At 42.4% G+C, this 144,179-nt stretch overlaps 3 protein-coding genes, 1 non-coding gene and 1 pseudogene across 4 annotated transcripts; 2 read left to right on the top strand and 3 right to left on the bottom strand.

Moving 5' to 3' along the window:
* The first annotated feature begins 23,186 nt into the window (after window positions 1-23,186).
* Window positions 23,187-28,062, top strand: LOC106578312 (homeobox protein Dlx4b). The gene is made up of 3 exons (XM_014156996.3): window positions 23,187-23,632; window positions 24,735-24,928; window positions 27,078-28,062. Exons 1-3 carry the CDS (start codon window positions 23,320-23,322, stop codon window positions 27,324-27,326), a joined length of 756 nt encoding a protein of 251 aa, XP_014012471.1. The 5' UTR covers window positions 23,187-23,319; the 3' UTR covers window positions 27,327-28,062.
* A 2,108-nt stretch (window positions 28,063-30,170) lies between these two features.
* Window positions 30,171-30,242, bottom strand: trnah-gug (transfer RNA histidin (anticodon GUG)). Its single transcript has one exon. It is a non-coding gene; the product is annotated as a tRNA-His (tRNA).
* A 30,434-nt stretch (window positions 30,243-60,676) lies between these two features.
* Window positions 60,677-63,540, bottom strand: LOC106578313 (homeobox protein Dlx3b). Its single transcript, XM_014156998.2, has 3 exons — window positions 63,004-63,540; window positions 62,066-62,250; window positions 60,677-61,628 (listed from the first exon to the last, which is right to left on the bottom strand). The coding sequence occupies exons 1-3, from the start codon at window positions 63,344-63,346 to the stop codon at window positions 61,314-61,316; spliced, it is 843 nt and encodes a 280-aa protein (XP_014012473.1). The 5' UTR covers window positions 63,347-63,540; the 3' UTR covers window positions 60,677-61,313.
* Window positions 63,541-81,509: 17,969 nt separating this feature from the next.
* Window positions 81,510-95,468, top strand: LOC106578321 (integrin alpha-3-like; annotated as a pseudogene).
* Window positions 95,469-95,669: 201 nt separating this feature from the next.
* On the bottom strand, window positions 95,670-123,951 carry LOC106578314 (angiotensin-converting enzyme). Its single transcript, XM_014156999.3, has 25 exons — window positions 123,504-123,951; window positions 119,036-119,203; window positions 118,718-118,805; window positions 117,751-117,894; window positions 117,388-117,579; window positions 116,934-117,031; window positions 116,508-116,677; window positions 116,168-116,391; window positions 115,713-115,857; window positions 115,471-115,569; window positions 114,752-114,874; window positions 114,291-114,502; window positions 113,211-113,347; window positions 112,781-112,939; window positions 112,490-112,577; window positions 111,886-112,029; window positions 111,493-111,684; window positions 111,110-111,207; window positions 110,828-111,000; window positions 110,337-110,560; window positions 105,876-106,020; window positions 105,676-105,774; window positions 105,290-105,412; window positions 104,890-105,074; window positions 95,670-96,238 (listed from the first exon to the last, which is right to left on the bottom strand). The coding sequence occupies exons 1-25, from the start codon at window positions 123,738-123,740 to the stop codon at window positions 96,030-96,032; spliced, it is 3,876 nt and encodes a 1,291-aa protein (XP_014012474.2). The 5' UTR covers window positions 123,741-123,951; the 3' UTR covers window positions 95,670-96,029.
* Between the last annotated feature and the right edge of the window lie 20,228 nt (window positions 123,952-144,179).

Raw genomic sequence — 144,179 nt, 5'->3', positions numbered from 1 at the left:
GAGCCTGCAAAGCCCCGATTCAGTATTTTGCCGCCTTCTGAGAGCCTATGGCAGCCGTAGGAAGTGTCACGGGACAGCTAAGATCCTCACTCTTCAATAAACACTCTTCAATCTTCTCAGGTTTTTGCCTGCCATATGAGTTCTGTTATACTCACAGACACCATTCAAACAGTTTTAGAAACTTTAGGGTGTTATCTATCCAAAGCCAATAATTATATGCATATTATAGTTACTGGGCAGGAGTAGTAACCAGATTAAATCGGGTACGTTTTTTATCCAGCCGTGAAAATACTGCCCCCTAGGCATAACAGGTTAAACTCAGTTTCACAATTCCTGACATTTAATCCTAGTAAAAATTCCCTGTTTTAGGTCAGTTAGGATCACCACTTTATTTTAAGAATGGGAAATGTCAGAATAATAGTAGAGAGAATAATTTATTTCAGCTTTTATTTATTTCATCACATTCCCAGTGGGTCAGAAGTTTACATACACTCAATTAGTATTTGGTAGCATTGCCTTTAAATTGTTTAACTTGGGTCAAACATTTCAGGTAGCCATCCACAAGCTTCCCACAATAAGTTGGATGAATTTTGGCCCATTCCTCCTGACACAGCTGGTGTAACTGACTCGGGTTTGTAGGTCTCCTTGCTCGCACACGCTTTTTAAGTTCTACCCACAAATTGTCTATAGGACTGAGGTCAGAGCATTGTGGTGGCCACTCCAATACGTTGACTTTGTTGTCCTTAAGCCATGGAAGACCGATTTGCGACCAAGCTTTAACTTCCTGACTGATGTCTTGAGATGTTGCTTCAATATATACACATCATTTTCCTCCCTCATGATGTCATCTATTTTGTGAAGTGCACCAGTCCCTCCTGCAACAAAGCACCCCAACAACATGATGCTGCCACCCCGTGCTTCACGGTTGGGATGGTGTTCTTCGACATGCAAACCTCCCCCTTTTCCTCCAAACATAACAATGGTCATTATGGCCAAACAGTTCTATTTTTGTTTCATTCAGACCAGAGGACATTTCTCCAAAAAGTACGATCTTTGTCCACATGTGCAGTTATAAACCGTAGTCTGGCTTTTTTATGGTGGTTTTGGAGCAGTGGCTTCTTCCTTGCTGAGCGGCTTTTCAGGTTATGTCAATATAGGACTCGTTTTACTGTGGATATACATTATTTTCTACCTGTTTCCTCCAGCATCTTCACGAGGTCCTTTGCTGTTGTTCTGGGATTGATTTGCACTTTTCACACCTATGTACGTTCATCTCTAGGAGACAGAACGGGTCTCCTTCCTGAGCGGTATGACGGTTGCGTGGTCACATACTGTTTATACTTGCCTACTATTGTTTGTACAGATGAACGTGGTACCTTCAGCCATTTGGAAATTGCTCCCAAGGATGAACCAGACTTGTGGAGGTCTATAATTGTTTTCTGAGGTCTTGGCTGATTTCTTTTTATTTTCCCGTGATGTCAAGCAAAGAGGCACTGAGTTTGGAGGTATGCCTTGAAATACATCCACAGGTACACCTCCAATTGACTCAAATTATGTCAATTAGCCTATCAGAAGCTTCTAAAGCCATGACATAATTTTCTGGAATTTTCCAAGCTGTTTAAAGGCACAGTCAACTTAATGTATGTAAACTTCTGACTCGCTGGAATTGTGATACAGGGAATTATAAGTGAAATAATGTCTGTAAACAATTGTTGGAAAAATGACTTGTGTCATGCACAAAGTAGATGTCCTAACCGACTTGCCGAAACTATAGTTTGTTAACAGGACATTTGTGGAGTGGTTGAAAAAATGAGTTATAATGATTCCAACCTAAGTGGATGTAAACTTCCGACTTCAACTGTATGTACATATTCTTCTTCATTCCTTTACACGTGTGTATAAGGTAGTTGTTGTGAAATTGTTAGATTACTTGTTAGATATTACTGCACGGTCGGAACTAGAAGCACAAGCATTTTGCTACACTTGCATTAACTTCTATGGGCTAGGTGGGACGGTAGCGTCCCACCTGCGGGACACAGCCAGTGGAATATCAGGGCGGCAAATTGAAAAACAACAAAATGTCATAATTCAACTTTCTCAAACATACGACTATTTTACACCATTTTAAAGATACACGTCTCCTTGATGTAACCACATTGTCCGATTTCAAAAAGGCTTTACAGCGAAAGCAAAACATTAGATTATGTTAGGAGAGTACATAGACAAAAATAATCACACAGCCTTTTTCCAAGCAAGGACATGTGTCAATAAAACCCAAAACACAGCGAAATGAAGCACTAACCTTTGACGATCTTCATCAGATGACACTCCTAGGACATTATGTTACACAATACATGTATGTTTTGTTCGATAAAGTTCATATTTATATCCAAAAACAGCATTTTACATTGGCGCGTGATGTTCAGAAAATATTTTGCCTCCAATACTGCCAGTGAATCAGCACAACAATTTACAAAAATACTCATCATAAACGTTGATAAAATATTAAACTGTTATTCAAAGATTTATAGATGAACATCTCTTTTATGCAATCGCTGTGATAGATTTCAAAAAAACTTCACGGGGAAAGCACACTTTGCAATAATCTGAGTACTGCGCTCAGAAAAATACACCAGGCATTACAGATACCCGCCATTTTGGAGTCATCTAAAATCATAAATAGCATTAGAAATATTCACTTACCTTTGATGATCTTCATCAGAAGGCACTTCCAGGAATCCCAGGTCCACAATAAATGTTGTTTTGTTCGATAAAGTCCATCATTTATGTCCAAATAACTCCTTGTTGTTTCCGCGTTCAGTAAGCTACTCGAAATGTAGGAAGCGCGCCGAAAATCTCACGGCAAAAAGTTATATTTACGTTCGTTGAAACATGTCAAACCTTGTAAAACATCAATCTTTAGGGCCTTTTTAACGTAAAACTTCAGTAATATTCCAACCGGACGATTCCAATGTCTTGAAAAACATTATGGAACACAGCTACCTCCTCACGTGAATGCGCGTAATTGTGGCCTGTCATTCTCTCGGTCATCAGACTCCGGGAGGTCTTGTTCGCTCTCTGTTGACTGCAAAAGTCTGAAACATGTTCTAAAGACTGTTGACATCTAGTGGAAGCCTTGGGAAGTGCAAATTGAAGCCAAAGTCACTGTATACTGAATAGTCCCAGTCTTGAAAAACTATAATCCACTTCCTGGTTGGATTTTTTCTCAGGTTTTTGCCTGCCATATGAGTTCTGTTATCCTCACAGACACCATTCAAACAGTTTTAGAAACTTCAGAGTGTTTTCTATCCAAATCTACTAATAATATTAATATTCTCGTTTCTGAGCCAGAGTAGTAACCTGTTTTAAATTGGGTACGTTTTTCATCCGGCCGTGAAAATACTGCCCCCTAGCCCAGACAGGTTAACATCTGCTAACCATGTGTATGTGACCAATAATATTAGATTTGATTTGAACAGCAATCTAACATAGGTGTTTCTTTTGTCTGGGTGGGAAAGGGCAGTGTGGAGTGCGATTGAGATTGCGTCATCTGTGGATCTGTTGAGGCGGTATGCGAATTGGAGTGGGTCTAGCGTTTCTGGCATGATGGTGTTGATGTGAGCCATGACCAGCCTTTCAAAGCATTTCATGGCTACCGACGTGAGTGCTACAGGGCGGTAATCATTTAGGCAGGTTACCTTCGCTTTCTTGGGCACAGGGACTATGGTGGTCTGTTTGGAACATATAGGTATTACAGACTCAGCAAGGGAGAGGTTGAAAATATCAGTGAAGTGTCAGTTTCTGTAGTGTATTTCTGGTGTCCGTTTCTGTAGTGTTTCTGGTTGTGCAAGACAGCAGATATCATTCCACCTGTTATAATTTTATTCCACATCATTATATAACACTGATTGTATCATGGTTTCTTTTTAAGGTTGACCAAAGTGACATTTGGTTCATGAGTTCACAGTAACTTACCTTCATGTTGCTTATCACGCCTAACATATGTGACAATGACATGACTACCATGCAGAAACCCTTTTGACATCAGTTTGACATGTTTCCTTGTCTCATTGCCGAGCAACACTGTGTGTTATTCATTGGGCAGTAGGGACAGGCCAAGTGCTGTGGGGACCATTGTGTGTCATTGTAGGTCACAATGGAACTTAACACTTGACAGAGCTGGGGTTTCTTGTCAGCAGCTAAACTTGATCCTATTGTTTTGTTCCTGGTGAAGAGCTATAAAGAGAGGGATTTGACCCTGTGGCAGTTAGTCTTCATGTCACATTGACTCTAAACACAGTAATACTGCATATACAGTAAGAAAGATGATCACATGTAGGAGATCTAAAGAGTTGTCTTGCTAGACAACTGCATACATTAGTACTAAACACAGGAAGTGGGGATTTCCAAAGTAACTTATCTAAACATAATTTCACATACTATAGTGTTGGATAGCTTTATAGAACGTAATATATTTAGAGGAACATATTATCTATTTTCTGGTGCTGTCATCTATCCCCATAGCCAGCAGCCCTTGAGGTGAGACAGGTTGACCTGTCCTGTCATTTTCATCCAGACAGATGTCTTCCTCCATCCTGCAAGGCCCCATCACGCTAGACGTTTACATCAACGCTTATGGAACCCCTACAGTTCCCTGTGGACCACAAAGGGGGTGGTCACATTACCAGAGGTGTAGCTACGTAGGTAACTTCAGAAGGATAATCCGTGGACCTGGTAAACCGGTCTTTACAGAGCCTACTGTCTTTACAAGGCAACACCTAGCAACCTCAAACCGTGCAGTATTGTCTGTTGATTGGGTCTGCATGTGTTCCCTTAGTTCAAGTCCCCTCAGTCAGTCATTGTTCTCTTGCTGGAGTATTTCATCTCTGTCTGTTGTCTCAACTGCTCTGTAACGAGGACACAAACAAGGAAGAGGAGAATGAGAAATGGGGAAAGTTATGAAATACTGAGTGTGTAACTGTGCTACTGTACAGTATACTCTGATAGTGCTAGCCAACACCTGTAGCATATTAAATAATTATATGAACTGGTATACTGATATAAGGATTTGTTAAAAACGCTCTGTTATTCTCTTTGGTTGCCTTCTCATTGTCCTGGAGGTATCAAATTATTCAGATGTATTTCAGCTCCGTAGATGCCTCCTCAATGTCTATAAACAAACATTTAACAGTCATGCCGCCCTTCCTGCTGGCGTGAACTTAGCTGAACTGCGCTGCCATCTCAGAGCCACAGAGATGAGTTGGGTGGATTCTCAGTTTCTCAGACATGTCTCGAAGAACATTCCAGGCCACTGCCACACTCTGATGACCTGCTGATTCAAGCTAGAGACCCAGACCACCACCCCTCCCCTTTATATTCACATATACCAGCCGCCATTGGCATGGGGCTGGATTTAAGATTTACAGTGGAAAAAGCATATACATTTCTCCACCATGTTGAGCTGGTGTGTCTGGAATGTTTGTTGGGACTGGAGTTTTGCGAGGGCTGTGAGAAAACAACATAGTGTTGTAAACACTGAGGGTAGCCCCAGCCCCAATCTCTGTTCCAGATGTAATGCAGGCGTGGAGACTGGAGAGAGAGAAGGCTGCTGTAACCTAATCCAGAGCTACTGGTGTCACACTGGCAGTCCATCACCTCTCTCTCTCTTCTCTTGCTCTCTTTCTGTCTCTCCCTCCTCCTCTCTGTTTGGATTTATGGAGACAGACGTCCAACATTCTGATTTATTGCTTCTGATTAATACTTTCTTGTCTTGACTTTACATTTATTTTGTATTGTGGAGATTCTAAAGGCCCTATGATAACAGGAAACAAATGACAAACACATGGTATGATGTGTCCAACAATGTTAATTAATTTGCAATATACTAATCTTGCCCTGTTTTAAGGTCATGTTGTGTAATATCTCTTCTAAAAACAGGTATATTATCTATCGTGTGGGTATTCTATAGCCTATTGAAATTAGTTATTTCCATGCGCCTATTCCAATAGATTATAAATACGTTAGTTTATGTGCATGCATTTGTATTTGTACAAACGAGCTCTGACTGGGAAAAAATATTTTGAATGGTCATCCAGCTCGGAATTCCAAGTCGGAAACTCGGACATCTTTCTAGAGCTCCGACCGTCCGACGTCAAGACCCCTGACTTACTTCGTTTTTTCCTAGTTCCCATTTGTCTTAAAAGCACAATAAGATACGGTCCTTTACACAGCCAATCAATTACAAATGTAAGTCTATCAGTGGCGAGGTGGAGGTGCGTTGCAGAAGCGCTCTCCTCACTCTGCTTTCTGGCAACAATTACTCCTACGATGAATTTAAAGCTTTGGCCCAAAACCAGACGTACTCTGGTATTTCCCAGGTATAGTGGTATTCCGGGAACTCGTCAGTCATTTAGGTTTGGAGGCTAGCTATAGTAGGTACATTTCACCCTCTTCCTCTCGATGCAGGTGTTGGTCGTTGGTCCGGCTGTTGGTAAGCGAGCTCTGAATCCGTCATATTGATGTGCGTAAAATGATGGTTTGGTCCAGGCAGCAGGAGTCAGTCGTTCATGAATATTCGAAGGTTGATTTCAACAAGTTGCATTATCCCTTTTGGTCATACATCGAAATATTGACAGATTTTAATTATCTGCAAATAATCAATTTAATATAGCCTACCAGGCAAATAAAACATTTCTCAAAGCTGAAATGTGCGTTTATGCATTTGTTTCAGTCTGGCAAATTCTGATTCTGTTTCTTTTTGTGCTTTACAAATTGCGTAATATTAGTTTATTTTCTGCTTGTTTGTTTAAGAATTGCAATTGTATTTCTTGATGTATAAATGTAGAGTTGTTGGCCTATATTATGCCTACAAAATAATAAAGTATCAAATTGAGGGGGAAGCATTGCATTACTGGAACTATACAATGAATCCTGACAATATAAGTGTACATGTCTTTTCAGTTGCACAGCCATTTTACCATAATTTTGTATGCACATAAACTAGGAATATGTGCCTGCATTCATAATACCCAAGTTCTGCTGGTCATTACACAAGACAGGGGAGTAACTTTCACTGGGGACGGGGGACATGACCCCCTCCCTCATTCGGAAATTGCATTTTTGCCCCACCCCCCCAGTTTTATCATTGTGCTGTGATACACAATGCAGGAACGGTGTGCTTTAGGACCATCCGGATTCGTCAGAGCAGTTCCTCAGAGCAGACTGTTTTCCGGTTTCAGCTGGCTGGATTTAGGACTACACTGACACCACAGAGTGTGCAAACAGGCTGTGTGAAAGCAAAGCTTCTGAAAGGCTGGCATACAGGACCAGCATAGAAGAGGCAGCTTCTGTCTGTGTGTTGCGCTTTTTCTCTGACTTGTAAAAGCAAGCAGAGCAGAAACTGGCTCCTCTTTAGTTGACTGATCTGCTGCAATGTAACTGCTGTTTGACAGAAAACATTGTTATTATTCCAAGTGCTTAGCTAGTAGCGTAACTGACATGTTACTAGGCTAATGTTCATCCCCTCTCGACTGAAGTGAATAAACTACTGGAAGCTAGCTAGTAGCTACCACAGCCAGTTCAGTACTAGCTAGCCTCTAGCTAGCTATCAAAAAAACATCTAATCAAATTTTATTGTGCCATATACAACAGCTGTAGACCTTGCAGTGAAATGCTTACTTACAAGCCCTTAACCAACAATGCAGTTTTAACAAAATCTCAAAAAAGTAAGAGATAAGAATAACAAATAATTAAAGAGCAGCAGTAAATAACAATAGCGGGGTTATATACAGGGGGTACCGGTACAGAGTCAATGTGTCAATGTGCGGGTGGCACTGGTGTCGAGGTAATTGAGGTAATTATGTACATGTAGGTAGAGTTATTAAAGTGACTATGCATAGATAATAAAAGAGTAGCAGCAGCATGGGGGGGGGGGCAATGCAAATAGTCTGGGTAGCCATTTGATTAGCTGTTCAGGAGTCTTATGGCTTGGGGGTAGAAGTTGTTTTAGAAGCCTCTTGGACCTAGACTTGGCGCTCCGGTACTGGGCCGTACGCATTACCCTCTGTAGAGCCTTGCAGTCGGAGGCCGAGCAGTTGCCATACCAGGCAGTGATGCAAACCATCAGGATGCTCTCGATGGTGCAGCTGTAAAACCTTTTGAGGATCTGAGGACCCATGCCAAATCTTATCAGTCTCCTGAGGGGGAATAGGTTTTGTCGTGCCCTCTTCACGACTGTCTTGGTGTGCTTGGACCATGTTAGTTTGTTGGTGATGTGGACACCAAGGAACTTGTAGTCCACAAGCATCTCCTTTGTCTTGATCACATTGTGGTAGAGTTTGTTGTCCTTGCACCACACGGTCAGGTCTCTGACCTCCTTCCTATAGGCTGTCTCATCAAAACCATTGTTTTGTCATCAGCAAACTTAATGATGGTATTGGAGTCGTGCCTGGTCATGCAGTCATGAGTGAACAGGGAGTAGAGGAGGGGACTGAACACGCACCCCTGATGGGCACCCGTGTTGAGGAACAGCATGGCGGGTGTGTTGTTACCTAAAGCATTTCATGGCTACAGACGTGAGTGCTACGGGTTGGTAGTCATTTAGGCAGGTTACCTTAGTGTTCTTGGGCACAGGGACTATGGTGGTCTGCTTGAAACATGTTGGTATTACAGACTCAGAAAGGGACAGGTTGAAAATGTCAGTGAAGACACTTGCCAGTTAGTCAGCACAGGCTCGGAGTACACGTCCTGGTAATCCGTCTGGCCCAGCGGCCTTGTGAATGTTGACCTGTTTAAAGGTCTTACTCACATCAGCTGTGGAGAGCGTGATCACACATTCGTCCGGAACATCTGATGCTTTCATGCATGCTTCAGTGTTACTTGCCTCGAAGCGAGCATAGAAGTTATTTAGCTCATCTGGTAGGCTCGTGTCACTGGGCAGCTCTCGGCTGTGCTTCCCTTTGTAGTCTGTAATAGTTTGCGAGCCCTGCCACATCTGACATGCGTCGGAACCGGTGTAGTACAATTCGATCTTAGTCTTGTATTGACGCTTTGCCTGTTTGATGGTTCGTTTGAGGGCATAGCGGGATTTCTTATAAGCTTCCGGGTTAGAGTCCCGCTCCTTGAAAGCGGCAGCTCTACCATTTTAGCTCAGTGCGGATGTTTCCTGTAATCCATGGCTTCTGGTTGGGGTATGTACATACAGTCACGGTGGTGACAACGTTCTCGATGCACTTATTGATAAAGCCAGTAATTGATGTGGTCTACTTCTCAATGCCATCGGAAGAATCCCGGAACATATTCTGTTTTGTTAGCAAAACAGTCCTGTAGTTTAGCATCTGCTTCATCTGACCACTTTTTTATTGATCTAGTCACTGGTGCTTCCTGCTTTAATTTTTGCTGGTAAGCAGGAATCAGGAGGATAGAGTTATGGTTAGGTTTTCCAAATGGAGGGCGAGGGAGAGCTTTGTACGCGTCTCTGTGTGTGGAGTAAAGGTGGTCTAGAATATTTTTCCCTCTGGTTGCACATTAACCTCTATGGGCTCCTCAACAGCAAGTGTAATCCCGTGGCGCGATATTCAAATACCTCAAAAATGCAAAAACTTCAATTTTTCAAACATATGACTATTTTACACCATTTTAAAGACAAGACTCTCGTTAATCTAACCACACTGTCCGATTTCAAAAAGGCTTTACAACGAAAGCAAAACATTAGATTATGTCAGCAGAGTACCCAGCCAGAAATAATCAGACACCCATTTTTCAAGCTAGCATATAATGTCACATAAACCCAAACCACAGCTAAATGCAGCACTACCCTTTGATGATCTTCATCAGATGACAACCCTAGGACATTATGTTATACAATACATGCATGTTTTGTTCAATCAAGTTCATATTTATATCAAAAACCAGCTTTTTACATTAGCATGTGACTAGCATTCCGACCGAACACTGCCGGTGAATTTACTAAATTACTCACGATAAACGTTCACAAAAAGCATAACAATTATTTTAAGAATTATAGATACAGAACTCCTCTATGCACTCGATATGTCCGATTTTAAAATAGCTTTTCGGTGAAAGCACATTTTGCAATATTCTAAGTAGATAGCCAGACACCCAGCAAGTTTAGCACTCACCAAAGTCAGATTTACTATAATAAAAATGTTATTACCTTTGCTGTTCTTCGTCAGAATGCACTCCCAGGACTTCTACTTCAATAACAAATGTTGGTTTGGTCCCAAATAATCCATTGTTATATCCAAATAGCGGCGTTTTGTTCAAGACACTATCCGAAAGGGTAAAGAAGGGTTACGTGCACGGCGCATTTCGTGACAAAAGAATTCTAAATATTCCATTACCGTACTTCGAAGCATGTCAACCGCTGTTTAAAATCAATTTTTATGCAATTTTTCTCGGAAAAAAGCGATAATATTCCGACCGGGAAATCGTGTTTTATTACAAAGAGAGTGAAAGTAAAAGCATGCTATCCCCTCATGCACGAGCCTCAGTCTAATGGCCCTCTGATAGAGCACTTGCCAAACACGTTAATGTGTTTCAGCCTGGGGATGGAATTACATCGTTCAGCTTTTTCCCGCCTTCTGAGAGCCCATGGGAGCCGTAGGAAGTGTCACGTCATGCCAGAGATCCGCTGTATTTGTTAGAGATGATCAAGGAGGGCAAGAAATTGTCAGACAGGCCTGATTCCTGTAAGGAATCTTCTCAGGTTTAGGCCTGCCAAATGAGTTCTGTTATACTCACAGACACCATTCAAACAGTTTTAGAAACTTTAGGGTGTTTTCTATCCAAAGCCAATAATTATATGCATATTCTAGTTACTGGGCAGGAGTAGTAACCAGATTAAATCGGGTACGTTTTTTATCCGGCCGTGCAAATACTGCCCCCTAGCCCCAACAGGTTAAACATGCTGATAGAAATTAGGCAAGACTGATTTAAGTTTCCCTGCATTAAAGTCCCCGGCCACTAGGAGTGCCGCCTCTGGATGAACGTTTTCCTGTTTGCTCATGGCGGAATACAGCTCACTGAGTGCGGTTTTAGTGCCAGCTTCTGTCTGTGGTGGTATGTAGACAGCTACGAAAAATACAGATGAAAACTCTCTAGGTAGATAGTGTAGTCTACAGCTAATCATGAGATACTCTACCTCAGGCGAGCAAAACCCTGAGACTTCCTTAGATATTGTGCACCAGCTATTGTTTACAAATATGCATAGGCTCCCGCCCCATGTCTTACCACAGGCTGCTGTTCTGTCCTGCCGATGGAGTGTATAACCCGCCAGCTGTATGTTCTTAATGTCATTGTTCAGCCACGACTCGATGAAACATAAGATATTACAGTTTTTAATGTTACGTTGGTAGAATATACGTGCTGTCAGTTCGTCCCATTTATTTTCCAGCAATTGAACGTTAGCTAGCAGGACGGAATGCAACGGCAGATTAGACACTCGTTGACTGATCCTCACAAGGCATCTTGATCTCTTTCCACGACACCTACGTTTCCTTTTTCCAGCGAATCACGGGGATCTGGGCCTGGTCGGGTGTCCGTAGTATATCCCTCACGTCCGACTCATTGAAGAAGAACTCCTCGTCCAATTTGAGGTGAGTAATCCCAGTTCTGATGTCCAGAAGCTCTTTTTGGTCATAAGAGACGGTAGCAGCAACATTATGTACAAAACAAGAAACGAACATTGTGAAAAAACAAACAAAATAGCATGGTTGGTTAAGAGCCGATAAGACATAGGTATCTGTCAGGTAGCAGTATATAATAGCTGTTGTGTGTATGAAAATGTTTTGTAGCCTTTGTTTTTTCCCGTTTCAACAGAAGTAAATTTGATGATGTACAATTAGCTAGAGCTAGCCAAAAGTTGGCTAACGTTAAATAACTTTGGCTATTATTTTTGTCTCAATCACAGTAGACCTGAATCAGATGATGAAACCAGTGGCCATACGATTGGAGACCGATATTCTGATGTTTTTTCGGGAAAATGTGAGTTTTTAATAGTCAGTATAGCAATGTACCATTATTGATCTGTCAGCCTCCCTAGCTAATTCCCTACTTTTCTCACTGGCATGGTTATAAACAGCTCTACAGGCTTCCCTGTCATGGTGCACAGTCAGTACACAACATAATGCTCATCATGTCTTAGCAGGATGAGATGGTGACAGGTGTCCCTGCAGTGTCAAACAGCCAGGGAAGACCAGCCTATGGAGGTCATTAGAATTTTTGCAGTACATTATTGTCACGTCCTGACCAGCAGAGGGAGTAGTTGTGTAGTATTTTGGTCAGGACATGGCAGAAGAAGTCTGTATGTGTTTTCTAGTATGTCTGTTTCTGTGTTAGTCTTGTGACTCCTGATCAGGAACAGCTGGGTATCGTTGTTCCTGATTGGGAGTCATATATTAGGAGTGTGTTTTTCACCTGGGGTTTGTGGGTTGTTGTTTTAGCACTGCTTTATGTTAGCCTGCTAACTGTTCCTGTCGGTATATTGTTTCTTGTTTTTTGGTGTTCATTTTATTCTAATTAAATAGAAAGATGAGCATTCACATCCCGTCTGCATTTTGGTCATCCATTCCTGACGACAACCATTACAGAACAACCCACCTAAACAAGACCAAGCAGCGGAAAAAGGAGAGGAACGTTGAGTACATGGACTATGGTGAGAAATAGACCTGGGAGGAGATCTTGGAGGGAAAAGGCTCCTACACTTGGGAGGAGATCCAGGCTGGAAAGGATCGCCTTCCATGGGGACAGGTGGAAAGAGAGAGGGAGGAACGGCGAAAGGCTGGTGAGGACCGGGAACGCTACCGGGGTACACGACTGGCGAGGAAGCCGGAGAGGCACCCCCAATAAAAAAAATTGGGGGGGGGGCTCACGGGTAGTTTGGTTAGGCCAAGGAAGAGCCATAAGCCAGCTACCCGTGATTTATATGGAGGAGCGTATGAGGTGGAGGGCGCCATGTTTCGCTGAGGTGCGCACTATCTCGCCCATACGCACGCACAGTCCGGTGCGCGCCATTCCAGCCCCTCGCAGATGCCGTGCTGGAGTGGGCATCCAGCCTGGTAGGAGTATGCCTGCGCAGCTCATCTGGTCGCCGGTACGCCTCCTAGGACCAGGCTACCCTACTCCCGCTCTACGCACGGCAACCATCAGGCCCCTGCACAGCCCAGTTCGCCCTGTACCAGCACCCCGCTCGTACAGGGCTGTTAGTTCCATCCAGCCAGGACGGGTTGTGCAGGCGGTGCGGTCACGGCCACATGTGCGCCTCCATGGCCCAGTCTTTCCGGTTCCCACCTCGCGTGCTATCCCGGAAGTGAGTTCCTCCAGTCTGGCACGACCAGTACCAGCAAACAAGACCAAGCTTCCCATGAGTCGGCCTAGTCCTATTCAGCCTGTTCCCGCTCCTCGCACTAGCCCTAGGGTGCGTGTCTTCAGCCTGGTACCACCTCTACCAGCCCCACGCGCCAGGCTTCCAGTGCGTCGGCCCAGCCTCAAGAGCCCGGCACCAGTGTGCAGTCCAGAGTATCCGGCACCAGTGTGCAGTCCAGAGTATCCGGCACCAGTGTGCAGTCCAGAGTATCCGGCACCAGTGTGCAGTCCAGAGTATCCGGCAGCAGTGTGCAGTCCGGAACCGAGGGAGACTGCCTGCGACCCGGAACCGAGGGAGTCTGCCTGCGACCCGGAACCGAGGGAGTCTGCCTGCGACCCGGAAACGAGGGAGTCTGCCTGCGACCCGGAACCGAAGGAGTCTGCCTGCGACCCGGAACCGAAGGGGTCTGCCTGCGACCCGGAACCGAAGGGGTCTGCCTGCGACCCGGAACCGAAGGGGTCTGCCTATGACCTGGAACCGGGTGAGTCTGTCTGCGACCCGGAACCGAAGGAGTCTACCTACGACTCAGAACTGAATGTGACTAACTGTGTTTTGAATGAGTCTGCCTATTGCGTGGAAATGAGGGAACCTGCCCACGATCCACAACAAATTGAGTCTGTCTACAACCCGGACCCCAATGAGTCTGCCTACAACCTGGAGGGCAGGAGGCCGGAACCAGAGCCACCTCCAGGATAGGTGGGTTGGGGAGGGAGGGTGTAGCACAGTGCCGTCATTGACGGCAGCCACCCTCCCTTCCCTCCCTTTTTTGTTTAGGGGGTATTCTTTTTTGTTGTGGTATTGGGGATTTTTGTGTTTTCTTTTAAGGTGCGTTCCGGGGTCTGCACCTTTAAGGGGGGGGGGGGGTACTGTCACGTCCTGACCAGCAGAGGGAGTAGTTGTGTAGTATTTTGGTCAGGACGTGGCAGAAGAAGTCTGTATGTGTTTTCTAGTATGTCTGTTTCTGTGTTAGTCTTGTGACTCCTGATCAGGAACAGCTGGGTATCGTTGTTCCTGATTGGGAGTCATATATTAGAAGTGTGATACTGGAGATATGTTATCAGAAGAAACTGTGTAACCCAGCATTTATAGCAGCAAAGAAATTAATTGCCCTTCTTTGGAAGGTTAGTTATCCTCCCACAATGGATGGCAGAAATGTCAAGTTATGTATCACTAGATTTGATTTATTACCAGATTAAGGGTATACTGTGCAACTTTCATAAGGTCTGGATGCCTTATATGGAATACTGTACGACAAAATGAGTCTGTATTGAAAACATGCCCACATCAAAGGAGATGCCTATTAAGGCAGTCCCTGGGGGTCTGCCGCATTGTTGGTTGTCGCTCTGGCCTTGGCCTAACACACCTGAAATCAATAATGAATGTTTCACTATGATCCTAAAGCTTAGTGGGTGTGTTGGGTTGGGGTGCTGCAGGGTAGGACGGGATAATCCAGCTACAGTGGGGGGGGAAAAGTATTTGATCCCCTGCTGATTTTGTACATTTGCCCACTTACAAAGAAATGATCAGTCTATAATTTTAATGGTAGGTTTATTTGAACAGTGAGAGACAGAATAACAACAAAAAAATCCAGAAAACGCATGTCAAAAATGTTATAAAATGATTTGCATTTTAATGAGGGAAATAAGTATTTGACCCCATCTCAATCAGAAAGATTTCTGGCTCCCAGGTGTCCTTTATACAGGTAACGAGCTGAGATTAGGAGCAAAATTATGCATAAAGAAAATATTGTTTCCCATCAGCTTGGACCACATTTTATTAGCCAAATAATAGTCATTTCAATGAATGTATCCAATTATCAATAGTGTAGATTTTTGTAACATCATATGAGTATGTTGTGTTTCTTATAAATGGCTTAGGACTTTGAGTAGCTAGTAGAGAAATAAACATGCACACCAGATCTATTTATTGTTCACAGAATAGCCCCAGTCCTCAAACATCCTCAGAGGAAGGTCCCATCAGAAACATCATGGCTGCACTGTCTGAAAGCAATGGGCTAAGCAGGCAGACATGAGTGTTATGCTCAGTCAAATGGTGCCTGAAGGAAAGATTAAGAGTTCATCCTCTGTGGCATAAACTCTTGTTCTGTTTTGTTTTCACTCCTAGGGCGAGAACATGAATGGAAAACAGCAAATCTGGTTGAGTGGTATGTGCACTGTACAGTATATGTAAAATAGTCCAGTTTCGTAATAGAAGTTCTGATATCCCTGCCTCAAGTAAAACTACAAAAACACAATATTAACTGTTAAAATGAAGTGGATATGTACCATAGATGATCTACAATTGTAAATGTATTTTGGGTGTCATTTAACAATTGGAAGGTTGAGAATAGCCTACAAAAACTCAAAAGCTTTAATTTATGACAATTAGCATTTCAACTTCATGTTGAAAACTGATACACATGATGTGCACAATCTGCATAATTTTCTATGTTGTCGTTGTGATCTGATCCAAATGCATTCATGATGTTCTCTCAGGGGCAGTGGAGTGACATTCAGTCTAACACCAGGCCTCACTATTCTAACAGAGCACTGCTTGTAAAACATGACGTGCCAAGGGGGAAGATCACAGCCACAGCAGTTACATGAGAATGTGCATTTGATTTGTACATAGGGAATGTTGTCATTCTGTATCAGTGCAGCGTGATGGACAAAACAGACTGACAGACACACACACATAAACACATGCCCATGCACACCTTGTGGACAAGGGAGACGCCAGTGAGTCTGGGCCTTGCTCAGGAGTATTGTTATTAACATTTTCCCTTGCGTGTATTAAGGCAGCCACAGCGAGGACTCATCCCAGTGCTATGACTCCAGGGCTCGCCTTTGTTCTTCTCCTGTAATGCAGACATAATTACAAGCCTTAAAGAGCATCTACCTTTCCTTTTCACTCACTCACACGTCTGCCTCACACCCTGGCCCTCACCCTGTACGGTTATGACAGACATTCAGAGCTCAGCCCTATGGATTGAGCAACTAAGTGCCTTGTAAGCAGCGAGGTACATGCCCATAGGCTTCAGTCCCAAAGCCTTTATTTTCTGTTTCTGTTCATTTGACCTATTGATCCATTCGTGCGTCAAGCTGTCAGTTCCACGTGTAGGATTTCCATAATGGTTGTTTTGCTGTGATGAATTAAGAGTCTAGGAGTATCACATGCTAATCTGTCCAATGTGTACTGATCCCATGGTCTACCATAGTCAAGGTTCTTTTTTATGACTAGCTATTGTTTTCGGCACAACAAAAATTGTGCACTATTTTCCGTAACAGGTTGAACAGATACCGCAGGTAACAGTATAGCAGTTTGCCATACTATTGCTCCATTTTACATCATGCTACAACAAGCTTCCCAATTCGAAAGCCTATGCAGCTGAGGCATTGTATGGAGCTATAGCAGTGCTCGATTACAAAGCCTGCATGCATTTCAGCTTGGAGGTCATTTTTCGGACTAATTTCTCTGACAATAATTTGTGGCTTTGTTCAGGCTGGTTGGCTGTGTCGGGGAGTACAGGGAGGGACACAGTTGTTCCAGCCCTAACCCAGTGGTTGAGTACTCTCAGTATGCATATACACTAAAAAAACTGCTAGGTTAAAAGCAACCCAATTTGGGTTATTTGCTAACCCGGGGCGAATAGGCCTGGCTCGCAGTTGCCGTTCCAATTCATCCCAAAGGTGTTCGATGGAGTTGAGGTCAGGGCTCTGTACAGACCAGTCAAGTTTTCCACACCGATCTCAACAAACCATTTCTGTATGGACTTCGCTTTGTGCATGGGGGCATTGTCATACTGAAACAGGAAAGGGCCTTCCCCAAACTGTTGTCACAAAGTTGGAAGCAGAGTATCATCTAGAATGTCATTGTATACTGTAGCGTTAAGATTTCCCTTCACTAGAACTAAGGGACCAACAGTAGCCCGAACCTTGAACAACAGCCCAGACCATTATTCCTCCTCCACCAAACTTTAGTTGGCACTATGCATTCTCCTGGCATTCGCCAAAGCCAGATTCGTCCGTCGGACTGCCAGATGGTGAAGCGTGATTCATCACTCCAGAGAACGCGCTTCCATTGCTCCAAAGTCCAGTGGTGGTGAGCATTACACCACTCCAGCCGACGCTTGGCATTGCACATGATGATCTTAGGCTGCCTGGCCATGAAGCTCCCGACGAACAGTTATTGTGCTGATGTTGCTTCCAGAGGCAGTTTGAAACTCAGTAGTGAGTGTTGCAACGGAGGACAGGCAATTTTTACGCATTGCCCCCTTCAGCACTCACTGGTTCTGTTCTGTAAGCTTGTGTGGCCTACCACTTCGCGGCTAGTCATTGTTCCTCCTAGACATTTCCACTTCACAATAACAGCACTTAAAATTGACCAGGGAAGCTCTAGCAGGGCATAAATGTGACGAACTGACTTGTTGGAAAGGTGGCATCTTATGACGGTACCACGTTGAAAGTCACTGAGCTCTGCAGGGAGGCAAATTTTACTCCCAATGCTTGTCTACGGAGAATGTATGGCTGTGTGCTTGAATTTTATACACCTGTCAGCAATGGGTGTTGCTGAACTAGCCGAAGCCACTTATTTTAAGAGGTGTCCACATAAGTCTTTACACTACCAGTCAAAAGTTTGGACACACCTACTCATTCCAGGGTTTTTCTTTCATTTTGCACGCTCTTGGCATTCTCTCAATGCAATGCTGCTGGAGGAATGCTTTTCCAACAGTCTTGAAGGAGTTACCACATGCTGAGCACTTGTTGGCTGCTTTTCCTTCACTCTGTGGACCAACTCATCCCAAACGATCTCAATTGGGTTGAGGTCGGGTGATTTGTGGAGGCTATGTCATCTGATGCAGCACTCAATCCCTCTCCTTCTTGGTAAAATAGCCCTTACACAGCCTGTTTTGGGTCATTGTCATGTTGAAAAGCAAATAATAGTCCCACGAAGTGCAAACCAGATGGGATGGCGTATCGCTGCAGAATGCTGTAGAAGCCATGATGGTTAAGTGTGTCTTGAATTCTAAATAAATCACGGACATTGTCAACAGCAAAGCACCTTCACTCCTCCTCCTCCATGCTTCACGGTGGGAACCACACATGCTGAGATCATCCGTTCACCTACTTTGCGTCTCACAGACACCGCGGTAGGAACCGAAAATCTCAAATTTGGACTGATCAGACCAAAGGACAAATTTCCACTGGTCTAAAGTTCATTGCTCCTTTTTCTTGGCCTAAGCAAGTCTTCTTATTGGTGTCCTTTTGTAGTGGTTTCTTTGCAGCAATTCGACCATGAAGGCCTGATTCACGCAGTCTCCTCTAAACAGTTGATGTTGAGATGTGTCTGTCACTACTCTGGACGGTTCTCACCTAGAACATGTGGACAATTACAAATACCTAGGCGTCTGGTTAGACTGTAAACTCTCCTTCCAGACTCACATTAAGCATCTCCAATCCAAAATTAAATCTAGAATCAGCCTCCTATTTCGCAACAAAGCCTCCTTCACTCATGCTGCCAAACATACCCTCGTAAAACTGACTATCCTACTGATCCTTGACTTCGGCAATGTCATTTACAAATAGCCCCCAAAACTCTACTCAGCAAATTGAATGTAGTCTATCACAGTGCCATCCGTTTTGTCACCAAAGCCACATATACTACCCACCACTGTGACCTGTATGCTCTCGTTGGCTGGCCCTCACTACATATCCGTCGCCAAACCCAGTGGCTCCAGGTCATCTATAAGTCTTTGCTAGGTAAAGCCCCGCCTTATCTCAGTTCACTGGTCACCATAGCAACACCCACCTGTAGCACGCGCTCCAGCAGGTATATTGCAATGGTCATCCCCAAAGCCAACTCCTCCTTCGGCCGCCTTTCCTTCCAGTTCTCTGCTGCTAATGACTGGAACGAATTGCAAAAATCTCTGAAGCTGGAGTCTTATATCTCCCTCACTAACTTTAAGCATCAGCTATCAGAGCAGCTTACCGATCACTGTACCTGTACACAGCCAATCTGTAAGTAGCACACCCAACTACCTCATCCCCATATTATTACTTACCCTCTTGCTCTTTTGCACCCCAGAATCTCTACTTGCACATCATCATCTGCACATCTATCACTCCAGTATTAATGCTAAATTGTAACTATTTTGCCTCTATGGCCTATTTATTGCCTTTCTCCCTACACTTCTACATTTGCACACACTGTACATAGATTTTTCGATTTTAGTTTTCTATTGTGTTATTGACTATACGTTTGTTTATGTGTAACTCCGTGTTGTTGTTTTTGTCGCACTGCTTTGCTTTATCTTGGTCGCAGTTATAAATGAGAACTTGTTCTCAACAGGCCTACCTGGTTAAATAAAGGTGAAAAATAAAAAAAAATTGTACTCTGTGAAGCATTTATTTGGGCTGCAATCTGAAGTGCTGTTAACTCTAATGCACTTATCCTCTGCAGCAGAGGTAACTCTGGATCTTCTTTCCCCGTGGAGATCCTCATGAGAACCAGTTTCCTCATAGTGCTTGATGGTTTTTGTGACTGCACTTGAAGAAACTTTCAAAGTTCTTGTCTTAATTTAATGATTGACTGTCGTTTCTCTTTGCTTATCTGAGCTGTTTTTGCCATAATATGGACTTGGTGTTTTACCAAATAGAGCTATCTTCTGTATATGACCCTTACCTTGTCACAACACAACTGATTTGCTCAAACGCATTAGGAAGGAAAGAAATTCCACAAATTAACTTTAACAAGGCACACCTGTTAATTGAATTGCATTCCAGGTTACTACCTCATGAAGCTGGTTGAGAGAATGCCAAGAGTGTGCAAAGCTGTCAAGGCAAAGGGTGACTACTTTGAAGAATCTCAAATATAAAATATATTTTGATATGTTTAACACTTTTTTTGTTACTACATGATTTCATGTGTTATTTCATAGTTTTGATGTCTTCATTATTATTCTACAATGTAGAAATAGTTAAAGAAAAAGCCTTGAATGAGTAGGTGTGTCCAACCTTTGGACTGGTACTGTATGTGAATTTGCTCAGTGTTTGAGTTCAGAGTGTCAGAGGCTGAGATGTCGAGACAAGTTTGCTCTGAGCCTGTGGTCAGGAATTGTATACTTTCTTGAACGTGCCCCATCAAATGTGTTTTGCTGACTGTGCACTGATTAGGCCTATGCAACAAGCCATTAGTCGCTGTCATGTTTTAGATAATATGAGTGTGTTTGAATGTTTTTGTTTTTGTTATAGTTTAACGATCTAAGAATAAAATATATATATATATTCAGACACAATTATTTTATTCCCTATTTTATGAAAATTATCCCATTGCATTTTTTACATTGTGAAAATAACCAAAAAGCACATCTCCGACAATGGATTAAAGTTTAGGCTCAATAAAGGTTGGCTGAATCTTGGCACTTGATAAAAGGGCAAAACGTATCCTTGACACGTTGCCCCTTATTAAAGCAGGCTCTGCAGCAGTTACCGGTTAGCAACGAGTGAACCTTTACCTTTACCTTGTAGAGTGAACCTTTACCTTGTAGTCTGTATAGGTCTACTGACTCAAACTATTATATGTAGGTCAATATTTGTTGGCTGGGCTCCCTGCCCGTGCCATTAAACCCCTACAACTCATCCAGAACGCCGCAGCCCGTCTGGTGTTCAACCTTCCCAAGTTCTCTCACGTCACCCCGCTCCTCCGCTCTCTCCACTGGCTTCCAGTTGAAGCTCGCATCCGCTACAAGACCATGGTGATTGCCTACGGAGCTGTGAGGGGAACGGCACCTCCATACCTTCAGGCTCTGATCAGGCCCTATACCCAAACAAGGGCACTGCGTTCATCCACCTCTGGCCTGCTCGCCTCCCTACCTCTGAGGAAGCACAGTTCCCGCTCAGCCCAGTCAAAACTGTTCGCTGCTCTGGCACCCCAATGGTGGAACAAGCTCCCTCACGACGCCAGGACAGCGGAGTCAATCACCACCTTCCGTAGACACCTGAAACCCCACCTCTTTAAGGAATACCTAGGATAGGATAAAGTAATCCTTCTAAATGCCCCCCCCCCCCCCCCCCTTAAAAGATTTAGATGCACTATTGTAAAGTGGTTGTTCCACTGGATATCATAAGGTGAATGCACCAATTTGTAAGTCGCTCTGGATAAGAGCGTCTGCTAAATGACTTAAATGTAATGTAATGTAAATGTAAATATGTAATGATAGAATTGGTACACGCATGTAAACATCATTGTCACGTTGCGCTCCTTTAGTTCCTTTTTTTCTTCACACTTGCTGCGAGAGATGACAGAGGGATGTTCTGGGCTATTTTATTGTTCCTGATACCATCATGTGGACCCCATAACTAATAGAATGACAAAAATATAAGTAAATCTATAGAAAATAGTGGTTGTGCGCCATTCAAAAACTAGGCCTTACATATGCGATTAAGTGTCACGGTGATGTGAAAGAAAGGCTTTGCTAGTACTTAAATTGCTTTCACTTTAACTGGCGCCACGGTGAGAATTACAGACACTGACATTAAAATAGCTGTCAAACTGCTGAGATTAAGAAACTGCTTTGCCTAGGGGGCAGTTAATTCACCAGGATCAGATATTTATCTTGTTCATTCGATTGAGTTAGAATTGGCTGTTCTGATGGGAATTTGATCCTTTATAATAAACCAAGTAGGCCCATAGGGTAGACCTATCTGGATAAGATTTCCATTAGTGAATATTAGTTATAACGTTTATTATTGAGGGTTAATTATGACCTAGTATTGATTTATAATAGTGTAAAATACTGGATGGTTGAAAACGCATGTGCCTATCTAGATTATTGTGTTAGTTAAATTAAGATCAATAATGCACCTGCCATGTTTTTCATGTCTATATGCTTTTTAAATAGCCCATGGCTGAGGTTTATCATTTGACCGTCAAAGTGTTTCATTCAATGAAGTCTATACATTGAATATGCCAATATTTGGTCAATTTCCATTTTAGGTATGTGTTGTCAACATAACAAACACATAGCTTATCTATCTGCATCTACTCAAATGAGAGTGAAATAGAAATAGCCTTAGGCCTAATACTACTCGTGTTTGGTATCTGATCCTTTGGAGTTAGCGGGGCTGGAAGCCTATTGGCACCAAGTGACCGCTCAAACCCCAAATCACTGCTTGTCTATTATGAATGCTTCTAAAATGTTGTGCTGTTTTGGTAACAATCTAAATCAATCATACAAAGGATGGCCGATTTCGCTAACCTTTAGACCACCTAATTGATTTGCTTAGATTTTTATTTCAAACGTTTTAATAAAAATATGCGATTAATCAATGTTATTTCCATTTTGAGTTAATGGAACGAAACTTTTACTGTAATTTTTTTTTTTTTATAAATAACATGAGGCTGTATTTAAATTATTCAGTCATGTCATTCTGGACTTTCTGTTTCAAAATAAGTTATTTATTTATTATGTTAGGTAAATCGAGCAGCGCACTGTGCGCAAATGATTGTTTATCAAATCGTTTGAGTGACATTACATTAGTGGCTGAAGGAGTGCATTCACGAAACATATGTTAATGAACTTAATGAGTCTGTCCTGCAGGCTCGAGTGACATCGTAGGTATTCGAGACCAATCAGAGCGCACGCTGATGGAAGGCAGTGGGGTTTGAGGCACACCGAGTCTACATGAGTGTCTGGAGGATATTGTGAGGTTTACGAATGATGTAAAGAAGGATTGACTTTTATGTAGTTCTTTTTTTTTTTCGTTTCACAGATCCCTGGATGTACATTTTCTTCCTTTCTTCGTTTGGAATACCTTTTTTATACAGGAAATGTTATTGACTTGATGGTGGATCCAGTTCAACTTTTCCTCACTCACCGACATTGCTCAATGCATCCCTTTTTAGACCGACGGTTTTATGGACTTCTGTATTAGCTAATGATGTCTATGGGTTTCATGGCTGATAGTTTGAATTCTTCAGACCCCTCCAAATCGACCTTTTTCGAGTTTGGGCACGGGCACCCTGAGCACCAGCAGCATTCCCAAGGACACTCTCACATCTACCCCGTTAATGGCTTACAATCTGCCGGACACTCTCAACACGGTAGTCCCTTCTCCCCCAGCGCGTCCTCCTATGGCCGCTCCCTGGGCTACGCCTACCCCAGAGCGGTGAACACTCATTACCCGAGTGCCTACATGCCCTACCAGCACAACAATCACAGTTTGGCGCACTCCAGATTAGATGAGACGGGTACGTGTAATATCAATATCTGTTTGTTCCTCACAGCTCTTGGTCTATCATACCACCATACCAATTTTTAAATCAATCAAATGCGTCGTCTACAATGAAAGTGTGCAATGTGCAAATTGAGCGGTAAAAGGAGTGTGGATTGTATGGAACTGCGCTTTAAAATGTAGGCCTATTACAATTGTAGTCTACATATTATCAGATGTAGGCTAAATTATCAGACAGTTCTTTGTAGGCTATGGTAGGCCTATACCTCAGATGTACATGCATTATAGCTGTCAGTCTGTACATATTTATTGTTGACAAAAATGACAAAATTGTCCTAATCAAATTTGGGTTTAAAGGCAATACATTCAAAAGCAATTTACAGTCAGTGCTACGGTAATCAAAATGTTTTCCTACTTTAAATGCAGGAATTTTGGGATTATCTTTACTACTCATGTTCCGTAATGAACACAGATGGTGCCATTCATTTTATTAACCATAATTTTCTGCGGGTTAGCCCGATTATGCATGAGTACCTCAAGCAGTCGTTTACTCCCATTATTAGTCAAGATTAACAAAGCAATTCCAGAAAATAAGAACCATTTCATCCATGCACAGCACTATAGTTGTGTCTATTTACTGTGGCATTTTCATAGGAGATAACCTGACATTTGGGCATGCAGCCTGAGTTCCAGGCCGTGAATTTCAAGTAGCCTAGGCATAGGCCTATGTTGATACGAACTCTTACATAGATACTAGGCCTTCTCGTGAATTTGTTTGGTAGGCTATAGGCAACGGGTTTTGCTTACATTTGAAATGGACTATATCAGACTATACTATATAAACAACACATTTAAGAGTCCCTGGGATATAAATATCTGTCTTCCTCACTTGAGTCCTCATTATATGTTTGAAATAGCCTAGGATCTAATGTTATGATAATACGAGTTGCCTATCCAAGTTAAAGCATACGATAACAACTCTCATGTAGGCCTAAATCGTATATTATCTTCTGCCCTGATGTAAAAGTGGAAAGTTGTAAATCAAAGTGAATGTAGGCTACACCAGATTAGGCTACTGTTCAGCGCAGTTTGACTGGAATTCTCTCTTCTATCCACAGACCATGAGAAGTCTACAGTGATTGAGAACGGGGAAATTCGTTTGAATGGTAAAGGAAAGAAAATACGCAAACCACGGACCATCTACTCCAGTCTTCAGCTCCAGGCGCTCCAACATAGGTTTCAGCAGACCCAGTACCTGGCTTTACCCGAGCGCGCCGATTTGGCGGCTAAATTAGGGCTGACCCAAACACAGGTGGGCTAAATTCAGCTTGACATAATAGCCATCAATAGTAGGAAATGTGATTTTAAAACGATCTTATATCAGTAGACTAATTACCAAATTATAATAAATTATTTGTGCAGTGTTGTATTTCTAGGTCATCCTTATGTTCAGGCCTAAGAAACCAAATAGTTTATAACAATTAAAGTGGAGTGCAGACAAGTTAGATAGGTACAAAACACCTCATTAAACGTTTTAAATACACATTGTATTTATTTCATTTTTTTTCCCTATTAATTTCAATCTTGGAATATCAAATTAGGTCAAATTTGCTTCAAATAAAATTAAAGATCCAAATGCCTCACATACCTTAATTCTACTGCAAGACTGGACTATTTGAATTTGTGCACAGATCAAATTACTAGCCTTCTTGATAGAAGTGACAGATAATTAAATATTATGCAATGCTGTCTACTAGCATTATGACACATTTTGTCAAAAATGTTGACATGAAACCCTTGAATCTGTCTCACACAGGTTAACATTTGAAAATGTAACACCAATACTGCCACAAGTTCATGTTTGTGTTTGATTGAAGAAAAACACAAAACAACCTTCCCCTTTAGTTGTATCGAGAGGGTTTACATAGATCACAGATCTGTGGGTATTATTGTGGCTTTCTGCACTGCTCAAGACCAAATGAAAAGGCTAATTGAGAGCTTTGTTAAGTCAATTTCTTAATGCAGCTTTATTCTTAGTCTTAAATTACCATTGCGGCTAAAACCTTCTCACAGAGAGCTCTCTGTGATTTAAAGCAAACATAGCTCAATTGCAATATTGCAAGTACAAATAGGCTTAACAGAGTAACAGAAAGACAGAAATACATGCTGCCACTCTAAACTATAGGCCTATGTATTGTCTTTAAAAAACATCAGTGTCTAATTACCAACAATCTTTTGGTCGAAGTCATGTTAAAGCACACTTATACATTACCGCAGAAATGGGCATAGAGCAGTACAATGAAGGCTGTGGGCACACACACACACACACACACACACAGTTTACAGATTGTAACTGAAATAGGACAAGTAGGCTGTCATGCAGATGATCTACTTTCAAAGTCATTGTTGGCATTATTCATTTATGTCAGGTAAAATTCTGAAATCTAAGGGTGAAATAGAGATTATGGCAACCATTTCCCTTGGACCTGTAAACATAATGAAAGGTAAATAGGTGGTGAGCATAATGTTTGGGTCTAACATCTCACCATGCACATCTGTCTTTTATGGGATACATTTTCAAGTCTTTAAACATTGTTTTGCTCAATATATTTTTGTTATATTGTATAGGCAACACTTCTATTCAATATCTAAACTCAATAACATTAATATGTTTTTAAATGATAGGCAATCCTAGGTTGATTGAGTTAAATTGTCATTCAAAACACTCCCTGGCAAAATCTCTGAACCACACCATCCTGTCTGGGTCTGATTTGGCTTTGTGTCTTGTTGCTATATATGAGAATGGTTTGACTTTGTCCACCTCGGGCTCTGTGGCTTTTATTGAATATTTTATACCGTCGTAAAATTGATCAGAATAGCATCTTGTTCTGACTAAGTAGAATACGTCATACATAGAAATGCATCTGACCTCCCTCCTTGTTTCCAGTGTTATATTCAAGCTAGCTGGGGCTATTTTATTTTACTATATTTTTAGCATGGGATTGTTGTCAGACTCATGCATCATTGGCTTCATAAAATGTTGAACAATAGGGGAGCTAGCATTTAATGAACTAGTGAAGTGTCGCTCATCCATTTTGCTGAATTGCAATAGGCCTAAGGGTTCTGGATCCATGCACTGACTGGCAAAGTTGAAGAAATGTGTTAAAATTACAAGAAGTTTAAGAACGAATGCCATTTTCTGGGCTATTTTCCTTTTAAACTTATAAAATTGTTCCAATTTTCAATGTAATTTCGAAATTATAAAATGTGAATATGACAAGCCATTACGAGTTTGCAAGCCATGACGAATGTAAATCATTTCTATTGTGTGGAAGATAATTGTTGAATGATTGTTGTGGTGGTGGTGGTGGTGGTGGAGAGAGGGATGCCATAGCATACGCTGTAATGTGTGGCTTTTCCCTCATATTTTCACTTTCTAAACATCTATTTTATCTTTTTAGATTAAAATATGGTTTCAAAACAAGCGCTCGAAATATAAGAAGATAATGAAGCATGGCAGCGGGCCAGAGGGGGAACATCTCCACAGTACGTCATCTATTTCTCCGTGTTCACCCGGGATTCCTCAACTTTGGGAGGTGTCAATGGCAAACAAAGGGACCCCTATGCACCCCAACAATTACATGAACAATTTTGGTCACTGGTACCCAAACCATCTCCAGAATCCTATGCCCAGACCTCAAATGATGTGAGCAGACCATCTCAACACACTGCACGGTGCTGTAAAACTCACCTGGCCATTTCTAACTTTTCAAGTGCCTTAAGGCTATATCTGCCTACCCCACACCCGAACACGTCTCATCTAGCCTATCAAGTTTGATTTATGTGTTAAATGTCAATTGTCTTTTTTGTTGTTGTCTTTCAATGCAATGTAGCCTATGTTTTTTGATGACAATTTCTATGTATGGTTAGCCTATTTCTTGTGTCCACTTTACGCACTGTTCTTAATTTTTGGAACGTCTTTGGTGAGAATTGTGCTGTCAGGTGGCAACATGCTTATGGTTTGATTCCAGCAAGGTACATGCACCTGAATATGTGTGTCAATTGGTTATGACCGTATTATTAATGTGATTAACAGTAGTGTCCCAGGCAGTCCACGTTTGGAAAGCCTCGTCACAGCAAATATGAATTTATTGTGCAAATACATGTCAGAATTGTTTGATATACACTGATGGATCTCGGCGTCTATTATTGTGAAGGTGTCATTAGTTATTGATCATTTTAAAGTGCTTTGTTTGATATACCATGCCTTCAGAAAGTATTCACATCCCTTTACTTTTTCAATATTTTGTTGTGTTACAGCCTGAATTTACAATGGATTAAATTGGGATTGTGTGTCACTGGCCTACACGCAATATCTCATAGTGTCAAAGTGGAATTTTGTTTGTAGAAAAATGTTGAAGGTGAATTAAACATTTAAAGCTGAAATGTCTTGAGTCAATAAGTATTCAACTCATTTGTTATGGCAAGCCTAAATAAGTCCAGGAGTAAAATATGCTTAACAAATTGCATAGTAAGTTGCAGGGACTCATTCCGTGTTCAATAATAGGGGTTAACATGATTTTTGAAAAACTACCCCATCTCTGTACAACACACATACAAATATCTGTAAGGTCCCTTTAATCGAGTAGTGAATTTCAAGCACAGATTCAACAACAAAGACCAGGGAGGTTATTCAATGCCTCGCAAAGATTGAATAACTTTGCCTATTGGTAGATGGGTAAAAAAAATAAAAAAAGCAGACGCTAAATATCCCATTGAGCATGTTGACGTTATTCATTAGACTTTGGATGGTGTATCAATACACCCAGTCACTACAAAGATACAGGCGTCCTTCCTAACTCAGTTGCCGGAGAGGAAAGAAACCGCTCAGGGATTTCACCATGAGGCCAATGGTGACTTTAAAACCTCTTAAGGATCCAACCCTTTTTTTCAACTTTCACCTAAAATGACATCCAAATCTAACTGCCTGTAGCTCAGGACCTGAAGCAAGGATTTGCATATTTGAAGTTTGTGGAAATGTGAAATTAATGTAGGAGAATATAACACAGATCTGGTAAACGATAATACAAAGAAAAAAACATGCATTTTGTGCCATAATGTATTATTCCCGCCCAGGTGCAATTTAGACTTTGGCCACTAGACAGCAGAAGTGTATGTTCAAAGTTTTAGATTGATCCAATGAACCATGCATATCTATTTAAAATGTCGTATCAAGACTGCCCAAATGTGCCTAATTGGTTTATTCATACATTTTCCAGTTCATAGTTGTGCACTCTCCTCAAGCAATAGCATGGTATTCTTTCACTGTAATAGCCACTGTAAATTGGACAGTGCCGTTAGATTAACAAGAATTTAAGCTTTCTGCCCATATCAGATATGTCTATGTCCTGGGAATTGTTTTTGTTTCTTACAACCTCATGCTAATCACATTAGCCTACATTAGCTCAACCTTCCCGCGGGGGGACACCGATCCTGTAGAGGTTTAAATCAGTTACAAAGTTTAATGGCTGTGATAGGAGAAAACTGAAGATGGATCAATAACATTGTAGTTTCTCCACAATACTAACCTAAATGACTCAGTGAAAAGAAGGACGCTTGTACAGAATGAAAATGTTCCAAAACACGCATCCTGTTTGCAATGAGGCAATAAAGTAAAACTGCAACAAAGAAATGTGGCAAAGAAATTAACTTTATGTCCTGAGTACCTCTCTTCATATTTTCAAGCATGGTGGTGGTTGCATCATGTTATGGGTATGCTTGTCATCAGCAAGGACTAGGATGTTGTTTTTTTTTATAAAATGAAATGGAATAGAGCTAAGCACAGGCACACTGGGAGACAAATTGACCTTTCAGAGGGTCAATAACTTAAAACAAGGCCAAATATACACTGGAGTTGCTTATCAAAACAACATTGAATGTTCCTGAGTGGCTTAGTTACGGTTTTGACTTAAATCATTTTGAAAATCTATGGAAAGACTTGAAAATGGCTGTCTAGCAATGATCAACAATCAACTTGATAGCGCTTGAAGAATTTCAAAAAGAATAATGTGAAAATATTGTGCAGGTGTGCAAAGCTCCTAGAGACTTACTCAGAAAGACTCTCAGCTTTAATTGCTGCCAAACGTGATTCTAACTTGTATTGACTCAGGGGTGTGAATACTTAGGCCTATGTGAATTAGATATTTCTGTGTTTAATTTTAAATACACATTTCTAAAAACCTGTTTTCACTTTGTCATTACGGGATATTGTGTGTAGATGGGTGGGAATGTTTTATTTGATCCATTTTGAATTCTGGCTGTAACAGAGCAAAATGTGGAATAAGTTAAGGGGTATGTATACTTTCTGCATGGTGAAAATATGATAATTACAAACCTGTATGAAAATGTAATTTAATCAAATGCATGAGTAGACCTATAATCACTTATTGCAATTAAAGTAAATCAACTGCAAGCCAATGTGGGGTAATACTGTACTAAATATTTAATCCTAATATTTTCAAAACATCCCTTTTGCCGTGACATTGTATTTGCAATGCCGTGACCCGGATTCGAACCGGGGTTGCTGCGGCCACAACGCAGAGTACTAACCACTATACGATCACGGCGAGCTACCAGGGCTACGGGGATATTGCGGGGGATACTGGGCAATTAACTGGAGCCTGCAGTGACGTTTATAGGCATGCAAATATCTTCAGCTGTTCGAGTCCAATTTTGAAATGATTCTATCTTGATATTCTATTGTCTTCATAGTAGCATATCTATCTTAACACTATAGTAGGCCTATATGCTATACAGTCTACCATCCTATATGCTATATATAGGCCTACCATTGAAGCATTCTTCTAGAGCGATTGAAATGTATTTTAAAGAACTTTGACAGTGAGTGATAGTTAGATTTCCAAACAATTCATATTCAGGTGAGGTCTATGAATACGCGCGTGGGTAGACCTATGATAGGTCTGAGCTTCTTCCAGAATAGTAAAGCCTACAATATTGGAACCCATCATTGTTCAGAACATTGCATTTTGTTAGATATTTATTTTATTGACATTATGAATAAGATCCGTGCTATTGGTATTAAATCTGACTTGCAAAAAAACTTATATCAACAGTTCGAATCTACACTCTGAAAAAAAGAATTTAAAAGGGTTCTATTGCTTGCTTCATATATTATGACACCCCTAAAGGTTCTATATAGAACCCTTTGTAGGGTTATTTGATCAGAACCCCCAGGAGTTCTTCTTCACTGAACCAAAATTGGTTCTATATAGAACCCTTGAGATCCATATAGGGTTCTATATGGAACCAATTGAGGTCATGTATAGAACCTTAAGGGGTGCCATGAATGAAGCAAGCATATAACCTTTTTGATTCTATCCATAACCTTTTTTTCTAAGGGTGTATATGAAAAACAATCAAAGATCATGGTGGAAAAAGTCCTCAATTGTCATACTCGAGTAAAAGTAAAGATACCTTGACATAAAATGACTCAAGTAAAAGTGAAAGTCACCCAGTAAAATACTACTTGAGTAAAAGTAAACAAGTATTTGGTTTTAAATATACTTAAGTATCAAAAGTAAATGAAATTGCTAAAAAAATACTTAAGTATCAAGTAAAAGTATAAGTCATTTAATGTCCTAATGTCCTTAAGCAAACCAGACGGCACAATTTTATTTTTTTATTTTTATTGACGGATAGCCAGGGGCACACTCCAACACAGACATAATTTACAAACGAAGCATTTGTGTTTAGTGAGTCCGCCAGATCAGAGGCAGTAGGGATGACCAGGGATCTTCTCTTGATTAGAGGGTGAATTGGACCATTTTCCTGTCAAAATGTAAAGAGTATACTTTTGGGTGTCAGGGAAAATGTATGGAGTAAAATGTACATAATTTTCTTTAGGAATGTAGTAAAGTAAAAGTAAAAGTTGTGTAAAATATAAATTGTAAAGTACAGATACCCCCAAAAACTACGTAAGTTGTACTTTAAAGTATTTTTACTTAAGTACATTACACCACTGTCAAATATTCGTTTTGAAACATCATACATTCGTATTTGTGTTGCTTATTGGTGTACAGAGTATGCTTGTTTTGCTTGCACGGAATTTGAAATGTGAGCTATCCCCTCTCGATAGGCCTACAACTAAGGAGGTCAAAGCCTTAGCTAGGCCTACTCTCAGAACATCTGGACGAGTGAGAAATCCTCGGTGCTTCGTTGAATGGGCCCACCTATTAAGGTAATTTCGACAGTGTTTGTTGAATAAAGCTTGTATTCGCGCGGGATAAACCTAGTCAAAGTCTACAAAATATCACTCCTCATTAAGTGGTAGAAAGAACGAATGTCCATGAGAAGATAAATAGTTATACTGGGGGGACATGGAACATTTGCCGCCATTTGCAGGAGACAGGTGTTCGACTATACCAGCAGGGCAGTGCTAACATATCACATTATATGTTTATTTTAATCGATTATGAATAGCCATTACATAGTTACCGATAAATAAAGCTTTTCCAATAAGGAGTGGACATTTTCGTGTAGCAGCCTTTGAGAAAACAGACAATTAAAGCATGCTCATTTAATTGCGGTGGACGAGGAATCTTTTACTGCATATTTTTGTTTTCAACGTGGAATTATAAGAGCACACTTTCTGTTTTGTATGTTGCAAGGGACGTATAAGGAAGTAGGTTTTCCTTCATCTTTCCCACACTTTTTTTGCGTTGTTTTCCTTTTTCATGACATGAGTAGAAGGGAGCGAGCGGGCATTGCCAAAATTCTCTCTGTATTTCCCCCCCTCCCTCTCTTTAAGTAAATCCAGGAATAAAACTGCCTGTTGTCATAATAAAATGATAAATGGGTGCATTATTCGATCACGAAGCAGTTTCTGATTAATAGTACTTCCAACTGATTTGAACATTCTTGCGTTTAAACTGTTTAAACATCCTGAAAAAGCGATTTATATTACTTTAGACAGTATCCATTGGAGCGAGCTGATGTTAATTCAGTATGGTGCAAGTTGCGTTATAGTGAGCTTGCTTAATGACATCGAATGCATGCGTTTTAGAAGAAAAAAACAAGTATTTTTTTATTTTTCACACAGCCTCTTGCTTTCAGTGTCTTGGCAAAAAAGTATCAGTTATGTAAAATCCATTATGGACATATGCATTTTCGCCATATGGAAATCGTTTTGGACTTTACTTGTACCCTAAATATCATATAAATATAATTTTACTTGAATTAACAATTACATTCAGAGTTGTTTTTGTTATCAATCATTTTAAGAATATCATATGCTGGTTGTATTTCAGCGTTTTTGTTTTCTCTGCACAACATTTAGAAGTTGTTCCTTTTCAGGTTTAAAAATGCTAACTCCCGTTCGTATAAGCTAGTAGCATAGCTAGCATACAGAAATCGGTGGTAGTAGCCAAAGTCGTTTTTAACTGCAATGCAGTTGATTATTAATGGCGATGACATGAACGTATAGGCTTTTGGGTTTGACATCCATACAAATATTAGGCTCATTTTGCTGGGCGGCAATGAAGAGATTTGGGATCATTCCCGGATGGCATCTTACCCCCACGCGTTTCCATGGCATTTCCATCGTTTGGGTCGAGTTCCATTGACCTCTTTACCACATCTATGGTAACATAAATATATTAAAACATTACACAAATCTCTCTCTGCCTTGCTGTTGATCCCCCATAAACCCATACCACCACTGCCTCAGCGATTGTCATAGACATACTGTGCAGACTTACCTTTAACAGGGGTCTCCCGAGGCCATAAACTAGAAAGAGGGGAAAAACCAAAGAGCCTTATATTCCCCCACCTGCAGCAAGATAAATATTGTTTTTAATATTTACATGTCCTCACCCGTGCTTTATTTCTTTATACACTGAACAAACATATAAACTGTAAAGTGTTGGTCCCATTTTTCATAAACTGAAATATAAAATCCCATACATTTTCCATGCACACTTAGAGCTTATTTCTCTCAAATTTTGTGCACAAATTTGTTTACATCCCTGTTAGTGAGCATTTCTCCTTTGCCAAGATAATTAATCCACCTAACAGGTGTGACATATCAAGAAACTGATTAAACAGCAGGATCATTACACAGGTTCACCTTGTGCTGGGACAATAAAAGGCCACTTTAAAATGAGCAGTTTTGTCACACAACACAATGCCACAGATGTCTCAAGTTTTGAGGGTGTGTGCAATTGGCATGCTGACTGCAGGAATGTCCACCAGAGCTGTTGCCAGCGAATTGAATGCTAATTTGTCTACCATGAGCTGCCTCAAATGTCATTTTAGAGAATTTGGCAGTACGTCCAACCGGCCTCACAACCACAGATCACGCGAAACCACACCAACCCAGGACCTCCACACCACCTGCGTGATCGTCTGATGGGGGTGGGGAGGGGGTGATGCTGAATAGTATTTCTGTCTGTAATAAAGCCCTCTTGTGGGGAAAGACTTATTCTGATTGGCTGGGCCTGGCTCCCCAGTGGGTGGACCTGGCTGCCAAGTAGGTTGGCATATGCCCTCCAAGGCCCACCCATGGCTGCACTGCTGCCCAGTCATGTGAAATCCATAGATTAGGATCTAATGAATTTATTTAAATTGACTGATTTCCTTATATGAACTGTAACTCAGTAAAATCTTAGAAATTGTTGCATGTTACGTTTATACACTGCTCAAAAAAATAAAGGGAAATCTTAAACAACACAATATAACTCCAAGTCAATCACACTTCTGTGAAATCAAACTGTCCACTTAGGAAGCAACACTGATTGACAATACATTTCACATGCTGTTGTGCAAATGGAATAGACAACAGGTGGAAATTATAGGCAATTAGCAAGACACCCCCAATAAAGGAGTGGTTCTGCAGGTGGGGACCACAGACCACTTCTCAGTTCCTATGCTTCCTGGCTGATGTTTTGGTCACTTTTGAATGCTGGCGGTGCTTTCACTCTAGTGGTAGCATGAGACGGAGTCTATAACCCATACAAGTGGCTCAGGTAGTGCAGCTCATCCAGGATGGCACATCAATGCGAGCTGTGGCAAGAAGGTTTGCTGTGTCTGTCAGCGTAGTGTCCAGAGCATGGAGGCGCTACCAGGAGACAGGCCAGTACATCAGGAGACGTGGAGGAGGCCGTAGGAGGGCAACAACCCAGCAGCAGGACCGCTACCTCCGCCTTTGTGCAAGGAGGAGCAGGAGGAGCACTGCCAGAGCCCTGCAAAATGACCTCCAGCAGGCCACAAATGTGCATGTGTCTGCTCAAACGGTCAGAAACAGACTCCATGAGGGTGGTATGAGGGCCCGACGTCCACAGGTGGGGGTTGTGCTTACAGCCCAACACCGTGCAGGACGTTTGGCATTTGCCAGAGAACACCAAGATTGGCAAATTCGCCACTGGCGCCCTGTGCTCCTCACAGATTAAAGCAGGTTCACACTGAGCACGTGACAGACGTGACAGAGTCTGGAGACGCCGTGGAGAATGTTCTGCTGCCTGCAACATCCTCCAGCATCACCGGTTTGGCGGTGGGTCAGGCATGGTGTGGGGTGGCATTTCTTTGGGGGGCCGCACAGCCCTCCATGTGCTCGCCAGAGGTAGCCTGACTGCCATTAGGTACCGAGATGAGATCCTCAGACCCCTTGTGAGACCATATGCTGGTGCGGTTGGCCCTGGGTTCCTCCTAATGCAAGACAATGCTAGACCTCATGTGGCTGGAGTGTGTCAGCAGTTCCTGCAAGAGGAAGGCATTGATGCTATGGACTGGCCCGCCCGTTCCCCAGACCTGAATCCAATTGAGCACATCTGGGACATCATGTCTCGCTCCATCCACCAACGCCACGTTGCACCACAGACTGTCCAGGAGTTGGCGGATGCTTTAGTCCAGGTCTGGGAGGAGATCCCTCAGGAGACCATCCGCCACCTCATCAGGAGCATGCCCAGGCATTGTAGGGAGGTCATACAGGCACGTGGAGGCCACACACACTACTGAGCCTCATTTTGACTTGTTTTAAGGACATTACATCAAAGTTGGATCAGCCTGTAGTGTGGTATTCCATTTGAATTTTGAGTGTGACTCCAAATCCAGACCTCCATGGGTTGATAAATTGGATTTCCATTGATTATTTTTGTGTGATTTTGTTGTCAACACATTCAACTATGTAAAGAAAAAAGTATTTAATAAGATTATTTCATTCATTCAGATCTAGGATGTGTTATTTTAGTGTTCCCTTTATTTTTTTGAGCAGTATATTTCATTCATTGTACAGTACATTCGAAAAGTATTCAGACCCCTTGACTTTTTCCACATTTTGTTACATTACAGCCTTATTCTAAAATTGATAACATTTTTCCCCCCTCATCAATCTACACACAATACCCCATAATGACAAAGCAAAAACAGGTTATACATTTTTTCAAATGTATTAAACATTTAAAAAACCAAAATATTACATTACATAAGTGTTCAGCCCCTTTGCTATGACACTCGAAATTGAGCTCAGGTGCATCCTGTTTCCATTGATCATCCTTGAGATGTTTGTAAACCTTGATTGGAGTCCACCTGTGGTAAATTCAATTGATTGGACATGATTTGGAAAGGCACACAGTTGACAGTGCATGTCAGAGCAAAAACCAAGCTATGAGGTCGAAGGAATTGTCCGTAGAGCTCCGAGACAGGATTGTGTCATGGCACAGATCTGGGGAAGGGTACCAAAGCATTTCTGCAGCATTGAAGGTCCCCAAGAACACTAGAGCTGGCCACCCGGCCAAACTGAGCAATCGGTGGAGAAAGGCCTTGGTCAGGGAGGTTACCAAGAACCCGATGGTCACTCTGACAGAGCTCCAGAGTTCCTCTGTGGAGATAGGAGAACCTTCCAGAAGGACAACCATCTCTGCAGCACTCCACCAATCAGGCCTTTATGGTAGAGTGGCCAGACGGAAGCCACTCCTCAGTAAAAGGCACATGACAGCCCACTTGGAGTTAGCCAAAAGACGCCTTAATGACTCTCAGACTATGAGAAACAAGATTCTCTGGTCTGATGAAACTAAGACTAACTCTTTTCCCTGAATGCCAAGCATCACGTCTGGAGGAAACCTGGCACCATCCCTACGGTGAAGCATAGTGGTGGCAGCATCATGCTGTGGGGATGTTGTTCAGCGGCAGGGACTGGGAGACTAGTAAGGATCGAGGGAAAGATGAACGGAGCAAAGTACAGAGATCCTTGATGAAAACCTGTTTCAGTGCGCTCAGGACTTCAGACTGGGGTGAAGGTTCACCTTTCAACATGACAACAACCCTAAGCACATAGCCAAGACAATGCAGGCGTGGCTTCGGGACAAGTCTCTGAATGTCCTTGACTGACCCAGCCAGAGCCCAGACTTGAGCCTGATCGAACATCTCTGGAGAGACCTGAAAATAGCTGTTTAGCAACGCTCCCCATCCAAACTGACAGAGCTTGAGAGGATCTGCAGAGAAGAATGGGAGAAACTCCCCAAATACAGGTGTGCCAAGCTTGTAACATCATACCAAGAAGACTTGAGGCTGTAATCACTGCCAAATGTGCTTTAACAAAGTACTGAGTAAAGGGTCCGAATAGTTATGTAAATCTGATATTTCCGGCTTAAAAAAAAAAAAAAAGTAAAAAAATGTAAAAAAACAAACAGTTTTTGCTTTGTCATTATGGGGTATTGTGTGTAGATTGATGAGGGGGAAAAAAAACGTTCATCCATTTTAGAATAAGGCTGTAACGTAACAAAATATGGAAAAAGTCAAGGGGTCTGAATACTTTCCGAATGCACTATAGTTGCTGAATGAAGTGACAAGGCATCTTATATGCAATTTCACATCTCAAGATTAGAATAATGGGTAATCAAGTTAGACAGACAGAGTATGGCCTTTTAAACAGGGCAATCAGGAAGATTCAAGGGAAACTCAAAAGACCGTTCCTGTGAGAGACAGAGTAGGCTGCAGAAGGGGAAGGGAGAGTGCAAGATGGGTTATGATACAGATACAATAAATTCCAATGGATCAATGCTATGGAGGCTTGCTTGGTTTATGAGCATCAGAGGTGTCTGATGGATTTTAATCGCAGGATAGCAATGAGAGGGAAATGGGGATGTTATTGCAGTAAATCCCAGTTCCTTCGGTGGTGGGCGAATAGCAAAGCTGCTCTATCGTGATTATTGTTATTAACTTGCGCTCAGTTGGTAGAGCATGGTGTTTGCAACGCCAAGGTTGTGGGTTTGATTCCCACGGGGGACCAGTACGGAGAATTTTTTTTTATGAAATGTATGCATTCACTACTGTAAATCGCTCTGGATAAGAGCGCCTACTAAATGACTAAAATGTAAAAAAAATCTGACATCTAGTGTAATTGTGAGCAACTTCCTGTTTGGATAGAATTCCCCAGTTTCATTTGAGGGAATGATTGACTCCTAGGCACAATGCTAGGGATTAGAACTATAACACACACACTGAGATAGAGAGAGAAACAGAGGCAGACTTCAACTGGCTTTGCACACAGCAAAAGTAAAAAATATGATGACACTCCCATCAATGTGTATGCTGGCAGCCTACCAAGTAAAATTCCACGATCACACATTATTAAATCCACCAGCAGTCAGGATCCGACTGGCTTGGGTACCACCAACCACCATATCCCTGAGGTCAACTGGGGTTCACGAGTCCACAGCTGTCAAGAATGCCTTTCTCATTTAATTTAATTTACATTTGTAGCAAAATGGCTCTGGTGAGTGATTCCAATGCAAGGGGGAGGCATGAGGCTTTGAATACGTGTGGGACAGCTGCAAACAGTCTTTCCATGGCTACATTTGCCATCCTGATTACATGTCAACCCCCAGTTCAACCCATACCCCACAACCCCAGAGACCTCTGTGACACCATGCTGTTGACTGTTACTGTGCTAGGGAAGGAGAAGAGTGCAGGATCCTTGGCACAATCTCTATTTAGGGCTGTTCGGATGTGTTGCCATGCCGTATCACATTCAAGTTCAACAGTTCATGACCAGCCAGGGCACTTACACTTGCTAAAGTTTGGAGATTATAAAGAGACCTTTGTAACCTCTACAGCCCACACACACCAGCCCAGAGCCCTATAGCCACCAGGTGCATTTGTCTTCAGCAGAAATAGATCCCCTGGTGACATATAAGCAGCTAGCCAGGACCATGGGCCACACACGGTGAGGGAGGCACAGAGGGAAGGTCATATGTGTATATCTGAGCTGTCAAAGATAGCAGAGATATGTCATGTCATTTTGGATAATGAGACTTACAGTAAAAACCCAAAGTAAATTCATGTTACTGTAATTACAAGCAAATATAGACAGTGATGCTATAGGCCTTTAATGGATGGTAGCCTATATCAATATGACTGAAGTGCTGTATGTGGCATAACTGGTTTTGAAAGTGAACAGTCTTAAAAGGTCAAGTGTATGTTGCATGGTGAACACAGTTGACTTTCTTTGAATAGTAATCTGTTGTGGGGGTTTAATTCCAAAATGCAATCGTTAAATACATATATTTTATTTATACTAAGCTTACAGAATTGTCACATCTTTCCCAAATAAATTTACTTTGTCTGAGAATGTAATATCATATACAAATTCAGTATGTTAATATTCAATGAACATAAAAATGTCCTTATCATTCAAGACGTCTTAGGTTACATAAAATACATCGGAATAGTCAATATTATATTATGCCCTTCGGATTCCAAAGGGTGAGTTTGATCTATGCGTATATTACATCTGTGTTCAATGGAGCCCATGCATTGCAGTAGCGGATCATTGGTGGTCCATGGTTACAGTGGGGGAAAAAAGTATTTGATCCCCTGCTGATTTTGTACGTTTGCCCACTGATAAAGAAAGGATCAGTCTATAATTTTAATGGTAGGTTTATTTGAACAGTGAGAGACAGAATAACAACAAAAATATCCAGAAAAACGCATGTGAAAAATGTTATAAATTGATTTGCATTTTAATGAGGGAAATAAGTATTTGACCCCCTCTCAATCAGAAAGATTTCTGGCTCCCAGGTGCCTTTTATACAGGTAACGAGCTGAGAATAGGAGCACACTCTTAAAGGGAGTGCTCCTAACCGCAGCTTGTTACCTGTAAAAAAGACACCTGTCCACAGAAGCAATCAATCAATCAGATTCCAAACTCTCCACCATGGCCAAGACCAAAGAGCTCTCCAAGGATGTCAGGGACAAGATTGTAGACCTACACAAGGCTGGAATGGGCTACAAGACCATCGCCAAGCAGCTTGGTGAGAAGGTGACAACATTTGGTAAAATTATTTGCAAATGGAAGAAACACAAAATAACTGTTAATCTCCCTCGGCCTGGGGCTCCATGCAAGATCTCACCTCGTGGGGTTGCAATGATCATGAGAACGGTGAGGAATCAGCCCAGAACTACACGGGAGGATCTTGTCAATGATCTCAAGGCAGCTGGGACCATAGTCACCAAGAAAACAATTGGTAACACACTACGCCGTGAAGGACTGAAATCCTGCAGCGCCCGCAAGGTCCCCCTGCTCAAGAAAGCACATATACATGCCCGTCTGAAGTTTGCCAATGAACATCTGAATGATTCAGAGGACAACTGGGTAAAAATGTTGTGGTCAGATGAGACCAAAAATGGAGCTCTTTGGCATCAACTCAACTCGCCGTGTTTGGAGGAGGAGGAATGCTGCCCATGACCCCAAGAACACCATCTCCACCGTCAAAGATGGAGGTGGAATCATTATGCTTTGGGGGTGTTTTTCTGCTAAGGGGACAGGACAACTTCACCCCATCAAAGGGACGATGGACGGGGCCATGTAACGTCAAATCTTGGGTGAGAACATCCTTCCCTCAGCCAGGGCATTGAAAATTGGTCGTGGATGGGTATTCCAGCATGACAATGACCCAAAACACACGGCCAAGGCAACAAAGGAGTGGCTCAAGAAGAAGCACATTAAGGTCCTGGAGTGGCCTAGCCAGTCTCCAGACCTTAATCCCATAGAAAATCTGTGGAGGGAGCTGAAGGTTCGAGTTGCCAAATGTCAACCTTGAAACCTTAATGACTTGGAGAAGATCTGCAAAGAGAAGTGGGACAAAATCCCCCCTGAGATGTGTGCAAACCTGGTGGCCAACTACAAGAAATGTCTGACCTCTGTGATTGCCAACAAGGGTTTTGCCACCAAGTACTAAGTAATTTTTTGCAGAGGGGTCAAATACTTATTTCCCTCATTAAAATGCAAATAATTTTATAACATTTTTGACATGCGTTTTTCTGGATTTTTTTTTATGTTATTCTGTCTCTCACTGTTCAAATAAACCTACCATTAAAATTATAGACTGATCATTTCTTTGTTAGTGGGCAAACGTACAAAATCAGCAGGGGATCAAATACTTTTTCCCCCCACTGTATATGAACCTCAGCATTAGCGGTTTGTATGTATATTGTATGATTTTAGCAAGATACTTCATAATCTTGGGGTTATGTGGCCAGTGTTAACGGTATGCAGGTTGTGTCCAATTAAAATTTTGAGAAAAATAGACACGAAAAAGTAAAAACAGGAACACTAAAAAATAGCCTAGAGAAGGAGAAAGGTTGGCCTAAATCGACTGGGAGTAACATATATGCACCAATGATTGTTGTTTACGATATGAAGTCAAATTCTTATTATGGAAAATACTTACTCTTTTCAGCTCACCCAATGCATAAAAGTTCTTAGGAAATGCCACTGACATCTCTTCAATATATTACATTGGTGAAAGTTTTAAAATGTGGTGATTGATGTTGAATTTTGCTTATATATTATCATCACTGTAAACTATTTAAAGTACTCTTAACTTTATTATTCAAATAAACATTTTACAATTCAAGATGCAATTGGTTGATTAGCCTTTAGGTCTGTGTTGATGCACTGATTCAATGCAAATACACACGTATTTTCATGTTATTCAGAGCATTGATGACTGTAACTGTGCTGCTGGCAACAATTTAATTACGCTTTTTTGCTGATGTTTACTGACACAGGCCATATTCAACGAGTGTTGAGCACTTGTAAATTCATTATTCTGCGCTCTGGTCAGACAAGAGTGCTCTGGAATCGGAGTAGATAGCCAGAGCGAATTTACAAAGCACCCGAATGTCCATTGAGAATGCACAATGACTATATAATTTAGCTAAGCTAAGAATGACGGGAATAATCAAGTCAATATACGTTGGGTAGTTAGTTAGCCTATAGTTAATACACTGGCAAGTTTGATGTAATAAGTAGCCAACTAACGTTAGGTAGCTAGCTAACATAGCGGCACATACTGCTGTAATGATATGTTATGTGGTTCGTTAGGACAGCATAGCTAACGCAGGGGGCCTAGTGGTTAGAGCGTTGGGCCAGTAACTGGAAGGTTGCTGGATCAAATCACTGAGCTGACAAGGTAAAAATATGTCATTCCACATTTACATTTTACATTTACATTACATTACATTACATTACATTCCACCCCTGAGCAAGGCAGTTAACCGACTGAGCTGTGGCTGTTGATTAAGGCAGATCCCTGCACCTCTCTGATTCAGAGGGGTTTGATTAAATGTGGAAGATACAGTTCAGTTGAATACTTTCATTGGACAACTGACTAGGTATCCCCCTTTCTGAAACAAAATGTGTGAGGTAACTTATTTGAAAAGTCATGACTTTAGTACATTGCTAAACATTTGTCATAATTAGTTAAAACAATGAATTTGTATCTGCTCTGGTTGTACTTCGGCTGCATATTTTCCTCCATTTTCTTCAAATCTGAAAACGATGTGAAGCCAAGCCCATTTCCTGAAGAATTGCATAATGTGCCCTAAAATACGGAAATAGTGTCCTCTGCATGTATACTTCGTAGTTTGGCGAATTTAGTACAACACCCGGGAACTTTTGGCATACTAACTATATCTATACTATGACCAATAAGCATACCATATACTCAATTCACGTAACAAACAGTATGGTTAGTGCGGTTAGTATTAGTATTCGAACACAGCTTATGTCTAATAAATCACTGTGCGTGTTTATTTAATTCCCTGAGGCAACAGTCTTATTTCCGTACTACTCCCCAGTGGTGTGCTCCAGTCAAATGACTTGGACTTGAGTCTGACTTAAGTCACAAATTTGATGACTTGAGACTTGACTTGATAGAAAATAAAATATCTTGAGACTTGACTTGTACTTGGAGCCTCAAGACTCAGGTCTATCTGGACAGGTTTTGTAACATTTTGTCACTCATTTTGTGGCACAGTCCCGCAGCCAGAGACAGTGGCTGCGTTTCAAACTCATAAAAGACACATCCTCATCCACTTACACATCCTCACCTTATGCCCTTGGGGGAATCCCCGTGGCCACATTTTTCGGCGGTCCAAATGATTAGCCAAGCAAGTGAAGTTTGCAATGTAAGCCCCTCAGCCCTTGTTTTTAATGGAGTTTGTGAGCGTACACTACGGGGCCTGAAACACCCCATAATTATACTTGCGAGGATTGTACATCCGCTAAGAAAAGTCCACCAAAACTTAAAACCTCGTCAAAATGGAGAAGTCAACATACAAGTGTAAGTATAAACAAATGTAAATAAGTTAGAAATTGTGCTACTAATGCACAAACACGTCTCGATAAAGTAATGATGCTTTTGGAAATTGTATAAATAAAACAGAAGTTCAGAAGTTCCAGCTAGGCAGGCTAATTTTAGATAGCTAATGAATTTGCTAGCTATCATACAGTAGGCATATATTAATAATTATATAGTTAATATAAGAAGACATGCAATCATAATTGACTGTAGTGCATATAAAGCACCCACAAGTTACCGTTGGCTGAAAACACAATCATCGCTGGACGAACAAGTGACGAATTTCCAGGCAAGGGCGGTCCATTCAAAAATCATTCCTTACTCCCTTGTCAGATGTCATGAAACGTCATCAGAAGTGTCCACTTAATTTGAGGGCTGAGGGGAGACGGTGTGTCTGTTAAGTGTTTGGAATGCAGCCAGTATCGCATTTGCAACAAAAAATTTATTGGCTAGTGAAACTCACACTCGGCCCAGTAAACCAGTAAACTGTCAATTAAGTTGGATGAGCTAGAGCAGGTATTCCCAAACTGTGGTACACGCGCAATGCCATCAAGGGTACGCCAAATAAAAATGTGATTCATATTTAAAAAAAAAATATATATATATATGTATGTATGTGTTATTTAAAAAATATATATTCACATTTTCAAACAGTCCATTTATATTTTCCAACGGGGCTATACATTTGGGTGAGGTTTTTTTCTCGCCTGAGTAGCCTTGTTTCACTGCCAAAAATAAAATGAAACCATCTGGTGTTTAGCGAAATAACAACACAATGTCAAATACAGGTAGCCTAGTCAAATAATTAACATCCAATTACATTAACCATTACTCCGTCGCAGGAATTCCACTAACGGTCCATATGTAGCCAAACGTAGCTGCTGCTCATTCCGTTTACTCGAAAATTGATAAATGGTTAAATAAAGTAACGGCCGCGTCCATAGAGACACATACCAGCTCTACTGGTAGTACTGCTACTACCAGCAGTACTACACCTGCACCTGTCGATGACACAAGTTGTTCAGCTTCCACGAGCACATCCAATGCTAGCATCAGTATTTCTACATTTGTTGTTAGCCCAGCTAGCATGGACATTGACAGTTGTGAATCTGATGCAGCCGAAGAGCTACTGCCCCCTTACCCGGGAAAGCACCGAACAACACACAGGGACGTTGGACCATCGAAGAGGCGCAAATATGATAAGAACTACATTGATTTGTGGTTCACTTATATTGGGAGTAGTGCCTTTCCTCAGCCACAGTGTGTTTGTTGTATGTGCAAAAGTACTATCTCACAACTCAATGAAACCTTTAGGAACAAACACGCCAATTTGGAAAATAAGCCACAGGAGTTTTTTTGCGAGAATTAAGACGACTTTCGAGTAGTAAGACCTGTATGAAAGCAACACATAACATAAATAAGAAGGGGCTAGAAGCGTCTAATATGGTGAGCTACCTAGTGGCTAGGACAGGCACGCCCCATACTATTGTGGAGGACTTAATTCTTCCTGCTGCCGCAGATATGGCTGGGACAATTCTGGGGGAAAGGCCAAAAAAACTATACAGACAATGACTTCATCAAACAACACTGTTTCACGATGCATCAGTGACATGGCAGGAGATGTTATACAGGACAGAAGAAAAAGGATATCAAAGTGAAACAGTTCTCTAAAGACACAAGAGACAATCATACAAGAAACAACACTTCTGTAGCTTGTCAACTATGTGTCTGTCTATCCCTGTTCTCTCCCCTCTGCACAGGCCATACAAACGCTTCACACCGCGTGGCCGCTGCCACTCTAACCTGGTGGTCCCAGCGCGCACGACCCACGTGGAGTTCCAGGTCTCCGGCAGCCTCTGGAACTGCCGGTCTGCAGCCAACAAGGCTGAGTTCATCTCAGCCTATGCTACCCTCCAGTCCCTAGACTTCCTGGCGCTGACGGAAACATGGATTACCACAGATAACACTGCTACTCCTACTGCTCTCTCTTCGTCTGCCCACGTGTTCTCGCATACCCCTAGAGCATCGAGCCAGCGGGTTGGTGGCACTGGAATCCTCATCTCTCCCAAGTGGACATTCTCTCTTTCTCCCCTGACCCATCTGTCTATCTCCTCATTTGAATTCCATGCTGTCACAGTTACCAGCCATTTCAAGCTTAACATCCTTATCATTTATCGCCCTCCAGGTTCCCTTGGAGAGTTCATCAATGAGCTTGACGCCTTGATAAGTTCCTTTCCTGAGGATGGCTCACCTCTCACAGTTCTGGGTGACTTTAACCTCCCCACGTCTACCTTTGACTCATTCCTCTCTGCCTCCTTCTTTCCACTCCTCTCCTCTTTTGACCTCACCCTCTCACCTTCCCCCCCTACTCACAAGGCAGGCAATACGCTTGACCTCATCTTTACTAGATGCTGTTCTTCCACTAATCTCATTGCAACTCCCCTCCAAATCTCCGACCACTACCTTGTATCCTTTTCCCTCTTGCTCTCATCCAACACTTCTCACTCTGCCCCTATTCGGATGGTATTGCGCCGTCCCAACCTTTGCTCTCTCTCTCCCGCTACTCTCTCCTCTTCCATCCTATCATCTCTTCCCTCTGCTCAAACCTTCTCCAACCTATCTCCTGATTCTGCCTCCTCAACCCTCCTCTCCTCCCTTTCTGCATCCTTTGATTTTCTCTGTCCCCTATCCTCCAGGCCGGCTCGGTCCTCCCCTCCTGCTCCGTGGCTCGACGACTCACTACGAGCTCACAGAACAGGGCTCCGGGCAGCCGAGCGGAAATGGAGGAAAACTCGCCTCCCTGCGGACCTGGCATCCTTTCACTCCCTCCTCTCTACATTCTCCTCTTCTGTCTCTGCTGCTAAAGCCACTTTCTACCACTCTAAATTCCAAGCATCTGCCTCTAACCCTAGGAAGCTCTTTGCTACCTTCTCCTCCCTCCTGAATCCTCCTCCCCCTCCCCCCCCCCCTCCTCCCTCTCTGCGGATGACTTCGTCAACCATTTTGAAAAGAAGGTTGACGATATCCGATCCTCGTTTGCTAAGTCAAACGACACCGCTGGTCCTGCTCACACTGCCCTACCCTGTGCTTTGACCTCTTTCTCCCCTCTCTCTCCAGATGAAATCTCGCATCTTGTGACGGCCGGCCGCCCAACAACCTGCCCACTTGACCCTATCCCCTCCTCTCTTCTCCAGACCATTTCCGGAGACCTTCTCCCCTACCTCACCTCGCTCATCAACTCATCCTTGACCGCTGGCTACGTCCCTTCCGTCTTCAAGAGAGCGAGAGTTGCACCCCTTCTGAAAAAACCTACACTCGATCCCTCCGATGTCAACAACTACAGACCAGTATCCCTTCTTTCTTTTCTCTCCAAAACTCTTGAACGTGCCGTCCTTGGCCAGCTCTCCTGCTATCTCTCTCAGAATGACCTTCTTGATCCTAATCAGTCAGGTTTCAAGACTGGGCATTCAACTGAGACTGCTCTTCTCTGTGTCACGGAGGCTCTCCGCACTGCTAAAGCTAACTCTCTCTCCTCTGCTCTCATCCTTCTAGACCTATCTGCTGCCTTTGATACTGTGAACCATCAGATCCTCCTCTCCACCCTCTCCGAGTTGGGCATCTCCGGCGCGGCCCACGCTTGGATTGCATCCTACCTGACAGGTCGCTTCTACCAGGTGGCGTGGCGAGAATCTGTCTCCGCACCATGCGCTCTCACCACTGGTGTCCCCCAGGGCTCTGTTCTAGGCCCTCTCCTATTCTCGCTATACACCAAGTCACTTGGCTCTGTCATATCCTCACATGGTCTCTCCTATCATTGCTATGCAGACGACACACAATTAATCTTCTCCTTTCCCCCTTCTGATAACCAGGCGGCGAATCGCATCTCTGCATGTCTGTCAGACATATCAGTGTGGATGACGGATCACCACCTCAAGCTGAACCTCGGCAAGACGGAGCTGCTCTTCCTCCCGGGGAAGGACTGCCCGTTCCATGATCTCGCCATCACGGTTGACAACTCCCTTGTGTCCTCCTCCCAGAGTGCTAAGAACCTTGGTGTGATCCTGGACAACACCCTGTCGTTCTCCACTAACATCAAGGCGGTGACCCGATCCTGTAGGTTCATGCTCTACAACATTCGCAGAGTACGACCCTGCCTCACACAGGAAGCGGCACAGGTCCTAATCCAGGCACTTGTCATCTCCCGTCTGGATTACTGCAACTCGCTGTTGGCTGGGCTCCCTGCCTGTGCCATTAAACCCCTACAACTCATCCAGAACGCCGCAGCCCGTCTGGTGTTCAACCTTCCCAAGTTCTCTCACGTCACCCCGCTCCTCCGCTCTCTCCACTGGCTTCCAGTTGAAGCTCGCATCCGCTACAAGACCATGGTGATTGTCTACGGAGCTGTGAAGGGAACGGCACCTCCATACCTTCAGGCTCTGATCAGGCCCTACACCCAAACAAGGGCACTGCATTCATCCACCTCTGGCCTGCTGGCCCCCCTACCTCTGAGGAAGCACAGTTCCCGCTCAGCCCAGTCAAAACTGTTCGCTGCTCTGACACACCAATGGTGGAACAAGCTCCCTCACGACGCCAGGACAGCGGAGTCAATCACCACCTTCCGGAGACACCTGAAACCCCACCTCTTTAAGGAATACCTAGGATAGGATAAAGTAATCCTTCTAACCTCCCCCCCCCTTAAAAGATTTAGATGCACTATTGTAAAGTGGTTGTTCCACTGGATATCATAAGGTGAATGCACCAATTTGTAAGTCGCTCTGGATAAGAGCGTCTGCTAAATGACTTAAATGTAAAATGTAAATGTATATGTAATGTTTTGAAACACTTACTGCTTCGCATGCAGGCCAGTGAATTCTATGCATTACAGCTGGATGAGTCAACAGACGTGGCGGGCCTGGCACAGTTCCTGGTATATATCCGTTATGTTTATGGGGGTCAATTAAGGAAGACATCCTCTTCTGCAAACCACTGGAAACCAGGACAACAGGAGAGGAATTTTTTTAAATACTGGACAGCTTTGTAACATCAAATGGACTTTGGTGGTCAAGATGTGTTGGTATCTGTACTGATGGCGCAAAAGCCATGACAGGGAGACATTGTGGAGTGGTAACACGTGCAAGGAGTTGCTCCCGACGCCACTTGGGTACACTGAAGCATCCACCGAGAGGCTCTTGCTGCCAAGGGAATGCCTGACAGCTTGAAAGACATTTTGGACACTACAGTGAAAATGGTTACCTTTATTAAAGCAAGGCCCCTGAACTCTCATCTATTTTCTGGACTATGCAATGATATGGGCAGCGACCATGTAACGCTTTTACAACATACAGAAGTGCGCTGGTTATCAATGGGCAAAGTATTGACAAGTTTTTTTTAAATTGAGAGACAAGCTTAAAGTTTTCTTTACTGACCATAATTTTCACTTGTCTGACAGCTTGCATGATGACGAGTTTCTCACACAGCCTATCTGGGTGCTGCTTTTTCTCACCTGAATGATCTGAATCTAGGATCACAGGGACTCTCCGCAATTACATTCAATGTGCTGGACGAAATTGAAGCTCTTCTCGGTCTGCATTAACAAGCACAACACACAGGTCTTTCCATCATTGTATGATTTTTTGTGTGTGCAAATGAACTCAAGCTTACAGACAATGTCAAATGTTACTAAGCCACAGTCTTCCCTGTGGCTCAGTTGGTAAAGCATGGTGTGTGCAACGCCAGGGTTGTGCGTTCAATTCCCACGGGGGGCCAGTAATTTTTTTTTTTTTAAATGCATGAAATGTACGCATTCACTACTGTAAGTCGCTCTGGATAAGAGCGTCTGCTAAATGACTAAAACGTAATGTAAATGTTATATAGCTAGTGAATCACCTGAGTGTGTTGGGTGTGCAAATACGCAGGTACTTTCCCAAAATGGATGACACAAACAGCTGGATTTGTTATCCCTTTCATGCCCTGCCTCCAGTCCACTTACCGATATCTGAACAAGAAAGCTTCATTGAAAGTGCAACAAGCAGTTCTGTGAATATTGATTTTAATAAATCTTCTTTGGGATAGAGTCCTTTTTTCTAATTTTCCGCCTGACTGACGTGGCCAAAGTAAACTGCCTGTAGCTCAGGCCCTGAAGCCAGGATATGCATATAATTGGTATCATTGGAAAGAAAACAGTTTGTAGTTTGTAGAAATGTTAAAATAATGTCGGACACTATAACACAATAGATATGTTAGGAGAAAATTCAAAGAAAAACCAACCAGATTTTTTTGTTTTTTTTTAGAGCCCATGCTGTTGCAATGGAAAGTATAGGGGCATTCTGAAATATAGCTCTCAGGGTGCAGTCCTATGGCTTCCACTGGGTGTCAGCGCTCTATGTTCAGGGTTTCAGGCTTGTTTCTTCCAAAACGAATAAGAATAATGAGTTTCAGTACTGGGGCACACTCTTGGAAATTTGTGTATGCGCGCGCGATGAAGACAAGACGCACCTGCAAATATCGGTTTCCGATTGAACATACTTCTTTCCGAATTAAATATTATAGTTTGATTACATTTTAGAGTATCTGAGGAGTCAATAGAAACACATTTTGACTTGTTTTAACAAAGTTTAGCGGTAGATTTATGGATTCGTTTAGCGGTAGATTTATGGATTCGTTTCTCTGCATGTTGAACGAGTGGATTACTGAAATCGATGGCGCCAACTAAACTGACTTTTTGGGACATAAAGAAGGATTTTATCTAACAAAACAACACTACATGTTATAGCTGGGACCCTTTGGATGACAAATCAGAGGAAGATTTTCAAAAAGTAAGTGAATATTCAATTGCTATTTGTGAATTTTTGAAACCTGTGCCGGTGGAAAAATATTTTGATGTGGGGCGCCGTCCTCAAACAATTGCATGGCATGCTTTCGCTGTAATAGCTACTGTAAATCAGACAGTGCAGTTAGATTAACAAGAGTTTAAGCTTTCAACCGATATAAGACACTTGTATGTACCTAAATGTTTAATATTCATAATTTTTATGATTATTTATTTCAATTGCGCGCTCTTCAGTTTCACCGGAAGTTGTCCCGCTAGCAGGACGCCTAGCCTTAAGAAGTTTCATAAACCACTGCCAGATTTCTGGATTGGGCTGCGCTCAAAGTATCCTGCCTTGGAAAATCGTGCTGTTAAGACACTGATGCCCTTTGCAACCACGTACCTATGTGAGAATGGATTCTCGGCCCTCACTAGAATGAAAACTAAATACAGGCACAGACTGTGTGGGGGAAAGGATTTAAGTCTGAGATTCTCTCCAATAAAACCCAACATTGCAGAGTTATGTGCATCCTTTCAAGCATACCAATCTCATTAACCTGTGGTGAGTTATTCACAATTTTCGATGAACAAATAAGGTTTTATATGTAAGATGGTTATATAAAGAGCAAAATTATTGATTATTATTATTTGTGCCCAGGTCCTATAAGAGCTCTTTGTCACTTCCCAAGAGCCGGATTGTGACAAAAACTCACAATCATTCTTATGTTTAATAAATTGTAAGCCTGCCACAGTGCATGTGTGGCTGATGGCAAAAAACAACATTTGAGAGTGCGCTGACCCTGGTGCTAGAGGGGGTACACAACTGGAGGTTGAATGTTTGAAGGGTTACAGGACTATAAAAAGTTTGGGAACCACTGAGCCAGAGCATTGAGAAGGTTTGAAGGGGTTGATAGTGGGAAACTGAATGGGAAAACAAACAAAACACATTTTATAGGCTACATATACCATTTGTATTTTATATTTATATCTTTGAGTGTTCGATCTGGTCAATAACATACATTTACTGCATTGGACCAAATTCTCCTTTCAAAAACATCTCATCTCTGCTTCAGAACCCAAAAATTGCGTGTCTTGACTGTTGACCAATGACCAGTCATCAGCATTGGCGCGCAAAGGCGGGCGCACATCACCAGATTAGTGACCAGAAAGACCTTGTTTAATTTTCTCGGGTTTTGACTGGAAAAACAGAGTAGCCTACGTATGTTAATATTATCCATATAAAGTAGACTAACCATTTGGCAATCTGCTACAGATACATCTTTGCCACAGCAATAGCCGGGTCCTAATTTATATCCGCTGCATAAATTTAACACTAAATATCTGCGTGCGCAGAGTTTTCTCAATTTGGCGCAAAACGTACAAACGCATGTTTCCCGTTATAAATCAGACCTGTCCTCTTAACTGTGCACGTGTGAACGAGCATTATAAGTCCTCCTGAAAAACACCCATACTTGTACCTTTTATGGTGACAATAACACCCTTATTTGCTCATGTATAGTTTGGAAGTATTGGAATTAGGCCAAAACAGTAGGCTATCTAAAGGAAATAGCAATGTCGAATTTGATGAAATGTCTTTGGAGGTGTTGGCAGAGTGTTTTCTTTTGCAGTGACATTTGCGGTATCTGACCGTTTCTGAAAGACTAAAACAATTGCAAATTGTTGTGGACCTGTAAACAGATCGTTTGAATGCAATAATGTGTTGTGTTCACTTTCCCCCGAATTTAAATACACTGCACTGCCCACTAATTCTGTTTTTTTTATTTTTTATCTACACTCTTCAACGCAAAATATGTTTAAAAAAAACGCGCACCCTATCGGATGCATAGAGCAAAAACTTGAAATTATAATACCCTAACTAATAGTCCCAGTTAAATGAGAGATGCGCATGGTAATTTGGTGTATGGCTACTATGGGAATATTAACTCATGGCCAGAAAAGGAGAGGAATTGATTCCGCAATGGTTATGATACAATACCGTTCAAAGGTTTGGGCTCACTTTATAAATGTCCTTGTTTTTCGTGAAAACATGCATGAAATTAGTTGCAAAATGATTAGGAAATGTAGTCAAGACGTTGACAATGTTATAAATAGTAATTGTGTCCTTCAAACTTTGCTTTCGTCAAAGAATCCTCCTTTTCAGCAATTACAGCCTTGCAGACCCTTGGCATTCTAGTTGTCAATTTGTTGAGATAATCTGAAGAGATTTCACCCCATGCTTCCTGAAGCACCTCCCACAAATTGGATTGGCTTGATGAGCACTTCTTACGTACCATACGGTCAAGCTGCTCCCACAACAGCTCAATAGGGTTGAGATCCGGTGACTGTGCTGGCCACTCCATTATAGACATAATATTAGCTGACTGCTTCTTTCCTAAATAGTTATTGCACAGTTTGGAGCTGTGCTTTGGGTCATTGTCTTGTTGTAGGAGGAAATTGGCTCCATTTAAGCGCTGTCCACAGGGTATGGCATGGCATTGCAAAATGGAGTGATAGCCTTCCTTCTTCAAGATCCTTTTTACCCTGTACAAATCTCCCACTTTACTACCACCAAAGCACCCCCAGACCATCACATTGCCTCCACCATTCTTGACTGATGGCATCAAGCACTCCACCAGCATCTTTTCATTTTTTCTGCGTCTCCTGAATGTTCTTCGTTGTGATCCAAACACCTCAAACTTAGATTCGTCTGTTCATAACACTTTTTTCCAATCTTCCTCTGTCCAGTGTCTGTGTTCTTTTGCCCATCTTAAATCTTTTCTTTTTATTGGCCAGTCTGAGATATGGCTTTTTCTTTGCAACTCTGCCTAGAAGGCCAGCATCCCGGAGTCGACTCTTCACTGTTGACGTGGAGACTGGTGTTTGCATCTATTATTTAATGAAGCTGCCAGTTGAGGACTTGTCTGTTTCTCAAACTAGACACTAATTTACTTGTCCTCTTGTTCAGTTGTGCACCGGGGCCTCCCACTCTTTGTATTCTTGTTAGAACCAGTTTACGCTGTTCTGTGAAGGAAGTAGTTCGAGATCTTCAGTTTCTTGACAATTTCTCACATGGAATAGCCATCATTTCTCAGAACAAGAATAGACTGACTAGTTTCAGAAGAAAGTTATTTGTTTCTGGACATTTTGAGCCTGTAATCGAACCCACAAATGCTGATGCTCCAGATACTCAACTAGTCTAAAGAAGGCCAGTTTTATTGCTTCTTTAATCAGGAAAACAGTTTTTCAGCTATGCTAACATAATTGCAAAAGGGTTTTCTAATGATCACTTAGCCTTTTTGTAGTAACTTGACAAGGAATGCCCACACGCATTTCGATATTACTTTCCTTTACTTTCAACCCAAACCTAAAAGTGTATTGCCAGGTACAAACGGTACAAATATAGCAGAACTATATAACCCACTCAACTGGTGGTAGAATCACCTTGCACAGAACTCACTCTTAGTGATGACATCATCAAAAGGGAAAGGTCATGGTCAATGCCAATAATAACCATGTCATTATTTATATAGTGTCCACACTATAACACTTCTCCCCCCTCAATTTAAATATCCCCCCTGTAAGGAAAACATAAGGTTAACAAGTAAACCACATCAGTGTTTTCTTTTCTTTACTACACCACACTGTAGAACTTCTGCTGGTGTTACCGTAAATGTAAACAAAACAACAACAACAAAATGACAGTCCTTATTTTTTTTTCAACTAGGTCTGCTGCTCCAAACAAACACTAACACCACGAGTCTCTCAGTCTCAACTACAGAGTTAGTATTTCAGAAGGCTTGTGACTACGCTGTGATCTGCGCAGTACTCCTGGTGTGCTACGAGACACAGGTAAGGCGTGTCCCAGTGGAGCTGGGTCTGAGGGCACAGGAGCGGGTTGGGTGTTTGTGAGAGAATGTCCATCACCCTCTGCTGGAACCACTGAATGCCCTTGTTCCTCAGATGCTGTTTCCTGTGGGATTTCAACTTGTATACTACCACCCACAGCTGTTCCGTCTGAAAACATGGTCTTGTCTTTGCCATAGCGCAGGCGGAGGTGGTCCTGGTGTCTGCGTATGACTCGACCATCAGTCAGTTTGACCACAAAGGAGACGGGACCACTCTGGCTCAGAATGACACCTGGCAACCAGCGTTGGCTGCTTGTGAAGTTGCGGATGTAGACAGTGTCATTGGGTTTTAACTCTCTCTCCCTCGCGTGGTGGTCATGTCTCTCTTTTTGTTTTTCCTGCTTCCGTTCCACTCGTGCTCTGATGTTCGGACGCAGTAGATCCAGGTGAGCTTTTGGCTTTCTGCCCATTAACATCACCGCTGGAGCCTGTCCTGTTGTTGTTTGTGGCGTGATGCGGTACTGGAACAAGAACCGAGAGAGCTTAGTTGTGATGGTTCCCCAGTCATCCTTTTGAGCCCCTCTTTCAGTGTCTGCACAGCCCGCTCCGCTAAGCCATTTGAGGCCGGGTGAAACGCGGCGCTGCGGACATGGCAGATCCCGTTTCTCCGCATGAATTCTTGGAACAAGTCACCGGTAAACGTTGTTGCGTTGTCGGACACCAGAGAGTCCGGCAGACCATGGGTTGAAAACACCTGCCGAAGCTTTTCGATGGTTGTGGTCGCTGTGATGTTGCTCATGATGTGCGCCTCCAGCCACTTGGAGTGTGCGTCCACCATGACAAGGAACATGTGACCCATGAAAGGGCCTGCAAAATCTATATGCAGCCTGGACCATGGGCGGTCAGGCCACTCCCACAGATGTAGTGGCGCGGGCAGGGCCATCTTCTGGTTGATCTGGCACTCAGAACATGATTTAACTTTGTCTTCTACCTACTGATCCATGTTAGGCCACCAGATGTAAGATCTGGCTAAACTTTTCATCCGGGAGGCACCCGGGTTTCCGGTCTGTCCACTGTTTGATCTGTTTGGCATTCACAGGTGAGTTTGGCAATCTCTCCATTAGGAAAATTGTCTCGGGAGGCACCACCGTTGTGGCAGGCATCTCTGGTAGCGGGAGACGGCTGAGCGCATCTGCATTTGCATTGTCCTTCCCCGCTCTATACACTATCGTGTACTGGTAAGCTGACAGTGTCAGGGCCCAGCGCTGTAACCTTGCTGAAGCCATGGGCGGAATGCATCTTGCTTCACTAAAAAGGCTCATCAGTGGTTTGTGGTCAGTGCATATGGTGAAATGACAACCGTAGAGGTACTGATGGAAGCGTTTCACAGCAAAGACTATGGCCAGACCTTCCTTGTCAAAATGTGAATAACCCTTCTCAGCACTCGTCAGCTTACGTGATGCGAATCCAATGGGTCTCTCTGACCCGTCCTCCATCTGATGAGAGAGTACTGCCCCGACGCCATAGGGTGAGGCGTCACATGACAGGATGATCTCTTTGTCTTGGTCAAAATGAACCAGAAGTTGTGCTGATTGTAGTAGTGCTTTAACTTCCTTGAAAGCTTTCTCTTGTGCTGGCCCCCACTTCCATTTACAGTCTTTGTGGAGCCAACACTGTTGACAGCTCCGGGAGGAACTTACCATAGTAGTTCACCATGCCCAGGAACGACCTGAGCTCTGACCCATTCTTGGGGTTTGGAGCATCCTTGATTGCCCTGACGTTGTCCTCCACAGGACACAGACCCTGCGCTGTGATCTTATGACCTAGGTATGTCACACTCTGTGCTTGGAATGTGCACTTGCTACGCTTCAGGCGCAGCCCTGCCTCAGAGAATCTCTTTAACACCTGGTCCAGATGGTGGAGGTGCTCCTCCTCCGTCTCCCCTGTAACCAGGATGTCATCCAGGTACACTGCTACATGAGGGATCCCCTGCAGCAGATTGTCCATTGTCCTCTGGAAAATGGCTGGGCTGGACGCCACTCCGAAAACCAAGCGGTTGTACCTGAACAAGCCTTTGTGCGTGTTCACTGTGACATACTCTTTTGAGTCCTCGTCCAGGAGCAGCTGTTGGTAGGCGTGACTCATGTCAATCTTTGAGAACGTCTTGCCTCCTGCCAGTGTCGTGAACAAGTCCTCCACCCGTGGCAGCGGATAAGCGTCTAGCTTAGAGGCCCTGTTGATGGTGAGTTTGTAGTCCCCACATATACACACCGTGCCGTCACTTTTCAGAACGGGAACAATAGGAGCTGCCCAGCGGGAGAACTGAACGGGAGTAATGACGTTTGCTTCCTGCAGCCGCTCCAACTCATCTTCCACTTTCTTTTTCATGGCGTAAGGCACTGTTCTGGGCTTGAAAAAGCGAGGCTCGGCCTGAGGATCCACAAACAGCTTAACTGCAGTGCCCTGCAGTGTGCCCAGTTCATCTTTGAAAATCTCTGGATACTTTTGAATGACATCCTCAGTCACTCGGGTGTGTTTTATCTCACCCCAGCTCAGTTGTATTTTGTTTAGCCAGTCACGCCCTAGTAAACTGGGCCCATTCCCTTTCACCACCAGGAGCCGTGCTCTCGCTTCCTGGCTGTTGTATGCAATGTCCACCTCTAGAGCCCCCAGCAATGGTATGGTCTCCCCGGTGTACGTACGCAGTCTGATCCCTGCCGGTGTGAGGGCAGAAACCTGTCTTGAGCCCCATTTTTGTTTGTAGGTCTCCTCACTTATGACAGAGGCAGAGGCCCCCGTGTCAACCTCCATCCTCATCTGCTTTCCATCTACCTCCACTGTAGCATAGATAGGCTCTGCGCGTGGCTCCCTCACATTAAACATGTTGTAGGAACAATGCTCTTCCTCCTCCTCTGTGCTCTCTAGGTGGTGCGCTGCTGACTGAGACTTTGGTGCTGTGAACTTGCCCAGCCCAGTCCGCCCACCCTCTGGCTTGCTCCTAGGACCCCTGCATTTTTTTGCTAAATGTCCCTTTTTGTTGCAATTGTGACAGACAGTCTCCATGAACTTACAGTTGTTACCATAATGTGTCCCTCCACATCTGAAACATTCCACTGCTTTTCCCCTTTTTCCTGCCACCTCTTTTGTCACCTGATGCACTGCACAACTTTCACTGTTGGCCTTTTGAATATTTTTCACATTACTAGCGGCCATCTCCATCCCTTGAGATAGTTCCAATGCTCTCTTGAAAGTCAGTGTGGCTTCCCCCAGCAACCTGCGCTGTATGCTGTCCTCATTAATGCCACAGACTAATCTGTCACGGAGCATGTCCTCTAACATAGCCCCAAACTCACAATGTTCAGAGAGTTCACGTAATTCAGCAACAAAGTTAGCAACAGACTGACCTGTTTTCCGAAAATGGCAGTTAAACTTGAACCTCTGGACAATCACTGACGGCTTTGGATTGTGGTGAGTCTGAACGAGAGCAACTAGATCCCCAAAAGGAATTTCTCCCGGTCTCCGTGGTGTAGCCAAATTCCTCATTAGCTTGTAGGTTTTAGCCCCACACACACTCAAGAGAATAGAGCGCTGTTTAGCCTCATCTATGATTCCATTTGCCAAGAAAAAATGTCCTAACCTTTCCACATATTCCGTCCAGTCCTCGTTCTCTTCCACAAACTCAGTGATAGTCCCAAACAATGCCATTATAACGCCAACTTGTCCTTGATCCTCGTTAGCGATTTGCACTTGCTGCTGATTGTCCCCGTCGGCGTTTCCGTCCAGTGGCACCTGCTCTCCGTCGCTCATTAAGCTAGCTAGCTAACTGACTGCCTCCAATGTTCTTAGCTAGCTAGCACCTCGCCCTGTACAAGGTGATAAAGTTTTATCCTCGTCGCCAAAAAGGTGTAGTAACTTGACAAGGAATGCCCACACGCATTTCGATATTACTTTCCTTTACTTTCAACCCAAACCTAAAAGTGTATTGCCACGTACAAACGGTACAAATATAGCAGAACTATATAACCCACTCAACTGGTGGTAGAATCACCTTGCACAGAACTCACTCTTAGTGATGACATCATCAAAAGGGAAAGGTCACGGTCATTATTTATATAGTGTCCACACTATAACACTTTTAAAATGATAAACTTGGATTAGCTAACACAACGTGCCATTGGAACAAAGGAGTGTGTAAGGACCAACGCCGTGGATGAGAAACAGGTACGTGGAGTCAACATTTAATAAGGACATGAAACAAGACAGGCAGGCACAGCGTCAGCACACGGGCAAAACAACGACATACGGCAATCAATGCAGCAGCGGGGAACAGAGATGGGAACTGAAAAATATAGGGGAGGTAATAAACAGGTGATTGAGACCAGGTGAGTCCAATAATACGCTGATACGCAGGTGTGCGTAATGCTGGGGAGCCAGGGAGAGGGAGCGGGAGCAGGCGTGACAGAGTGATGGTTGCTGATAATGGGCCTCTGTACGCCTATGTAGATATTCCATTAAAAATCAGCCGTTTTCAATAGTCATTTACAATATTACCAACATCTACACGGTATTTCTGATCAATTTGATGTTATTTTAATGGACAACAAAATGTGCTTTTCTTTCAAAAACCAGAACATTTCTAAGTGACCCCAAACTTTTTGAACGGTAGTGTATGTATTATGTTCATAAATGAAATATTGCCTACGCTAGAAATCACATTACAGTACTCAGATGTAGCCTACAAACGTCAATGGAAAAGGTGAACCGTCTGTTCCACCGTAGGATCGGAAAAGCAAAATAGACGACTTGAAAGACCTTCTCTATTTACTACTGTGTAGTGGGTCCAATTAAATGAGAGATGGGACGAATGGTAGTCTAACCAAACCTGTTGTAGGCCTATAGGCTATTTTTTGAGTAGCCTATGAAACCATTACAGTCAGAAAAGGTGAGGACTGTATTCTGCAATGATCATGGACATGAAATAAATAAAAGGAAATATATTCCTATTTCAAATTATTTTAGAATTCAAAGAATGTACTAATGGTAAATGATTGCACCTTGTTATTACATTTAGCTAGACCTACCTGTTTATGTGTTGTTGTTATGAATAAGAGTGTTGTCATATATTCCTAATTTGCAAAAGGCTACTAGGACACTTTTTTGGCCTTGCAATGCAAGACTTCAACCACTAGAAACTGAGTACGCATGGTCTAAGCAGTATAAGCACATCCCCACTTCAAGTTCAGTTTTTATAAATGTCAACTTTTGCGTGAAAATTGGTTCACACATGTTTTGGGGCATATTTTGTTAATTTGCAAAGTTTATAAATGAGGACACTGGTGATTTCATTGATAATTGACTTATTTTGTGTGGGTTATACAGGCCTACGTCAGTGGTGGTACTGGCTATATGTCTAAGGATAGCAGAAACATCGCACCACCTTCACTTATGGGATGAAGATGTAACATACTCTGGCGAATTAATTGCGATATTTGTGAGGAAGAAAAAGGCTACAGACAAGGAGCATGCTTTCCATCCGATCCTGCAACCTCCGCTGCATAGGCCCACAGGTAGGCCATATGATCCTGCTTGCTCTGAACTCCAAAGTGACAATGTGACATAATATCCCTAGTTGATATTGACTGCTAACATGAATGACTTTCAGCTCAAAATCCAGTTGTAAAACACCGTTTATTTTTCTGTATCTTGCGTTTTGAAAATGCTTGATCGTTTATTGCTGTCAGGATAGGCTGCATTTGCGCCGCGATTGTGCTCGGGTGTTTCCCCTTGCGCGCGTGCATGTGCGTGCATGGGGGCGCAAGCTTTGAACCACTCCTTTTTGGGGGTTGTGGATCAAAAAGTGTGAAAACCACTGAGCTAGTGAACAATTGCTGATTTGATGTACAGTTATAGGATCTGGTACAGAGCAAACTTCAAATTGTAGGGAGACAGGATTACCATAATAATAATAATTTACTTTGCAAGCTCACCAGCAATGGGGCAAACCCCTAACCCTAACACAGGCCTACCGGTCTTTTGGTATGTTAAAATTGCTTGAAATGAATCATTTAGTTATGAATTTTGAATTTGTTGTTAAAAATGAATTATTACATCATCAAAATGTGTTGTAGACAAAATAATGAAAAAGGCTGTCTGGTAGCCTCAACAAGTAGACAAAGATTTGTATTTGAAGAAGTCATTGCCTGTAGCCTATATATTTGTTTTACTTGACTTGAGACTTGAAAAAACTTGTGACTCGACTTGCTCTTAGAATGCCCGACTTGGACTTGACTCAAGACTAGACCGGTTGTAATTGGACTTGGACCTTGTGACTTGCTCTATTCTTTCTTGTAATCTGGCAATAGAATACTAATAAAATCAAGAGACTCAAGCATGTCTGTTTGCCTTTCGCCTCCTATGGCCTCTTTGCACGCAGCCCTAAAAAACAAACCTGGACCGATTATGACTGTGTCAACCTTCAGGGAGGCAGGCAAGCTGTCACACAGACCGATTTAACCCTTTCCTGGTGTTGGACATTTGGTGCAACACTCAGCATTGAAGAAAACAGTTATTTAATGAAACATTTACGAGATAGTATCAACAAATCTAAAATACACGTATAATTAAGCTGCCACGTTTGTTCCATTATTTCCTGTCGACTGGACAAGCCAAATACAGAGGAAACAATTCATATATGTGATTAATTAAAAGTGAGTAAAAACGTTGTAAAAATGGACAAGTGAAAAACAATATTAAATTGATATCTTTATTTGTTTTGACAGAAAGACAATAAAAACATACTAATTGCAACAGTAATATAAAAAGGTTTGCAGCAGTGCAGTACTTCCGTTCCAAACAAATATGATCTTAGTGGTTCTGCTTTCTACTAACACCTATGTACAGCCTTCGACATTTTGTAGGCTACAAATCGATATAAATTATGACCTGAGTTTCTGACGTGCGCTCTGCAAACCCATAACCGTGATATGGATCAACTGCAGTTTTTTCATGATTGAGTTTTGGATCTTGTTAAAATATGATTTTGCATAGTCATTTACAAAAAGAAAAAAAGAAATACAATGGAAGTGATAAATAATTTAAAACCACGCCAGACTTCCTTTAAATAGGCTACATGTGATTCGACATCTCTTATGTGCTTGTGAATTTGAGACTGAGTTTTGCAACGAATATTCCCATGGTAGGTAGCCTACAGTAAAAATGGTTTACCCAACGTTTCAGGGAAATACCTACTGCGCTCAACATTATCCAAAATAACCAATGTTTCACCTTTGTCAGGTCTACGTCCAAAACCGGCCAGTTTATACTTTTAGAGCTCTATAAAGTTCCGTTGATTTGGAAGGGCCTCGTATTAAAACTCTATAGTCTTTGTTAATAAGCAGCCCCAACGCTTTGCTGTGGTACTACTGGGTGGTGCACTGCGCCCGGGTGCTGTAGATGCGATCCCTGTTGGTACCAGTGGTTGTTATAATCCTCCAGGTAGGGGGGCGACGAGCTGAGGGGTGGCTGCGGGATTTGGGGCCTGCTGGGCGGGGTAGTGAGAGAGTTATTGTCCCAGACCGTCGGGGATGGCGGGGAGTTGCACGCCATGGAGTCGCTGGCGTTTGGGCTGTGGTCAAGGGGAACCTCGCCGTTCTTGTAGAGCTTCTTGAATTTGGACCTCCGGTTTTGGAACCAAATCTTAACCTGTTAGGGAAAAGATTAACGTTGTTAGTCTAAATGTCATGTCAAAAGAGGAAAATATAATTTTCAACAAATCATCTGCATTTTAAATAGTTCATTAATCATGGTGGCTTACATCAGTAGGCCTCGGTCTAAATATAAAGCTAGGCCTATAGGCCTACATTATAAGGACATCTGGCCAAGAACACACATTTTAAATAAATTGTGTGAACAAATGTGGCCAACATTCAAATGCAATATAATAACCAATGCTTTTTGACAATACAAACATTTGTCAATGAAAAATATCCTATAGGCTTCCGATGATTAATATGGCGAGGTACGCCAGATATGAGACATTTCACTATTTGAGGACAACCTACAGAAGTCAAAGCATGAGGTAATTGTTATGAGGTAAGGGTGGCTGCACTTACAATGTGTGTAATCGTGATGATATTTACCTGTGTCTGCGTCAGTCCCATTTGAGCAGCAAGTTCGGCTCTCTCGGGGAGGGCGAGGTACTGCGCTTTCTGAAAACGTCTCTGCAACGCTGCTAGTTGGTAGCTGGAGTAAATTGTTCTCGGCTTGCGGATTTTCTTTGGTTTTCCATTCACCATACGAACTTCAGGCTCGGATTCTTCTTTCACTACAAAGAAAGAAGCAACAATTGTTTCATTAGTTCTCAGTATCAGTTATGAAAAACATTTAAACAATGCCAAAACAACGTAATTATAATAAGTCATCATCATGATTAACTTCATTTTATTATTGTGTTAATTAATATATGTTTACTATAATCTTTATTACATTGTTATAGGCTAGTTGCAGTTGCAATAGCAACGCTCAAATAAATGCAAAAAGTCTTGATCATGCTCACCCTGCAATAATATCCTCAATAATCAGTCAGTGTTTTGTATAATAACCCTAAATATTTGCCCAGTGATTCGCAGACAGTTGCTATCAGTGCAATTACTAACCATAATCGTTTTATGACTACCTGTTAATAGCTGTCTATTCTTCATCAAAAGCCAAAAATTAGCAGCATGGTTCCAACTTCCGTATTGTAGTTTTACTAGTAACTTGTAATAAATCCCACCTTTACAAAATATTAATTTAACACTTTATGAATGTCTGAAACCCAAATATGACTTTTCACCCTTACAATGTTTTTGCTATCTCTGCTATCTCATTATATTTCTTTCAGCTGTAATAGTCAACCAGTATAGATTACACCAATGCAAATGTTTCTAAATTGTGCGGGCCTATTTAACATAAAACTACCCAAGACACTACCCTAATGTTTTTCCAGAGTATGCATGCATTCTTCTCCCTCTCTTTACGCATACAACGAAACAGGCAAAATATAACACAGAAATAATGCTAATACTTAAGTATTTACCTGAGCTTTGAGGTGAAGCCTGCAGATGATCTCTGTTGTAATGTCCATATTGTCTGTAGGAATTTGTGTAAGGGTATTCAGACTTGGTGGGATAAACTCCTGCACCACCCATTCCATTCAGGTTAAATTGGTGATGGTAGGCATTCATTTGTTGCCCGTAGGTTTGACTCTGGTAATATTCGTGATGGCTGTGAGCCGTCTGTCCGCTGTAGTAGCCCATGTCCGTGACTGAGGACTCGGGGAGAGTCGGAGAGTCCTTGGAGCTCGGATGGCAACTCATAGATCCGGGGAGATCGGTCAAAATGCTCGCTACCTTCTTCTCATAAGTCTGTCCGCTCATCATGGGTCGCAGCCCCCCAAAGAAAATAAAGTCCACGTTAATTCGTAAACACAGGACGTTTGTGCAGTAGTGTTCAAAGAAATCGCAGTGAATAGATGTAGTCAGTCGTGCCCTGAACGCAAGTCCTTGGAGAGCAAGTCCTTCTCAAACTCTCCTAGCTGTAGTAACTCGATTGTGGCAGCACTCTACGCCAGTGAAACTGAATTATAGAGTTCTGGGATGGATGCTGCGTTCTCATTGGCTCCAGTCAAACCTTTTTTATCTCTCCCTCTTGCCCTCAAGGCGAAATGGTGGCGCTCAATAAATCCTACCCTTGGACTAAAGTGCCAAAACACACATCTTTTGACGCTTCAGGTTTGTCTTTTCAACCTGGACCCAGGGGTAGACGTAACATAGCAAATGTAAATCTACAACACTCCAATTAGTATGATTTGTTACCTTTCATATGGTATGTATTAATTTGTGGATGTCCATCATCCATTTCGTATGATATAATACGAATTACAAATTGCAAGTATTACAATATGTTATGAATTGCAATTTGTACAATATGTTACGAATTTGCCAAATATATAATATGTTACAAATTCCAATTTGTTGTGGCTAAAGTTAGCTAGGTGGATAACACTAATGTTAGCTATGTGGCTAATGTTAGCTAGGCTAGGGGTTGGGGTTAGGAGTTAGGTTAAGGTTAGTGTTAGGTGAAGGATACTCTAACATGCTAAATAGTTGAAAAGTAGCTAAAAAGTAGTAAGTAGTTGCATACTAAGATACTAATTAGCTAAAATTCAAAAGTTGTCTGTGATGAGATTTGAACACGCAACCTTCTGGATGTTAGATCTTTGAGTAACATGCCCACCCATACTTTTGTTTTTGCCTTAAGTAACCTATTGTCATATGTAACCTTACCAAACGTAACATATCATACACATTTAAATGTCCTGGATTTACGTTTACTATTTTATGTCTAGTCTATGAGACCAGGCTGGTCTTTTAGAGACAATTTAGAGTTATTTAGCTGTTGACAGCATCACTCAAAAGCATATAACTACAAACAAACTTTGCATGGATTCTCCAGTGAGCCTGTGCTTTGTTTGAAATGGAGCACAGAGTACTGACACTCTTATGGCCTACTACTTATCCCACTGTAGCCAGAACGTCTGTCTCATTCCTTGTCCTTATTCTTGAAGAGCTAAGATACAGAGTTAAGGCTACTTATTCAAAGCCGCCAAACTGTGCCCTTAGCCTATTCATTCTAATTCAACATTCAGAAGTGTCCTAGGACAGTGAGCTTGGGGTGAAATAGATCGAAATGATAAGAAAACTATTCCACTGAATGCCTTTGGGGTGAATTATTTTCTTTTGTTGTGTGTGTGTTTCCCAAAATCTATTTAAAACAAACAAACAAAAACTGTTAGGCCTACTGTAATTGTCATGCTTAATGAAAGGAGTGCTCATTGATTCGGTCTCAAAAATGACGTGAAGTAGGTGTATAAAGTACCACTACATCCAGGTTCTGTAGAGTTTATTTTTGGTCATATTGTCATCATCCATGGTCATTATGTGAAGGCTATAGGCTACCCCAATGTGTTAGTAATTTTGAAAACCAATTCTATGCCATTGTTTTTATATAACCCAATTTGTAAGTCGCTCTGGATAAGAGCGTCTGCTAAATGACTTAAATGTAAATGTAAATGTAAATGTAAATGTAAATGTATAACACAAAACACAGCATGATCACTTCTGCTCTTGCAAGTCATATAAGAGTGAAAGGTATAGAAAAAGGTATTTTTGTTGTTGTTAATTATTATACTTTTTTTTTTGTACATAAAGTTACACTGCTCCGTAGTGTTTGGTTTTATGATTGTGGCAAAAGTTGAGGTGCTGACATAAAAACACTTATTTTACCAGACTATAGTGACAGCATTCACCTCTATGCATTCATACTCCTGTCGGTGTTACTCATGTAAGATATATATATTTTTTTACATATGTTACTCAGGCAGTCCAGTCCAAGCCTAACATTTTCCTCGAATGAATTCCTCCAAGTACAGTATTATATTGCATCTTCAGTACAACACATTGAACCACACCAGTTAAAGAATGAGGTTATACTACCCCCTTGTGGTGTATTCATGGAAGGTTCGGCAGTAGATGCAAACTGTAGTAACTGTGGGGGGGGGGAATTCATTCGTTTAGAAAGCCGCTTCTGGGAAACTCGTCACCAGAGAAGATTACATTGTAACTTGACTTTGACTTCGTTAATTCTTGCTCACCATTTACAGAAAAATGTATATAATAAAAATAAAAAAAATCCATAGAAAATAGCATAAAAAAAACTCACTAAAAAAACAATACATGGCATGAATAGAATACAGGACACATATCAGGACATTCTTTTCATGATGGAAAACTGAATTGTTAAAAATGTATTGTTAAAAGAGATCACATTATAAACATTTAAATGCTAGAGTTATTGTACCTTCTGACAGCAGTAGAGTGGCGTTTCTCAGGCGGTTCGTACGGTCAGGATTACACAACAGTTTGCGGCTGTTTCTCAGGAGCCTAGTGGTGCAATCACCTTTTTTGGAGGGAGCAGGTTGTGCAGTGTGTATGTCCTTCACCAGATGCATTGCAGCCTGCTCTCACCTTGACTTTCGGATGTGTGACTGCAATTTTGCAATAGAATGACACCACATACTTTTTTGGGGTGAAAGAAATGAATATATTTGGCCATTATGAGATCGTCCCACAGCTTGTGCCCCATGAGAGACCCATCTCTTCCAGCTCAGCCACCTGTCTGTCGCCATGTTGATTTTGGCCTGCCTTGCTTGCGCTTTCCAATTGGTGTCAATCTGGGCCCAGTTTTTCAAACTTTTCTGATTGGATTTCTGCAATCAGATTGCATTAAGGCCTAGATTCAATCAGTATTGCAGAAGATGAATGCTAGAGCGCGATTTAAATTGAAAGGTTATGTTCCTGCGTTGGCAGAAACTGCATTCACGGTAATTGCTGTACATGTCGGCTCAATCGTAAATTATCTTTACATTCAAATCAAGCAATAAATGTGGATCTTCTGCGATACGGATTGAATCTAGTCCTAAATGTTACAACTGGGTATTTAAAAACTGAAACATTTGATTCTGATCCTCCGGATAGGGATCGGATTTGGTAATCCAATCTGACCTGTACAGTTTTTTTAAATCGCTTTGGCACTTTTTTCACAAGTATAGTGCTGAATTTTCTAAACTCTTCGCACGAAACTCAAAACTGGTAACACAGAGTCTTACATTCAAAACCTTTCATTGTGCATTCATTTTGTTTGCAAACATCTTTCACCACACAACCACTGATCCAAAATCTAAGTTTACTGTGAAATATAGTTAAGTACATTGGTTTAATCGCCAAAACACAATATTTTATCTTCTCAATTTAGTTATTTTAACAAAAAGTTAATCCAATAGCAAAACATGTTTCAAAATTTCCCTTTGACTGTAGTATGTTACAGTATTGTAAATTACACTGTGTTCACATTAGGCAATACATGTGCATAACCCATTAAAGAGCATTGTAGTAGTCTAATCTTGATGTGACAAAAGCATGGATTAGGTTTTTAGCATAATTTTTGGACCAAAAGTTAGATTTTTACAATGTTACGAAGACGGAAAGAAGCTGTTCTTGAAATATTTTTGATATGGAGAGCGAGAGCGAGAGTATTTTCACGGCCGGATGAAAAATGTACCCAAATTAAACAGCCTACTTACTACTCGGGCCAAGGAACTAGAATATGCATATTATTAGTAGATTTGGATAGAAAACACTCTGAAGTTTCTAAAACTGTTTGAATGATGTCTGCGAGTATAACAGAACTCATATGGCAGGCAAAAACCAGAGAAAAATGTAACCAGGAAGTGAGAATTCTGGTGCTTGTAGTCCTTTCAAGTCATTGCCTATCGAACACACAGTGACTAAGGGTTTATTTTGCACTTCCTAAGGCTTCAACAGTCTTTAGAAAGTTGTTTGAGGCGTCTATGATGAACAGAGAGCGAACAGAGAAGTTGGAAGTTGTTGACTCAGGAAGGTACTGGCTTTCATTGGCACGCATTCACGTGAGAGTTAGCTGTGTTCCAAAACGTTTTTCAAGACAATAGAATCGTCCGGTTGGAATATTATTGAAGTTCTAAGTGATAAAGGCCCTAAAGATTGATGCTATACAACGTTTGACATGTTTGAACGAATGTTTGAACGAACGTAAATATAACTTTTTTAAACTTTTCGGCGTGACATTTTCCGCGCGCTTCCTACACTTGGAGTAGCTAACTGAACCCGCAAACAACAAAGAGATATTTGGACATAAATTATGGACTTTATCGAATAAAACAACATTTATTGTGGACCTGGGATTCCTGGAAGCGCCTTCTGATGAAGATCAAAGGTAAGTGAATATTTCTAATGCTATTTATGATTTTAGATGACTCCAAAATGGCGGGTATCTGTATTGCCTAGTGTATTTTTCTGAGCGCAGTACTCAGATTATTGCAAAGTGTGCTTTCCTCGTGAAGCTTTTTTGAAATCTGTCACAGCGTTTGCATAAAGGAGATGTTCATCTATAATTCTTTGAACAACAGTTTAATATTTTACCAACGTTTATGGTGAGTATTTTTGTAAATTGTTGTGCTGATCACCGGCAGTATTGGAGGCAAAATATTTTCAGAACATCACGCGCCAATGTAAAATGGGGTTTATGGATATAAATATGAACTTGATCGAACAGAAAATGCATGTATTGTGTAACATGATGTCCTAGGAGTGTCATCTGATGAAGATCGTCAAAGGATAGTGCATAATTTTAGCTGGTTTTCGTGACGCCTGTCCTTGCTAGGAAAATGGCTGTGTGCTTTTTCTTGTGTTGGAACTGTCCTAACATAACCTAACTTTATGCTTTCGCCATAAAGCCTTTTTGAAATCGGACAATGTGGTTACATTAAGGAGACGTGTACCTTTAAAATGGTGTAAAATAGTCCTTTGTTTGAGAACTTTGAATTATGACATTTTGTGGTTTTGAATGTGGCGCTCTGATTTTTCACTGGCTGTTGAATAGTGTGAACCGTGGGTGGACCTGCCCAAGAGAGGTTAATGGACTTTCTGGATTATTTGCGTATTGGTATTGTATTGATATTATATTTGTGCACTGTAGTAGCAGTAGAACAATGCATTTCACTGCACCTGCTGCAACATCTGCTAGAGTTGTGAAAATGTACCACATGCTTGTGAAAATTGCACCAAAGTGATAAAAAAAACTGCAATCAGGATTAAATGTTGTTTTTCAATATTTCAGAACTCAAAGGAACTGATTACGATAGTTTTGATGCCGCAAATCAGGATAATCTTGATCCCACTGGAAGGGTGGATTCAGGGGGTTATACTGTATCACTAACCTGAGAAATGTCAATGTAACTAAGATGGGGAGGTTTAAAAAACATTGTGTTATATTGACTGCAGTATAGGTATGGGGTCAGTTATTATATTGATAAGTGTCAAATAAAAGCATGTAACAACTTATAAGTGATATTCAGTCGTATTTTTTATCTTAGTTTTAATTCATGTAGTTTACTCATCTTTGTTTATCTCTGACAGTGTAGACGTAGTAACATAACCTGTCCAGTAGATGGCAAGGTGTAGGCCTATTCAAAGCTCTGAAAATCCAGACTGATCTTGATATTGTAATATTTGATCCTTTATCGAAAACCTGTCTCATAATAATCAGAATCTATCGCTCACCCAATCCTAGTCAGAATCTACAGCACACCAAATAAAGTGAAGGTACTGGAGGCAAAATGCAAAACTGGAGAAAGTCTCTGCACGATTCCAGTCACATGCAATGAGATTACAGAACAACACTGTAGTGATATAGACCACCCAACAGGTGGCATACATGTCACATTATTTTGCTTTACACGCACATGCACACACAATGACGTCAAGGACCTCAGCCACCCGAGCCATGGCCTGTTCACCTGCTATCATCTAGAAGGCGGAGACAGTACAGGTGCATCAAATCTGGGACCGAAAGACTGAAAAACAGCTTCTATTTCCAGGCCATCCGACTGTTAAATAGTCATCATTAGCTGGCCTCGCCCAGTACCACTGCCCTGAACTTTAGTCACTGTTACTAGCCAGCTATCACCCGGTACTCTACCCTGCACCTTAGAGACTGTTGCCCTGTGTACATAGTCAATGAACACTGGTCACCATCACTACCGGTGCATCAATCTAATTAACATGATTAAAAAGCTGTCAGTTTAAGCTAGAGATGTTTTTTTTTTGTTGCATAGGCTGCGTCTCAATCCATCTGCACATCAGCCTTCCGCATTGTAAAGTGGCAGAGCTACAGTGCTGTTTTTCAGACTGAGACATCCCGAAAATCGGTATTTTCATGAAAACATCTGTAGCATCTGAATGGTCATAAAATTGTAACTATTATGACTCTCCGGAAATATGGTGTTCTCCATTTTTCTCTATGAAAACAATGGGTTAAATATGTGTCCAAAAAAACAATATTTCCTGAGATTTAGGACAGACACTTCAAAACCTTATGATTTATTTTTTGCTATTTATGAATGTGATATTTAATGTGTTTCTATGGACTATAGCAGTAAAGGCCAAATTCTATTATTTTTATATATATATATATATATATATATATATATATATATATATATATATATATATATATATATATATATATAAAAATAATAGAATGACTTTCAGTGACTTTCAATGTGCTGCTAAGTATTCAAAATGTAACGAGTAGTTTTTGGGGTCAGGGAAAATGTATGGAGCAAAAAGTACATTATTTTCTTTAGGAATGTACTGGAGTAAAAGTACAAGTTGTCAAAAAATATTAATAGTAAAGTACAGATACCCCCCCCAAAAAATACTTAAGTAGTACTTTAAAGTATTTTTACTTAAGTACTTTACACCACTGGTGCATAATTTAGAACAACTCCGAGGTCCAGCACCTGCTCTTCCAAATGTGCATGTTTGACTCTTATGCTGTCTGTAAAACAAGGACAAACTAAGGTAATACATGAATGTGCTCAAAAGACATCATGGGAAACATGGAACACAGGATTGTATACATGCATGTGTAGTAAAATGAATTAGACTGTAACTTGAGCTAACTGTAATGCATCATTTTTAGTCAGTGCAGATTAAGGTTAAATCTTGTACATTCTTCTGTTCATGCATTTGACTTCTGCCTCTTAGACGTGTCATTTTGCAAACAGCACAACAAAAAACGATTAAAATGTGGAGCTCACCACCATGCTAGAAACGAACCAACCTCGACAATAAAAGGATCTTTTATCTTTTGTCAACGTACTGTATACCAATTATACAATTCTAGCAATAGATGGGTGTATTATTCCACACAATAACAGCCATGCCGTTGTTTTCCAACCAGCAATTAAGTTGTGGTATTGCTTCAACAGAAGGTCATACATTAGATGGCGTGTGACGTAAGTAGCCATGTGTGAACCACGTTGCACGAGCCATAATGGCCCGTAAAGCAGGAGCATAGTATTTACCTCAGCATTCACTAACTTTTGTCCTCTTCTCTGATACTGTAGGTCCACACTCTCAATAACCCCAAAGAGTGTTCTGCCATTTTGTCAAGCTGCCCTCAGTTCTGAAACAAAATCATTGGGAAAAGTTATTATCAAAGGGTGTTACAAAAGATTAATATAGTCTAGCAAACATTCATGAACGGAGAACCTCATGTCACACCATAGAAATACAATTAATAGAACGGAATAGAAGTCTCCATTCAAGTCAATGATGGCATAATGGGTGGACTGTACAGTCCATTTGTAACTCCAATCACTACTTGTAGCTGTATAGTCCGTTCGTTGGTGTTGTTGGTCTTGGCTAGCTAAATGTTACGGTTGGTAGCTAGCTAGCACTCACTACCAGCATCATCATGAAAATGGGCATGAGGGAAGCCCTACAATATTATGTTTTTCTAAGTAATGACAATACTAGGGAGCAGGCAATGTTGAAAAGTAATTCTCAGACATGTTGTACTTTTCTTAAATGTAGTTTTGTAATTGACTAAAACAAGCAAACAAGAAAATTGTTTGAAAAAAGGTTACGTTTTTGCTGTGTTAACCTGTGGTTACCCAGGTTGTTTTCCCCACAGGCGGGCAGGGCCGTGTGACGTTATATCCAATACCGACTGGGTCTACTGCAAGTGTACCCATCGGAGCAGAGCAGAAAGTAAAAGCTAGGTAGAAAATATACAGGTTAAGACAACATCGTCACAAATCTGGGACCAGCGCCGTTGCTAACTACCAGCACTGTTGCTAACTAGCATAGCTGGCCCCATTGTTGCAAAGAGTTATGGGATATTAGAATCCCGTTGTCTTAACCTTTGTCATCTTCAACCTAGGGTGCGTTCGTAAATTTACTTTAGCTATCTACTACGATTTCAGAGCACTGTCGTCTGTGTGCCAGAGCGCAGAATAACTGATGAATTTACGAACATGCAACACCCATTGAATATGACCGGTGTCAGTAAATGTTGGCAAATAAAATGTAATATAATTGTTGCCAGCAGCACAGTTACAGTCACCAACACTCTCCATAACATGAAAACAGCCTAACCAGCTCTGTTAGGGCGAGTAAAATGGTCAGAGTGATGTGTTCACTCATTTGTGTCTGGAACGGGGACAGCCGAAGAACCATTTAGAAACTCTTTTCTAAGAGTATATGGTGAAAGACATTGTGTTTGGCAGTTGCAAAGGCTCTAGTTAATGCTTTCTCATTTAAGGTCTCACCAGTCTTAGGTCAGTAGAGTTCATGATGGGAAGACGGGCGGTGATGCTCGGCGGTGTGTGGGTAACAGAAGGCCAACAGACAGCCAGACAGATTCTGCAATGAGGTGCTTGCTTATCTAGAGAGAGGGGGAAAGACAGAGGATAGAATGGAGATATTGACATCTTAATGGATGTAGTCTGAATCAAAGTGTTTCAACTGCGCTATGCATCACAGGCAGCTGCAGATTCATAGCTGTCGAGAAAAATTCATTACAGTTGATAGCTCATGTTTGTGGGATTGTTACTACACATTAATTTATGCGAGGAGGAAACATGGGGACAAGAGTTTTAGGATTAAGAGGTTTCAAATACGTTCTCATACCGGCCCCAATGAAGTCAGTCCATTCCTGAGAGAAAGGTTAAATCAAAGTTAGGCACATTACAACTTACCTTAGATTGTGCACACTTTTGCCTGCAATGAAACTCGCATTCTCAGGCCCACGCACAGACAACAGCTGATGTGCAACTGCTACGTTTCCCACACCGTGGTCTGTTCGTACTCTACAAAAAAAAATTCATGATTATTTGCACCCTGTCCGAACTGTGTTTTCCATTTTAAATTACATTTTGCCTCTGCTTAACGTCCAATTCCGCAATACTAGAGGCTGAACGTTTGACGTCCCTACGGATAATGCATCTGTTGCATGGACTAGACACCACAAATGACATAGCAATGACAAAATAAAGATATGCAAATCGTTTCAATACAGACTGTGTTCTTATCTAAAATATGACCCACCGGATACATTTGTGGTTAGTGTCGATATGTACCAGATATTTGAGGCAGGGTACAGAGCAAGTAAATTCGTCACTTAACTATCACGGTTCGCAGAGAGGTTTCTAGCAATCAATGTCACTAGGTTAAAAACAACTGACTCCACATCCCTTAACTCCTGTTAGAAAGATTTAGCCTTTTAAAGGAAACTAGTCCACCACAAAGACAACGATTCTGTATAGTTAACTTTGGCTACACATGGTCGACGATCCATTTTCTTTAATAGGTAGTTAGCCAACTGGTAACTACTACTCGACCAGTGCTGAAGTGTAGTAGTTGATGAAGCTAACTTACTTTTAACTAGCTTGATCTTTAAACAATAACATTTCTTCAAATACATAATGGCGTAACATACAACACTATCTACATTGAAAGCTGTACTTTCCGGAAGTTGATTTGGTGGAGTAGCCATTCAAACGTTGAATGATATTGCCACAGATAAAACCCTTGTTCTATATGTGATATCGAAGGTTACGTATGTAACTACGGTTATGTGAGCTATTGGATGACTCCAATATGGTATCCTTCCGCTCGGCAGAATACATTATGAGTAAGAATTTCAAATTAGTCCGGTACGGGTAGTGCTGCGGCACCGCAATACTCCCACCTTGTGTCCTTTTTGAGGCGCCGTATATCACTGACAAGAGGATTGGAGAAATACAATATCTCACCTAACCATGGTTGCATATGGAACCTTTGTTATGTAGCACTATATTGGATCACTCCAATATGGTATCACAATACTAGATTAATCATGAACTAGGCAAGGCCAGACGAGCAAAATCCCGCAGGATTGAGCTCTGTGCAGTCATAAGTGTCCCTCCATCCCCCTCCAGGGAAGTGGAGCCAACACCCAACACGGCCGTCCCGACCAACATTGACTCCATAGTACCTAGCAAAAGTGCTAGACAATTCCCAACTGGCCGAGGTGCGAATTTCATCAAGGGGAACTCCTCGGAGCAGGGCCCACGATGTAGCTACTCCTGTAGTAGAATGCAACACCACAGCAGGCGGCCGGCCAGCTGATATGCTGTAGTAATATTGTTCACAATCCAATGTGAGCGTCTCTATTTCGATAGGCTCTTCCCCAGAACTCTCTGACCATAACACACGAACAACTGATCTGACTGTCGTATTGTCTTAGTCTGTGTAATGTAAGTGTTTAGTGCCCTCACCAGGCACAGCACACTTGGGGAAAAATCCAGCCCACTCGCAGCCATGGGAGGTGCATATACGGACAAAGGATAGGGCCAGTTCACATATCTGTCAGACAGGATCTTCAGCAAGAAAGAGGGGTTAGGCTGGAGGATAACACTCCCCTTGTCTGCACCTATTCGGAAACATTCAGCACTCACTGAAAGAGCATGAAGTTCACTAACCCTCTTAGTGGAGGTAATAGCCAACAGGAATGCCACCTTCATGGATAGGTGCTTCAAAGACGCTAGCCCCAGGGGCTCGAAGGGTGGTCTAGCAAGTGCTGATAGCACCACGTTAAGGTCTCAAGCGCTGATAGCACCACGTTAAGGTCTCACATCTAACTCCCTTCATGAACTTGGAGAGCAATGGTTGGCCACCCATGGGTCCCTCGGACCATCATCATGGCATGCCAAAATTGTGGCCAAGTACACTATCAAAGTAGATGCCGTACAGCCCGCAACAAGCAGTGATTGTAAAAAGTGTCAAATTATTTGTACATCTAATGACTCGTGGGCAACATTATGACCCTCACACCAAGTACAGAATATGCCCCACCGCATTTGATATGACACGTTGGTGGAGGAAGCCCTGGCGTTCTGCAACATGTTCACCAAATTGTCCTGAATTCCTAGACTTTCCCATTTACGCCTCTCAGGGGCCAAGCCCAAAGCTGGATGCCACAGCGTCCCCTGAGCCTGAGAGAGCAGGTCGCGTCTCAGCGGCAGCTGCCATGGGGTCCCAAAGAGGAGGGACAACAGGAGGCTGAACCATGGTCGTCTCAGCCAGTATGTCCGTTTTCCGTTTTTCAGGAGCAGCCGGTGGCCCTTCAAACTGACCCTGTCTAGCATAGCTGTAATCAGGGGAAATGGTGGGAATGCGTAAAGTGTTGTTGCCGGCCAATTGTAAGCGAGGGAGTCTAAAGCCAGAGGTCCTGGAGGGTTCGACATTGAGAACCAGCTGGGACAATAAGTGTTCTCCTGAGACGCAAACAGGTCCACCTACACTCTCCCGAACCTTTCCCACAGCTGTAACACCACCTGAGGGTGTATACTCCAGTCTAAAAAGCATGTCCGCTGCCCGGTTCAAGACCCTCTGGGATGTGCGCTGCCCGCAGTGACGCAAAGCGGGTCTGAGCCCACAGCAAGAGCTCCTGAGCCATTCCGTGGAGGTGCCATGATCTCAGTCCCCCCGGTGATTGATATACGCCACTACCATGGTGTTGTCTGATCTGACCAGGACATGCCTTCCCCTCCAAGTAGGGCAGGAACTGTTGGAGTGCCAGGCAAACCGCCCTGAGCTCAAGCACATTTAAAAAAATATATATATTTTTTTAAATTTCACCTTTATTTAGCCAGGTAAGCTAGTTGAGAACAAGTTCTCATTTACAACTGCGACCTGGCCAAGATAAAGCAAAGCAGTGCGACACAAAAAACAACATAGAGTTACACATGGAAAAAAACAAGCGTACAGTCAATTACACAATAGGAAAAAATAAGAAAGTCTATATACAGTGTGTGCAAATGGCGTGAGGAGGTAAGGCAATAAATAGGCCATAGTAGCGAAGTAATTACAATTTAGCAAATTAACACTGGAGTGATAGATGAGCACATGATGATGTGCAAGTAGAAATACTGGTGTGCAAAAGAGCAGAAAAGTAAATAAAAACAATATGGGGATGAGGTAGGTACATTGGGTGGGCTATTTACAGATGGGCTATATACAGCTGCAGCGATCGGTTAGCTGCTCAGATAGCTGATGTTTAAAGTTAGTGAGGGAAATACAAGTCTCCAGCTTCAGCGATTTTTGCAATTCGTTCCAGTCATTGGCAGCAGAGAAGTGGAAGGAAAGGTGACCAAAGAAGGTGTTGGCTTTGGGGATGACCAGTGAGATATACCTGCTGGAGTGCGTGCTAGGGGTGGGTGTTGTTATCGTGACCAGTGAGCTGAGATAAGGCGGAGCTTTACCTAGCATAGACTTATAGATGACCTGGAGCCAGTGGGTCTGGCGAAGAATATGTTGCGAGGGCCAGCCGACTAGAGCATACAGGTCGCAGTGGTGGGTGGTATAAGGGGCTTTGGTGACAAAACGGATGGCACTGTGATAGACTGCATCCAGTTTGCTGAGTAGAGTGTTGGAAGCTATTTTGTAAATTACATTGCCGAAGTCGAGGATCGGTAGGATAGTCAGTTTTACGAGGGTATGTTTGGCAGCGTGAGTGAAGGAGGCTTTGTTGCGAAATAGAAAGCCGAATCTAGTTTTAATTTTGGATTGGAGATGATTAATATGAGTCTGGAAGGAGAGTTTACAGTCTAGCCAGACACCTAGGTAATTGTAGTTGTCCACATATTCTAAGTCAGAACCGTCCAGAGTAGTGATGCTATTCGGGCGGGCGGGTGCGGGCAGCGAACGGTTGAAGAGCATGCATTTGGTTTTACTAGCATTTAAGAGCAGTTGGAGACCACGGAAGGAGTGTTGTATGGCATTGAAGCTCGTTTGGAGGTTAGTTAACACAGTGTCCAAAGAAGGGCCAGATGTATACAGAATGGTGTTGTATACAGAATGGGATGACCGCGGCAGCTTTCCAATCTTTAGGGATCTCGGACAATATGAAAGAGTGTTGAACAGACTGGTAATAGGGGTTGCAACAATGGCGGCGGATAATTTTAGAATGAGCGGGTCGAGATTGTCTAGCCCAGCTGATTAGTACGGGTCCAGGTTTTGCAGCTCTTTCAGAACATCTGCTATCTGGATTTGGCTGAAAGAGAAGCTAGGGAGGCTTGGGCAAGTAGCTGCAGGGGGTGTCGAAGCTGTTGGCCAGGGTTGGGGTAGCTGGGTGACAATGTGCTATCCCATCCATTAGACATTTTGTGTGCGGGAACTCGCTAATCTTTCCCTCGATCCACTCGTCCAAGTGCCGATGCATTTGTGGCATGATGTGAACAGTACGAACTTGTGTCACTACCAAAGTCTAATGGTTTTAAATGGACTGTTTTCTATTGTCTGGAAACTCACTTGTAGAATTCGCTTGAAGTAGGTCTCTTAAAAAAGAGAAGCCGTGCAAGGTTATTAAACAGAGGTGCCTAGTTATTCTTCTTTTGTTGATATCAGGTAACGTGCAACCTAACCCCGGCCCTGATATGCATTGTCTACAAACCCCCTCTGATTTTAAATCTAGTTCTGGTCTTGGTATTTTTCATTTAAATGTACGCAGCCTGTTGTCTAAAATTGATGGGGTTAGGATTTGGGCTAAATCAACTGATGCTGATTTAATTATGTTTTCTGAAACCTGACTCAGCAAGTCTGTTCTTGATAAGGATATTTGTATAAATGGTTACAATGTGTATTGCGCTGATCGAGTTAAGAAAGGTGGGGGTGTGGCTATATATGTAAAGACTCAATTTCTTGTAAGTGTGGCAAATTCTGAAACTGTTTATAAACAGTTGGAATTTCTTGCTTTGAATCTTGAGGTTTCAAAGGGTCTCTCTATAACTGTGATTGGCTGTTATAGACTTCCCTCTGCTCTCTGTGATGCACCTTCTTCTCTGATGCACCTTATGTCTAAACTTCTTTACAGTGAAATGATCTTGATTGGTGATCTCAACTGGTCTTGGGTAAAGCCGGTGTCTGATTTTAAAATGCATTGTAATTCTATGAATCTTACCCAGTTGATTAACTCACCCATCTACCCAAATCTCAAATGTCCAGAGAAATCTACCCTGATTGATTTGATATTGACAAATGTTCCACATAAATATTCTGCAGTTGGTGTTTTCTGTAATGATTTAAGTGACCATTGTGCTGTTGTTGCTGTTAGAAATTCTAAGGTTACCAAGACAAACCCAGACTTTATTCGTAAGAGAACTTTTAAGAGTTTTAATGAGCAGGCTTTCTTTCATGATTTGTTTTATTTTGACTGGAGCAAGATTGAGCTTATTCTTGATGTAGAAACTGCCTGGAAATTATTTCATGATGGTTTTTTTCAAATTGTAAACAAACATGCCCCATTCCGCAGGTTCAGGGTTAAAGGGCGGGATAATTCATGGTTTTCTTCTGAGCTGTCTTGTATTATTCACAACCGTAATCTAGCCTGGGCTAAAGCAAGGAAATCATGTTCTGATGCTGATTGGCTTCTTTTTAGGCAGTTACGAAACAAGTGTACTTCTCTTCTCAAGAAGACCAAGTCAGAATATTTTATGTCTGTTACCACTGATAACATGAATGACCCAAGAAAGTTTTGGAAGGCTATTAAGTCTACAATACTGTTCAAAAGTTTGGGGACACTTAGAAATGTCCTTGTTTTCCATGAAAACATACATGAAATTAGTTGCAAATTAGGAAATATAGTAAAAACGTTGACAAGGTTATAAATAATGATTTTTAATTGAAATAATAATTGTGTCGTTGCTTTCGTCAAAGAATCCTCCTTTTCAGCAATTACAGCCTTGCAGACCCTTGGCATTCTAGTTGTCAATTTGTTGAGATAATCTGATGAGATTTCACCTCATGCTTCCTGAAGCACCTCCCACAAGTTGGATTGGCTTGATGGGCACTTCTTACGTACCATACGGTCAAGCTGCTCCCACAACAGCTCAATATGGTTGAGATCCAATGACTGTGTTGGCCACTCCATTATAGACAGAATACCAGCTGACTGCTTCTTTCCTAAATAGTTATTACATATTTTGGGTCATTGTCCTGTTGCAGGAGGAAATTGGCTCCAATTAAGCGCCGTCCACAGGGTATGGCATGGCATTGCAAAATGGAGTGCTAGCCTTCCTTCTTCAAGATCCCACTTTACCCTGTACAAATCTCCCACTTTACCACCACCAAAGCACCCCCAGACCATCACATTGCCACCACCATGCTTGATAGATGGCGTCAAGCACTCCTCCAGCATCTTTTCATTTTTTCTGCGTCTCGCGAATGTTCTTCTTTGTGATCCGAAGACCTCAAACTTAGATTTGTCTGTCCATAACACTTTTTTCCAGTCTTCGTCTGTCTGTCCAGTGTCTGTGTTATTTGGCCATCTTAATCTTTTGTTTTTATTGAACAGTCTGAGATATGGCTTTTTCTTTGCAACTCTGCTTAGAAGGCCAGCATTCCGGAGTCGCTTCTTCACTGTTGACGTTGAGACTGGTGTTTTGCGGGTACTATTTAATGAAGCTGCCAGTGGAGGACTTGTGAGGCGTCTGTTTCTCGCCTATGTAGATATTCCATAAAAAATCAGCCGTTTCCACATACAATAGTCATTTACAACATTGTAATGTCTACACTGTATTTCTCAATTTTATGTTATTTTAATGGACAAAAAAATTTGCTTTTCTTTCAAAAACAAGGATATTTCTAAGTGACCCAAAACATTTCAACAGTAGTGTATGTCTGGTAACGGTCATGTTAATGAATTACCGTCATGTGTATTGAAGGACTCTGTTGCTGCATATGACAAAACTGAAATGCTAAATTGTTGCAATGAGCACTTTGTAGGCTGTTTGATTCTGTATGATTCAGTGTCCTTCGTCTCTTTAAAACCCTGTGTGGATGAATCTGTGAGAGCTAGTCAAACTTTTAGCTTTTTGCCATTGTCAGTGCAGGTGGGTACATAAAGCCCTGAAATGCTTATATCAGAGAAAGCCTGCAGGTCCTGATCATCTTGATCCCTACTTTTTAAAACTGGCAGCTGATTTCATAGCTGAACTACATACATATCTGTTCAATCGAACCCTGGAATGTAATGAAATCCCAAGGACCTGGAAATCAGCATTTGTCCTACCACTTTTAAAAGGGGGAGATCCAACTCTTTAAAATAATTATAGGCCAATCTCAAAGCTGGCGGAAAATACTTGAAACCCTTGTTAGAGAACAGCTCAAATCATTTGTTATATACTAACTCTATTTTATCACTGTACCAATCGGGTTTCAGGAAGAAGCATAGCACAATTACAGCAGCCATGAAGGTTTTAAATGATATCACTGAAGCCCTTGAAAAAAAAACAGCACTGTGTCTCACTTTTTATTGATCTCTCTAAGGTTTTTCATACAGTTGATCATGCTACACTGAGGCAGAGATTGTCGAGCGTAAGTCTTTCGGCTCATGCAGTTGCATGGTTTGCTAATTATCTGTCTGATAGAACTCAGTGCACTCAATTTGATGGGTTATGTCTGGTAAATTGTCTGTCTGTAATGGTGTGCCCCAGGGCTCTGTACTTGGTCCCATCTCATTCAGTATTTATATAAATCATTTAGACAAAAATATGCAAAATGCGCAACTTCACTTTTATACTGATGATACTGTTATTTATTGTTGTGCCTCGTCTCTCACAAAGCTTTCCAGATTTGCAAACTGCTTTTATACTGTTCAACATACCTTGTGTCAATTAACGCTTATCCTCAATGCTGACAAAACTAAACTAATGGTGTTTTCTAAAGCCAAAAAATAGACCTCTGAACCTTTCACCTATTACTACCTGTCAGGGCAATGAGATTAAGGCTGTAACTTCATATAAATATCTTGGAATTTTAAATGATGACAGCCTCTCTTTTAAATTGCATATTTATTTTATGAATAAGGCCTGTTTTTCTTTTGAAGCCAGAAGGAGGCTTGTAATCAGCTACATTTATGCCTATAGTAGACTACGGTGATATTTTATATATGAACGCTTCCACTACGTAAGTGTTTGAGATCAATTTACCCCCTTTACCATGGGTCATTGAGATGTATTTTAAACTGCAAAACCCTTACGCACCACTGCACTTTATATACCAGGGTTGGCTGGCCTTCTTTAGTCACTCGTAGGCTCAGTCACTGGTATACTTGTATTTACAAAGCCATTTTGGCTTTACTACCATTTTATTTGGGCATTTTTATTCTTCAGAAATGTGGTGGGTACTCTCTTCGTTCGCAGAACTTTGTCCTGCTAACTGTTCCAAATGTCCGAACTGAATTTGGTAAAAGGGCTTTTATGTACTCTGCATCATCGGCTTGGAAGGCCTTACAAAATACTTTTAAACTCGAAGAACTTGTCCTGATTTGGGTTTTTAAATCATTGATGAAGGATTTTGAGGCTGATTTCTTGACCTGTCAATGTTTTTAATTTGCTGTTTAATGACTTCGTTATACTCCTGTGATTTCTACGGTTTTTACTAGATTACTTGTAGTTTTTCACGTTGTCTGTCTGTAATTGTGTAATGACTTCCATGAATTTGAAACGAAAGCTTGACCTGGGCCTGGTGATCAGACTCCAGAGCCCTTTATTTCAGAGATGTGTGAATGAGGTGGTCGGCTTTCAACACTTATCAGTTGGTTTGTGCAGGCTGAAGTATGGTGCTTTCGTATGCTATCAGAAACTTTAACATTTGTAACAAGCATGGCAACATGCATTTGTTGCTACGCCTCTGTAATTACAGACTGCAATTACCACCAGCTACATGTTGTTAGTACAGTGTAACTATGAATTATTACAATTTAATTACGATACTTGTTACAGTGTACTTACATACTGTATGTAATTACATTGAAATAAGGACCCCTTAAAATGAAGCATTGGCATCTCTTCTCTATGTCTTCTACAGTTTGACCGTGACATTGTGTTTCTCCTACACTCTCAGCAATGGAAACAAAGATTTCGAGAAAAACATAAGTGAGTGTCATTCCCTTTCTAATACATCCTCATACAGTATATACACCTGGCCTGTACTTATTCCTGGCTGTACATCTAACTACTTTTGTCTTTCCTCCCTGTGTAGCGGTGAAGTACACAGTGGAAGCTGACATGGATCGCCGGAAGCCTCGAGTTCACTTCCTGGACAATAAGCATGACACCTACACAGGCCTCCTCACAATGACATCTCCCAAGACCGAGTGTCAGGTGCTGGAGCTCAGAGTAGAGGTAAAATACTGTACACACACACACACACACACACACACATATGACTGATCACACAGGACAGGCACACACACACACACACACACACACACACACACACACACACACACACACACACACACACACACACACACACACACACACACACACACACACACACACACACACACACACACACACACACACACATGCACGCATATGACTGATCACACAGGAACACACACTCATCTGTATCATTTTCTCCAGGAATATGTGAGGGACAAACTGGAGCCGGTGGTTTTCTCCCTGAATGTGTCCCTGGATGAACAGAAACCCAAAGTCAGGAAAGCCCTGCAGAACCTGGACTCCTACCCTGTATTGAGCCACAAACAAATTAGTGAGAGGAAAGCGGTATGTTACCTGATTCAAGTGAGTATGTTGTGATGAGTATGTTTTTGAACTCTTTCTTCCCGTTTTTTTTGCAGATCAACTTTCAGAAGGAGTGTGGCTCAGACAACAAGTGCACCAGTAACCTGCAGCTAAGAGCTAAGTTTGCTAACGAGAGACTGAAGCCTTACCCCAGGTATGTGGAAAACACAGAGGAAGATATGTTATACATGTGGTATCGGGCAGATCGTCAGTCTGAATACATTGAAAATCAATGTTACTCTAAGAACTGTATGTTGTAATTCAATCAATCTAAAATTGATCAAGCCTCAACTCTATCAAATCATGTAGGTCCCCACCAAAAATTGGTTTGGACCCCAGTGCTTCAGATTCACACGATTTCCCTCTGGTGCAATATTTTGTCCATGGTCCCTTACATATGAACTGTGATGTTCTGTTTGCATACAGCCAGGGGAACCACCAATTGCTGCAGTACAGCAATAATGTGAAGAAGATGATGCTACTAGTGGAGGTAACTAACCTGCCTGGCCCTGGGAAGGTAGCTGAGGACGCCCACCAAGCCATGCTCAACGTCTCCATCCCCTCCACTCTCAGAAACTCTGGCGTGCGCTCCCAGGTACACCCATCAGAGAGTGACAAAGGGTTGGGTGAAGTCTGACAATTGACAGGTCCATTGACTTTAATTGCTCTGTCAACTATGTTCTGTACATACAGGTAATAGTGTCATAATGCCAACTGATATTTACTCCTGAGGTGTTGAACTGTTGCACCCTCAATAATCACTGTGGTTATTACTAGACCCTGCTGGTCATCTAAGAAAGTTTGAACGTCTTGAAGAACGATCTGGCATAAATGGCCATGTAGTCTTTTAATCTCCAGAAGAGGACTGGCCACCCCTCGGAGCCTGGTTCCTCTCTAGGTTTCTTCCTAGGTACCTGCCTTTCTGGGGAGTTTGTCCTAGCCACTGTGCTTCTGCATCTGCATTGCTTGTCCTTTGGGGTTTTAGGCTGGGTATCAGAATAGCACTCTGTAACAACTGCTGAGTTAAAAAGGGCTTTAGAAAATACATTTGTTTGATTATGTGTATTTATTTGTAGGATCCTGATGTAGAATGTAGTGCTGAGAAGACTGTTATCTGTGAGCTGGGGAATCCACTGAGGAGCAATGAGATGGTAAGGCCATGCTCTTTTAACCCATAGAGATTATACAGTATATCACATCATTGGTTTTACTCTACTGTAATGTTGATTTGTGATAGTTGAAATCTCACGACCCTCCCATGGTTTGCAGGTCTCTCTGCAGCTCATCTTTGAAACATCAGGAATCAACCTGAACACCTGGGAGTCTCAGTTACTGTTGTCTACGTAAGTAACAGGAGATATTTGTCGTCGCTCTACATCCTTATATCATTATCTCATTTACAACAGTCAGTCTTTATGTCCAAGTGGGATATATGAATATAATTGGGTAAATAAACAAACCAAATAAACACTTATCTTGGTGTTGTTTCTCCAGGTTGAGTGAGCAGAATGGCCTGTACACTGTGCATGTGGTCCTGCTGATAGAGAGCTCCATCCAGACTTCCTTTTCCATGTAAGTGGAACTTCAGACACATACACCATGTTGTCCTAATGCAATGCTATGAGCCTGTTTCACAATCTAACTTCCATTGTCATCCCCCTTCTTCTTCTTCCATCCTTTCGTCCTCTCTTCCCACTCTCTAAACAGAGACAAGCCCCTGATCCAGACCTACTTCAGCGGGAAGGTGATGGGGGAGTCAGCTATGAACACCACCAGTTCAAGGTGAGACACCAACACTTAGCTAACGTCAGCTATGTTGTGGGCTAGTGAGTGATATTTCCCTTTAAGTCTGAGCTGTAATTGTAGGCTGAACAGTTTTGTGAAGTAATATGTTCTGGACTGATTTTGTCAGTTGTCTGCAGTCGTGTGGGCGAGCTAGGTGTAGCTAGGTGTTGGCAGAAAAAAATGCTAATGTGCGGTTAAAATTACTATAAACACCACACTGCTTCTTCTTGTGATGTTGGTGGGAAGAGACCCCAAATAAACTGGATCACATTACAGAACATTTAGATATAAATTATTTATGTAGAATAGACATGCTTTGTTGTCACACAGAATGAGGAATCCCGTAAGCTCTGTATACATTGTCATTTTTATATCTATATCTGTTCTGTTGCCATGTGTTTTTCCTGTGGTGGCTGTGATACCACCGTTCTGCCACCAGGTGTCAGTGGAGGGAGAGCCTCTGGGTGCGCTGGGGACCCTGGTCATGGAGTTTGAGTGGCCCCACGAGGTGACCAATGGGAAGTGGCTTCTCTACCTGACTGAGATCGTCACCAAAGGGACAACTGAGACACACTGTGTCCTTCCAGGGGACATCGTCAATCTGCTCAACCTCACGGTGAGTTACCAGAGTCTATAGAGGCCACAGAAACAGGTTTTAAATGCTAATTTCTAGTGACTTTTGAGAAAAGGACACAGACAAATCTTAACATACAAATGGGCAAATGTACAAGGCTAAGGGGGCCTTGCAGAGGGGCACTTACACTGGTACAGTCAAATCAGTCTTAGGGCCATGGCCATTCATACTGTACTGAATACCAGTCTGACTGTTAATGTGGAGATATTCAATTAAACAACCATTTTGTACTCTTTCTCTGCCCCTGCCAGGTTGTTACTAATGCTGCTCTACATAATGTATGATTTGAAACATAATGTCATATTTTCAACTTATAATACAGTTATTATACTGTAATAATAACCAGCAACATGCACAGTTAACTGTTTTAATTAAAAAAAGGTCACTCCACAATTATCAAAAATAAAATATCATCATGGCTGACTCTCTTCTGCACTAAGTTCACACATTCAATACACCCTTGAGACTTAATCTGTTATCACTTAATCAGAGATAATTTATGATCATTCAGTCTATGAACTATGAGCTTGGAGAGGCACTTCTCACTATCTTACCTGTTGGTTTGTAGCCTCTCTCTCTCAAACTGTCTGACCATGGGTATCATCAAGTCTGCCTCTCGCCTCCAGAGAAGCCCCTCGCGCGACACACGGAACGGGTCGGCTGTGGGCGGGATCGCCGAGGCTTTCCAAACAGACAAGCGATGGGCAGAGCGGGGATTATATAGCTCAGTGGGTTTGTGTTGGGCTTGTTGTTGATAGAAATGCCATGAATTGAACTGACATGATTCTTTAGAATCAGAGAGGCATGTTTTTTATACATAATACATTTCTATCTGAATGTTGCCCAATGTTATGTCCGTCCTCCAGCTGAACAGGGCACTAGAACCAAAGAATATGGATAAACTGACTAGCAATTTTTTTTGCAATATTAGCATTGACATGAAATCAGTCAAAACACCTCAAAACAAGACATGGTATCAATAACAAGATGAAATGAGCTGAAACGAGACACTTACGATTCCCCAAATGGCAATTTCTTGTCATTTTTGCAAGCAATTTGGCCATCCAGAATCACAACCACATGCTGACTTCTGCCTCAAGGAAACGCACACGCCATTTTCGTGAGATGCCAGCTAACCTATATATAGAAATGCATTTATTAATGTCTACAGTCATTTTTGACACATTTATTTTATTACAGACACCTTAATGCATACTTTTAGATTATATTATGTGAGCTAAACATAACAATAAAAAGGCTTCAAAGCCTCTCAATGGCCAATAGCATCAGCAATCCAGGGTTCATATACATCATTGTTATAGAACAGCGTGCTGACTTTTTGATTACACTTTCCAAATTGTACAAACATACAGTGCATTTGGAAAGTATTCAGACCCCTTGACTTTTTCCACATTTTTCTACGTTTACAGCCTTATTCTAAATTGGATCAAAATATTTCCCCTCATCAATCTGCACACAATACCCCATAATGACAAAGCGAAAACAGGTTTTAAGACATTTTTGTGTGCTTAGGGTTGCTGTCCTGTTGGAAGGTGAACCCTCACCCCAGTCTGAGGTCCTGAGCGCTCTGGAGCAGGTTTTCATCAAGGATCTCTCTGTACTTTGCTCCATACATCTTTCCCTCGATTCTGACTAGTCTCCCAGTCCCGTCTCCCAATCCCGTCTCCCAGTCTACCATAAAGGCCTGATTGGTGGTGCTGCAGAGATGGTTGTCCTTCTGGAAGGTTATTCCATCTCCACAGAGGAACTTTGGTGCTCTGTCAGAGTGACCATCGGATTCTTGGTCACCTCCCTGACCAAGGCCCTTCTCCCCCGTTTGCTCAGTTTGGCTGGGCGGCCAGGTCTAGGAAGAGTCTTGGTGGTTATAAACTTCTTCCATTTATGAATGATGGAGGCCACTGTGTTCTTGGAGACCTTCAATGCTGCAGACATTTTTTGGTACCCTTCCCCAGATCTGTGCCTCGACACAATCCTGTCTCGGAGCTCTACGGACAATTCCTTCGACCTTATGGCTTTGTTTTTGCGCCAACAAGCACGGTCAACTGTGGGACCTTATGTAGACAGTTATGTACCTTTCCAGATCATGTCTAATCAATTGAATTTACCACAGGTGGTCTCCAATCAAGTTGATGATCAATGAAAACAGGATGCACCTGAACTCAGTTTCAAGTCTCATAGCAAAGGGTCTGAATACTTATGTAAATAAGGTATTTCAATTTTTTATTTGTAATACATTTGCAAAAATGTCTAAACTTGTTTTCGCTTTGTCATTATGAGGTATCGTGTGTTGATTGCGGATTATTGTTTTAATTTATTTAATTCATTTTAGAATAAGGCCGTAATGTAACAAAATGTGGAAAAAAGGAAGGCATCTGAATACTTTCCGAATGCACTGTAGAGTGCAATGACTGTACATTTTGTGGAAAAGACGTGCTGACTGCTCATGTATCATCATGCATGCTACGTTGTGTCAAACGTGGTGGAATGAGAATGTACCTCAACCAATGGAAACAGCCGCCCCCGCCCCATTCTGTGTGCCACGGCAAGGGGTACTTACCTCTTTATGAAGTTAACACATGCAATACCCCTCTAGACTTAAGCTGCTATCATTTCATCAGAGATCATATATGACCATTCAGTTAGATTCACACTATGACAGATCATCAGCCTAGACTTAAGGTGCTATCATTTCATCAGAGATCATATATGATCATTCAGATAGATTCACACTATGACAGATCATCAGCCTAGACTTAAGGTGCTATCATTTCATCATAGATCATATATGATCATTCAGATAGATTCACACTATGACAGATCATCTGCCTATGAACTCTATGGGCTTGGCGAGGCACTTCTCAATCTCTTACCTGTTGATTTGTGTCCTCTCTCTCTGCCTGTCTGACACAGCAAAAATTACTAAACGAACAAATCTACATGTAAAGCTAACTAGCTACTAGCCAGGAGAAAGCTTATAGTTGCTCACGTTCGTTCACATATCAAAGTTAATTCACATTCATAAGCTTTTTACTTAAACATACTTTGTTGTTGCCAACAACAATTACTTTCCCCAGTGCGGTGAGTAATTATGGTGGTGCTACACAGTGCTTTTTTCCCTAACTCACACACTGCCTCACTGCTTGCAACAACCAAGAGTGAGAACAAAGCAGTCAGTGGGGGCGGAGGAAGGGACACATGTTCCAGCAGCGGAGGCCTTTTCAAAATAAAGGTCCCTCAACTAGTCTGGTAACGTGTCTTGCAATGTTTGTATTTTATTTATTGGAGGGGCTTCTAACATAATCTATGTTTACACCCACAGTTAATCACTAATATTTGGAATAAGGAATACTATTTGGAACAAAACACCCAATGAAACCAGACTTGGACCTGACTCACAAGTCTAAAATAGGCTAAATATGAATTATGTCTGCACAAAGATAGACTGAAAAGGTCAATGATATTTTGGGAAGTTATGCAGGAGTTGACTTTATTTCCATACCAGTAATTATGTGATGCAATGTGGTTCTTCCCCCCCCCACACCTCCTCTCCTTTTTGTCTCTTCCTATAATCACTTTTTCTCTCTTATTCCCCCTCTTTCTCTCCTGTCTGTCTCTCTCTCTTCCCAGGCCGAGCAGGAGCGCGTCCCAAACGAGGGGTGGAGGATGAACAACCTCATATCATCGAGCCGCAGGCAGCCATTACTGTGCTGACACGTCGTAAAGAAACCTATCTACTGGTGAGAACAGGAGATTAGAATAATTAACCATTAGTCCATGATCTATTCATTCTGATACTGAATATAACATAATATCTAGACAGATGTATGGTCAATTAGAGGCTATAGACACAACGTTGGTGAGCTTTCACTTCAGTCTGAAAATTATGGAGCGGATAGAGTGCCTGGTCCTAATTCTTAGCTTGTCTGTGTTGTGAAGGAATGTTCAAAGTGGACGGCCCGCTGTGTGACGTTTACCTGTCCCTTGATCAACATGTCTACCTCTGCCAAGATCATTGTGAGGTCACGGGTGTGGAACAACACTATGCTAGAGGTGAGAGGTCAGAGGTTAAAGCAATACTCTTGGACCAAAAGAGTCAAATTGCTAAGTTGTATTGCATCCAGTAGTGTCATGAACATAACTTGTTGTGTGTGTTTGGCAGGACTACAACAACGCTTTGAGGATCAAGGTTAGAGGTCAGGTCACACTGAAACTGGTGACGGACAACCCCACCATCAAGATGGAAAGTGAGACCAGAGAGGTTAGTGCCTTGATGATAATGGTAGCTGATGATGATGATGATGATGATGATGATATGTAGACAAATGGTATGGATTATATGGATATTGATCATGCTATTCTTCTCCTCGCCTCTCTCTCTTTCACTCTCTCCATCCTCTTCCCTTTAATTTCCATCCTTCAGTTCATAGTGGACATTGACCCAGTCCTTGGAGAGGAGACAACTTACGAGGTTCCCTTGTGGATCATCATCATTGCCGCGGTAGCAGGGATCCCATCACTATCATACTATGGAGGGTGAGAACCCTAAGGACTACTTTTTGATCAAGACCTACTGTATAGACTGGTTGGTTGATTAGCAACAAAACCGACGCGTGGCTTCTGTGGGGCAAAACAGACAGGGTTGGCTTAGAATGTGGCTTAGAATGTTGACAACATGTAAATTATATTTTGTCTCCAATGCTTATTGTAAACATAAGTACATTTGCACAATGAGCACTTGTTGCCTCTCAAATATATCGTTACAGTTGTAAGTTACAAAGCTAGCACATCTTTTCCATATTAGCATTGACATGAAAAAGACAAGATGAAGCTAGCCGAAACTAGCCACTTACGATTCCCAACATGGCAGTTACTTGTCACTGTTGCTAGCCATCTGGCCATCCAGAATCACAACAACTCATGGACTTCTGCCCCATAAAGGCGTGCGCATTGTTTTCGTGATGTTGTCAGCCAACCCACCTATACTCATCCTGTATTTGTATTCTTTGGGTTATCATGTTTGAATGTATAACTGTTATGATATGTATCTTGCACATTGCTTGCAAACAGTGAGGGAAAAAGTTTTTGATTCCCTGCTGATTTTGTACGTTTGCCCACTGACAAAGAAATTATCAGTCTATAATTTTAATGGTAAGTTTATTTGAAGAGTGAGAGACAGAATAACAACAACAAAAATCCACAAAAACACATGTCAAAAATCTAAATAAATTGATTTCCATTTTAATGAGGGAAATAAGTATTTGACCCCTCTGCAAAACATGACTTAGTACTTGGTGGCAAAACGCTTGTTGACAATCACAGAGGTCAGACGTTTCTTATAGTTGGCCACCAGGTTTGCACACATCTCAGGAGGGATTTTGTCCCACTCCTCTTTGCAGATCTTCTCCAAATTATTAAGGTTTCGAGGCTGACGTTTGGCAACTCGAACCTTCAGCTCCCTCCACAGATTTTCTATGGGATTAAGGTCTGGAGACTGGCTAAGCCACTCCAGGACCTTAATGTGCTTCTTCTTGAGCCACTCCTTTGTTGCCTTGGCTGTGTGTTTTTGGGTCATTGTCATGCTGGAATACCCATCCACGACCCATTTTCAATGCCCTGGCTTAGGGAAGGAGGTTCTCACCCAAAACTCTCCATGGTGGAGAGTTTGGAATCTGATTGATTGATTGCTTCTGTGGACAGGTGTCTTTTATACAGGTAACAAGCTGAGATTAGGAGCACTCCCTTTAAGAGTGTGCTCCTAATCTCAGCTCGTTACCTGTATAAAAGACACCTGGGAGCCAGAAATCTTTCTGATTGAGAGGGGGTCAAATACTTATTTCCCTCATTAAAATGCAAATCATTTTATAACATTTTTGACATGCGTTTTTCTGGATATTTTTGTTGTTATTCTGTCTCTCACTGTTTAAATAAACCTACCATTTAAATTATAGCCTGATCATTTCTTTGTCAGTGGGCAAACGTACAAAATCAGCAGGGGATCAAATACTTTTTTCCCTCACTGTACAATAGTATCCCGTCTCCCCCAATGTACCAAGGGAAAAAAACATTTATATGTAGCCTACTGTATATGTGTGAGTGCCTTTTTATATTGGCTGTTTTTTAATCAAATATGTTGTTGCACTGTACAGTGATACTCCGTTAAACTCAATTGTGCTATTTGACTAGTTTTAGCATGATACCACTATCAAATAACCTACAGTATGTATAAGTGCTGCCCCTTTACAGACAGTAGCACTAGTTCGCTACCGCTAGCTAGCCATTAGCTTCTCCATTTAGCTCCAGTAAACTGTATCGCATGGTCCCCCAGTGTGGTTTCTTCAGGAGGGCCAGCAGGAGGGAGATGTACGAGGCCAAGGCCCAGAAGGCTGAGATGAAGATCCTGCCCTCAGAGACAGAGAGGCTGACTGAGGACTACTGAGACAGGAGAGGCCCCCACTGAGGGACCATGCGATACTCCTCTAGGGCTCCTGGGTAATGCAGTCCTTTGGCCTCTGCCACTGGCAGCTTCGGGCACACTAGACGTAACGCCTTGTAGATTGTGGGACGATTTCTCCTATACTATTTTTTTCTTCACTGTCAATTCTAATGAGCTTTTATGTCACCCTTCTGTTTTAGTCTGATAGATTGTACTTTGCCTAAATTTCTCCTTGTCTTTTCTACCTCATTTACTAAGTATCTATTCTACTGCATCTCTCACTCTCCTGATGAATGCCTTTACTCTCTCTCCTCTTCAATCTGTTTTTTACTCTATGGGGAAATGTATTTCTTCTACTGACCTACATGGTCTATTTTTGTCTAATTCCTTAGTTTAGCCTCCAGATTTTGTAATTGTTACATAAAAAAATCAACAATTCTAAAATCAACACTATTTTAATATGGCTTTCCCTAATGTGTTGTCTGTCTTTCCCAACAGCTTGGCTTCTTCAAGCGGACCATCTACTACCAGATTATACCAAAGTACTATGGAGTGAAATTCCGTAATGAGGAGTGCTACCAGTTCAACATTGGCTTCCAGACGGAGGATGCAGGCAAAAAGTACTGGATCACCAACTGGACAGAGATGCAACGTTACTACTACTGAAACCCTTACCTTTGACCCTGAACTCTCGACTAGTCTCAGGAGTGTGGTGATGGAAGGACAAAAGGGTTTTTGTGATGTCACACAACTTGGAGGTCACAGCACATGGACTGATTGGTTCTGGAACCTTTCTCCACTGTCTCCATAGATTTCATGAAAATATTTGGGTTATTTCTTGTGCAATGTGCCAAATATGATTCAGAAATCACAATGTTGAAATTATTTTGATGAAAGGAGTGTTGTACATTGCAGGTGGGGTGTGTTCAAAGATCCCAGTTTGGTTGTAAACACAGGCTAATTTGATCTACTGTATATTTGCAGGGTTAAAAGTTGATATTTGAAGTTTAAAGACCCTGTTACTTGCAGTTGATCTTGGTTGGACAGAAAGCACATTACAGGAGTAGAGAAAGAAGTGGTATGAAATGGCAGTGCATAGTTTAGGTGACCCTGCTTGCCCTATCTATCCTCTGTATATCTACTTGTCACTATGACCGCTAAGCACTCCAGAAGGAAGACATAGAATAGCGTTGTAGTTGCTTGTTTTTATGCTCCATCTTTTGAACTAGATAATATTTGGTGGTGGGATGGGATGGTTGGAGTGCACTTGAATTCTGAATGGCTGACAGAAGATGAGCACGTCACTAAATTATCATTTATTTCACTGGACTGTGTGGTTATGACAGTAGAGCTCCGTTGCTGTTGATCTAGTTGTAATCATATAGAGGGAGTCGTAACACTGTACTAAGTGTATACTGCAGGTCTGTAACCTGCAGTATCGGCAGGCTAGAGACAACCTATAGAGCGTGATTGATGGGATTTTAGGTTTTAATTGTCTGGTAGTAAGTAGTAAACCCTACGGCTCTATCCAATCTTTATCGCTGAAGCGCTACACGTTGCGAGATGGTAATGTTCGATTGAACATATGCAGCGTTTACCGTGAATGCAGTCTCGGCTAACGTGGGAACATTGCCTTTAAATTTAAATCACGCTGTAGCGCTGAACTTCCACGATACGGATTGAATAGAGCCCTAGTGTGCAAATGACTGACTGACTGAATGACTGCATTTCTCCTGAATCATTTACGTTGTCACATTTTACTTGTGTGTTTTCTTTCGTCGTTCTTTACTGCACTTCATGTTTGGTAGGCAGCAGAGCAAATCTCATTGTGGTCAACCTGCAGAACTAATGCCCACAGAGCAGTTCTCAGTCAACAGAGAGTAGATATTGTCTGCATCCAAAATGGCACCTTATTCCCTACATACGGTAGTGCACTACTTTTGACCAGGGCCAGGTTTCCCGATAGCGATGGACCTTGGGCTTACAAGTGCTTTAAAATGCATTGTTCCTACAAACAGATGCAGCAAGCGATTCCCAAAACAGCACACAGAAAGAACGTTAGGTAAGTGCGTCGTTGGATCATGTGTCGATACTGACAGGATTGAAAGAAAGGCAGCACTGCTCTCATATCAGCTTTCTCCATTAAAATATTACCTTAACATTCCACAATACTGACGACAGATATTAGAGAGCGATATTATCACATTATGGCTGCAAATATTTAGGTAGCTTACTTTAGGCTAATGCTTACCCTATAATAATGCACTAAATCACATATTTGGCACATCATTGCACACGTTGTCACACATCATGAAATGTTCCAAACTACCTCTGGAAGCAACATCAACGCAAGAACTGCATGTCGGGAGCTTCACGAAATGGGCTTCAATGGCCGAGCAGCTGCACACAAGGCTAAGATCTCCATGTGCAATGCCAAGCGTCGGCTGGAGTGGTGTGGCTTGCCACCATTGGACTCTGGAGCAGTGGAAATCAAGCTTTACCATCTGGCAGTGCGACGGACGATTCTGGGTTTGGCAGATGCCAGGAGAATGCTACCTGACCCAATGCACAGTGCCAACTGTAAAGTTTGGTGGAGTAGGAATAATGGTCTAGGGCTGTTTTTCATGGTTTGGGCTAGGCCCTTTAGTTCCATTGTAGGGAAATCTTAACACTACAGCATACAATGACATTCTAGATGATTCTGTGCTTCCAACTTTGTTGCAACAGTTTGGGGAAGGCCCTTTCCTGTTTCAGCATGACAATTCCCCTGTGCACAAAGCGAGGTCCACACAGAAATGGTTTGTCGAGATCGTTGTGGAAGAACTTAACTGTCCTGCACAGAGCTCAGACCTCAATCCCAACAAACACCTTTGGGATTAATTGGAGCGCCGACTGGGAGCCAGGCCTAATCACACACATCAGTGCCCGACATCAATAATGCTCTTGTGGCTGAATGGAAGCAAGTCCCAGCATCAATGTTTCAACATCTAGTGGAAAACCTTCTCAGAAGAGTGGAGGCTGTTATAGCATCAAAGGAGGGATCAACTCCATATTATTGCCCATGATTTTGGAATGAAATGTTCGACGAGCAGGTTTTGGTAATGTACTGTATATTGAGGCAAAAATTTGACAGTGTAGCCTACAATCAGCAAAATATAACTCAATAGACTGAACATGACATTTATTTAAATGTATAAACCCTGTTTAGCCTATAGGCCTACTGAATGTATCTTTTAATGCAGTCATCTCAGTTCATTTGAAACATGTTTTTATGCTTTGCTCGTTTGTAACAATTGCAAAGACATTGACAATTTTATAATTGTAGTCAGCTTCGTCACAAAGTTATTGGCTGTCACAGCTTGATTCTATGTTTAGCAGAGATCTTCTGTGTATAAAGTGATGGGGAAAGGCAAGAAAAGCTACAAATCTAACGACGCACTTTGAAAGCATATCTGTTTGTTCAGATCTATACAATCAGATCCGCCTAAGCCAACATCTGCATAGCGGTTGTTTTTGTGGTGTTGAGGTGGAACTGTGTTAGAGCTGTCAAATCCACAAGCTGCTCCTGGCATTTTACCTAAAGTGGACATTGTCTAATTAAGACAAATCCCATGCTGCCTCGTTTACCAGTTCGAACACTGGAATATGAGATGTTGTTTCGTGACAATGATCAAGAGCAGCTGCACACTGATTTGAAGGTTCCAAAGCAGTTACACCTCCAAAACATCAGCTATGCGCGTGTAGGCTATCGCCGGTTAACGCTTGATCTGATTGATAACGAGCATTTTCAAGTGCATTTTTACTAAAGATGGAAACAGCTCGGAGATTTATCGATGCACCTACGAAGGTTCTAACGATGAACTTGGCCTTAAAATGCTTTTGGGAAATCGGGCCCAGAACCCTATGAGCCCTGGTCAAAAGTAATGCAATAAATAGGGAATAGGGTGCCATTTGGTATGCATCCAGACAGTTGGGTAACCACTCCAGTAGCCGTGACCTGAGACACCAGAGGTATTCTGCTAAGAGATTCTTTATCCATTCATCTGTGGTCATTGCTACAGAGGTTCAATTGACTCACACAGTGGCTGGGGAGGAAGGGGGATGTATAGTGTACGGTGGTTAATTTATATTGTGCTGTTTCGATGTACTATAATAAAATATTAACAAAAAAATGTTTTATTACTACCCCTTATTTGATTTAATATATTACTCATTGTTACCTGCAATATTGAACACATTAATATGTTATTGATTGTTTTTAATCCATCTTATCTTGCCACACAGAACATCATTGGCCAATGAATACAGAGCAAATTGACATTTCTCTCTCTTTATTCTAGAAAGGCAAAGTATTCACTGATCAAATCAAATATTACAAAAACGATGTATACACAATTAGACTTTACAAACAATTACTTGAAGCATTTGTTCCCCAGGCTCAGCATTTAAAATATTACAAATAAATTACAAAACTGTTAGCTTCTTTGTTTTTTGCATAGTCAAAATAATTTTGACTCCAAATGTACAATAAATGTACAAGACATCAAATTTAGGGGAGAAGCAGAACAAAATAATAAATGAACCAATCAGGATGCACTGTTCAAACAAACACTGATGATGACACTGCTGTTGCCAGGTGAAGGGGATCTTCCAATAAGGTTAGTAAGTGTGGACTCACTTCAGCTCCAGCTCAGATGAGGACAAATTTCTCCGTTTTGATTTCTTGTACTTGTAGCCCAGGAGGATGGTGGCCACTAGAAGCACCAGACCCAGGACCAGTAGGACCCACTGACCTGCTGCAGCTCCTGCACCGTCCAGACTCATCCCAAGGAAGTCCACTTTACCCTCGTCTGGGGCTGGGGGGGGCGTTTCTGACCTGTCACCTGGGAACACACACAGAGGTGAGTGATGCAAATCAGGTTGTGGCATCATACCCCCATCAATAGCCTTCGCTAGAAAAGACTCACTCTTATCCTACATTACTTTTCAAGATTGCTAGTGTCGAAACTCAGAACAACTTATTTAATGCATCTTTAGAAAGGAAAGGGTATCTTTTTCGTATCCTTTCCTCCATTTAAATGTTGTACAGTCAGTGGGTCTGAGAACATAGGTCTCTCGATTTTGTGCTCCCCCTCTTTTCTAACCCCATTCTATTTTCTCCTCTATCATGTTCTCTTCCTCAGTTTTTTCCACATCCCAGTGTATTGCTCTCCATTGTTCTCTCCACCTATTGGATTTCTCTCATTTGAGTCCTGTCTCCCCTCTATCTAATCTCAAACTCCTCCTTTCAGCAGGAACTCATAAGTACATGAAGGATTGGAGGGACTTATTTCATTGCTAGGCGCCTCAAACCACTAAAATCAATGCTTAAGCTCTGACAACAGTTGTTTCTCTGCAAAGGCATTGGTTTCAAGTTTACATTGGAATTTTGGTAGCTCTGATGCATTGGGAAAAAAACATACAGTGCCAGTCAAAAGTTTGGACACCTACGCATTCAAGGGTTTTTCTTTATTTTTAGATGTAGAAAATAGTGAAGACATCAAAGCTATGATATAACACATATGGAATCATGTAGTAACAAAAAAAGTGTTAAACAAATCAAAATATATTTTATATTTGAGATTCTTCAAAGTAGCCACCCTTTGCCTTGATGACAGCTTTGTTCACTCTTGGCATTTTCTCAACCAGCTTCATGAGGTAGTCACCTGGAATGAATTTCAATTAACAGGTGTGCCTTGTTAAAAGTTAATTTGTGGCATTGCTTTCCTTCTTAATGCATTTGAGCCAATCAGTTGTGTTGTGACAAGGTAAGGGTGGCATACAGAAGATAGCCCTATTTGGTAAAAGACCAAGTCCATAATATGGCAAGAACAGCTCAAATAAGCAAAGAGAAATGACAGACCATCATTACATTAAGACATGAAGGTCAGTCAATCAGGAAAATGTCAATAACTTTGAAAGTTTCTTCAAGTGCAGTCACAAAAACCATCAAGTGCTATGATGAAACTAGCTCTCATGAGGACCGCCACAGGAAAGGAAGACCCAGAGTTACCTCTGCTGCAGAGAATAAGTTCATTCGAGTTAACTGCACCTCAAATTGCAGCCCAAATAAATGCTTTACAGAGTTCAAGTAACAGACACATCTCAACATCAACTGTTCAGAGGAGACTACGTGAATCAGGCCTTTATGGTCAAATTGCTTGAAAGAAACCACTACTAAAGGACACCAATAAGAGAAAGAGAATTGCTTGGGCCAAGGAACACAAGCAATGGACATTAGACCGGTGAAAATCTGTCTTTGTGAGATGCGTGGTAGGGGAATGGATGATCTCCGCAGGTGTGGTTCCCACCGTGAAGCATGGAGGAGGTGGTGTGATGGTGTGGGAGTGCTTTGCTGGTGACACTGTCGGTGATTTATTTACACTTAACCAGCATGGCTACCACAGCATTCTGCAGCGATACGCCATCCCATCTGGTTTGTGCTTAGTGGGACTATCATTTGTTTTTCAACAGGACAATGACCCAAAACACCCCTCCAGGCTGTGTAAGGGCTATTTGACCAAGAAGGACAGTGATGGTGCTGCATCAGATGACCTGGCCTCAACAACCACCCGACGTCAACCCAATTGAGATGGTTTGGGATGAGTTGGACCGCAGAGTGAAGGAAAAGCAGCCAACAAGTGCTCAGCATATGTGGGAACTCCTTCAAGACTGTTGGAAAAGCATTCCAGGAGAAGCTGGTTGAGAAAATGCCAAGAGTGTGCAAAGCTGTCATCAAGACAAAGGGTGGCTACTTTGAAGAATCTAAAATATATTTTGATTTGTTGAACACTTTTTTGGTTACTACATGATTCCATACAGTAGGTGTTATTTCATAGTTTTGATGTCTTCAATATTATTCTACAATGTAGAAAATCGTAAAAATAAAGAATAACCCCTGAATGAGTTGGTGTGTCCAAACTGTTGACTGGTACTGTATGTATACATATCTATTCATTATAATTCACATAATAATTCACATTTCCTGTTGCTGCAGGATTATTTTCCTTCTGTAGCAAAAAGGCTCAAATGAAGATCCTACATCTGTAATGTCAATATTGAGCTTTAGGGCTAGATTCTATCAGATCTGCACTAGTCGACACCCGCATAGATGCCATTCCAGACTCCCTCCACCTACCCAAGGATTTAGGAGTACAAAAATCAGTTAACTACCTAACTGATGATCTAAATTGAACTAATACCCTAGATGCAGTCGCACCGCAAAAAAAGCAGTTGTCATAAGAAACTAGCTCCCAGGTATACAGAAAATTCCCTAGCCCTGAAACAAGCTTCCAGAAAATTGGAACGGAAATAGCACTCCACCAAATTGGAAGTCTTATGAATAGCTTGGAAAGACAGTAGCGTGCAATATCATAAAGCCATCACTGCTTCTCGATCAGCCTACACTTCCAACCTGATTAAGGAGAATGAAAACAATCAACATTTATTTTTGATACTGTCGCAAAGCTAACTAAAAAAGCAGCATTCAACAAGTGTAGGATGGCCTTCACTTTAGCAGTGATGAATTCATGAATTTCTTTGATGAAAAGATCATGATCATTAGAAAACAAATTAGTCTCCTCTTTCAATATGCATTTTGCTCCAAACCTCAGTTGTCCTACTGGACCCTATTCGAACTAAACTACAGAAAGAGCTACTTCCTGTGCTTGGCCCTCCTATGTTGAAAATAATAAATGGCTCCCTATCCTCCGGATGTCTATGAAACTCACTAAAAGTGGTAGTAATAAAGCCTCTCCTGAAAAAGTGAAACCTTGACCTGGGTAATGTTAAAAACTATCAGCCTATATCGAATTTCCCATTCCTCTAAAACATTTTTGACAAAGCTGTTGCTCAGCAACTCACTGGCTTCCTCAAGACAAATAATGTATACGATTTCAGACTGCACTCATGAAGGTGGAAAAGGACCTCTTAATGGTGTCAGACCAAGACTCTGAGTCTGTTCTTGTGCTCCTAGGCGTTGGTGCCGCTTTTAACACCATCGATCACCACAATCTTTTTGATTGGAAACCTGGTTTAGATCTTATCTGTCGGAAAGATACACTACATGACCAAAAGTATGTGGACACCTACTCATCAAACATCTCATTCCAAAATCATGGGCATTAATATGGAGTTGGTCCCCTCTTTGCTGCTATAATCGCCTCCACTCGTCTGGGAAGGCTTTCCACTAGACGTTGGAACATTATTGCGTTCTCCTGGCATCCGCCAAACCCAGATTCGTCCATTGGACTGTCAGATGGTGAAGTGTGATTCACCACTTCAGAGAACGCATTTTCACTGCTCCAGAGTCCAATGCGGCGAGCTTTACACCACTCCAGCTGACGCTTGGCACTGCGGTGATCTTAGGTTTGGGTGCGGCTGCTCGGCCTTGGAAACTGATTTCATGAAGCTCCCGACAAACAGTTATTGTGCTGACGTTGATTCCAGAGGCAGTTTGGAACTCGGTATTGAGTGTTGCAACCCGAGGACAGATGAACTGACTTGTTGGTAAGGTGGCATCATATGATGGTGCCACGTTGAAAGTCCCTGAGCTCTTCAGTAAGGCTATTCTACTGCCAATGTTTGTCTATGAAGATTGCATGGCTGTGTGCTTGATTTTATACACCTATCAGCAACGGGTGTGGCTGAAATAGCCAAATCCACAAATTTTAAGGGGTGTCCACATACTTTTGTAGATACAGTTCATTCGGAAAGTATTCAGACCCCTTGACTTTTCAGTCTGCATTCTTGTAATAAAATGTCAGCTTATTTTCCCCCTCAAACTAATACACATGCTTGTGAATATTTCCTGACAAATCTTTCCCAGACTAGCTGTCTTGGTTTTCTGATTACTTGATATTTTTGATATATAAATACAACCACTAAAAGGCAAAACTGAAAAAGTAAACATCTTGTAATTATCAAATAAATAATGCTTAAAAAAACATCTAGTAACAAAATAAATCATTACAGCCTTATTCTAAAATGGATTCAATTGTTTTTTTCCTCATCAATCTACACCCAACACCACATAATGACATTGAATAATATTTCACTTTTTAAACATTTCTAAAAACCTATTTTTGCTGACCCTTTACTCAGTACTTTGTTGAAGCACATTTAGCAGTGTTTACAGCATCGAGTCTTCTTGGGTATGACACTACAAGCTTGGCACACCTGTATTTGGGTAGTTTCTCCCATTATTCTCTGCAGATCCTCTCAAGCTCTGTCAGGTTGGATGGGGAGCATCGCTGCACAGCTATTTTCAGGTCTCTCCAGAGATGTTAGATCGGGTTCAGGTCCGGGCTCTGGCTGGGCCACTCAAGGACATTGAGACTTGTCCCGAAGCCACTCCTGCGTTGCCCACTTGACCCTATCCCCTCCTCTCTTCTCCAGACCATTTCCAGAGACCTTCTCCCCTTCCTCACCTTGCTCATCAACTCATCCTTGACCGCTGGCTACGTCCCTTCCGTCTTCAAGAGAGCGAGAGTTGCACCCCTTCTGAAAAAACCTACACTCGATCCCTCCGATGTCAACAACTACAGACCAGTATCCCTTCTTTCTTTTCTCTCCAAAACTCTTGAACGTGCCGTCCTTGGCCAGCTCTGATCTCGCCATCACGTTTGACAACTCACTTGTGTCTTCCTCCCAGAGTGCTAAGAACCTTGGCGTGATCCTGGACAACACCCTGTCGTTCTCCACTAACATCAAGGCGGTGACCCGATCCTGTAGGTTCATGCTCTACAACATTCGCAGAGTACGACCCTGCCTCACACAGGAAGCGGCGCAGGTCCTAATCCAGGCACTTGTCATCTCCCGTCTGGATTACTGCAACTCGCTGTTGGCTGGGCTCCCTGCCTGTGCCATTAAACCCCTACAACTCATCCAGAACGCCGCAGCCCGTCTGGTGTTCAACCTTCCCAAGTTCTCTCACGTCACCCCGCTCCTCCGCTCTCTCCACTGGCTTCCAGTTGAAGCTCGCATCCGCTACAGGACCATGGTGATTGCCTACGGAGCTGTGAAGGGAACGGCACCTCCATACCTTCAGGCTCTGATCAGGCCCTACACCCAAACAAGGGCACTGCGTTCATCCACCTCTGGCCTGCTGGCCCCCCTATCTCTGAGGAAGCACAGTTCCCGCTCAGCCCAGTCAAAACTGTTCGCTGCTCTGGCACCCCAATGATGGAACAAGCTCCCTCACGACGCCAGGACAGCGGAGTCAATCACCACCTTCCGGAGACACCTGAAACCCCACCTCTTTAAGGAATACCTAGGATAGGATAAAGTAATCCTTCTAACCCCCCCCCCCCCCCTTAAAAGATTTAGATGCACTATTGTAAAATGGTTGTTCCACTGGATATCATAAGGTGAATGCACCAATTTGTAAGTCGCTCTGGATAAGAGCGTCTGCTAAATGACTTAAATGTAAATGTAAATGTCTAAATGACTTAAATGTCTTGGCTGTGTGCGTAGGGTCGTTGTCCTGTTAGAAAGTTAACCTTTGCCCCAGTCTAAGGTCTTGAGCACTCTGGAGCAGGTTTTCATCAAGGATCTCTCTTTACTTTGCACCGTTCATCTTTGCCTCAATCCTGACTAGTCTCCCAGTCCCTGCCACCGAAAAACATCACAACAGCATGATGCTGCTACCACCATACCGTAGGGATGGTTTCCTCCAGACGTGACGCTTGGCATTCAGGCCAAATGGTTCAATCATGGTTTCATAAGACCAAAGAATCTTGTCTCTCATGATCTGAAAGTCTTTACTGTAGGTGCCTTTTGGCAACCTCCAAGTGGGCTGTCATGTGCCTTTTACTGAGGAGTGGCTTCCGTCTGGCCACTCTACCATAAAGGCCTGATTGGTGGAGTGCTGCAGAGGTGGTTGTGCTTCTGGAATGTTCTCCCATCTCCACAGAGGAACTCTGGAGCTCTGTCAGAGTGGACATCGGGTTCTTGGTCACCTCCCTGCTCTGACATGCACTGTCAATTGTGGGACCTTATACGGACAGGTGTGTGCCTTTCCAAATCATGTCCAATCAATTGAATTTACCATAAGTGAACTCCATTCAAGTTGTAGAAACATCTCAAGGATGATCAATGGAAACAGGATGCACCTGAGCTCAATTTTGAGTCTCATAGCAAAGGGTCTGAATACTTATGTAAATAAGGTATCTGTTTTCACTTTTTCATTATGGGGTATTTTCTGTAGATTGCTCAGGATTTGTTGTTATTTAATTAATTTTAGAATAAGGCTGTAACGTAACAAAATGTGGTATAAGTCAAAGGGTCTGAATACTTTCTGAAGGCAATATTTCCATTGATTATCATTGAGATGTTTCTACAACTTGATTGGTGTCCACCTGTATCAGTTTGTCTCTGTGGATGGTTTGTCCTCTGACAAATCAATGGTAAGTTTCGATGTTCCTCAAGGCTCCGTTTTAGGACCACTATTGTTTTCACTATATATGCTACCTCTTGGTGATGTCATTTGGAAACACATTGTCAACTTTCACTGCTATACAGATGACATACATACATACATCGATGAAACATGATGAAGCCCCAAAATGACCTACCCTGGAAGCCTGTGTTTCAGGCATAAGTGTATGGCAGCAATTCTTTTTACGTTTAAACTCGGACAAAACAGAGACAGACCTAGTTCTAGGTCCAAAAAAACAAAGAGACGAACATATCAAAAATATTTCAAGAGCAGCTTTTTTCCATCTTTGTAACATTGCAAAAATCTTTAACTTTTTGTAAAAAAATTATGCAGAAAAGCTAATCCATGCTTTTGTCACTTCAAGATAAGCCTACTGCAATGTTCTATTCTCCGGCTAGAGGGATAAGGCTAAGGCTAAATACATCTGTTAGAATGTTGATTAGAACCCCCAAATTCAATCATATTACTCCAGTGCTAGCCTCTCTACACTGGCTTCCTGTTAAGGCTAGGGCTGATTTCAAGGTTTTACTGCTAACCTACAAACATTACATGGACTTGCTTCTACTTATCTCTCCGATTTGGTCCTGCCGTACATACCTACATGTACGCTACCTACACGTATGTGTAGGTCAAAACACGCAGGTCTCCTTATTGTTCCTAGAATTTCTAAGCTGGAGGCAGGGCTATCTCCTATAGCGCTCACTTTTTATGAAATTGTCTGCCGATCCATGTGGGAGGCGCACACTCAGTCTCAACCTTTAAGTCTTTACTGAAGACTTATCTCTTTAGTAGATCCTATGATTGAGTATAGTCTGGCACAGGTGGTATGGGGGCTGTGTTTTGGCCAATTGTGGGTGGGGTTATATCCTGCCTGATTGGCCATGTCTGGGGGTGTCGTTGGATGGGACCATGATGTCCCTCGACCCCTCCCCTGTATCTATGCTGTAATAGTCTGTGTGCCGGGGGGCTAGGGTCAGTCTGTCCTATCTGGTGTATTTCTCCTATCTTACCTGATGTCCTGTGTGATGTTAAGTATGCTCCCTCTAATTCTCTCATCTCTCTCTCTCCCCTCCCGGAGGACCTGAGCCCTAGGAACATGCCTCAAGACTACCTGGCCTGACGACTCCTGGCTGTTCCTGTCGTGCTGTCCACCTGGTCGTGCTGCTGATACAGTTTCTGCTGTTCTGCCTGCGGCTATGGAATCCTTACCTGTTCCCCGGAGCTCCTACCTTATCCCGGACCTGCTATTACGACCCTCTCTCGCTCTCTACCTCACATGTTGTCTCAACCTCTGAATGCTCAGTTATGAAAAGCCAACTGACATCTACTCCTGAGGTGCTGACCTGTTGAACCCTCTATAACCAATGTAATTATTGTTTGACCCGGCTAGTCATCTATGAACATTTGAACATCTTGAAGAACGATCTAGCCTTAATGGCCATGTACTCTTATAATCGCCATCAGCACAGCCAGAAGAGGACTGGCCACCCCTCAGAGCCTGGTTCCTCTCTAGGTTTCTTCCTGGGTTCCTGCCTTACTAGGGAGTTTTTCTGAGCCACCTTTCTTCTACATCTGCATTGCTTGCTCTTTGGGTTTTAGGCTGGGTTTCTGTATAAGCACTTTGTGACATCTGCTGATGTAAATACATTTGATTGATTGATAGCAGTTGTTTTGTCTTTGTCCAAGGTGAAACTACATTAGAGCTGTCAAATCCACAAGCGCAATCTACACCTCGATTAGGCTGATAGAAATCAAAATTCTTTTGTTAAATGAGTTTCAATTTGAGCGTCATTATTTTTATGTAGACTACACTTTCTCGTTCTGAACTTCTAATGCGAGTGGGACGGGTGTGGCTTTGTGCAAATGATCACAAGAACATCGGCTGACCGATTTGACAGCTCCAACGCAGTTACACTTCAGACATGCCAAAACATCAGTTATGCGGGTGTCTGAATCCTGATCCATAATGTTGTAATTAAGTGCAATTGCCCTCAATGAATGAAGTTGAATAGTTGAATGTAGTTGTAGATAGCGTTTAAAACCAGCTATCAGACTTACTTGGTGGTTTCCAGTCGTATTCAGGCCAGCCTCTGACCTCATCGTTCTTGTTGTTCTCTGCTTCCAGCCAGTCAGTGAGGGGTTTGAAGTACTCTACCAGTGGCTTGGCAGACATGATGGGCTTTCCAGTGATCATGGCCATCGTTTCAGGCCAGGGCTTACTGAAACCCACTTTCATCACGTCACTGCAAAACACAAGGAATGGATAAAACAGATAAAACAAGTCCAAGAGTCTATCAGAAAGGCTGTCTGTTTTACTATCGTCTCACAAATACGTTTCAGACAACAATTCTACATACCTGAACGATAACTTCAAAACAACATCGTTTATCACATTAAAATATTGACAGTGCTGTCACGGTGATAGAATGCTACTTGTATGCGGGTGTACAGTACTGACCCTAGAAGTTTCCCTGCCGCTTTGGAGCGGTAGATATCACATTCGTGGAGAGGGCCTACATGCCCGGCGGCATTACACAGAGCCTGATGGAACTGGAACTGTATGATGAAGCTCACAAAGTACCTGATAGGAAGACACACAGTCACATGACGTTCCCACTGCATCTCACATACAAAACAATCTGTTTTATGAACGAATGTCATTTAATGCAATGTAGGCCTACTTGTGTTTTATGAGCAAGAAAGAGAATTGAGCAAATTGAAGTTAGGTAACTTAACGTTGAACATTTGGCTCACTATTGTTTTCAGCATGTACATTGCACCACTGATTTCATCTCCTTTCATCTCCAGTAATAAATTTGGCAGACACCATGGCAGACACCGTACCTGACATAGGGCACATTAGCAGGGATGTGGAACTTCGCACCTGGGTCAAAGTCGTGCTCAGTGCGGGCCACAGGTGGACACAAGCCCTGGTACTTCATTCTGGAAGGGACAGACAAAGTACAAAGAAACAATTCAGTCTTTCTTTTAGATAGATGAGATATGGAGGATGGAGGTTATTCACTAAAAGTAATAGTCTTTACCTCATATTCCACCATTCCTTGTTGTACTCCTCCTCAGAGATGCGTCCGTCAAACACTTTCCACCTCCACTGGTCCATCAGGTAGCCGAAGGGCAGGAAGGCAATTTTGTCCAGGGCGATGCTCATGAGGTAATTGATTGTACTCTCTATGGAAATGAACAGACACATTCACGTTTAGAGTGGCATAGCACATTCACAGTGCAATCACAGCATATAGCTAGTTAATTTATGTTCGGCACACAGATTGCTTTAAAATATTATATTTTGTTGATGCTCTGTCTGCAGCTATGCTGTCATCACATAACCATTTTTTCCGGTTGGAAGAAGGTCTTAGTAGTGAATTGAAAATGTATCTTGCAAAAATTGCTTCTTTATTTTCCTCATATTTATGACAGGGAAAAAAGCAGGGCAGAGTCAAAACGATTAATACAGTAATGCTGGAGTGAGGAGTCGTGCTGTACTTCGCTCCGCGGGTAATATTACATTTATTACATTTCATTACATTACAACAGAACGATTTGATTAGTGTAATGTTAGCAGGTAATGTTAGCTAGCTACATAGTTGTCTTTGCTGTTTTTGCATCAAGGATAGAGGTGTAGCTTTGAGAAACTAACAAGGTTAGCTAGCCAGCTGTACTCGTTCGCAGCGACGCCGTTTTACAAACAAAGCCAACACCACAGCCACTGCTAGCTAGCCAGCCTTACCAACTAGCAGTACAGTAGAAACTAAATACATTACAACGGAACAATTTGATTAGTGTAATGTTAGCTAGCTACATAGTTGTCTTTGTATCATAGATATAGGTGTCGTACAGAGTAGCTATCGAGGTTAGCTAGCCAGCTACATTTTCAAACAAAGTCAACAACACAGCCACTGCTAGCTAAACAACTCTACCAGCGAGCAGTACTGTATCATTTTAGTCAACAAGATTTTTGCAACGTAAGCTTAACTTTCTGAACATTCGAGATGTGTAGTCCACTTGTGTAGCTAGCAGGACTGACTTTGTGTTAGCTAGCCAACGTTTAATCACTTCTGCATTATGAAAGGTACCAGACACGGACACGAATGATCCATTGGTAGTTTGTTGTAACCAAGTATTGGTGCTAACCGTGTGTTATTGGATGCTAGCATGCTAGTTAGCTACGGCGTCATAGGACACGGTGCACTGGAAGAAGCTGGAAGAATACTGAACCAAGTTATCTAGCTGAATAAACTAAGTTTGAGCCTATTCCTGGTAACATTGAACCACTGTAGTTTACATCAATTATCATTTCTAAAGTGGAAAGTTATATTTGAGTGTCATTGAGTGTCATTGAGTGTTCATTCCAATTTCCTTTGCATTAGCCTCTCCTGTAGCCTGTCAACCATGTGTCTGCCTATCCCTGTTCTCTCCTCTCTGCACAGGCCACACAAACGCTTCACACCTCGTGGCCGCTGCCACTCTAACCTGGTGGTCCCAGCGCGCACAACCCACGTGGAGTTCCAGGTCTCCGGCAGCCTCTGGAACTGCCGGTCTGCGGCCAACAAGGCAGAGTTCATCTCAGCCTATGCTACCCTCCAGTCCCTCGACTTCATGGTGCTGACGGAAACATGGATTACCACAGAAAACACTGCTACTCCTACTGCTCTCTCCTCGTCTGACAACGTGTTCTTGCATACCCCGAGAGCATCTGGTCAGCGGGGTGGTGGCACTGGAATCCTCATCTCTCCCAAGTGGACATTCTCTCTTTCTCCCCTGACCCATCTGTCTATCTCCTCCTTTGAATTCCATGCTGTCACAATCACTAGCCCATTCAAGCTTAACATCCTTACCATTTATCGCCCTCCAGGTTCCCTTGGAGAGTTCATCAATGAGCTTGACGCCTTGATAAGTTCCTTTCCTGAGGATGGCTCACCCCTCACAGTTCTGGGTGACTTTAACCTCCCTACGTCTACCTTTGACTCATTTCTCTCTGCCTCCTTCTTTCCACTCCTCTCCTCTTTTGACCTCACCCTCTCACCGTCCCCCCCTACTCACAAGGCAGGCAATACGCTTGACCTCATCTTTACTAGATGCTGTTCTTCTACTAATCTCACTGCAACTCCCCTCCTAGTCTCCGACCACTACCTTGTATCCTTTTCCCTCTCGCTCTCCTCCAACATTACTCACTCTGCCCCTACTCAGATGGTATTGCGCTGTCGCAACCTTGGCTCTCTCTCTCCTGCTAAGAGATGATAGGATCTTCCATCCTATCATCTCTTCCCTCTGCTCAATCCTTCTCCAACCAATCTCCTGATTCTGCTTCCTCAACCCTCCTCTCCTCCCTTTCTGCATCCTTTGACTCTCTATGTCCCCTATCCTCCCGGCCGGCACGGTCCTCCCCTCCTGCTCCGTGTCTTGTCGACTCATTGCGAGCGGAAATGGAGGAAAACTAGCCTCCCTGCGGACCTAGCATCTTTTCACTCCCTCCTCTCTACATTTTCTTCCTCTGTTTCTGCTGCTAAAACCACTTTCTACCACTCTAAATTCCAAGCATCTGCCTCTAACCCTAGGAAGCTCTTTGCCACCTTCTCCTCCCTCCTGAATCCTCCTCCCCCTCCCCCCCCTCCCTCTCTGCGGATGAGTTCATCAACCATTTTGAAAAGAAGGTTGACGACATTCGATCCTCGTTTGTTAAGTCAAACGACACCGCTGGTCCTGCTCACGTTGCCCTACCCTATGCTTTGACCTCTTTCTCCCCTCTCTCTCCAGATGAAATCTTGCGACTTGTAATGGCCGGCCGCCCAACAACTTGCCCGCTTGACCCTATCCCCTCCTCTCCTCTCTTCTCCAAACCATTTCCGGAGACCTTCTCCCCTACCTCACCTCGCTCATCAACTCATCCTTGACCGCTGGCTACGTCCCTTCCATCTTCAAGAGAGCGAGAGTTGCACCCCTTCTCAAAAAACCTACACTCGATCCCTCCGATGTCAACCACTACAGACCAGTATCCCTTCTTTCTTTTCTCTCCAAAACTCTTGAGCGTGCCGTCCTTGGTCAGCTCTCTTGCTATCTCTCTCAGAATGACCTTCTTGATCCAAATCAGTCAGGTTTCAAGACTGGCCATTCAACTGAGACCGCTCTTCTCTGTGTCACGGAGGCTCTCCGCACTGCTAAAGCTAACTCTCTCTCCTTTGCTCTCATCCTTCTAGACCTATCTGCTGCCTTTGATACTGTGAACCATCAGATCCTCCTTTCCACCCTCTCCGAGTTGTGCATCTCCGGCGCGGCTCACTCTTGGATTGCGTCCTACCTGACAGGTCGCTCCTACCAGGTGGCGTGGTGAGAATCCGTCTCCGCACCACGTGCTCTCACCACTGGTGTCCCCCAGGGCTCAGTTCTAGGCCCTCTCCTATTCTCGCTATACACCAAGTCACTTGGCTCTGTCATATCCTCACATGGTCTCGCCTATCATTGCTACGCAGACGACACACAATTCATCTTCTCCTTTCCCCCTTCTGATAACCAGGTGGCGAATCGCATCTCTGCATGTCTGGCAGACATATCAGTGTGGATGACGGATCACCAACTCAAGCTGAACCTTGGCAAGACGGAGCTGCTCTTCCTCCCGGGGAAGGACTGCCCGTTCCATGATCTCGCCATCACGGTGGACAACTCCATTGTGTCCACCTCCCAGAGTGCTAAGAGCCTTGGCGAGACCCTGGACAACACCCTGTCGTTCTCAGCTAACATCAAGGCGGTGACCCGATCCTGTAGGTTCATGCTCTACAACATTCGCAGAGTACGACCCTGCCTTACACAGGAAGCGGCGCAGGTCCTAATCCAGGCACTTGTCATCTCCCGTCTGGATTATTGCAACTCGCTGCTGGCGGGGCTCCCTGCCTGTGCCATTAAACACTTACAACTCATCCAGAACGCCGCAGCCCGTCTGGTGTTCAACCTTCCCAAGTTCTCTCACGTCACCCTGCTCCTCCGCACACTCCACTGGCTTCCAGTTGAAGTTCGCATCTGCTACAAGACCATGGTGCTTGCCTACGGAGCTGTGAGGGGACGGCACCTCCTTACCTTCAGGCTCTGATCAGTCCCTACACCCAAAGAAGGGCACTGCGTTCATCCACCTCTGGCCTGCTCACCTCCCTACCTCTGCGGAAGCACAATTCCCGCTCAGCCCAGTCAAACTGTTCGCTGCTCTGGCACCCCAATGGTAGAACAAGCTCCCTCACAACGCCAGGACAGCGGAGTCAATCACCACCTTCCGGAGACACATGAAACCCCACCTCTTTAAGGAATACCTGGGATAGGATAAAGTAATCCTTCTACCCCCCCCCCCGCCCCCCCCCCCCAAAAAAAAGATATAGATGTACTATTGTAAAGTGGTTGTTCCACTGGATATCATAAGGTGAATGCACCAATTTGTAAGTCGCTCTGTATAAGAGCGTCTGCTAAATGACGTAAATGTAAATGTAAATGTAAGAGCTCACCTGCGTTGTCCTCCACCACATCCAGTAAACCAATCTCCTTTAGATGCTTGGGAGTCGCGACAGACAGGGCCAACACATCACCGATGGCCTCGTGGAAACCTGGATTGGCGCCTTCACGGAAGGAGATGGGCTGGTCCTTGTACTGCAGGAAGTACTGCACATGACCCATCTCATGGTGAACGGTGATGAGGTCATCCATGGTTATCACGGTGCACTGTTTGATCCTGGAAATTAAGCATATGAACTCATCATTTTAATGGCCGAAAAGTGCAGTCATCTTTGTTTTTCATGGGGAACGCAAACACATCTTGAAAGTTGAATGGGTAAGAATATACCGACAATGAGTGGGGGTACTTCAAGTGAAACTCGAACCTGCAATCCTATGCATGTGAGTCTCAACAGCATACACCAAGTGTTCCAAAGCTCTTTGCAAAGTTTCTGGTGTTTTACTGTACTAAGAAAGCTACAGACTCTACATCCCTCCAAATTACCTGAAGTCTTTGCGGTTGTAGAAGTCCCAGGCGGAGGCATGACACACCACATTGCGTCCATCCTTGGGTTTCTCCAGCATGGACTTGGCCCAGAACTCTGGAGGCATGGGCAGCAGCCCCAGAGAAGTGAAGAAGTTGTCTGACTCTTGGAACATCCTGGTGGCATTCCAGCCCTGTGGGGAAAGTTGGGAAAACCCAATAAGGTTTTCCTGGTCAGGTCACATGGAAACTCAATAATATCCCACCGTTAAACAGAAAACTGGTAGTGGTCAAATTTGTTACCTTGGCTATCATGGCTGGTGTGGCGTCTACTTGTGTGGCATCGGGGTAGGGAATGGCCAAGTCCATGATGCCAGACCAGGTCTGCGCCCACATGTTACCTGATAGGACAAGAGAAACATGGCTATGCTGTTATATCCATAACTAAACAAATGTTAAACGGTATTAGCTATCTTTCAGCCTTGCACCCCTGACAGAGCTAAAAACAGTGGGGTTTAGATTCAGAGCCAGCGCAATCCCTAGCCTGGTGGACCTGTTACAATCAATGTCATGCTCAAGGAACATCCACAAAACAACAGCAGAATATCAATGTGCAATGGTCATGCAGAAAAAAAGTTTTGGCCTTAGTGCTGGAATCCATGCTGGATTCTGACTCTTGGTCTCACCTAGAAGATGGGCAGGGATGGGCCCTCTCACATTGATGTGTTTGCCCCCATACTTTTTGTAGAGAGACCTGCGCACGTAGGCATGCACGTTGAGATAGAGGGGCTCCAGCTCCTTCCACAGATGCTCCAGGTCCTCTTCGAAGGTAGGGGTCTCGTACAGGGAGCGCCAGAATGCCCCGTTATCAGAGTGTCCTATGAACAGACAGCATTAGAGTGAAGGACAATTCAATGCCAGAATAGAACATAAGTAGATTGCGGAGGCCGACAAGGCTGCCCCCCATTGCTTATTTCTTTCATATAAGTACTGGAAACCCTTCCTGAACTAATTAGAAAACCTACCAACTGCCAGCCTCTGTAGAAATGTCTTTGGGTCTGTTATTTTGAAGACCTTACCATTAAGAGTGGCAGCTTTGTTGGCCAGTTGAACATATCTCTTGTAGTCCTGTCGCAGTTCTCTGCCAGAGGCGTTTCTCCAGCCCTGCCAGGCAAATAACAGCTCATTATAGTCTCTGGACTCAGCCATAATCTGCTGGAGGTCTGAAACAAGACACAAACCAGAGAAAGAGTCAAGACCAGAACTCTCGAGACTCAGACCAAGATCAGACCCAACCATTTCAGACCCAGAACAAGTGTATAAAGACCATGATGAGATCAAGACCCAAAAATGTGAAAAAACAAGACCCAGACCAACCATTTAAAAAAGTTTGTGTATCTTGACCACATGACCACAGTTAAAAAAACTGAGACAAACCTCTTTGAAGTTTCATATTTGTCTGGTTTTGCTGAGTTAGTTGCCACCTCTTTTGTCAAATGTTATCTAGATAAGTTGTTATATATATATTTTTATATATATATCTTGGATGTAAAACAAATATCACATGGACTAATAATACAAACCAGTTAGAAAAATTGACAATATATGGACCTTTTAATTAGGTAAGTGTTTTAGTGCCCTGAACCAGGCATAGGATTGAGCAAGTGTATTGTGGGATCTTACCTGGGTCCAGTGGATGGCAAGTCCCATTAGCTCTGCACACCTGAGCCACACTGTACTTGGTTTCCATGTTCGCCAGCAGATTGTTGTACTAATAAAAAACAATCAACAGCATAAGAACTTGCAACTGCCCTAGAAAAAATGTATAGTCCTACGTACCTGTTAAATAGCTGTAGAATAATTTCATTAACGATTGAGGTTAATGTACTGTGTGATTTTGCCCTTGATTTTGTCAGTGGACAGGGGATCATCTTGAAGGTATTGGGTCAATAAAAGCACACAACCCGTTCTTACCTCTTTCAGTTCCTCGTCGGGAAGTCCTGCTCTTTCGATGTCACTGAGTTTCTTCAGGATACGCTTCACAGAACCATCCTGAAAGTCTGTGGTGTCATATTTGCGGGCCTCTTTTCCGTAGGTCAGTGTGTGGATAGACATGTCCAAGTTCTTTTGTAGCTGGAGACAGAATACACTCACTCGTCACAACCGTCCATTGATTTGTCCAAGTGCAAGAAATGGGTCAGAAAAGCTGCAGGATGTGCAGTAGAATCTAGTGTTAATGCTGGGCTGGAACAAAAGCCTGCTCATCCTGTAGCTCCTCCAAACCCTGATTCATGACTACTAAGAGCAGTTTTTGAGCTGTGGGTTAGTTGTGTGAAAGCCAATTGCCAATGTGTACATTATGAGCGAGGGCGATGCTCCATTAAGACACCAGACCAACTCTTACCATGTTCTGCTTGTTCTCCTCATTGATGTCAGTGTTGTAGGCCCACGATGCTTCAGTGTAGGCATTCCAGACCCCCTCCGCAGTGCTGTTGTAATCTTCCAGGAACTTCTTAGCCTGCACCTCATCTGCAATCTTGTCTAGGTAAAGACAAAGGTACAGGTACATTTAAGCTACATGGCTATGTGACTGCGGCCTGTTTCTAACTTAAGATCTGAGGGTATAGCTTGAATTTGTATGCAAGTTCATCTTCCAGTGACATCCATGCATGATTTAAGAGAGAAGTGAATTTGTTTGAAGAATCTTTTTATTGATTTTCAGCATGAGGTTTCAATTTAGTTTGCAACAATGAGAGTTCTAAATGTAATGTCCAAACAATGGAAAAAATACCCACCACCAGTAACAAACATTATTATCGTTATCAAGTTCATTGATAATAACTATTACAACAATCACAATAATAATTGCACTGCCTACAATTTCATCAAAATTTAAGTGGAATCAATCAACGACAAAAATAGATGAATCACCAACAATGAAGTGTTCATATTAGAATTATAGATATATGGTATAGAGTTTGTAACACAGTTCTTAGTCAGAAAATGAAAATGAAATAAAAAAAGAAGAAACAAAATGAATACACAAATAAATAAATTAGAATAAATAGTTAAATAAATAAAAAATCTAACAAAACAAAAGATTATAGATTAACATTTTCCTCAATTTGTCCTACAATCGTATAAACTGAATTTGATATTTTCCTGTTTGAATCTTTGTACTGTGTGTATATATGTTTTTTAATTTTCTGACAAATAAAATGAATGAATCAATCAAGTGGGGAAAAAACGTTGATCCATCTGCCAAAAGTAGGAGGGGCAGACTTCTTCCAATGCAAAGTACCCATGTTGAAAAGCTAATTATAGTGCACTTGTCATCAGTTATATCATCAATAACCATATAAATCACATTGAAAGATGATCATTTTCCTCCACCAAATTTAAAGGTTGACTTTTGGAATTCTCCATGTTTTATTTGATGGAAAAATCCTCCTCCTCCTTCGGTTAAACCTGTTTACTGGCTTACCAATATCCTCGGGGTAGCCCTCTGGTACGGGTGGAACCCAGTTAAAGTCTGGCCAGCCCAGGGTCTCATTCATCGCTGCATTCTGTTCCTCCAGCCATGTGATGATGGGACCAAAGTATTCCATCAGGGCACTGGCATCCATCTTGTTTGTTCCGATGGCTTCCTGGAGCACCTGTGTCCAGGGCTTTGATTCTCCGGATTTAAGGACCGTCCTTTCAAATTCAACAGAGGCCACGTAGGGAAATGTGTTAAGCCTCATTTACTAATGTAGCTTTGTATGGTTTAGCTTTAGCAAGTCTAGGGACAATGTTTTATGACTGATTCAGTTAGGGGGGAACTACATCTTAGGGTCATTTGAGATTAAATATATTTTGTGTCTCATCTCTTAACTTGATCAGGTAACACCATTGTTAATATGGCTGTAATGAATGTTCTAAGAGAGGCAATAACAGAGCACATACTCTAAAATCTTTCCCGCCTCCTTGGACTGGTAGATGTCACATGTGTGCAGGGGTCCACTCTGATTGGCTGCCTGACATAGCTTCTTGTGGAACTGGAACTGCAGAATGAAGCTCACAAAGTATCTGCAGGAGACCAAACAACATCTTGAATCAATCATCCCAGCAAACCAAAATTGGTTTGTTTGCATAAAACATTCACCTGATATTGCAAGAACGCGCCCAGAACACATTTTGTCTGTTCTTTAAAGGTTCCCAAAATGTTTCATTAGGTTGTGGGAATAGTCTTATGGAATCATTGTGGGGATATCACAAAATATGAACTGTCCAGATGATTATACAATATTTATTTTGGGGTGCAAAAAAAGCATTCTTTAAAAGTTCACATTTTAGTGAATGTTAGGAGAACATTCCAAGGATATTTCATTTAAAACATTACATTTATTTTGTTAAAATATGTTTTTGGGAGGCTATCATCCTAATGTTAGATAAAACCCAAACTATAACTTAATGTGAATCTTAGCTAATGTTCTGGGAATGTTTGAGGATTGATGGCATTTGAGGATCGATTTTTTTATTAATCAATTCGTATTTGTAATATTTATATTCCCTCAGTGGTATTTATTCCTGAAGTGTATGTGCATAATAATCATCAATGAAAATATACCTGTATGTGGATATGAGGAAAGAAGTGAGTGAGATGGTTTGAAAAAGAATCCTACCTGATGTATGGGGTGTTTCCTGGAATGTGGTATTTTGCTCCAGCATCCATGTGCTCCTCTGTGCGTTTGGTGGGAGGACAGATACCCTGGTATTTTGTCCTTGAAAAGTGAACAAGGGAAGACAAAATGACAATGTTTTTTTAAAAAACATATTCCCATTGTATAAAATGTACTATTATCTTGGATATAAACAATTTCCCTCCACAAACTTTCGTCATGTTAAATGTTTTCTTGGCACTTACCTGAGGTGCCACCAGTCTGCGTTGTAGCGCTCTGGGGGGGTGCGCCCACTAAACACACTCCACCTCCACTGGTCAATGAGATAGCCGAAGGGAAGAAAGGCCATCTTCTCCAGAGCCATCTTCAGCAGGTAGTTGATGTCGCTCTCTACAATGAACAAGCCAATTAAATCACACAAAAAATAATAACCACCACAATAACTAAGTAACTAAGTAACTTACTCACTAAGTAACTAAGTAAGTAGGTAACTAACTAAATAACTACTTACTAACTTACGTACTAACTTACTTTCTTACTTAAGTTACTACTTTCATACTACTTACTCATTTACTTTCTTACTTACTTTACTTAGCTACTTAGTTAGTTACTTACTTGGCAACACTGTACCTACTAACTTACTAACCACCAAAAATCGAATTGTTTTATAACCGTGTGCCATAGATATATCTTTGCGTACCGTTGTCATTGGTCGCATTGGGCAATAGGCCGATGCTGGCCAGATGCTTAGGCGTGGACACAGAGAGGGACATGACGTCACCAATTGCCTCATGGAAACCTGGGTTAGCCCCGCGGCGGAAGCTATAAGGCAGTTCCTTGTACTGCAAATAGTATTCAACATGGCCCATCTCGTGGTGCACTGTGAAAAGCTGCTGCATGTTGACTGTGGTGCACTGTTTGATCCTGAATGTGAGGAAACATCACATATGAAGACATTTCATCTTCATAGCATCGGGTAACTGAAGCCTCTTTTCTCGACTCCAGAGTTAATTTCCATAACCCCATTTCCACTTGCTCACCTGAAGTCCTTTCTATTGTAGAAGTCCCAGGCAGATGCGTGGCACACCACCTCCCGATTTTCTGGCTTCTCCAACATAGACTTGTCCCAGAACTCTTGGGGCATTTTGATCAGGCCCAGGGAGGTGAAGAACTCCTCAGCCACCCGGAACATATGAGTAGCATTCCAGTTCTAGGAGGAGGAAATCATTGTATTTCAGGTATATACAGCCAAGCTTAACAGACTTTCAATGGACTAATTTTGAGTTGGTACAAATGATTTCAACTGGGCTAGACAAGAGTTTGGGATTTTATTTTTAACAAACACAGAGAGAGTTTTAGATATTGTTTTTAGATATATTGCCATTTCTTAACTTTCAACTATTTCCCACCCAGTGATCTACATGTAAAGTGAGCTGATAGCCAAATCTCCAATTTCACCAGCTTACTTGAGCCATCATTTCATCTGTCACGTCCACATTGGGTTTGCTGGAGAAGGGGATCATCATGCCATAGATGTTGTTCCAGGTTTGCGCCCACATGTTTCCTGAAGAAATGAAACACAGGCACTTAGCATTAGCCAGAGGCTTAATAAATCTACTGGCAGAGCCTCCTTATTCACAAACACTGTGAGCAATGGGCTATAGCTAGCATCTGATGTTTCCTGACTACGTGACCAGGAAACCGCAGGGCCTGTTCTAACCTACATTATGTGTCTGATAGTAACGTCTATAAGTAGGGCCCAGGTCAGGGCCAAGTGGTCAGGAAAAACTCAGGGCCCTACCTAAAATTAATGCTAAGCTTTGACGGAGTGAGATTAAGTTGACAAAACAGCTGATAAATTAGTGATTGAACATTTTGCATTGGCTATAAGTTCAAAAAGAAATTCAAAGGTAAACTCACCTAGCAGATGAGCAGGGATAGGTCCTTTAAGATTGATGTATTTTGGGCCGTAGTGGTTGTAGAGCTTGCGGCGCACAAAGGCGTGAAGATTCTGGTAAAGCGGCTGTATCTGTTTGTAAATAGCCTCCAGGTCACCCTCGAAAGTCTGTGACTCGTACCACGAACGCCAGTATGCTCCCGTGTCAACAAAACCTAGAGAGAACACAACCATATGTTTCTCAACAATTACCTGTCACCTCTTGTCCACCTCTCCTCTGTCTCCCTTACTACAACCATGGACCAAATGTACTGCTAAAATAGTGACATTCACAATGACACAGTTGTGGGGTTTAACCATATGTAAGGTCAACGTGATATTTTTACCATCAGCTTTATAGGCCTTGTTGCTAAGCTCCACAAACTTTGGATACTCTGCCTTGAGTGGCACACCCGATGCATTGTGCCAACCCTCCCAAGCGTACAGCAGTGTCTTGTAGCTCCGTGAGTTGGCCATGATCTCTGTCAACTCTGTGGAGGCAAAGTCAAAGAGACCCTCAGTTACAGAACACAGAAACTCCCTACACAGGGGACTTCTGGATTTCCAAATGGCGCCAACGGAAAGAGAACAATGGTAGTTTTCTTAACTTTTCTTAAACAATGAGGTGTAGAAGTGTTTAGATGACTTCATGCTCTCCTCTCAGTGGGAGAGGTGCATAAAATATACATTTGCTAAGCGATTAGCCTTGAGTTATGATGATGCGACGGAGGCAGATTGTGGCCTAAAAACAACATATATATTTTACAGGTTGGGTATAGGAAGTGAAGGTGAGGAAAGAGGGAAGTTGAAGGCCACTGAACAAAGTGAGTTTGGTAATCCAACGGCTGACGTTGTTTTGTGATGAGGGACCCTGGACCACCCAATGTTAACTTTAGTAGATTGTAAAATGAGGAATCATCTGGGGGAAGTGGACTCTAATTTTAGAGTGTAAACACATTAACAGAAACCATTTCCATGATCTAGATTGAAATGTAAACTGAATTTGTACTGTAACACACAGTATGTGTTACAGTAGGGCAGGGTTTCCCAAACAGGGTTTAAACCAACACTTAGGTAATTGGGAATGACTTATGAAGTCAGTGTGCTCTGCACCGTAGTAATGACCAGTAGTAGGCCATTTCAATGTTCCTAAAGAGCTTAAATTGAACCACTTCCTCCAGAGACCTCTTCAAAGTAATCGCCCTCATCCTTTTCCTAATTTGTTATTCCTTCTTCCCTTAACGTTCCCTCATTTTTTTACAATAAGCATAAGATTGCAATTATAACTGTAATTACACAAAGACAGCCACTCACCTGGCTCAAGAGACCAGCATTCATCTGGCTTTGGACACACTTTGGCAGTAGAGTATATTTCAGACATCTTGCTTAGTATGATGTTGTACTGGGTAAATAATAAGGAGATTGTGAAAAGACAAAATGGCTCTCTGAATCCATTCAGACCTTCCTGATGCTCTCCTACAACAGCTGAACTCTACATATTATGTTTTATAAAATCTGCTACAGACATGTTGACATTTCAGTATCACATTGATACACAACATCTAATTGTGAGTCTGACTCAAAGCTTGTAATAGCGCTCCTCTAAAAAGATGTAAACAATATGAGACTGACCTCATGTCTTTCTCCTGCAGGTAAGTTAGCCGCTCCCAGAATGTTGATCTTCTTGATACGCCTCTGCAGAGTATCATTAAAGGTGGCCACCAGCATATCAGAGAAGGTTTCTTTGGCCTTCTTCCCCCAGGCTTCGGTGAAGGCCTGCTTTAACCCATCAGATTCCACCTGTAACCACAGACAGGTGACGGGGTTACTATAGTGTAGCAGCCCAACGGCCCTCACGTCACAGCATCCTGTATCTTGAGTAGTCACGGTCCAAGTTGGAAGTAGAACACACAGGTACCGTTGACATCCAATCATTTGGGAAATTGATGATGCTGTATATTTTGTTCAGAAAACTATGAATAGCCATTACAAAACTAATTCCCAGAAACAAGGAATTCACTAACTGTACAGTCTCCCTTTCTATATCATGGCCACTCACATAATCATTTTCCTACTGTATTTGTCTTATTCCCTACTTCTGGTCTAGTGTCGTAAGACTGATTGCATTGCACTAAATCCCAAGCAAAGGCCCACAGCATATTGAATATTCATGGGGATCATGACAGTTAGCTGTGGGCCAGAAGGCCCTCTTTGTGACAACAGTCAGAGCTCAGGGGTTGAGTGGGAGTATAAAGACTAGAGAACCCTGGCCCTCCGGATCAAAAAGTTCCGTATGCATCTTATTAAGGAGTGGAGACGACTACTTAACTAGGAAAGTGGCAGCATCACTCACAGTTCAAGGACAGCACACAGACATTATACAGTTCTCTTGCTCTTACTACGTAGGCAGTACGTAAACTCATAATATGAGACGTGAGACCTGTCCTTGACATCATCCTGGAAGGCCACTATAGAGTAGAATACAGTCAATTCAACATTGTGCTGTGCTGTATGATAATGCTGATACATGAGGGATGCTGGAAGACTGGGTCAGTCAAGGCATTACACACATAGCACATACCATGTTATCCTGTCCATTATGACACTGACTGAAGCGGAATACAGATACGTCAAAGGGTTGAGAGGCTTTAGCCAAGCCGCCTCAGTTCACCTTAGTGACTACTTCTGACAGTTTACGTGTTTTACCTGCCAAGAACAGATACTGCCAAGAACTAGACTACTACAAACAGATTAGATGGTGTTGTTTTGTTATCGGTTAACAGTGTTTTTACAGTAGAGTGAACGCCTCACCAGCGACACAGGGTGTACTGTATGATAACAAAGATAGATGACACACGGCCAAACAGGGAGAATGATAACCTCAAGATGACACACAGTCACACACCCATGTGTGCTCCAATGTGGGCCTAGGGTGAATATGCCACAAGCTACAGTCGTTTTGGGTTTCCCTATACTGTAGTATCATGTTTGGGGAAAACACAAAGCAACTCCTTTTCCTCCTGGGTGTTTGTTCCTAGACTGGGTAGACTGGCCCATTGTAAACAGTCCTTTTGTGTACTTTTGTGCATTCTCCATACATTTTCATTTAACCCATTTGGGTACTGTTGTTTTTGCCGCGCTATTAAAAACTCAAATTGAAAACCTACTAGTTCCCCAGCTGCCTTTCTTGTTTGTGATTTCCTACAGGGAATGTTCGGTGCACTCTGTCTACGTCCACTGTATTCGGGGTTGAAGATTATCCAACAGGACCTCCAGTCCATTACTTGTGTATCATAACCACAGAAGCATAGAGTCACTGTCAGGAGGACACTGGGGCTGTCTGTCACAGCCCAGGACATAGACATCCTGTCAGGGCTGACAAGACAGTAGCTTCTGTTAGGTGATGTTTTCATTGAGGTCCAGCTTATCCACTGTGTCTCTACCGCCACTGATTATTAACAGTGGGCTGGACGGAAAACTGGTAACAGTGTTGAGGCATTAACTCTGATCTCTCTCCCACTCTCTCCCTTTCTTAAACTGGGTTTTGCTGCCACACACACTCAATTATATCATCAGATTGAACTCTTCTCTCTTTTTCTTTTTCTATAGGATAATAAAGATTAGGTGAAAAGCTGTTGACTACCACCCCTCCTCTCTCACTTTTTCTCTCTATATTTCTCCCTCTCCCCCTTTCTCTCTCTCTCAAGGCTGTTGAATGTGTTCACTCACTTATGAAAGCTTGACTGTAATTCAGAGGCCCTGACTGTATAGTGTAGTGTCATTAACCAAAGGGCCCAAGGTCCACTCTTGTTAAGCTCATCAAGAGAAAGTTAATTTGTAAAATGGGGAATGGGGAGGGAAAGATATCCTGTCACGAGTTAGTCAAATGTTCCTATTCAATTAGAACGTTGGAATTCTGAAAAACTAGGTATCTCAGTCAATTTCAAATGGTACTCTCAGTGTTTGGCTACATAAAGTATTGTGCATCTTCGCTTCATATTATTTCAGATTTTCTGAGGAGAACGAATGCTTCATTCATTTGTGCGCTGTGAAAGTTAAGTGAAAGAAGACGCTTTGAAAGCACCACACCATGGATTTGGACCTGCTTTGACAGCCCTGAGTGCTCACGTTTCATGTACTTTTTGGATAGTTGATATTCCATCCGCATTTCAAAGTAACTGATGCCCACAACCAGTGGTGATCTTCGAGCATTACATTTTTTAGAGCCTACTTGATATTAACCCTCCGGACTAATCTGACTGCTGTTTGATCCTTTGCTCTCCTCGGCCTGAGCTCATTTGAAATTAGATCAAATAACTTGACTGCAAGGTTATCATATGTGTGTGTGTGTGTGTGTGTGTGTGTGTGTGTGTGTGTGTGTGTGTGTGTGTGTGTGTGTGTGTGTGTGTGTGTGTGTGTGTGTGTGTGTGTGTGTGTGTGTGTGTGTGTGTGTGTGTGTGTGTGTGTGTGTGTGCGTGTGTGTGTGTGTGTGTGCACACATAGAGGTGCAAGGGGAATACATTTAATTGCTTACCATGCTTTACCATGGTACAGTTTAACAGCACATTTTTTTCTTCAGATTTTCGCCTAATCCACTACGACAGGACTGAGACAAAGATTAACTCAGTGACATAGGAATCCCAGGCCCAGCCCAAGTTGAATGGAATGTTGCTGTTAACATTACAGTACATCCCCACCAGTCAATAGGCCTTTCTCTCGCGTGATGGGGGGGTCATGCTAATTCATCGTCACAGCCTGCGGGGAGGAGACTCGGAGAGAGACCAGGAAGGCTACCCTCTGTCTGACAGATCTTATAGAACACCAAAACCCCTGATTCCCTTTGATCCAATGTTTGATGTGTGGGGAAAAATAGCGTTCTTAACTGGCGGAGACGCTCGATGCCTGGTGCGCGTATGTGTGTGTGTATGTGCGCACATGCGTGTTTGTGCATGTGTGTGTATGTGTGTGTTAGTTTCTCTCTCAGAGCGACAGATTACTGCCTCACACCTCCGCAGTTTCATTGATCCTTCCAACTGCCTGGATGGCTTTACTTTTTGAAAATGTTCACAGTCTCTAGCTAACACTGTTCTTCAGCCCATTCGGTTATGCAAATGTCTCCTGATAGCATATGGTGAGACGGGAGGAACAGTAAAAGAGAAGCAGGCGGCACTAGCATGCAAATGTCTCATTACTCCACTCTGAAAAGTCCCATTGAAACCGCACTGCAGTGTCTCTAATGTTTGTACTAGGAAGTCCATGTTATGCATCAACCTGGGAAATTGCATTTTCGTCAAATACCAGTACAATGCTTGGAAAATAATCAGGCATTTGAACTTATAGGCATCTAACAAAACAACAACCCCCATTCTACCCTCTCCACACACACCCCACACCCCTCGGGCTTCATTCAAGACTCGGAGACGCTCAAACCACATGTGGGTGGGTTCTTTTGATGATTTCAGAAAACATACAAGCTGAGTTGGCAGAAATGGGAGGAACTGAGCATATCATTTTGGATGAGGATGAATAGGGTTGGTTGTAAAGCCATGCGGGGCTCAGCCCAACAAACATTACATTTACATTTACATTTACATTTAAGTCATTTAGCAGACGCTCTTATCCAGAGCGACTTACAAATTGGTGCATTCACCTTATGATATCCAGTGGAACAACCACTTTACAATAGTGCATCTAAATCTTTTAAGGGGGGGGGGGGGTTAGAAGGATTACTTTATCCTATCCTAGGTATTCCTTAAAGAGGTGGGGTTTCTGTTTCACCCTCTATGGGTGCTGTTGTCATACAAGGAACCAGTCTAGCCCTGACAAACACAACTGAGTAAGACTTTACAGTACCCACCTCCTTATTTATGCATTCATAAAGCCTTTATAACAGCTATGCAACATTTACAAAGCCTTTATGAATTCATACATAAGGAGGGCCACAGTAAAGTGTTACCCACAACTCTAACTAGTACATAATGGTTCGCACTGGACTCAAGAGGCTAACAACTAACTAATCCAACTGCTGTCAACCTTTCATTGAAACACCTCTGTGTGCTGTGTGCAGAGTGGGGAAGGGGGACCGGGGGAGGAGTCCTACCTTTTTGTTGGAGTTGTGGGCCGTAATGTTGGTCTGGTATGTCCAGCCTGCCTCTTGGTTTTGGTAGGTGACAAGCTCGGCGGTGGTATTGTAGGCAGTGACAAAGCTTTCAGCCCCGACCTCTGTGGCAGGGTAGTCCTCTGGCACCCACTCGGGTGGCAGGACAAATTGACAGAGTCCCAAGAGTGGCAGTACCAGCACCACCGCTGCCCAAAGCATTCTGGCCATTCTGGCCATTCTGGCCCTAGAGCAGTCTCTCCAATCAGAGGATAGTAAAGTCAAGAAAATAAAGTGGAGAAGGAGGGAGGGAGGAGAAGGTGCCTAAAAATGAACTTGTTGCAGTGAGAGGAGAGTAGAGTAACACCTTCCCTGGTTTTTTCTCATCCCAGTCTCCCTCCTGCTTCTCTTCTCCTACAGCCACTGTCTGTTCCTCGAATGCTGAGCCGTCACAGCCAGCTCCTTTTAAGTAGCTAGCAGTCTAACCCAGCCCACACTTTTCTGCAGCCTTCCCCTTTCCACTTCACAGCACTGCCTGCCGCACACTTACTAACAGTATCTCTTTCTTTTTTCCCTCTCCCTTTCCAGACCCCTCTTTTCTTCTTTCCCCTCACACCCTTCTTTACCTGTCTCTCTCTTTCTTTAATTAACAGTATCTCTTTCTCTTTTTTAACCCCCCTTTACCTACCAAGAGTAATGATTGGAATCGCAAGCACTCGCTCTTTTGCCCAAAGCCAAAGCATGTAGAGGGAGAGAGGGAAGAGAAAGGGGGAAGATACAGAGAGAGTGAGAGAGAGACTAAGATAGTGGGAGAGAGGGAGAGGAGGTGGGGAGAGAGAAACAGTGAGAGAATGAGAGGAGGGGAAGATATGAGTAGATGTTAAGGGGGTGAAACAGAGATACAATATGTGAGACAGGGGATTCTATGTACACACTTATAGAGCCCCCTGACCTCCCAGCTCTCTCATCTTATAGCTACTGTATGAGAGCATCAGTGTTATTTCTCTCAAAAGAGAAAAAGATAACAGAGGGGAAGGTTTTTGCTGCTGCTCCATTTTCAGAGTAATATCATCATACTAGCTAGCTGTGCTCAAAACAATAATACTGCAAAGTACAAGCATTTTCTTCACGACTTAATTGGTTTACAGGGGCATAGTAACAAGTCACAAAATGTTACTCTCAATTGTTTTCATGAGAAGCTGTTTTTGCTTTCTTTGACTGTGGCTAGTTATGGATCACACAATCTCCTGTCTCAATCTGTGATTAAATTCTACATGTATTGAGAGTCAAAACAGAATTTGGAAGAAAAGCTTGTCATTTTCATCTTATTCAAGGTATAATACTGGCTTTTTTGTTTCCCTCATCAAAGACTTTAGATAGAACAATGGCCAGCAATTAAATTGAATGTGTTTTTAATGAGTAAAAACAGATATAAACTGTGTAGAAATTACAACAGTAACAAAATGACCCTGCTAACAATCACTAAAACGATAAGTGAGACCATCAGGGAGCATTGAAAACACCACAGGTATGAGTGCTTGGATGAGCGAACAAGGATCTGGCAATAGTCCAAACTGCACAATGGCCCAGTACTGTATTAGAGGAGGGTACTCTAAAAGCACATTCTCACAGTGATGTTACAACAGCTACTCTACAGCACAACAAAGCTGAGACAGCACAGCAGTCAGGTCCTCAACAAAAATAGAGGATGAGGGAGGAGGAGAGTGTGAAAAGGCAGAGGCAGGGGATTTTCATTCTGTCTTTATCACCATATTCTGGATAGTTGTCTGTCATCCAGACTGTAGTACAGCAAGCTAAACTCTCTGTCACTTGCTGTTGCACGGCAACTGACAATGAGGGGGGAGGGGGCTGGCCAACATGAGAGAACCTAGTTCAGCTTCTCTGGTATGGGGGAAATCAGAGGGAGAAAGAACATGTTATTACACAATCAGAATAAAACTGGGGTAGGCCTATTCATAGGAAAAATAGCCTAGATATGGAGGCTGCAAGTGCCCAACATGTGGGAATATTGAAAATGTGCTGGCGTATAGGGACTTGGCAAAATCATTGATGAAAGCTATGTCATCCCAAGACCATTTCCAGAGAATGGGTTTTTGACTGGGTCTCTTCTGTACAGATGACCAATTTTATGGGTTATTCAGAGGTGGTGTGAATCATACCGTTATGACTATAACTACTGTTCCCTGAAGGAGGGAAATGAGGTACAACACAGCTATGGGGAGTTTGTGCTCTCTACTGAAGAACATTAGAAGGCCGATGAACACCATGCCTCACTGGAAACCCCACCTTCCACAGGTGATACACCCGAGGCATGGATTCATTCCTTAAATTTGGTACCGCTCTTCACCGAGCCCAGAAGTGGGCGGGGCGGAGCCGAACAGGTGTTGTACCTTGTTTCCCTCCTTAAGGGAACAGTATAGTCCTCCCAACAAACCGGGAACATTCCCAGAACATTAGCTAAGATTCCCATTACGTTCTACAGTAGTTAGGGTTTTATCTCACATTATGATGATAACATTCCAAAAATATTCAAAGAATGCTTTTGATAACATCTTTATAGTTTATTTTTTTAATGAAATATCCTTGGAATATTCTCCTGACATTCACTAAAATATTGTGAACAACATCTGTAACAACCCCCACAGAACATTCCCCAAAAGTTATCTTTAGGTATCCAGGTAATGTAATAACACAATGTACCAGTAATGTTTTCACAGCAAACCAAAATTGTTTATGTGAAAGTTCCCAGAACATTTGTTAGATTGCGGCAAATGTTCTCATAACACAAAAACTATCCAGTCATGCTGATGATTATACAATGTTTGTATAAACATTCCCCTGATGTTTCAAGAACATTCCCAGAAAACATTTTGTCTGTTCTTTAAAGGTTTCCAAATTGTTTCTTTAGGTTGTGGGAACAGTCTGGTGGGAATATTGTGGGGACATCACAAAAGATATTTTACCAAAACACAAAACACTGTCCAGTTGTGCACATGATTACACAAAGTTTCTTTTAGTGTGCAAAAAACTTTCACGTAAGAAAGCAGATTGGAATGCATCTCCATTATTTCTACCCAGATTTAATGGCAATTTGCATTTGGGGACTGTATTGTAGGCCCACTACAAGGTGAGATAGAGACAAATGGCATTTTAATTTCATAGGACAAGTGAACAGCATTTAATCATACAAACGTTGGTCAAAACATATACAGTGTAGGTTCAATGGTTGTAAAGACAGGGAGAGGTCTGTTTGTAATAAAGAGATGCTCTGCTTTTTTGACACCGCACTCCACAAAGCAAGTCCTGCTGGCTCTAGTTTTATCTTATGTTGCTTATTGACCAGCCCAGTGTACAGTTGAAGTCGGAAGTTTACATACACCTTACACCAGTTTTTCACAATTCCTGACTTTAATCCAAGTAAAAATTCCCTGCCGTAGGTCAGTTAGGATCACCACTTTATTTGAAGAATTTGAAATGTCTGAATAATAGTGGAGAGAATGATTTATTTCAGCTTTTACTTATTTCATCACATTCCCAGTGGGTCAGAAGTTTACATACACCCAATTAGTATTTAGTAGCATTGCATTTAAATAGTTGAACTTGTGTCAAACGTTTCGGGTAGCCTTCCACAAGCTTCCCACAATAAGTTGGGTGAATTTTGGCCCATTCCTCCTGACAGAGCTGGTGTAACTGAGTCAGGTTTGTAGGCCTCCTTGCTTGCACACACTTTTTCAGTTCTGCCCACACATTTTCTACAGGATTGAGGTCAAGGCTTTGTGATGGCCACTCCAATACCTTGACTTTGTTGTCCTTAAGCCATTTTGCCACAACTTTGGAAGTATGCTTGGGGTCATTGTCCATTTGGAAGATCCATTTGCGACCAAGTTTTAACTTCCTGACTGATGTCTTGAGATGTTGCTTCAATATATCCACATAATTTTCCTACCTCATGATGCCATCTATTTTGTGAAGTGCACCAGTCCCTCCTGCAGCAAAGCGCCACCACAACATGATGCTGCCAGCCCCCGTGATTCACTGTTAGGATGGTGTTCTTCAGCTTGCAAGCTTCCCCCTTTTTCCTCCAAACATTAAGATGGTCATTATTGCCAAACAGTTCTATTTTTGTTTCATCAGACCAGAGGACATTTCTTTGTCCCCATGTGCAGTTGCAAACCGTAGTCTGGCTTTTTTATGGTGGTTTTGGAGCAGTGGCTTCTTCCTTGATGAGCAGCCTTTCAGGTTATGTCGATATAGGACTCGTTTTACTGTGGATGTAGATACTTTTGTACCTGTTTCCTCCTGCATCTTTACAAGGTCCTTTGCTGTTGTTCTGGGATTGATTTGCACTTTTCACATCAAAGTACGTTCATCTCCAGGAGCGTTATGACGGCAGCGTGGTCCCATGGGGTTTATACTTGCGTACTATTGTTTGTACAGATGAACGTGGTACCTTCAGGCGTTTGGAAATTGCTCCCAAGGATGAACCAGACTTGTGGAGGTCTACAATTGTTTTTCTGAGGTCTTGGCTGATTTCTTTTGATTTTCCCATGATGTCAAGCAAAGAGGCACTGAGTTTGAAGGTAGGCCTTGAAATACATCCACAGGTACACCTCCAATTGACTCAAATGATGTCAATTAGCCTATCAGAAGGTTCTAAAGCCATGACATCATTTTCTGGAATTTTCCAAGCTGTTTAAAGGCACAGCTTACATAGTGTATGTAAACTTCTAACCCACTGGAATTGTGATACAGTGAATTATAAGTAAAATAATCTGTCTGTAAACAATTGTTGGAAAAATGACTTGTGTCATGCACAAGGTAGATGTCCTAACTGACTTGCCAAAACTATAGTTTGTTAACAAGACATTTGTGGAGTGGTTGTAAAACGAGTTTTAATGACTCCAACCTAACTGTATGTAAACTTCCGACTTCAACTGTATGTGAGCAGAGCATAGCGGAGCTGGAGTGGAGCTTGCCCAGTTTGCCTGAAGTGCAAAGCGAGATTCCCAAAGGCTGGAGCATTGGCCTTCTTGCCCACTCCAATTTCGCTCCAGTAGCACTCCAGTAGAGCTCACTTCACGAGCTCAGGGTATGCCCGGCCCAGCATGCCTTTGTAGTCTACTTGTGTGCTGCTATAGCCCCTTGCTTTATTTTTATTTATTTTTATTGAACCTTTATTTAACTAGGCAAGTCAGTTAAGAACAAACTCTTATTTACAATGACGACCTACCAAAAGGCCTCCTGCGGGGATTGGGGCTGGGATTAAAAATACAAATAAATTAAATAAAAATATAGGATAAAACACTCACAGCGACAAGAGAGACAACACAACACAAAATAGAGACCTAAGACGACAACATAGCATGGCAGCAGCACATGACAACAACATGGTAGCAACAGAACATGGCAGCAGCACAATATGGTAGCATAACAAAACAGGGTACAAGCATTGTTGGGCACAGACAACAGCACAAAGGGCAAGAACGTAGAGACAACAATACATCACGCAAAGCAGCCACAGCTGTCATATAGAGTGTCCATGATTGAGTCTTTGAATGAAGAGATTAAGATACAACTGTCCAGTTTGAGTGTTTGTTGCAGCTCGTTCCAGTCGCTAGCTGCAGCAAACTGAAAAGAGGAGCGACCCAGGGATGTGTGTGCTTTGGGGACCTTTTACAAAATGTGACTGGCACAACGGGTGTTGTATGTGGAGGATGAGGGCTGCAGTAGATATCTCAGATAGGGGGAGTGAGGCCTAAAAGGGTTTTATAAATAAGCAACAAACAGTGGGTCTTGCGACGGTTATACGGAGATGACCAGTTTACAGAAGAGTATATAATGCAGTGATGTGTCCTATAAGGAGCATTGGTGGCAAATCTGATGGCCGAATGGTAAAGAACATCTAGCCGCTCGAGAGCACCCTTACCTGCCGATCTATAAATTACGTCTCCATAATCTAGCATGGGTAGGATGGTCATCTGAATCAGGGTTAGTTTGGCTGCTGGGGTGAAAAAGGAGCGATTACGAAACCAAGTCTATATTTAACTTTAGCCTACAGCTTTGATATGTGCTGAGAGAAGGACAGTGTACCATCTAGCCATACTCCCAAGTACTTGTATGAGGTGACTACCTCAAGCTCTAAACCCTCAGAGGTAGTAATCACACCTGTGCGGGAGAGGGGCATTCTTCTTACCAAACCACATGATCTTTATTTTGGAGGTGTTCAGATCAAGGTTAAGGGCAGAGAACGTTTGTTGGACACTAAGAAATCTTTGTTGTAGAGCGTTTAACACAATCCGGGGAGGGGCCAGCTGAGTATAAGTCTGCATCATCTGCATATAAATGGATGAGAAAGCTTCCTACTGCCTGAGCTATGTTGTTGATATAAATTGAGAAGAGCGTGGGGCCTAGGATCGAGCCTTGGGGTACACCCTTGGTGAGAGGCAGTGGCTGAGACAGCAGATGTTCTGACTTTATACACTGCAGTCTTTGAGAGAGGTAGTTAGCAAACCAGGCCAAAGACCCCTCAGAGACACCAATACTCCTTAGCCGGCCCACAAGAATTGAATGGTCTACCGTATCAAAAGCTTTGGCCACATCAATAAAAATAGCAGCACAACATTGCTTAGAATCAAGGGCAATGGTGGCATCATTGAGGACCTTTAAGGTTGCAGTGACACATCCATAACCTGAGAGGAAACCAGATAGCATACCAGAGAGAATACTATAGACATCAAGAAAGCCAGTCAGTTGATTATTGACAAGTTTTTCCAACACTTTTGATAAACAGGGCAAAATAGAAATAGGCCTATAACAGTTAGGATCAGCTTGATCTCCCCCTTTAAAATAAAGGACTAACCGTGGCTGTCTTTCAAGCAATTGGAACATCCACAGAGAGGAGAGACAGGTTAAAAAGCTGTATTTTTCTACCTATAGAAAAATGTAAAAACAACTCTGTATTTCTGCCCAGCCTGACAAGAGTAGCCAAAAGGGTGTTTAGCATTCCAAGTGGCTCTGCAAGTGTGGAGAGGATATTCTCTACTGCTGGCTGGCTCTCCAGGCACCATCGCATGAGCCTGAAACCACTTGTGCTAAAAATGAATTCAAAGGCACCAATGAGTCATTTTTCATTTAATTTGTATTTAGTTCTAAGTCACAGCCTATATGTGCAAATTATAGACTATGATGATTTACTACAATAAAATGCTATTTAAATGCTGAGTGCTTTACGTCCTTACCAGCCTATTTTGTCGCACTTGCAAAAGCTTCACAATGTATTTCTTTGTAGGCTATAGTCTTGAAATAAATGAAATAATATAGCCTAAACAATTTCTTTTTCTTCCTTCTTAGGCTCCCCGTCTGGCTCCTGACCTATTTAGAGTGTTTATATGCTGTTTAATATGACATGTAGCCTATTTGGAGTGTTTATATGATGTTTAATATGACATGTAACTGACTGCATCTCTTCTTTTTTATAAGAAACATTAATGTGATGGAAATTCCAAATTGTTTGCATAGTCAACTTACACACAGCACTACACACTCTTACCCCACCAGAAATGCCACCAGGGGTCTTTTCACTGTCCCCAGGTCCAGAACAAATTCAAGGAAATGTACAGTATTATACAAAGCCATGAGTGCATGGAACTCCCTTTACACAGCACAAGTGAACAGCAAACCTGGTTTCAAAAAATAAAGTCACAGCCTATATGCACAATTTATAGATTATGATGATTTTCTACAATAAAATGCTATTTAAATGCTGAGTGCTTTACGTCCTTACCAGTCTATTTTGTCGCACTTGCAAAAGCTTCACAATGTATGTCTTTGTAGGCGATAGTCTTGAAATAAATGAAATAATATAGCCAAAAAAATTCATTTTTGTTCCTTCTTTGGCTCCCTGTCTGGCTCCTGACCTATTTAGAGTTTATATGCTGTTTAATATGACATGTAACCTATTTAGAGTGTTTATATACTGTTTAATATGACATGTAGCCTATTTAAAGTGTTTATATGTTGTTTAATATGACATGTAACTTATTTAGAGTGTTTATATACTGTTTAATATGACATGTAACCTATTTAGAGTGTTTATATACTGTTTAATATGATATGTAACCTATTTAGAGTGTTTATATGTTGTTTAATATGACATGTAACCTATTTCGAGTGTTTATATGCTGTTTAATATGACATGTAGCCTATTTCGAGTGTTTATATGCTGTTTAATATGACATGTAGCCTATTCAGAGTGTTTATATGCTGTTTAATATGACATGTAACTTATTTGAAATTATGTGCACTTCTTACATTCACCTTTTCATGTTTATTCAAATACTGTTCATTCAAATCATATGGTTTGGTTTCAATACTTCAAAACCAAATGGTAGGTCCAAGGTAGTCACAAAAATAGATGGGTATTGGTTAAATTGTGATTTTAATGAATGAAGCGAATTTTGAGCTGCATTTTTTCCCCCTGTGAATGTGGAGTGTTTTTTAGCGGAGCGGTTGGAAAGGATGTGGAGCACTGCACTCCATGAGTGATGAGCGGGTTGATGAGCGGGATTTCCAACCGCTCAATTCCACTCACAATCTCTGGTCCAGTCATATGGTCAAGTGCTGCAAAGAAAGACCTATTTAATCTGCACCTGGCTCAGAACAGAGCAGCACGTCTTGTTCGTCATTGTAATTTGAGAGCTAATATCAATACTATGCATGCCAGTCTCTCTTGTCTGAGAGCTGATGAAAAACTGACTTCATCTCTTCTTTTTTATAAGAAACATTAATGTGATGGAAATTCCAAATTGTTTGCATAGTCAACTTACACACAGCACTACACACTCTTACCCCACCAGAAATGCCACCAGGGGTCTTTTCACTGTCCCCAGGTCCAGAACAAATTCAAGGAAATGTACAGTATTATACAAAGCCATGAGTGCATGGAACTCCCTTTACACAGCACAAGTGAACAGCAAACCTGGTTTCAAAAAATAAAGCAGCACCTCAGAGCAAAACGCCTATTCCCCATGTGACCTACATATGTGTATGTACTGACATGAACAGCATGTGTAACTGATAGATGCACACACACACACACACACACACACACACACACACACACACACACACACACACACACACACACTACATGTTAATGTGTTTGAATGTACAGTCAAAAGTTTGGACACACCTACTCATTCCAGGGTTTTTCTTTATGTGTACTATTTTCTACATTGTAGAATAATAGTGAAGACATCAAACTATGAAATAACACATATGGAATCATGTAGTAACATAAAAAAATATGTTTAACAAATCAAAGTATTTTTTATATTTGAGATTCTTCAAAATAGCCACCCTTTTCCTTTGATGACAGCTTTGCAAACTCTTGGCATTCTCTCAACCAGCTTCATGAGATAGTCACCTGGAAAGCATTTCAATTAACTGGTGGGGCTTGTTAAAAGTTAATTTGTGAATCGTCTTTCCTTCGTAACGCGTTTGAGCCAATCAGTTGTGTTGTGACAAGATTGGGGTGGTATATAGAAGATAGCCCTATTTTGTAAAAGACCAAGTCCATATTATGGCAAGAACAGCTCAAATAAACAAAGACACATGACAGTCCATCATTACATTAAGACATGAAGGTCAGTCAATCAGGAAAATGTCAAGAACTTTAAATGTTTCCTCAAATGCAGTTGCAAAAACCATCAAGCTCTATGATGAAACTGGCTCTCATGAGGACTGCTACAGGAAAGGAAGACCCAGAGTTACCTCTGCTGCAGAGGATAAGTTCGTTAGAGTTACAGCCTCATATTACAGCCCAAATAAATGCTTCACAGAGTTCAAGTAACAGACACATCTCATCATCAACTGTTCAGAGGAGACTGCGTGAATCAGGCCTTCATGGTCGAATTGCTGCAAAGAAACCACTACTAAAGGACACCAATAAGAGGAAGAGACTTGCTTGGGCCAAGAAACACAAGCAATGGACATTAGACCGGTGGAAATCTGTCTTTTGGTCTGATAATCCAAATGAGAATTTTGGTTCCAACTGCCGTGTCTTTGTGAGACGCAGAGTAGGTGAACGGATGATCTCCGCATGTGTGGTTCCCACCGTGAAGCATGGAAGAGGTGGTGAGATGGTGTGGAGGTGCTTTGCTGGTGACACTGTCGGTAATGTATTTATAATTCAAGGCACACTTAACCAGCATGGCTACAACAGCATTCTGCAGCGATACGCCACCCCATCTTGTTTGCGCTTAGTGGGACTATCATTTGTTTTTCAACAAGACAATGACCCAACACACCTCCAGGCTGTGTAAGGGCTATTTTACCAAGAAGGAGAGTGATGGAGTGCTGCATCAGATCAGACAATCACCCGACCTAAACCCAATTTAGATAGTTTGGTATGAGTTGGACCGCAGAGTGAAGGAAAAGCAGCCAACAAGTGCTCAGCATATGTGGGAAGTCATTCAAGACTGTTGGAAAAGCATTCCAGGTGAAGCTTAATAAATAAACGAACATGGAACAAAACATGAAACACGGGTAGCGTATAGACATGAAACACTGGAACAGAAACAATAACACCTGAGAAATGAACCAAGCGGAGTGACAGATATACAGTAGGGGAGGTAATCAAGAAAGTGATGGAGTCCAGGTGAGTGTCATGAGGTTGGGACTCTCAGTTGAAGGCAGGTGTTGTCTATCTGCCTTTGATTGAGAGTCCCATATATTAGGGTGTGTTTGTATGTGTTATTTGTGGGTGATTATTCTGTGTATAGCCTTGTGCCTTACCAGACTGTTTATTTGTCGAGTGTTCGTTTTTTCGTGTTTTGTTATTTTGTATGTTCATTTTTGAGAGTAATTAAAAATCAAGATGAGCATTCACGTACCTGCTGCGTTTTGGTCCTCATTCACCGACAACAACCGTGACATGACCGTACGTACATTTCCCAACCAGAAGCCATGGATTACAGGCAACATCCACACCGAGCTAAAGGCTAGAGCTGCCGCTTTCAAGGAGTGGGACACTAATCCGGAAGCTTATAAGAAATCCCGCTATGCCCTCAGACAAATCATCAAACAGGAAAAGTGTCAACACGGGACTAAGATTGAACCTTACTACACCGACTCTGACACTCGTCGGATGTGGCAGGGCTTGAAAACTATTACGGACCCCAAAGGGAAACCCAGCCGTGAGATGCCCAGCGATGCGAGCCTACCAGACAAGCTAAATGCCTTTTATGCTCATTTTGAGGCAAGCAACACTGAAGCGTGCATGAGAGCACCAGCTGTTCCGGATGACTGTGTGATCACGCTCTCCGTAGCCAATGTGAGCAAGACCTTTAAACAGGTCAACATTCACAATTCGCATTCTGCCCCAACAGATCCACAGATGACAGAATCTCAATCGCACTCCAAGCTACCCTCTCCCACCTGGACAAAAAGAACACCTCTGTGAGAATGCTGTTCATCATCCTGGACACTCAGCATTCAACACCATAGTGCCCACAAAGCTCATCACTAAGCCAAGGACCCTGTGACTTAACACCTCCCTCTGCAACTGGATCCTGGACTTCCTGACTGGCCGCCCCCCAGGTGGCCAGTCAACAACCCATCTGCCACACTGATCCTCAACACTGGAGCCCCTCAGGGGTGCATGCTTAATCCCCTCCTGTGCTCCCTGTTCACCCACAACTGCGTGGCCAAGTACAACTCCAACACTATCATTAAGTTGGCTGATGACACAACAGTGGTAGGCCTGATCACCGACAACAATGAAACAGCCTATAGGGAGGAGGTCAGAGACCTGGCAGTGTGGTGCCAGGTCAACAACCTCTCTCTCAATTTGAGCAAGACAAAGGAGCTAATTGTGGACTATAGGAAAAGGAGGGCCAGACGGGACTGAAAAGGAGCGGGTCAAGAGTTTCAAGCTATTTGGTGTCCACATCACAAACAAACTATCATAGTCCAAACACACCAAGACAGTTGTGAAGAGGGCACAACAGCACCTTTTCCCCCTCCGGAGACTGAAAAGATTTGGCATTCCCAGATCCTCAAAAAGTTCTGCAGCTGCACCATCGACAGCCTCCTGACTGGTTGCATCATCGCCTGGTATGGCGGCTTCTCGGCATCTGACTGTAAGGTGCTACAGAGGGTAGTGCGTATGGCCTCGTACATCACTGGGGCCAAGCTTCCTGACATCCAGGACTTATATACTAGGCGGTGTCAGAGGAAGGCCCAAGAGTTGTCAAAGACTCCAGTCACCCCAAGTCATAGACTGTTCTCTCTGCTACCGCACGGCAAGCTGTACCGGAGTCACCAAAGTCTAGGACCAAAAGGCTCCTTAACAGCTTCTACCCCCAAGCCATATATAGACTGCTGAACAACTAAACTAATCCAATGGTCACCCGGACTATTTACATTGACATTCAGTTTTTACACTGCTGCTACTCGCTGTTTATTATCTATTTATAGTCACTTTACAAATGACATCGACTAACCTGTACCCCCACACATTGACTTGGTCCTGGTACCCCCTATATATAGCCTCGTTATAGTTATGGAAATTGATTGTGTTACTTTTTGATTGATATATATTTAACTAAATATTTTATTAACTCTATTTCTTGAACTGAATTGTTGGTTAAGGGCTTGTAAGTAAGCATTTCACGGTAAGGTCTATACCTGTTGTATTCGGCGCATGTGACAAATACAATCTGATTTGGTTAAAAAGTATGGCTAAAAAGGCTAAAAAAAAGGATGGAATTCCTGAATGACTACACTACCATTGCTACAGTGCCTTCAGAAAGTATTCACACCCCTTGACTTTTTCCACATTTAGTTTTTTTCCTCTGGCCCACACACAATACCACATATTTTTATTATATTTTATTTTTTACAAATTAATAAAAAAATGAAAAGCTGAAATTTATTGACTCAATAACTATTCAACCCCTTTGTAATGCCAAGCCTAAATAAGTTCAGGATTAAAGATGTGCTTAACAAAACATATAATGAGTTGCATGGACTCACTCTGTGTGCAATACTAGGGTTTAACATGATTTTTTAATGACTACCTCATCTCTGTACTCATCTCTGTACCCCGCACATACAGTTATCTGTAAGGTCCCTCAGTTGAGCAGTGAATATCAAACACAGATTCAACCACAAAGACAAGGGACTTTTTCCAATGCCTTGCAAAAGAAGAGCACCCATTGGTAGATCCAAAATGTAAAAAGCAGACACTGAACATGTTGAAGTTATTACTTACACTTTGAATGGTGTATCAAAACACCCAGTCACTACATAGATACAGGCGTCCTTCCTAACTCAGTTGCCGGAGAGGAAGGAAAACGCTCAGGGATTTCACCATGAAGCCAATAGTGACTTTAAAATATTTACAAAGTTTAATGAATACAGTGAATGTTCCTGAGTGGCTGAGTTAAAGATTTCAAAAAAAAATCTTGGAAATCTATGGCAAGTCCTGAAAATTATGCTGGCCGGGATGCTGGCCTTCTAGGCAGAGTTGCAAAGAAAAAGCCATATCTCAGACTGGCCAATAAAAGGAAAAAGATTAAGATGGGCAAAAGAACGCAGACACTGGACAGAGGAACTCTGACTAGAAGGCCAGTATCCCGGAGTTGCCTCTTCACTGTTGATGTTGAGACTGGTGTTTTGCGGGGTATTATTTAATGAAGCTGCCAGTTGAAGATTTGTGAGGCATCTGTTTCTCAAACTAGACACTCTAATGTACTTGTCCCCTTGCTCAGTTGTGCACCGGGGCCTCCCACTCCTCTTTCTATTCTGGTTAGGGCCAGTTTGCGCTGTTCTGTGAAGGGACTAGTACACGGCATTGTACCAGATCTTCAGTTTCTTGGCAATTTCTCGCATGAGATAGCCTTCATTTCTCAGCACAAGAATAGACTGACAAGTTTCAGAAGAAAGTTCTTTCTTTCTAGCCATTTTGAGCCTGTAATCAAACCCACAGATGCTGATGCTCCAGATACTCACCTAGTCTAAAGAAGGCCAGTTTTATTGCTTCTTTAAACAGAACAACAATTTTCAGCTGTGCTAACATAATTGCGAAAGGGTTTTCTAATGATCAATTTGCCTTTTAAAATTATAAACTTGGATTAGCTAACACAACGTGCCATTGGAACACAGGAGTGATGGTTGCTGATAATGGGCCTCTGTACGCCTATGCAGATATTCCATTAAAAAATCTGTCGTTTCCAGCTACAATAGTCACTTACAACATTAACAATGTCTACAATGTATTTCTGATAAATGTTATGTTATTTTAATGGACTTTTTTTTCAAAAACAAGGACATTTCAAAGTGACCCCAATCTTCTGAACGGTAGTGTACATGAAAAAGGGCATCAGGTCCATGGGAGAGAATTCACTTAGACTGCAGAAGACCGCAAGCAAATGTTTTTGGTTGTTATGGATTCTTATGCTAGATTGGCAGAAATTGTACACATGCAGTGTACTACTTCAGCTAAAACTGTTGAGGTACTCAGAAATCTGCCCCAGGAAGTAGTCACACATAATTGCCCACTCCTGTGAAATGAAATCATTCTTAAAATTGAACTGTAACAAGCTTACCATGTCACCTGCATATCACCCAGCTTCAAATGGGTTAGCTGAAAGGCTAGTACAAAATCTTAAGAAGTCGCTAGCTAAGAACAGAGCAATAGGTGGTATGACGTTACTGCATTGTGTTACTAACATCCTATGGCTACCTCAACACACCACATACTAGTACACGGAAAACGCCAGCAGAGCTGTTCTTAAAGAGACAGGTTTGTACACAACTGTCCCTGGTCAAATCACAGTTCTTACCGAGTGTATAGATTGAGGGGGTCACAAAACAAAAGTGACAAACTACAGTAGGTCAGATCCTTCTCTGTTGATCAAGAGGTCTTGGTAAAGAATTACAGGGGAGGAGAAAAATGGTTCTGGGTCCTGTCACATACATGGTTAATGTTGAGGGTACCTGTGTGAAAAGACATGTGAATCAGTTAATGAACATCAAGATGGTTCTCTTTATGTAGGAGGATCTAGGATGCTGATGACATTGATATGGACAATGCGATCAATGTGCCTCAGAGCACAGCTGCTGAAGCAGTTGAGGTGCCTCCACCACAGCCTCAGAATGTTGTTCTGAGACCCCGTCCTGACCGTAACAAACGCCCACCACAGAGGCTGGACTTGTAAAAGGACTATTGAAAAAAAACAGTTTGAAAAAAAAATGTAAACAAAGTAATTTGTAACAACTTGTTTTGAAGAATCCTCTTACCTGTAAAAGGAAATGTTAAAACGCCATAAATGGGTTATGTACTGTTATGTTATTTTTTCATAAACAAAAAACATTGTTTAAGGTAAAATAAGAGAGTAAGGTTCTCAAAACTAGTTGAAGTTACAAGGGAGGAGCTGTAGTGTTTGAAAGATAAGCAGTGTGTTATTATGCACTTCTGGTTTAAATGGTATACACGTGTAACTTAATTGGAGGCCCTCATTGGTTGCTAGCCAGGGTATTCAAGTGTGCTACATTTGAGCAGGTGCAGATGGACTTAGCTCGGAACACGCTATGTTGTATCCGCTGTTATGTTGGAAATAAACCATCTTCGTGATGTTAATGCATTATACTGTCGAGTTTGTGTGACGGCCGGCTGCCCAACAACCTGCCCACTTGACCCTATCCCCTCCTCTCTTCTCCAGACCATTTCCGGAGACCTTCTCCCCTACCTCACCTCGCTCATCAACTCATCCTTGACCACTGGCTACGTCCCTTCCGTCTTCAAGAGAGCGAGAGTTGCACCCCTTCTGAAAAAACCTACACTCGATCCCTCCGATGTCAACAACTACAGACCAGTATCCCTTCTTTCTTTTCTCTCCAAAACTCTTGAACGTGCCGTCCTTGGCCAGCTCTCCTGCTATCTCTCTCAGAATGACCTTCTTGATCCTAATCAGTCAGGTTTCAAGACTGGGCATTCAACTGAGACTGCTCTTCTCTGTGTCACGGAGGCTCTCCGCATTGCTAAAGCTAACTCTCTCTCCTCTGCTCTCATCCTTCTAGACCTATCTGCTGCCTTTGATACTGTGAACCATCAGATCCTCCTCTCCACCCTCTCCGAGTTGGGAATCTCCGGCATGGCTCACGCTTGGATTGCGTCCTACCTGACAGGTCGCTCCTACCAGGTGGCGTGGCGAGAATCTGTCTCCGCACCATGCGCTCTCACCACTGGTGTCCCCCAGGGCTCTGTTCTAGGCCCTCTCCTATTCTCGCTATACACCAAGTCACTTGGCTCTGTCATATCCTCACATGGTCTCTCCTATCATTGCTATGCAGACGACACACAATTAATCTTCTCCTTTGCCCCTTCTGATAACCAGGCGGCGAATCGCATCTCTGCATGTCTGTCAGACATATCAGTGTGGATGACGGATCACCACCTCAAGCTGAACCTCGGCAAGACGGAGCTGCTCTTCCTCCCGGGGAAGGACTGCCCATTCCATGATCTCGCCATCACGGTTGACAACTCCCTTGTGTCCTCCTCCCAGAGTGCTAAGAACCTTGGCGTGATCCTGGACAACACCCTGTCGTTCTCCACTAACATCAAGGCGGTGACCCGATCCTGTAGGTTCATGCTCTACAACATTCGCAGAGTACGACCCTGCCTCACACAGGAAGCGGCGCAGGTCCTAATCCAGGCACTTGTCATCTCCCGTCTGGATTACTGCAACTCGCTGTTGGCTGGGCTCCCTGCCTGTGCCATTAAACCCCTACAACTCATCCAGAACGCCGCAGCCCGTCTGGTGTTCAACCTTCCCAAGTTCTCTCACGTCACCCCGCTCCTCCGCTCTCTCCACTGGCTTCCAGTTGAAGCTCGCATCCGCTACAAGACCATGGTGATTGCCTACGGAGCTGTGAAGGGAACGGCACCTCCATACCTTCAGGCTCTGATCAGGCCCTACACCCAAACAAGGGCACTGCGTTCATCCACCTCTGGCCTGCTGCCCCCCCTACCTCTGAGGAAGCACAGTTCCCGCTCAGCCCAGTCAAAACTGTTCGCTGCTCTGGCACCCCAATGGTGGAACAAGCTCCCTCACGACGCCAGGACAGCGGAGTCAATCACCACCTTCCGGAGACACCTGAAACCCCACCTCTTTAAGGAATACCTAGGATAGGATAAAGTAATCCTTCTAACCCCCCCCCCTTAAAAGATTTAGATGCACTATTGTAAAGTGGTTGTTCCACTGGATATCATAAGGTGAATGCACCAATTTGTAAGTCGCTCTGGATAAGAGCGTCTGCTAAATGACTTAAATGTAAATGTAAATGTAATGTAATGAGTTTCTCTTTGCAAGAACAAAAAAAAAAACGCTTCCTTTAACCCGGAATGCAACATACCCCAAAGTCACTGTTCGCATAGTCCAGGGTGACACTGCTCATGCACGCCATTGGTGGACGCCATCTGAAGTGCCTTCTGAAGGAGCAGAACGCCACCTTGCCTTTTTTCATTTCCACCACTCTCGACAATCAAGTGTCTGAATGTGGGGAAGGGATGAATTTTATTCAGCTTACATGGAGGACACAACACTCTTGATGCCTGTGAACACTGTTGAACTTGTGGTAGAAACAAGGTGTTTAAGTGCCAACGTTTGCCTGAAGTTGGTCCATTCTGGGTGTGGGGGCTTTGGCTACTAGTGTCGTAGCCCGATTGGCTTTGCCTCTTGGTGGTACTGTTGTCACAAAGAACATCTAGGGAGGGGACCGTGCCACCTCCCCTCTCATTGTTCTAGATGAGCTGCAGAGGGACCAGCTTTCACTTCACCCTTGGGAGTAAAACCGCATTTGTGCCAAGCAGACTGGCGCTGCTCTTGTGGAACAGGACAAGCAGGAGCAGAATTGGCCACTGTCTGCAGATCCTCTAGAGGATGATGCCGCCGCAGCAGCAAAGGTCCTCCGAGGAAGGAATACGAGCAATACCACCTCCTTCTTTTTCTCCTCAAAACGAAACTGCATAGATTCCAGGGCCTAGCCAAACAACCCCGTAAAAGAAATCGGCTCATCCAAGTATAACTGCCTGTCTCTCTCAGTCACCTGTGACAAAGTCAACCAAAGGTTGGGCTGCACCACCAACGTAGCCCCCATGCTTTTCCCGAGCTCCGACATGGTGCAACATGCGCAAGACGAAATCGTCCGTAGCACGAATCATCTATGAGCCCTGCATTGGGCTCCCCAACAGCCAGAACCATGCCCAGGTCCACCAACAGCTCATTTTGGTAACCCTGCAGAACTGTGACCGTATACACCTTGTCAAGCTACGCCCCAGAAAAATGAGTGCTTATTTGGGAGCGACGGGTTGGAGTTAGCCATCCCTTTGTTAGCCAACAGGCCTAGGTCATCAGCTAGCTTCCCATCTACAGGAGGCATGAGGATAATCCCTGCCCCCTCAAAATCGAAGAAGTGGGAATACCCATGCAACATCAGCTTGGCTGAATGCGGCTGGGTCCAAGTCTGGGGGAAAAAAAGGCAAGTGGTGTTTGACTGCTGCTAGCACCTGTGGCAGATATTTCCTATCAATTCAAGACACCTTCCGCCGTGGGGTGGGGGGTGGGTGGGTGGACACTCCACTGACAAGCGTGCAGCCGCTCGGCGACATAGATCAATGAGTGGCGCTCTAGAAGCCAGGGAATCCCTTACTACATATGAAGGAGTGATGTGTGGCAGCTGAGAAGCCAAACCCTCTCTCTCTCAGAAAAGTCCCTGGAACCGACACCACGTTGTCATCAGAACGTGAGTCCTGACTCCTGTGTAACACTGAAGGAGACCGAAATATCAGCCAGTTCTATATTGCCATGCTGGGAGGATAGCTACATGGGATCCAACCACAAGCCCAGATCCACCCCTGTATCCTTCAACTCAGACTCCGCCGAGGTACAGGCACCCAGGGGAAGAAAGTCAACTTCAGTCCTATCAAACCTTCTAAGGAAGGCTACACGTCGCACGAGCTGGTTCGATCCAGGGCAGCTTGAGCATACAGCCAGCCAAGACATACAAGACAACACTCATGAGTATCATTCTAAGACATAGTGAAACCGCATGACTGTGGGCAAGGTTGTGAACTCGAACCCAGCCTTCGTGGACTTGGTCATGCTTGTCATCTTACTTACATCCATTTAGTGAGGCTAAACAGACAGAAGAATAACTAACAAATTGGTAAGGAACTTCACCAAACTAGTTAACAAAATGTAACACACAACATCTAGAAGGATGAGCATGGCGTCTTTAAGTGAGACAGTTAAGTTGGAGTAAAGCCTGATACATTTTGAATTACAGTGTTTGTTTTTTAAGAAAAACATAAATTGTTCTGCTCAGCTCGAGGTGAAGAGCGGAAGAATTGGCATTGTCAGGAGTGATTTTAATGTTCTTCAGTAGAGGGCTCTAGCGTGTGAACTCCCCATAGCTGTGTTGTACCTAGTTGACAAACGAAAAGGGAACCTACTTGACACACACTGTATAGGTATAGATGTTACCGCTGAACTAGAAGGTTTTGAGACTAAAACTTAAATTTTTTCAGATGAAATGTTTTATTACCAAGGACCATTTTTCTGATTTTGAATTTGAATTGTCATTTGCCCTACAGTATAATGCGGATCTTCAGTGCTACGGATGAAATCCATGGCTAAGTATGTTTTGTTGAGTTTATTTACAAATAACTATATGTTTCACCTAATAAATCTGAATATCCTGGAATAACTGTTGGTTGTCTGGCTGACTGTGACTGTTAGTAACTTGTCATTGTCAAACAATTAATTTACTTAAATGTGCAATATGCAGAAATCGCTCTGCCATTTCCTGGTTGCAAAAATTCTAATAGTTTGCCTAATTTCAGTTTGTGACAAAACAAGCAGTGATTGTGTAGAGAATCATTGTACCATCTAAACCACTGTGAAATATATTTTCCATGACCCCCAAAAATATTGTATTTTCAGCTGTTTGAAGCTGGTGTCCAAAACCGAAAGTAAAAGGTGCAAAACAAAACTTAATAACGGAAAGTATCGAAATAGCGCACATAGAACAGATCTACCACTTCTTAGACTTGCTTTTAATGAGATTGACAGATCTATAACTCCGAGTTCTATGTGAATTAGATCGGGTCGCCCAAAATGTAACGTATTGCAGATTTAAATAAACTATAGAAACTATTAAACTATGACAGATTCTAATTGTGTTTTAGTTACCTTAACAAACCATCTCGAACCTCCACTCCATTGAGGTTGCAGAACATGCAACCCCTGGAGATAGTGAATGTTTGAACAAGTAATGGTACTGAAGTGTGGGAGATTCCTCAGGTGATTGGATGACTCACCACAGTAAACAGACTGGATGGAGAGGGATTACAAATAAGAAGCTTTAATTAACTCATTCACCTGGCAACTATAGACAACTGTTGTCAATAACTGTCTGTCACTTCCTGTTTTAATAAAGCTTCAAAAACATTGTTTATTTCACACAATTCAAGTGTGTATGAAAGTACAAAGATTAGCTTGTCAGAATACAATATACACTACATGCTTTGAGAAAGTAATTTTATTTTGAGATGTATCATTTTCACAAACATAAAAAATAACATACAGTGAGGGA

Source organism: Salmo salar, chromosome 19 (assembly GCF_965601325.2).
Source record: "Salmo salar chromosome 19, fSalSal1, whole genome shotgun sequence".
NCBI lineage: Eukaryota > Metazoa > Chordata > Actinopteri > Salmoniformes > Salmonidae > Salmo > Salmo salar.
Note: the sequence above shows the minus strand (reverse complement) of the source record. Positions and strands in the feature narration are given on the sequence as shown.

What these genes read in the sequence shown, in the direction of transcription:
- LOC106578314 (XM_014156999.3), bottom strand. Translation starts at nt 123,740, where the DNA reads ATGGCCAGAATGGCCAGAATGCTTTGGGCAGCGGTGGTGCTGGTACTG. An exon ending in CAATGCGACCAATGACAACG is followed by an intron (nt 115,858 to 116,167) that starts GTACGCAAAGAT and finishes TGTTCATTGTAG; the next exon opens with AGAGCGACATCAACTACCTG. An exon ending in GCGGCAGGGAAACTTCTAGG is followed by an intron (nt 105,075 to 105,289) that starts GTCAGTACTGTA and finishes TGTGTTTTGCAG; the next exon opens with TGACGTGATGAAAGTGGGTT.
- LOC106578312 (XM_014156996.3), top strand. Translation starts at nt 23,320, where the DNA reads ATGATGTCTATGGGTTTCATGGCTGATAGTTTGAATTCTTCAGACCCC. An exon ending in CTCCAGATTAGATGAGACGG is followed by an intron (nt 23,633 to 24,734) that starts GTACGTGTAATA and finishes TTCTATCCACAG; the next exon opens with ACCATGAGAAGTCTACAGTG. An exon ending in TAGGGCTGACCCAAACACAG is followed by an intron (nt 24,929 to 27,077) that starts GTGGGCTAAATT and finishes TTATCTTTTTAG; the next exon opens with ATTAAAATATGGTTTCAAAA.
- LOC106578313 (XM_014156998.2), bottom strand. Translation starts at nt 63,346, where the DNA reads ATGATGAGCGGACAGACTTATGAGAAGAAGGTAGCGAGCATTTTGACC. An exon ending in GGCTTCACCTCAAAGCTCAG is followed by an intron (nt 62,251 to 63,003) that starts GTAAATACTTAA and finishes CTTTCTTTGTAG; the next exon opens with TGAAAGAAGAATCCGAGCCT. An exon ending in TGGGACTGACGCAGACACAG is followed by an intron (nt 61,629 to 62,065) that starts GTAAATATCATC and finishes TTTCCCTAACAG; the next exon opens with GTTAAGATTTGGTTCCAAAA.